Raw genomic sequence first — 142,846 nt, forward strand, 5'->3', positions numbered from 1 at the left:
AGATAAAATGTAAGCATGAGGGAAGCGTGCCATGTTCTTACATATAAATGGAAAAAGTACTAAGAATGTTTAATAAATAATTCTTTGGTCCCTCATGAAATTGTTGACACTCTGCTCCTCTTTCTGCAGTTTGGGTTTATTAGAATTACCTGACCAATGGCATATCAGGTTTTTATGCCTTCTGTGAGGAAAAGGAGTAAGCTATGCATGCATCTGTGGGTTATGTATTGTTGGTGCTCACATTAGGCAGCTTCGGTGCAACAATAATCCCTCCAAATCCCAGTGACTTAACCAAAACCACATACCTGTCACTTGACTTTACGCATTAGCAGTAGCTCCTAATTTAGGCAGCTCTGCCTGATCAGTCTCACTGAAAGTTGAGAAGTGCTCATTCCAGGCACTGGGCTGAAGAAGCAGCCCTTATGTGAGCTATATGGCCCTTGCAGTAGAGGAAAAAGAGTAAGATAGCTAAAGAAAACAATCAATGGCTCTTAAAACTTCTGCTTGGAAGTGGAGTGTGCACACATGCTCACTTTGCACTGCGAATCAAGTCACATGGCTGAGTCTGATGGCAATGGGGCATGAATATTTATCACTCTCACTGGAGGCACTGCCAGTCAAATTGCAGAAGTTGAGGACATACAATCATAAAACAAGGGCAAGTGGCCAGGCACAGTGGCTCATGCCTATAATCCCAGCACTTTGGGAGGCCAGAGTGGGTGGATCGCTTGAGCCCAGGAGTTTGAGACCAGCCTAGGCAACATGGAGAAACCCTGTGTCTACAAAAAATACAAAAAAATAAAAATTAGCTGGATGTGGTGTCATATGCTTATAGTCCCAGCTACTCAGGAGGCTGAGGTTGGGGTATCGCTTCAGCTTAGGAGATCGAGGGTGCCGTGAGCCGAGATCATGCCACTGCATTCCAGCCTGGGTAACATAGTGAGATCTTGTTTCCAAAAAAAAAAAAGAAGGGTCAGAGAGTTGTTGTTATGGTCATACAGTTGATCATGATTAACTTAGATATTACTTATAATGGGTATGATATCTATTACTGATTATCATAGCCTGAATTATGTTTCTCCCCAAAAAACTGTGTTTGATATCCTAACCCTCAATGCCTAAGAATGTGACTATGTTTGAAGATTGGGTTTTTAAAAAGATAACTAAGGTTAAATAAATTTGTTGAGTGGGCTTTAATCCAATCTAAATGGTGCTCTGATAAGCAGAGGAGATTAGGACACAGACAGGTACAGAGGAAAGACCATGTGCAGGTGCAAGGATAAGATGGCCAAGAGTAAAGACAAAACAAAACCAACCCTGCCGACACCTTGATCTTGGACATCTGGCCTCCAGAATTGTGAGAAAATAGATGTCTGTTGCTGAACCCACCCAGACTGTGGTACTTTGTAATGGCAGCCCTAGCAGAGACTGAGTAATAAATTAGCAGATTTGATGACATTGATATTTCCATTATTTATTATTTTATTCAACTAGTACCTCTGATATCTATTATTATATTAAACACTTTGCATTAAGTATAGCATGAAATATTCTACATACGTTATCTGTTTTATTCTCTTAAGACAATTCTGTGATGTAGGTACTACTTTTTTCCACATTTTGTATATGAGAAAATGTCATCAATGGCTTGAAGGGTTTGAGAAACTTGCCTAAGTTGACCTGCAGGTGGGGAGCTGCAGTCTGATCCTCAGTCATCCGATTCCAGAACCAGCTTTCTGCCACCATCATCAAAGGGCACTAGGATATTTTGTAGTGTTTCTTAAAATCAAGAAAGTTAAGAGAATATAAACATGAGAGATCCATGATGCCTGTCTTGAGGAGTTCACAACCCAGTTGGCAAAACACGAGAAGAAATACATATAATCCGAGGGAAGAGAGGACAAATGTCATGTAAAACGCTCCGTCCGTAACTGTTATTTTTAACTTGGATAAGGAAATTGATGGCACAATCATAAATGTTGCTGAGGATGCAGCTGGAAGAGGAAACATTATTCCTCAGATAACAGACTCAGAATTTTTAAAAAATAATGAAGAAAACTACCTTGTCAGGCTGGAATGATTGGGCAAACCTAGAGAAATTATGCATGATGAACAAATAAAATCAACTTGTAAGTATAAAAAAAAAACTGGATCAGAACAGTAACAACAAAATAATGTAGCCTGTTGTGTGAACAGAGGTCATTTTAGTTTTATATTAGTCAGCTATGTCACTCACTGTGGACTGAGTTATTCAACAAAAATATAGGGTGGCTCCTAGGAGCAAGTGGAAGTCACTGCTCTCAAGGAGCTGACAGTCCAGTAGGGAAAGAGACATGAGAAAATCATGACAAAAGAATCTGATGGCACCTGAGGTTGGGAGTTCCAAACCAGCCTGACCAACATGGTGAAACCCTGTCTCTATGAAAAATACAAAAAGTTACCTGGGCATGGTGGTGCATGCCTATAATCCCAGCTACTCAGGAGGATGAGACAGGAGAATCACTTGAACCTGAGAGGCGGAGGATGCAGTGAGCCAAGATTGTGCCATTACACTCCAACATGGGCAGCAAGAGCAAAACTCCATATCAAAAAAAAAAAAAACTTTGGGAGGCCAAGGCGGGTAGATCATGAGGTCAAGAGATTTAGACCATCCTGGTCAAAATGGTAAAATCCCGTCTCTACTAAAAATAGGAGGCAGAGGTTGCAGTGAGCTGAGATCGTGCCATTGCACTCCAACCTGGGTAACAAGAGTGTAACTCTGTCTCCAAAAAAAAGGAATCAATGTGTGCTTTTAGATGAGTCTAAATAAAGCACCTCAGTAAATGGGAGAGAAAGCAAGTAACTTTTTACAGGGTTATGAGAGGAGGTTGGGATGGGAAGGAGCTGTTGGGCAGAGAACTAAGTTTATAATAATCTAGGAGGAAGAACCAGTAAGTAAACATTCAGTTGTATAACAAAGCTCTGCCCTGTCTGGGACAGCTAACATTTAAGTTTAAACACTGGCAGAGGCACAGGATGAGGCTAAAATGTTGACTGGGACTGGGTTTTGAAGGGCAGTGCAATTAATGCTGCTGAGTTTGGCCTTCCTCTTGTATGTAACAACAGAGTAATAAAAATTTCTAGAGAGGAAACATGACCACATTTGATTTTTTGGAAGGTAATTGTTGCAAGCAATGTACAGAAAAGACGAGGGTGGAGAGAACAGTTTCAGGGAGATTAGCTAAGGGGTGGTTGCAGTTTTCTCCTATGAAAAATTGCAGCCTGAGGGAAGTAGGTTCTGCTAAAAACGCTGATACTGGGGGCTGACGTGCAATGACGAAGATGCCACCCAAGCGCATAGCTAAAAGAAGGTCACCCCCAGAAGATGCCATCCCCCAAAACAAGAAGGTGAAGGGCTCACACAGGTCCCACAGCACAGAACCAGGCTTAGTGCTGACACTGGGCCAAAGTGACGTGGGCCAGCTGGGGCTGAGTGAGAATGTGATGGAGAGGAAGAAGCCGTCCCTGGTATCCATTCCAGAGGATGTTGTGCAGGCTGAGGCTGGGGGCATGCATACCAAGTGTCTAAGCAAAAGTGGCCAGGTCTACTCCTTTGGCTGCAATGATGAGGGTGCCCTGGGAAAAGACATGTAAGTGGAGGGCTCCGAAATGCTCCCTGGGAAAGTGGAGCTGCAAGAGAAGGTGTCAGCAGGAGATAGTCACACAGCAGCCCTCACCCAGGATGGTTGTGTCTTCCTCTGGGGCTCCTTCCAGGATAACAACGGTGTGATCAGACTGTTGGAGCCCATGAAGAAGAGAATGGTGCCCGTACCCATCCAGCTAGATGTGCCTGTGGTGAAAGTGTCCTCAGGAAATGACCACTTGGTGATGCTGACAGCTGTTGGTGACCTCTACACCTTGGACTGTGGGGAACAGGGCCAGCTAGGCTGTGTGCCTGAGTTATTTGCCAACTATGGTGGCCGGCAAGGCCTTGAACGACTCCTGGTCTTCAAGTATGTGATGCTGAAATCCAGGGGAATCTGGGGCCATGTAAGATTCCAGGATGCCTTCTGTGGTGCCTATTTCACCTTTGCCATCTCTCAAGAGGGCTACGTGTACAACTTTGGCCTCTCCAACTACCATCAGCTTGGAACTCCAGGCACAGAATTTTGTTTCATACCCCAGAACCTAATATCCTTCAAGAATTCCACCAAGTCCTGGGTGGGTTTCTCTGGTGGCCAGCACCATATAGTCTGCAGGGATTCAGAAGGAAAAGCATACAGCATGGGCAGGGCTGAATATGGGCAGTGGGGCCTCGGGGAGGGTGCTGAGAAGAGCATACCCACCCTCATCGCCAGGCTGCCTGCTGTCTCCTCAGTGGCTTGTGGGGCCTCTGTGGGGTATGCTGTGACCAAGGATGGTCATGTTTTGCCTGGGGCATGGGCATCAACTACCAGCTGGGCACAGGGCAGGATGAAGATGCCTGGAGCCCTGTGGAGATGACAGGCAAAAAGCTGGAGAACCGTGTGGTCTTACCTGTGTCCAGCAGGGGCCAGCATACAGTCTTATTAGTCAAGGATGGGTAACAGAGCTGATGCACCCTTTGAGGGCCTGGCTTCTGGCCCACGCGAACTCCGTCATCGCAGAACAGGGAAGCAGTGACAGCCGCAGATCGCAGCAGGCCTCTCCCCAGCTCTGAACATTGTGTCAGTTCCTGCCTTTTCCCAACAGGAGAACAGAATCATTTTCCTCTTTTTCTTCCTCCTCTTTGGAATTCTCCTGAGACCTAGAGAATGAAGTGGGAAGACGGACAGGAGGTTTTTCAGAAGGAACACGGCTCACTCCAGAGCTATATGGTTGGATGTTTCCCCCCTCTTCCCCACCTTCCATAGTCCTGGATGGCCCTGCTTTGCCTACTAGAAAACCAAAACCTCCTCCCCTGTGGTTTGGTGCCTACTCTGTGCAGCTGGGACTCTATCAAGTCCCATTCTAGTCATGTGCCCCTTTCCCATCCCTAACAATCTGCAAGCAAACAAATGGTACAGTCATAAGACTCATCTGTCATGGACTCATGCCCAGAGGAACGTGCAGAAAAAGCAGAGCCGTGTGGCTGTGGGCAACTCTAAGCCAAATATTTGACTCGGAACTGGTGTTCATAAGACAAAAAAAAATGACCAAGAAAAAAATGGTTCTCCCAGAAGCACAAAGCGTGCTCTTGCCCCTCAGGCACTGCTTGTGTACCTCCCACCCATCCATTCCGCTTCACTTGCAGCCAAGGGCCTGGAATTGCAGAGAAGCCAGGCTGGGCAGAGCAGAGCAGGGCATGGGGTGGGGAGAGAGGGTGGAGGGTTTTATAAACAAACTTGCAGTAATATTGAAAGAGGAGGGATTGAGGGAAAGACAGAGTGTTCGAGGTGCAGAGACTAGTCCTGAGATGGAAACAGAAACTTGTACAGTGGCTGAGAAAATAGAACATAGTTTTTGATTTTTTTTTTAATTGTAAAATGTTTTGGAGGGGAGAATGGAATCTTTTAACACTTTTAATAAATTTAGAGTTTAATTTTAAAAAGTGCTGATACTAATGAAACAGCTGTGGCTCTTTCCACTGTCCTGGCTCAAAGTGAAGTTTTGAACTGGTTTTTGGTTTTTGGTTTTCTGAAACCACCAAGTTGAGCTGCTTGTTCTTTTTGCACTACCCAGTCCCTTCAGGTGTCCACAGTTGTACCCTTTCTTTTAGGGTCCTTAAAAAGTGCTGGGTCATTGAAAAATATTTACAGTAGAGTTGAGATGTGTTGAGAGAAACATGAGGATGTACATGAGTGACATTTCTACTGGCTGCTCATGGAGTGAGGGGCAAGCAGCGATCAGAGGAAGACCTTCATGGGGGGCAATGAAGGCGATGCTAGCCGTGCTGTCAGGATGTGAACGCACTCCCCTGATCAGTGGTGGACGGCCTTCAGCGTGGCTTGGCTCCATCACCTGCTGACTGCCCTTGGGTTGGCCGTAATGGCCACTTTTAGGGCAGAAATGGAGTTCTTTCCAAGTATGATTTCTGCTCTTCTCTGCGTGATCCCTCTGAGCCATGCAGGTCACCCTGACCTCATTCTTGTCAGGTTCTCTATCATCCTATGGACTCCCTGGAAAACTGCAATCTTAATTGTTTATTTATAGGCTAATTTTACACTTTTATCTTTCACATCTTTGACTTTGATTTTCAAAAATTCTTTCAAAAATCTTGGTTCTTATAAACTAACAGCTTTGGAAACTATCATATTTTATGTGGACTTCAAAAAATTGATGCTCTGTTTTTTTGTGTGTTTGAGCTAAATAAATTTTAAACCTGTTCTCACATTCCCCTTAAAGATATCTCTAACAGTTGCATTCTCTTTGTGTTTGAGCTAAATATTGTATGTATATTTGAGACAGAGTCTTGCTCTGTGGTATATGTGATATATTTACATATCACAACAATCACTTGCGGAGTTTATTAAACATAAGACTTCCTTTCTCCTTTCTCCCCATCTTCTCTTTGGGACTTTGATATAGTAGTTATGGGATGGGATCTGGGAATCTGAATTTTAAACAAACAGATGCTTGGGGAACCATGCTGTCCTTAGAGAAACCTGTTCTAAAGTCATAGTCTTTTTAAATACAAAGTTTGCACCAAAAAAATCCATTAGGATGGATTAAAGAAATAGAACTTTAGTTATTTTTCCTAATAAAAGAAATAAGTGTCAATTTCCCTTTCTATTTAAGGGATTGTTTAACTGATTGACCTTGCCCACTCTCTGAGTTCTTGTTAGATGGCCAATTCACATGCATGGTCCAACAGATATTCTCGAAAGAAAGCGTGGGTGCCACCTGGTCCCCTCACCAGTGTGTTTGCTCGTATACACTGCATGGCAATTTCCAACTATGTGGGTTATACCATATAGCTGTCATTAAAGGAATCCTCACAAATGGACAAGTGGCATAATTATATTCCTGAAGAGAAGCCACAGAGTGAAGAGAGAGAACTATTCGAAATGCTTTTCCTATTTGTAGTTCAAGGAAAAGATTTCATCAACCACATTATGAGTCAAACCCAAGAATGATCTAATCAGATATGAAAAACATTGGCTCAGTAATTTTAAATGATCAGAAATGTTACTGAAAAATAGAGATCCATACACAGTATTAGCAATAGCAAACCTTATCTTAATTGGCTATTGTACCTGTGAATTAACTAATAAAAGGACGAGATCTTCAGGATGCTGAGCACTTGAAATCTAAGCATCCAGATTATCATTAAAATAGTTTTAATTAGAGATATGATTTGTAAATAAATGAAAATTCATGTATTGTGGTAATACGTTGACAGCATTTTTTGCTGGCACATGTGCATCATTAAGAATATTAAGCCTCAGGGCCAGGCACAGTGGCTCACTCCTGGAATCCCAGCACTTTGGGAGTCCAAGACAGGCAGATCATGAGGTCAGGGGTTTGAGACCAGCCTGACCAACATGGTGAAACCCTGTCTCTACTAAAAATACAACAATTAGCCAGGCATGGTGGCATACACCCATAATTCCAGCTACTCAGGAGGCTGAGGCAGAAGAATTGCTTGAACCCTGGAGGTAGAGGTTGCAGTCAGCTGAGATTGTGCCACTGCACTCCAGCCTGGGTGACAGAGCAAGGCTCTGTCTCAAAATATATATGTGTGTGTGTATATATATATATTATATTTTATATGTATTATATATGATAATGTATTTTATATATTTTTATATATATCATATATACATTAAGCCTGTTCTTTCAAGCAGGGCTATTCAGAGTGTGGTCCATGGGCTGCCAGTGGTCATGAACTATCTGTTACAAGTTCATGATAAATATGGCAATGGGAGTCAGCATTTAGAGAGTTTTACAGCAATTTGGTGAAGTAATTTTGTGCCTATTGAATCTAATCATAAAGAAATTAAACTTCTATTTTGATTGCTTTTGGCTTCTTATTTTATTTTTCTACTTATTTCTTTTTGTTTTGTTTTGACCTAAATAGCATTACACGATGGATGGGAAACTGCAGAAAAGGATTTCACCACAGATAATTTAAAACACATTGTTTTAAAGCATAGGAATGATCCTAATTTGTACATAATATCATAATTTATTTTATAAATTAGTATAATTTTGAAATCAAAACCTGACAAATATCCCACAATAAGAAACCTACAATTATGCTATGAGTTAAATATAGCAAATCAATCCAGCCTCAAATTAAACTGCTAATATGCATGACCAAGTTGAATTTTGCTTTTTTTTTACTTTTAAACTGCAAAGCTGGTTTAATTTTTAATACTATGTTATTTATGTTATGATATTGGTTTAAATGAGACAATAATATATTGCTAAATAGTCATGAAAAATTATTTCATCAACAAATAGGATGTTAAACTGTAATGAATACAATTTTCATAATCATGTATTTACTTAGTAGAAAACTGGAATATTAGAAATGAAAACATTTACAGTGGCTGTTTTTGTTTTGACTTATATTTTCTTCTTTTGTTTATTACTATGTTCTAAACTTTCAATAATACTTTTTTTTTTTAAACAGACAGGATCTTCCTCTATTACCTAGGCTAGAGTACAATGGTGTGATTATAGCTCACTGCAGCCTTGAAGTCCTGGGCTCAAGGGATCCTCCCACCTCAGCCTCCCAAGTAGCTAGGACTACAGGTATGTACCACCACTCCTGGCTAATTTATTAATTTTTTTGTAGGGATGGAGTCTTGCTACATTGCCCAGGCTGATCTCAAACTCTTAGCCTTAAGCCATCCTCCTGCCTTGACCTCCTAAAGTGCTGGGACTACAAGCATGACCCACTGTGCCTGGAGTAGAACATATATAATTTTATATAATAAGTTAAAAAAAATATCATCACTATAGGTACAAAAAATTGTGTGTGTCTGGAGTTTAAATTCCTATAAAACAAGTAAGGATTTAATATTACTCAGAGGTTTACACATTTTCCACCAGCTTGTTTTGGAAGTAATTTATTCAATGGCTCATTTTAGTTTCATTTTCAGGAGTGAGCAATTTGCAATTGACAAAGAAAAGCAATAAAATCCCATTAACATATCTCAAACTACTGTTCATTACTTGCATTTGCATAACGGAGACAGACTTTTTGTTCTCTGAAAAATATCAAGTCTTTTCTTTCCCCACCCTGTGGCCTTACTTATTTCCCAGGTAACAGGGTGGTAGGTCCAGTCTTCATCCCTTGAAATTTCTCTCCCCATGATGGGTCTGTCTTCTAGATCAGTTCACTTCTTTGTTTATGTGATTACTCTAAATTTGTGACCCTTCTTTACTGACTACCTGTCGAATTCTTTCTCTGACAGTTCTAGGCATGGCTGATCATCCTTGGGTTTAACTCATAATGTGATTGATGAGATCTTTTTTTTTGAACTACAAATAGGCAAAGCATCATCTTTTTCCTTTGAACACTTAAATCACACAATAGCATTATTTATTATCAAATCCCTAATACTCTCTAAATGTCTTGCTGAAATAATTTAGTTCAGTAGTCCCTTTACTTTCGTGTGTATTTAGACTAGATTCCTCAAAGAAATCATACTTTCTTTTAGAAGAATACTTTTACCACACCAAAAAATAACTCAAAGTGATTGTGTTGAGTGAAAAGAACAAGGTGAGAAATTGTGAATTATTTAATAGTATTGCATCTTCATTCATTCTCTCAAAAGAATATTTGTTGAATACGTACTGTGTAACAGTTACTACTCTAGGAGCTGGTGATACGGCAATTAACATACAAGATGGGATCTTTGCCATCAAGTTGCAGGCATGTATACATAAATGCATTTGTGGGTATACATAGACATAGAATAAAACGTCAGTCTGCAATAAAGCAAACAGTAAGAGGACAGAGGTTGTACTGCTTATTCTTCATCATCTATCTAGGTCTATTCCCCACCCTTTGCTGCTTGGGTCTTCCAGATCCCTGTTTTCTGTTGCTCATAAAGAGCTAATGCCTATTCTTTAGGAGTACATTATTGGGCTCTTAGGCAGCGGCCTGGAAGACAGATCCCATACCCTATTATGTGACATTTCACCTAAATTCAGAAGTGAGTGAAGACTTGAAACTAGTGGGACTTTTACGGATTCCTGAACACTTCTGGGGACTCAACAAAAATGGCAGTGGCATGGCATGGTCCATGTTCAGGAGGTGGGTGCCATCTTTTGAACAAAGGAAACAATCAAGGGAAGCTGAGATTTGTGTTCAGTACAGAAGGGTTTCTGAGGAGGTACCAAGTAAATTGAAGTCTGAATTGAGAAAGCAAGTCATTCAAATATCTGAGCGAAGAGTGTTCCAGATGGAGGAAACCACACGCAAAGGAAAGTTTGAGAAGCAGCAAGAAAGCCAGCGTGGCTGATGAAGTGACTGAGGGAGTAGTGATAGGAGCTGAGGGTGGAGGGTTAGCCAGAAGCTGGCTACATAGAGTTTTTTAGGCCATATTTTGGAGACTTAACCAAAAATTATGAGTGAAGTCAGAAGCTATTCAAATCTTTCAACTTTGTGATTTGAAACTGACAAACTATGACTTACATTTTTAAAAGATGACTGATGGCTGTGTGGCAAACACACAGTCAAGGGCAGAAGTGAAAGCCAAGGGGCCTATGGCACTAGGAGACTAGGTGACTAAGGACAGAAACTTGTACTTGGGTTGCAAGTGATGAAGGTCTTGACTGGTCAGATTTAGGAAATATTTTGGAGGTAGAGCTTGCAGGGTTTTGTGGATTGAATACAGAATGTGAGAGAAATGTGTTGAGTTCAGGGTGGCTATAATGATTTTGGCCTGAACAACTGGAAAAATTGAGTTGATATTTACTGAGATGGGGAAAACTGTGGGAAGAATTTGGTGGGAAATGAAAGTTCCATTTTGAACACATTAAGTTTGAGTGCATTTAACATATTCAGTGCACATGGAGAACAGACAGCTGAATATTTGAATCTGAAGTCAAATGGAGAGATTGGTGTTGAAGATAAGATGTGAGGTTTGTTGCTGAAGGTGGCATCTAAAGCCAATTGGCTTGGATGAGATCATTGATAGATAAGCGCTGAGCAGGTGCTTTGCTGAACTCTGAGGATAGGAACAGGGCTTCATGGGCACAGGATCTTTGCAAACACAGAAGACCTCTTGCTTAGAAGGGCTCCATGCTTCATTGAATACTCTGTTCTCACTACCTTGAAACACTTAGTAATTTTTAAACAAGAGCCCTGCATTTTCATTCTGCACTGCACCCTGCAAATTATGAAACAGGTTCTAGTTGGGAACATAAGGATGCACAGGAAGAGCCCATGAAAAACCAAGCAACACTAAAACCAAGCAAGTATGAGGAGGTGTCATAAAAGCCAAGGGAGCAAACTGTGTGACAGTGGACAGCATGCGCCATAGACGCAAAAGGATGTTGCAAGGTCAAATGACCTCAGGACTGACCATCAGTCATTTAGCAATGTGGGTGTGCTTGTTGCCCATGTGGGAGTGGATTGAAGAAAGAAGAAAAAGTGCTGAAATGTGAACAACTCTTGCAAGCACTTTTCTTGGACATGGGAAGCTTAAAATTGGGTAGGAGCTGAGAAAGACATAGGATTGAGAAGTTGTTTTTTTTTTAAGGTGGAGGTGTGTTATAAATGAGGGAGCGAGCACCTTTTGTGGAGTCCTTAAGGAACATTCCAGTAGGCTGTGGAGATTACACTGGAAAAGCATATGAATAAAGGATTTACTGTATTCACAGGTCCAAAAGAGGGAGGCATGACATACCTTGTGGGGTTACCTGGGCCCAGCACCAAGAAAGCAGGCTCAGCCAAGCTTGTGGGGAGCCAAGGGCCAGCGAGGACCTGTGGGCAGGGTGAGCAGGGTGAGGTTTACCAGCAAAGCAAGAGGGGATATCATGGGTGTGCTTAAATGTCACAAGGCCATGGTCAGGAGAGAGAAACAAGGGGCACTTGTGACAGGACCCAGCCTTGTCACATTGGTGTACCTGGTCATCTGGGAAAGGTGCCCACAGCCTGTTTGTGGAGATGTTGAGGAATCAGGAAAATGTGAAGTTTTTAGAAGTTGCAATTCAAGATGCTACGGTGCATCATTTTTCTTCGCAATGACTCATTAACAAAGAAGAAAAATAATGAGGCAGGAATGGAAATAATTTCTGGAGCAAAGTCCTTCAGGAGGAGTGGGGAACAGGATCCAGTGCAAGTGAGGGGTTGGGCCTGGGAGCCAGGGAAAGCCAAGTGCATGGAGACAGATGCCTGTGCCTGCTGCATTGTGTAGAATCATCCATTCTGATTCCTTCTGTATCAGCATTGAAGTCTTCAGCTGAGAGTGAGAAGCAGAGAAGGAGGAAGGGGGCAAGCAGGGAGACCAGAGCCGACAGGCAGTGCAAGGGCTGTGAACAGCCTGAGCAGTGAAGTGGCTGAAATAGGAACATCAGGTGTCTCTGGTGATTATTTCTTCTTTGTAGTTTTCTGATTTTCCAGTTGTTCCCAAACAGGCATATTTTACTTCTACAGTTATCATTTTTAGACTGTTACAGAGAGGTGAAAAATAGGATATATGATGTACGAGAGACAGGATTTGGGGGAGATGAGTAGGGAATCGGAAAGAGAATACCTCATTCTATTTGCCTTTAAAAACAATGCTTGCAATAGATGAAGAGAAGTCCAGTGTTCTGTAGAAATGCGGGCCAAGATGGCCAGGAACAGACCTGTGTTCTTTCCAGTTAAATGATTACAAGCTTGCTTTGCTTTTTATACACCGAGACTTGCACCACAGATCAAATATTGAATTAAGAAAACTCCAAAGTATGGTGCAGTAAAATTAAAATTTCTGTAAAAAAGGAAATCGAGCAGTAGCAGGAGGCCTATAGTGAAGAGCACCTGAGAGTGCTGTAAAACCATGGAATGCTTCAGTGTGGGTGCAAAGCAGGACAGACTGCTTTGGTCCCAGGATCTCTTCCCAACACAGGGTCTGCAAGAGGGTCTCCTAAAGAGGGCTTGTGCAAGAACTCTGGGAAGGAATGCAATCTCTGCTCACAAGACTTGGGAGGGCCTTTGCAGATGGGAGTGTGCAAGGCAGGAAAGTCTTGCAGGGCAGAGATAACCGGAATGCCACAGGCTCTGCCTATGTTCTTGGAGTAGGGAGTAACTCTGATCGCTCTGTGTCTGCAATGCTCGGGAGGTAAAAGCCCCTTGATGCATTGTGTGTGGTCAGACCTGGTGGTGCTTATCCACTGTGCCTCTATGCAGATTCACCTTAACATCAGTGGGTGGTAAAACTCAGTGTCCTAAGTTAGCATTTCTTAGAAGACCCACATTAACTATTAAATGCTGCAGACACAGGCTCCTCCCCACTCATCTTACCCTACAATAGTTTTTAGTTTACCCTTCTCATCTCCTCTCCCCGCAGCCCACAAGATTAACAAGATAATGCCCCTAATAAAAGTGTGTGGAGCCCAGAGCTCAGGGTCAACAAGGTCCCATGAACCAGTGTGCATTGACCCCTGGACACATACTGTGGAATTCTACTCTTGTCTTTGTTTTTGTTTCTCACTTCCTCGTCGCACCCACCCACGTACAGGGTTGGGGCTAGCTCCCAACAAATGTAAAATATATTTTTGACCTTTTATTCAGACCAACAGATTTACTCCATCTCTAGGTGTGAGCCACCAATTGCATTTCTTCGTTGAGTCTGAGAGTTTGATAGGCCAAGTGGTGGAAACTGTTCACAAGTTCTGAAACTAGGGGAGCTACCATTCTGAGCTCTGCAGTGGTGAGGTGTACTCTCATCCCTGCCACATTTTAGTGGGAAGCCTGCTGAGTCTCAGTCAGGGACGATGAAAATATCTCTTACACCAGAACCTCACTAATCTTGTGAAGTTTGCTTGCTTGTTAAAATGATTGAAAGTAAACATTAGGCCAGGAATGGTGGCTCATGCCTGTAATCCCAGCACTTTGGGAGGACAAGGTGGGCAGATCACAAAGTCAAGAGATTGAGACAGTCCTGGCCAACATGGTGAAACGCCATCTCTACTAAAAATACAAAAATTAGCTGGGCATGGTGGCGCACACTTGGAGTCCCAGCTAATCGGGAGGCTGAGGCAGGAGAATCCCATGAACCCAGGAGGTGGAGGTTGCAGTGAGCCAAGATCCACCACTGTACTCCAGCATGGTGACAGAGTGAGACTCTGTCTCAAAAAAAAACAAAAACAAAAACAAAAAAACAACAAAAAAGGTAAATATTAGAAGTTGAGGTCCTTGATAACTGTTTTCAGAGTGTCAAAGCCACTCCCTATTTATTATGTCTTTATAGATTTGCCTAATTTATTTTAAATGTCAAATCAAGGCCACTGTTCTGAAAGGGAATTTCAGAGATAATATATTGTTATGAAGGGCCAGGTGCAGTGGCTTATACCTGTAACCCCAACACTTTGGAAGACTGAGGTGGGCAGATCATGAGGTCAGGAGTTTGAGACCAGCCTGGCCAACATGATGAAACCCCATCTCTATTAAAAATACAAAAATTAGCCAGATGTGGTGGCATGCATCTGTAGTCCCAGCTACTCAGGAGACTGAGGCAGGAGAATCACTTGAACTCAGGAGGCGGAGGCTGCAGTGAGCTGAGATCGTACCACTGCACTCCAGCCTGGGCGACAGAGTGAGACTTGGTCTAAAAAAAAAAAGTTCCTCTGAGCAATTTACTCTCATCTTTCTGTTGAAATCTTTATTGGAATCATAAATGTCAGCTTTCAGAACAAGATGTGGGAATGAAATCCTGTGACTGTTCGATTCAATTAAAAACACCAGGTAGAGCTCAGCTGTGTGGACACAGAGTAACTGCATGGGGTGTGAGGTAGGGTGTGTGTTTGGAACTCTAAGGGGGACAAGTTGAAGATTTCAGAGCCAAGGGCAGCTGCAGAAGCCAAGTCCTGAGTTTTACGCGAGGACAAAAGATAATAGATTTTTCTCTTATGGTGGAAATAATATTTTACCCAGCAATATGTATTTAGATGATGTCATACTTCCTTCTTGAAATATACAAATCCTTTGATGAATTTCATCTTTGAACTCTTTCATTATGAATCTCTTACATAATAAATGTTTCTAATACATTTTGCACTCTTTGTATTCATACACCAATGTAAATTCTTTTCTTTTTCTTTCTTTCTTTCTTTTTTTTTTTTTTTTTTTTGAGAGAGAGTTTTGCTCTGTCACCCAGGCTGGATGGAGTGCAGTAATGCAGTCTCAGCTTACTGCAACCTCTGCCTCACAAGTTCAAGCAATTCTCCTGCCTCAGCCTCCTAGGTAGCTGGGACTACAGTTGCACACCACTACACCTGGCTATTTTTTAATTTTTAGTAGAGACAGTGTTTCACCATGTTGGCCAGGATGGTCTTGAACTCCTGGCCTCATGGTCCACCCACCTCGGCTTCCCAAAGTACTGGGTTTACAGGCATGAGCCACTGTGCCTGGCCGTAAATTCTTAAAAGGACAGCATATTTATTCTAAGCTTATATGTTATTACTATTTAAAACAAAGACACCGCTGGGCCTGGTGGCTCACTGAGAAGGTAAGAGCTTCGGTTATTGTAGGTGAAAAACTCAGGTTATGGCTGCACATGGTAGGTGGGAGGCTGAGGTGGGAGGATCTCTTGAGGTGAGGAGTTTGAGGCTATAGTGTGCTGTGATCACTCCTGTGAACAGCCATGGCAGTACAACCTGGGCAATATAGTGAGACCCCCATCTCTAAAAACATTGAAAAGTTAAAAAGTTTCAGATATGCTTAGAAGCAGATTTTCAAATCCCATGGGGAAGGACTTAAAGAACAGTGTGATCAGTAACCAGCTGGACAATGCTTAAAGTATCATCTTTGGAAGATGATGAACTAAAGATGAGGAATCTAAATCTTATCGCCTGAAACTCTCTGCAGTCTGGCAGCTTAATTGGGTGTCTTTGAGAAAAATATTGTCTCATTTATTGTATTTGTGTAATGAAAATAATACCTACATTGTATACTTGTGGAATTTAAATAACAAAATATTTTCTATATTTACATATCTCCTGGATATAGTACAAGTTTAAAACATTGTAGTTTATTGTCAGTTTCCTGAGAGATGACACCAATGGCAAAATGGTCACCAAAACTATTCCTTTAGAATTAAATAATAATCCCAACCTCATGGATAAGATGTGAGACTAAGCACCCATAGCATCCATCAGCTTGTCCTATTTCCTTTAAAGAGCAAAACAGGTATTCTGTTGTTATTGAAGGACTTTCTATCGATCCCCGCAATCCTAGATGCCTTGGGATACCTGCATAGAAGTTGCAGACTCTTTTCAAACACTGATGGAATAAAATACTGTCATTGCCTCTGTTTTTTCATAGCTAGCATGGAAGACTGATCTCAGGCTTTTGGCGGGGGATTGCATGGGTGGCAATCCTCATCCAAGGATGAGGCCACATAAGTCATGGAAGACCTTGTCAATTCAGGTAGGGTATAACTCTAGGCTCTGTGTGGCTGGTCAGGGAATCAGTCACTGACTCGACTCTATGCAAACAGAAGATGGAACGCAATCTCGAGCATCAAAGGGGAAAGTTCCAACTGTTCTGTGACTTTTAAAAATATTTTCTCAAAACATTAAAAACATTTTTTGTAGGTTATAAATGTACAGGGACATTTTTTTAAAATAGTGAAATTAATATTTAGTATACTGTAATTTTGAACATCAGAAACATGAATCAATATCTCTTTATAAAAATCTTAATGGAATGTAGTTTGAATGATGCTGGCCCTCCTCTTCTCATTGTAGTACTTACAGTATGGAGTGAGCTGTACCTTGGCAAATCATCGTTCTTCTTTCTAAGTTTGAATCAGCTTCCGACTATTTATTCTTTGTGCTTTCGATGTCATGAAATACCTCTGAGAATTCCTTTAACGTGAGTTTTGTTTGTTTTGTTTTGTTTCCAGTGTCACTTTCCTGGGATATCTTTATCCTAAAATAAATAAACAATACATTTTCTTCATTTATGTTGTTCAGTCTGCCTTCCCTAAGTTTCTCTGAAATGTCTCAAACAGTGGCAAAATTCCCTCTGATAGCTGTTTCCTCCATAACTCCATTTACACTCAATTTGAATTTCACTTTTAGAGTGTGTTAGTCAGTGTTCTCCAGAGAAACAGTACACACACACACACAAACACACACACATTTATTTTATCACATGTATGAAGAATTATTATATATATAAAGATTTATATATGTATACATGAAGATTTATTTTATTATGGAAAGTGGCTTACACAATTACAGAGGCTGATAATTCCACCATCTGCATTCTGGAGAACCGAGAAAATTAGTGGAATAATTCAGACCAAAGTCCATGTCTAAAGGCCAGAGAACCACAGTGCCAACGTGCAAGTGCAGGAGAAGATGGATGTCCTAGCTCAGAGAGTGTAAATTTGCCCTTCCTCCACCTTCTTGTTCTAACAGATGATGCCTGCCCACACTGGTGAGGGTGATCTGATCTTTACTCGGTCTGCTCATTTACATGCTAATGTCGTCTGCAAACACCCTCACAAATACACCAGAAATAGCGTTTTACTAGCTGTCTGGACATCCCTTAGCTCAGCCAGGTTGATGCATAAAATTTACCAGCCTTCAGACTTCTCTATTTTTGTTTCTTTGCCATACCTTCATCTTTATGACCCCTCACTGTTGGCCAGTTTTCTCTTTGATCAGCCATTTTTGAAAATGTTATGTTATCACTGAAAGAAAAGGAAAAAGCACAGCTACATGGTTTGCTGCCGGTGTGTCAACTGAAAAAAAGATGTGTGGTGACCAATCACCAATGGACATTAAAAGAAGTGACATAATTGGTCACTGATTATAATGAGCCTCTGGTATACATGTAGCAATTTATGGGTTGAAGGTCTAGCAGTGCAGTTTCTCCTTTATGCAATTATTCACAGGTAGTATACCACAGCAGCTGATGTCAGAACTGTGTTGTTGGAGGCCTGGTGTCATTGAGCTAAACAGTGGTAACTGAAATCTGTGCAATATAGGAACTGTGCTGAGCAAGGATGGGCTGATTACTAATAGGACCACTTTCTTGCTTCTCTTTCTATTTTTAGTGCATCTAAGTCATCTGACATTTAACTGATCCAGATTTTCTTCCACGATGACTAGTACTCTACTCATCTAACCACTCAAGGACCTCACAATATCTTACATGTAGTTTTCACCTAAACCTGGCTATAACCATTATAGTCATCTTCCTGGTCATGGTAAGCACCTATACTATAGTTATATCCTAAGATTTCATCTCTGTTGAGCTCCAGAGGGTAATAGGTGCTTTTTGTTTTGTTTTTGTTTTTACTGGATTCAACTTTATTCAGTGAGTATGTTCAGTAATTTAATAGGTGTTCTTTAACCCTCCACAGGATTAGGGAATTGAGGCTGCCTTGTTACTGCTGTTCACAATAAACTTCCATAGGAAGTAATTTACAAGACTCTAGACCTTTGTCAATGCTGAACTTTCCGGGCATCTTGTCTGAGTGATGTATCTTCAGTGAAGTGAAGCCTAAGAGCTGTCCTTTCTGCTTCCTTGACCTTCTTCACAAGCTAGTTCTCCAAATATCCCCACATCTGGGAGACCGACTAGCTCCCAAGTTGGAACACAGAGTTCTCAGACTTGTTGCTTTGAAGGTGACACCAACAGAGGCACTCTTACCTGATGTTCTATCTGCTAACCCCCAAATCAGAGTCTGGAAAGAGTAATCTTGCCTTGCTTACTTAGTCAAGAGTACTTCTCTGCTTGGTACTGCTATAGAGGGATATAAATGCCTCTTGTTCACCGTTGACTTCGGTAACTGGGAAACAGGACAATATCTTTACATTTTTCTTTGTATGTAACACAAAACTCCTGCAAAAGAATAAGAGATAAACAGGCAGAGGCTGTTCAGCTTTTTTATTCTGAGCCCCGAAAGAAAAGCCTATAGCGTCAAGTTGGGCAGAATTTTGACCCATAGTGTATAATGGAAGTAATGTCATGTGCCCTCCAAGGCTAGGTGATAAGAACACCTCACACTTCTGCCTTTCCTACTTAGGACATTTTTTTCTTGTAACCCAGCTGCTATACTGCTTGTAACCTCCTGCTATGAGGAGGACAGAATAACCCATGTGCAGAGGTTGTGCAGAGGCAATTTGGCCAGTAATCCATCTGAGGTCCCAGCCAATAATCAGCAACAACTACCAGGAATATAAATGAAGATGCATGCAGATGATTCCTGCTCCAAGCTGCTGTCACACCTAATCTTTGAGTCTTCCAAGCAAATGTCTCAGATGTGGCCATAGCAGACATATAAGTCTGCCCTGTGTCCAAACTAAATTCCTGAACTATAAAATCTGGGAATACAAATGTCATTATTTTAATACAATCATATGCCACTGAGATTGGGGTGGTTTGTTATGCAGCAATTACAACTGGAACAAGAACACTTGACCTTGAAGACACCTGATATTATATGAGTTATGAGATCAGTAAAGTATCTTTTCTTATCTGCACTTTCTAACATAACCACATTGTATATGGATAATTTGTTAAGTCAATAAGGACATGGTGAATGACTGATTCCATGTGGATGGGAGAGGGACGGGTATGCTGCATAGGTTTCATGTCCTTAGATGCTAGTGAGAAGAGGCTGTATCACATTAATTGTTCCCTTCTCTCACTCATATAATAGCACTGGTAGCACATTATCTTTTCTTGTGACAGTGTTGCATTAAGCTTTTTTAGAAGTGGCCCCCAAACTGTAACAGAATGTGATGTGATAATTTCCTACCTTTATCAAGTACTGCCAAGATGTAGATGTCTTACTTTTGGTAGACAAATGGTTAATCCTGGAGGGGCCTATTTGAATTCTTTTTGGTTTGTTAGTCTTTTTTTTTGAGACAGGGTCACACTCTGCTGCCCAGGCTGTAGTGCAGTGGTACAACCACAGCTCACTGATGCCTTGACCTTCTGGGCTCAAGTGATCCTTCCACCTCAGCGTCCTGGGTAGCTGGGACTACAGGCATGCATCACAAAGTCTGGTTAATCTTTTGTCGTTTTTCATAGAGATGGGTTTCTCCATGTTGCCCAGGCTGGTCTCGAACTCTTGAGTTCAAGCTGTCTACCCACTTCAGCCTCCCAAAGGGAGCCACCTTTCATCTCCCCAACTCATCTTCTGACTGCGCTTGAACTGATGTATTTAAAGATCAGGGACCTTTCTGACCAATGTCATATGAGCCATCCAGATGGTTCTGGCTCTCAGAGGGATCAGAAGCAGTCTGAATAGCAAGAAAGGATCAATTCAATGACCAGGTCACCAAACAAGGCCAAAACATTGGTGTCAAGGAATAAGCCAATTACCGACATAAGTACCTGCACCAGAAGTTACTTGTTTCACCTACTTGAATTCAACACATCATTGCCACTAGGCAATTATAAAACCTCAAGTTATCTTCAGCATGTGAGTGCACCTTACTCTTCCATCCTCAGGTGGGTGGGGGAAGCATTTGCCGTTTTCAGAGCAAATTCATCTGGGTTAGCAGGAAGCCCTAACAGAAAGTAAATTCTATAGTCAAGTCTCTCAACCATTAAATTTTAGGATTATATTCTGGTGGTAATTCTTAGAGAAAAGAAAAAAAGTGAAGTTTCACTTTAGAAGATACATTAGAGGACAAACTGTTACTTCCTGTCTTCTTATAATCTTTTTTTCATTAAATAAATTTATTTGTTAAAGTAATTTAACTCCAAATACAACTGTTGAATTTGCATTGAGTTATGGCTACAATTCATGTTTTAATTGAAATGTCTTCAAGATTTAACAACTGACGTTGTTACAAAACAATAAACTCTCGTTCAATTTTAAATGGTCAGTTGTATTAGAGCACAGCAATTAACTGTGAACTATATCTCTGGGAAACCTCAAATCAATAATGATAAGTCTGTTTCCAAAACCCACTGCAGTCATTCTTGAAACTCTGATCAAGATTTAATAGATGCACAATGACATGTTAAATTAAAAAAAAAAAGACCCCCATAGTCCTTAAAGTTTGATTGGCTGAGGGACAATTAAAGCTTACCCAGTGCTAACAAAGACTACTGATAAGAACAAAAACGTAAAAAAAAAAAAACCATACACACAAACAAAAACCAGCAACAAACAAAGCACTTTCATGTTCATACATACACTGACAACATTAACATTCATACGGGAAAACCCTTGAAAACAAATACCAGACAGCCTTAGGCAACATTTCTTTATATAGAAAAGCAAATATCAGTAGTATTACCACCGAAAAGTGATGGCAACTGTAGCAATTTGAGTCAAAAGTTCAGTCCTAATTCTACAAACCAAAGGAGAAAATCATCAAAGCACCTTTCAATAGTTAAAGATTTTATGTAATACTTTTGATCAGATGCTGGCTTGTTTTGTGAAAGTTGAACAAAATGAAAGGCATCAATTACCATCACTATCACAGTTTAAAAAAACCCAAAAGGTGCAACAACAAAAGAAAACAAATTTTAAAGATGCTGCCTTTGTATAAAAGTAAAAAATAAAAGAAAATCTTGTCACAAGAGCTAAAGAAAAAGTGGGTCTTTGGATCAAACCGTAATATTTTTAAGGCATGTTAGAAAAACTTTCACTTATCTAAGTTGCTAGTCTGATCAGGGCATAAAATAGTGACCCAAGTCAGCTTTCTTTTGTAGCCGCTAAGGTTTCTTCTGTAGCCAACAGATGTAATCTTCCTGTTCTTAAGCGTTTTATTACTATAATATCTCAACAAACACATTCATTTGCCAGCTGAGTTATATTCACACCAGATGAATACAAATTTCCAGTTTCAGGATGTCCTTGATGCCTTGGTCACTAAATATGCAGGGCTGCAGGGACACTGATCAGGCAGCCAGATGGGTTATTATTCACGTCTTTACAGTAAAAGCCCGCCTTGTCATCTGGCACACGTTTTTAAAACTAGTAATACAACTCAGAATTTTAGATCATCTTTTCCACTTGACATTCTCCCATACCTTTCATATTATTTAACCTATTTTCATGTCATAGCAAGCCATCATGTCAAACTGTGGGATCTTTATAGATATTTTTATTTTGCAATCTTACTTGTCAAAAATTTCTATTAATTATAGAATTCTAAAGAAAGAATCATTCTGAGAAGTGACAGGATTCAGAACTCAACCAACTCAGAAATACTTTTATTTCAGTAGAGAAATTGTATCTCTTGAATCTCCAATTTCTGTGCGTTTGAATCAAACCAACTTTACGCAGTGAAATTTGTTTCAATAAAATTGGTTAAAATTTTTTGTCTTATAAACAAGGTGCTTCATAATTGAGGATTATAAAAAATTATACTGAAGAATGTAAACATTCAAAATTCAAAGATTTTTGAAAACTCTGGCCGGCTTTCATTCACATGTGCCTTCAGCTTTCTCATGATGAAAAATACTATCAACCTTTTTTCCTTCATCCTTTAAGCTTAATGCCAGTTATTAAACACTTGGGGGGCTACCAATGATTTCAAAATAGTATAAAAGACACTTTAATAATTTAATAGAAAAAAAGCTTTTGATACACTATATTCTGCAGTATAGATTCTTAGTATAGGCAATTATCTCTGACTTGTGCCAAATTCTTAGGAACAAGAAACACACATGCACACACAAACACACACTCATCTCTCAGTTACACACATAAGACCAGAGGTTACTTGCACAAACTGTGAAACCAACAAAATGTGGGGTGGCATATAGATCGCAGGCTCAGTGATATTGCAGTTCTGAAGGCCAGATTCTTCTCCCAAGGCCCAGCTCAAGGTAATCTTTTCAGCATTTATAACTGAAGTTAGCTGAAGACCCTTCTATACTTGATTGTAAAACTTATGAATAGGTTTTTTCCTGTGCCATTAGTCATGCAAATGATAAATACTTCACGGCTGTAAAAACCAAATATGTCAGAGCTTGAGCACCTTTTCAAAACAAAATATTCACTCCAGCTTTATTTGATACTTCAGTAATCCGGGCTAAATTGTTCTAAGAAAACCTTTATATAATTCTCCAGGAAAAATTAAAGATAAAAGGCTTTTGTCCTTTACCTTCCACTCTATAATTTATGTTCTATTTTTAAGCTCAAATTATTTCACATGGTTATTCCATTTTTAAAATGCCTGCAATAAAGCTCTGCTACAGCAAACTTGATTTTGAAAGCAGGTTAGCTACAGGTCACACTACAACCATAGCCCTTAGAGGCGAGAAGGAATTTGCTGCTTTAACGAACTTAAAAATGCCAGATATTCGTATTGTCCTGTGAGGTTTCTGCAAACGGGAACATGTGGATGCAACATGGCTCCATTTTCCTTACATGATGGTACTAGTGTATCTATTAGAATGCTTCTCGTTAGTAAGGCTGGGCACTCTCTTCCCATCACAGTTGCTTCCCTCTTGTTCAGTAAAGTTATAAAGACCACCCCTGTTCAGTTAAAAGGTGTGGGTCTGGAGTTTAATTCTGATCAAAACCTTGTGAAAGCCTCCATTTGCTGTGGCAAAGCAGGCGATTTAACAAATTCTAAAGCTAGACTGTATTTTTACATAACCTGTTCTGACTTTTGCTCTATCAAGGATTGAAGCATGAGTTAGTTCCATGTCACAAATTAGAATAACAGCTACAATTAAGCATCAATTTTGAAAAACAGAAATGTATTAGCTGAGCAAAGAATCTCTCCCTGTAATGCTGTTGGCAAGTCAGCTGTTCTTATCTTACTTGATACATTGTTTAGAAGCTCTATCCCATTTCCTGAAATTCAGTACTCTTGTGGGAAAATATTTCTCCTTTACTTATTTTTTTAAAGAAGACAAAATATTTTAATTGTAAGTGGTCATAGGAATCTTCTGGTTTCTCCCTTATGGTTATTTTTAATATATACAATAATTGCTTCTGTCAACTCAGCGACAATGCCATCATAGCTTTCAAATGAGGTCACCCTGTAGATCGATGGACTATGCCTTAAAGTTGCAGATGCAGAAAGGAGACTGAGGACAAATAGTGAAAACTGTAGTAACTGAACCCAAATGTTACTCAGAGATATCAACTGACAATCACTGCTCAATTCTGAATAAGGGCTGCAGTTCTCTGTAGATTAACACCACACATCCTGTGTGTCCTGCAGAGGAGTAGGTGAGTTTTCTATCACCTACAACATTGGGCTAATCCCATCCAGGACAGCCATATTTGGATGCTACTGTATGTTACATGCCGAACAGCATGGGTCATCTTTGTCAGGCTGAGCAGCATAGTTCATCTGCCTCACAATTTCTGCAAAGAGTTGGTCCACCACTATTTTACTCTTAGCAGAAGTCTCCATAAAGGGGCAGCCCCATTCTTCAGCAAGAGCTCTGCCTTCATTGGACGATACTTCTCTCTCACTTTCCAGGTCCACTTTGTTCCCAACCAAGATGACTGGCACTTTCTCATACCGCTTCACGCGGACGATCTGGTCCCGCATGGGCTTGATGTCCTGGAAGCTCTGCTGGTTGACCAGGCTGTAGATGAGGATGAAGCCCTGGCCGTTCTTGATGTACAGGTCCCGCATGGACGCGAACTGCTCGGTGCCCGCCGTGTCCAGGATCTCCAGCACCGACGGCGACGAGTCCACCTCGATCTCCTTGTGGTAGAAGTCCTCAACGGTGGGGTCGTATTTCTCGATGAAGGTGCCAGTCACGAACTGCACGGTCAGGGTGGATTTGCCTACCCCGCCCGAGCCCAGCACCACCACTTTGTCCTCGCTCATCGTCCCTCTGTGGCGGCTACCGCCGCCCGTGACATAGACCTACGCCGGCCGCGCTGCACCCCCAGCCCCGGCCCCGGCGGCCCCCTGGGCGGTGGCGGTGGCGGCGGCGGCGGCGGCGGCAGTTGAGGGAGCAGAGGCCCTAGGCATGGGCAGAGCCAGGCGACGATGCGGCCCCGTGGGTGCCAGCTGGGACTGAGGGCGAGCGGGAAGCGGGAAGCGGGAGCGGGAGCCGCTGGAGCCGCCCGAGCCACGGGCCGCAGTCCTGTCTTCTTATAATCTTAAAAGAGATAGTCTCTAAAAATCTTTTTACAAAGTTGTCTTGACTATCTTGGCATGAAATAGGTGGAGATTAAAGGGAGAAATGTCAAGGCCCTGGGAGGAATAAAAACAAGAAAGAAAGAAACTAACCAGAATTAGATCTTTGTTACATGAGGAGCCAAAACCAGAAAGCTTTATACAAGGTTTTGTGTCTCAGCAGGAAGTATTGCCCTTATACCATAGAAGGCCATTGGAATCATTTGGTATCAATAACAAGTGCATTATGGCCAGAACACCTAGGACCTGTTCTTCTAGACTTTAGATGTGTGTTCTTCTCACAAATCTCAAACGGATGTTCGTTCTGAACACTGGCTGGTTTTTTGACCCTTTTGCTGAACTGAAAGGGTTATGTAGCTATAGTAAGACCGGAACTAGTTCCTGGAACATCCCTCAGTGTCAGGGGAAGCAGCAATGGAGGAAGGATTTACAGTGTGCCTACATAAACTGCTTATAAGTAATGTATAAAGAAATCAGGAACAAACTGTGGAAGGCCACGGAGGCCTCTGGGGAAGAAGCCTCTCTATTGCCAGCATGTTCCCAGGAACAGAATGACCTAAGCTCTGATATTCTAAACATAGTGCCCAAGGACATAACACTCCCTTGAAGCGCTGGAGTGTAATCAGACATGTAAGCTCCTTGCTAGGCCTGCTCCCACCGGCTGCACTGTCTATTGCTAAGTATACACTTTTAGCTCTTGAGAAACTACATACACGACCACTGCTATCAATTTTATGTCTGGTGCACAGCCTCCCTTCATCAATTCACCCTACCACCTGTACTATAGATAAAAGTGATTGTGTTTAATAAATATTGTGGAACCCAGAGCTCAGGGCCTTCACTGCCTCATTACAAGTGATGGACCCTGGTCTCACTTTCATTCTTAATTTGTTTTTTCTCATTCCTTTGTCACCACCAAACTCAGGATACCCATGGGTGGGGTGTAGGGGCTGGCTCCCTATACCTCAGAGTGGCCAAAATATTTTATTTATGATCGTAAAGCAATTACAATTCACATTGCTTTCTGCAATAGAGCTTTCTTTTTATTACACAGGTATACATGTGCCATGGCATGGTGGTTTGCTGCTCCCATCAACCCATCATCTACATTAGGTATTTCTAATGCTATTCCTTCCCTAGCCCCCCGCCCACAATAGGCCCTGGTCTGTGATGTTCCCCTCCCTCTGTTCATGTGTGTTCTCATTGTTCAACTCCCACTTATGAGTGAGAACATGTGATCTATGTTTTTCTGTTCCTGTGTTAGTTTGCTCAGAATTATGGTTTCCAGCTTCATCCATATCCTTGCAAACGACATGAACTCATCCTTTTTGATGGCTGTATAGTATTCCATGGTGTGTATGTTCCATGTTTTCTTTATCCAGTCTATCATTTATGGGCATTTGGGTTGGTTCCAAGTCTTTGCTATCGTGAATAAACATACATGTGCATGTGTCTTTGTAGTAGAATGATTATAATCCTTTGGGTATATACCCAGTAATGGGATTGATGGGTCAAATTGTATTTCTGGTTCTAGATCCTTGAGGAATCACCACACTGTCTCCCACCAACAGGGTAAAAGCATTCCTATTTCTCCATATCCTCTTCAGCAACTGTTGTTTTCTGAACTTTTAATGATTGCCATTCTAACTGGCATGAGATGGTATCTCATTGTGGTTTTGATTTTTTTAAGAATTCTACATTAAACATCTTAAGAATGAATTACTAAAAGATTTCTGTTGGTAAGAGAAAAAGCATGATTACTTTCCTGAGAATATTCAGTACGATTTTGGTTTTATTCTCAGTGCAATATGACAAGAAAAATAAGATATACATATTAGAATTAAGCATCAATGATACAGCCACTATGTAATTTTCAGAAAATTAAAAATGAATAAAAACAATGAGTTAAAAGGACAGATAAAAGATAAAATGAAACTCAAAAGAATTCTCATGGGATAGCATTAGGAGAAATACCTAATGTAGATGACAGGTTGATGGGTGCAGCAAACCACCATGGCACATGTGTACCTATGCAACAAAAAGAAAGCTCTATTACAGAAAGCAATGTGAATTGTAATTGCTTTATGATCATAAAGACATTAATCAAATTAAATTTGTAAAAGCAAAAAGCTTCTATTAACTTCAGTGCTTGACTTCAGATTTCTTCTAGAAGAAAAATGTGTATGAATGCCTTATATTAGATAAGAATGCAAAGAGATTTTCTCTACTATGTATCAAAAAATGTAAAGCTAATCAAAAGAAAAGTTAAAGGCCAAGTATATTATAAATATTGATTAAAATAATTACAAAGAACTTCTGCAGTGGAAAAGTAGCCAAAGCATTTGAACAGACAAGTCACAAAAAAAAGAAAAGTAGGCTCTTCAAATGAAAAGCTGCTCTCCTTTCTTACCACGACCAGGATGTGAAAAAGAAAATTAGGGTTTAATCGTTGGTTCCTTTGTTTTGTTTTTCTTTTACATATAAGAGGCTTAGCAACTTCACCCCAGTATCTTTAAGATAGAAATGTCACTTATGTCTGTGGTAACATAATTTTTGAGCAATAAACTTGGGCTGTATCTACAGTTTAAAGTGTGCTTAGTTTTTTCATTTGTTTGTTTGAGATGCAGTTTTGCTCTTGTTGCCCAGGCTGGAGTGCAATGGCACAATCTCGGCTCACTGCAACCTCTGCCTCCTGGATTCAAGCGATTCTCCTGCCTCAGCCTCCCCAGTAGCATGCCCAGCTAACTTTTGTATTTTTAGTAGAGATGGGGTTTCGCCATATTGGCTAGTCTGGTCTCCAACTCCTGACCTTGTGATTCACCTGCCTTGGCCTCTCAAAGTGATGGGATTACAGGCATGAGCCATGGTGCCTGGCCAAAAGTGTTCTTCGTTTTTGACCTAGCAATTCCACCTGTAGATTTTTTTTTCTACAAAATAGACATGTAAAAAGATAAAAGATATATGGTACAATGTTCACTGCTATATGGTATGCAATAGCAAAAATTGAAAACTAACTCATATGTTACAATTTATTTCCATTATGAGTGGTAGAAAAACCATCGTGGCTCTTGTTGAAGCCCGGATAGGCAGTCTAAGGTAAATGTAACACTTGATTATATCAGGTCCTGGATTCCTTCTGTCTTGTGGCCGCTGTATGAGCCACAACCCCAAAGTGGAAGATGGCGGCATGTGTTTATAGGCAGCAATGAGGAAGGGAGATACGAAAGCAAAGTGCATCTCTTTAGGAAAGATCTTAGAATCTGCCATGCCATATTTCCACCTGCAGCCTGTTATTGAGAACTGAGGAAGGTGGTTGCACCTATGTTGGTCATCTTTTTTTTCGGGCAGCCATCTGCCTAGCTTAAAATGTGGAGGGTCTGTTACCACAGAAGAAAGGGAGAATGAATTGTAGCAAACAACTAGTGGTTTCTGCCACGTGACTAAATGACCAACTGGGAAACATCACAAGACATCATACAGTTAAATTCTATGCAATTGTTACAGACTCAGGCAACTCTGTGTGAACTGGCACGTGAACTTCCTGCAAAACAGGGTGTTCATTAAAGTTTATTGAAAGTGTGCAAAAAGCCTGCATATGTCCACCAAAAGACATGTAAAAATGTTTATTCCTCCATTATTTATAATATCCCAAATTTTGAAATGCCACAATTGTTCACCAGAGGTACAATGGTTAAGTAAAGTGTAGTGTATTTATCTAGTAAAATGCCATAGGTTATGGGAATGAACAAAGTTTTGCCACATACAATAATGTGGATGACTTCTAATGTACGGCAAAAGAAGACAGGCACAGAACATGTAATCTACAATTTCACATTGGGGGAAGCAGCAAAGGAGAAAGGACTTACAGAGTGCCTACATAAATTGGTTAAAAATAGCATATAAACAAGGAACAATAAATTGCGGCAAGCCTCTGGGGAAGCAAACTTCTCCATGCCTCATATTCTGGTGCAGGGTGACCCAGGCTCTGTTACATAAACATTGTGCTCAAGGATGTAAAATCCCTTCATAGCACTAAGATGTAACCAGACTTGTAGGCTCCTTGCAAGGCCCTCATTCCACCAGCTGTATATACAGATAACAGGCTAAAGATAACTGCCATGTTTGTTCTTATTTTGTGAAACTCCCAAACCACCACTGTTATCAGTCTTCAGAATGACACACCAGTTCCGGCTCACTGATTCACTCCACCATCACGTCACCCTCTCCCCACCCATCACTCCACCTCTACCCCATAGATCAAAGTGATTGTAAACAATAAATAGTGTGAGAGATCAGAGTCCAGGGCCTTCACTGCCTCCAGTAAAAAGTGATGGTCTCCTCGTCCCACTTTCATTCTTTTTTAAAATTTGTCCAAGGAAACAAAAGAATCAACTCACTTTCACTCTTACTCTGTCTTTTTCTCATTCCTTTGTCACCACTGAACTCGGGGTACCCACGGGTGGGGTGTGGGGCTGGTTCCCTACAACCTACATAAACTCCAAAAACAAGTAAAATTAAGCTACAGTGCTAGAAAGCAGAATAAAGTCAAAGAATGCTTGTGGCAGGAAAGGAAAATAGAATGAAGGAGACTTCCAAAGGTCTGCTAATGTTCTATTTCTCAAACTGAGTGCTGGGTTTTTGGGCATATTCACTTTGTAAAAATTCATCACATTACACACTTGTGGTCTGTGCAATTTGTTGTATGGATGTTACACTTCAGTAAGATCGCAGAAGCCTCCCTCATCTAGCTGAGGGACTGACAGTCATTCTCAAAATGGAAGGTGGGCTCTTGTGACTGGACAGAGATCTTCACTGCAAGCTGCTACACAGGGAGCAGGTGAGTGGCTTCTGTTCACCAAGGGCAGCTGTGTCACCTAGACACGAGGGCAGAACCCAGGTGAGAGCATCAGCAGGACAATGCTGTCTTACTTCTTGAGGTTCTGTGCTTGCAGTCACAGAAATTGATGGGGACACTTCCAGCTTCAGCACTGGTGTTTCTTGCTTACTAGCTGAGCTGGTCTAGGAGAACAAAGAAAGAAACCATGGAGTGAAGACATATTCCACAGGACTCGGAATCTACTTACAAGCTCTTTACTTAAAAAGTGCACTCGGTCTGGCCTGGAAATTACTGTGGTTCTTACTGCTGGATCCTGTCACACCTTGTGTCTCTACACAGACCCCCACTCCACTCCCAGCTGGCCACCTGCCCGAGCACCACTGCCCTTGGCATCCTAGGCTTAAGTGGTGACTGCATGGGCAAGTGGGGTCTGACAAGTCACAGTGACCACCAACCTCGGGAGGTCACCTGGCCACACCTGTGATGCACAGCCCTGACCACACACAGTCTGGCATGTGAGTTTCTCCACAAAGGAACAAAGCTGAGATGAGGCAATTTCACCACATAACTGGCTCATGTGGCATCCTTTAAGTACACCAGCATTATTAACACTGGAAGTTCTTTTGGAGATTTTGAAAGTTTTAATTGTCATTACATTTTTCCAAACTAAGTTCATGATATGGATTTTTAAATTGTATCTAATTTAAGTGACATTTCAATTCAACTCTAAATCTAGGGATAGATTTGGGGATTTCAGGTAATTAGCACCTTTTTTCTTTTGTTTTGTTTTGTTCGAGACAGTCTTGCTCTGTTGCCCAGGCTGGAATGCAATGGCCCGATCTCGGCTCACTGCAACCTCCACCTCCCAGGTTCAAGAGATTCTTTTGCCTCAGCCTCACAAGTAGCTGGGACTATAGGTGCCCACCACCATGCCCGGCTAATTTTTGTATTTTTAGTAGAGACAAGGTTTCACTTTTTTGCCCAGGCTGTCTCAAACTCCCGACCTCAGATGATCCAACCCACTTGACCTCCCAGAGTGCTGGGATTATAGGGGTGAGTAACTGGGCTAGCCTAATTAGCATCTTATAACTGAATAAAAACATCCTATTTAAAAGGCCAAATAGATTACTTCATTTGAAAATTAAAATACAGGGTTGGTTGCAGTGGCTCACACCTTTAATCCCAGCACTTTGGGAGGCCGAGGCAAGTGGATCACCTGAGGTCAGGAGTTCTCATGAGATCTGGTTGTTTAAAGGTATGTAGCATCGCCCCGCTCTCTCTTCCTCCTGCTCTGGCCACATAAGATGTTCCTGCTTCCCCTTCCACCATGGTTGTAGGTTTCCCAAGGCCTACCCAGAAACAGAAGCCTGTACAGCCTGCAGAACTGTGAGCCAATTAAACCTCTTTTTTTTATAAATTACACAGTCTCATGTAGTTCTTTTTTTATTTTTATTTCTTGAAATGGAGTCTCACTCTGTTGCCGAGGCTGGAGTGCAGTGGCATGATCTCAGCTTGCTGCAACCTCCATCTCCTGGGTTCAATCAATTCTGCCTCAACCTCCTGTGTAGCTGGGATTACAGGCATGTGCCACCACACCCAGCTATTTTTTGTATTTTCAGTAGAGACGGGGTTTCATCATGGCTAGGCTGGTCACAAACTCCTTACCTCAGGTGATCTACCCGCCTCGACCTCCCAAAGTTCTGGGATTACAGGTGTGAGCCACACACCCAGCTCTAATATTATTAGTGTATTAGTGGAGTAACAGACCTGGCTTTCAAAATGAAAGCAATCATGAGGGTAGGGTCCTGCCCTGCCTCTCCACATCTGTCTTGTCTGGAACTGCCTTGGGTAATGCTCAGCCAGGACCAGCACATTACACAAGGCGATGTCTACACGCTTGCCTCAGCAAGATGAGATTTCTGTCTTGGGTTAAGAGTAAAGACTGTAACCCAGCACTGCCTCAAGGGTCTCAGGCACACTTTCTGTTTGCTTGAAGTCGGTGATGTGCTCACAGAGTCTGCACTCCTTTGAGGCCTCAGCAACAGCATCCTTGAGCTAAGCTTCCAGCTGCAAAAGGAAGATGCACTTTTCATTAACACAAAGCAAGCATGGCCTCACCAGTAGATCTTCCCCAAAGAACTCGTAAGAGAACAAGACCTTGAAGGACCTTTGTATTTTTTCACCCTTTGTCAAATCTTATCACAAATTAATGTTTCAGAAATATACCTCAGGGCTCAGCTAAAGTGGTTGGTTAGTAATAAAACAAGTTTAAATTCTAATTTAAGTTGATATTTTGAGATGAGATTTCAAGAAAGGATACTGACTTGTGAAAAGAAGTACTTCCGGTCTGTAGAACACTGATTCAGTTTTTTAAATGGACAATTTCAAACACAAAAGAACAGAGAGTAATGAATCCCGTATGCCTGGCACCCAGCTTGGCAGTGAGGAACTTATTTTATTTTTAAGACAGAGTCTTGCTCTGTTGCTTAGGCTGGAGTACAGTTGTGTGATCTCCGCTCACTGCAACCTCCACCTCCTGGGTTCAAGTGATTCTCATGCCTCAGCCTCCAGTGTAGCTGGGCTTACAGGCACACACCACCTCGCCTGGCTAATTTTTGTATTATTTTTAGTAGAGGTGAAGTTTTGCCACATTGGCCAGGCTAGTTCTGGACTTCTGACCTCAGGTGATCTACCCACCTTGGCCTCCCAAAGTGCTGGGATTACAGGTGTGAGCCACCATATTCAGCGGACAGTGAGCAACTTGAGCTCAGCTTGCTTCATCTCTGCCTTCACACAAATTGTTCAAGAGCAAATCCCAGGCAATGTGTCACTACATCCATATGTAGAATGGTAATCCTTAGTAAGGGGTTTCATTAACTTGAGTTGTAACTGGCTACAACTACAAATATATTTGGGTTGCAAAATAAACTGAAGAGAACAAACAGGTATTCTGTGGCTAAATAGCAAAGAGCCCTGAACTTGAAAGGAACATGAGCATGTGCTTCCAGGCCTTCTCATTTGTGGGATTCATTAAGTAATTTTTTTTTTAAGATGGAGTCTCACTCTGTAGCCCAGGTTAGAGTGCAGTGGTATGATCTCAGTTCACTGCAAACTCTATCTCCCAGGTCCTGGTTCAAGCAATTCTCCTGCCTCAGCCTCCTGAGTAGCTGCAATTACAGGCACACGCCACCATGCCCAGGTAATTTTTGTATTTTTAGTAGACACGTGTTTCACCATATGACCAGGCTGGTCTTGAACTCCTGAGCTCATGATCCTCCCGTCTCAGCCTCCCAAAGTGTTGAGATGACAGGTGTGAGCCACCCTGGCCAGCCAGTAAATTTTAATAGAATTTTTTTGAGACAGAGGATCACTCTGTTGCCCAGGCTGGAGTGCAGTAACAGAGTCTCGGCTCACTGCAACCTCCACCTTCCAGATTCAAGTGATCTTCCCACCCAGCCTCCCACTGGTACCTCATATTAGAGGTGCACACCACCACACCCAGCTAATTTTTTGTGTTTTTTGGTAGAAATGGGGTTTTACCATGTTGCTCAGGCTGGTCTCGAACTCCTGAGCTCAAGCAGTCTGCCTGCCTCAGCCTCCCAAAATGCTAGGGTTAGAGATGTGAACCACTGCCCTGGCCTATAATCAAATTTTAAACTAATTATTGCTTAAAACATGTCACACTCCTCAACAGCAGAACATTCAGAATACCTAGAGCAGCAGTTCTCAAAGTGTGGGCTGAGAACTCCGGGATCCTGAAATGTTGTCGAGAATAAATACCCTCTACTTAACTAAAAGGGAATTTTAAACTTAGTACCACAGGAACCTCTTTTAATACTCAGCTATCTGTGGGAGCCAGGAGTTCTTCATGGACTTCATCCAGAACAGTGTATCCAAACAGACTGAATGCAGAAACAGACATGAGAACCCAAGTGTTTTCTATTAAGCCAGATACTGAAGAAACACTAAAATATATAAACATGTGGCTGGATGCTGTGGCTCATGCCATAATCCCAGCACTTTGGAAGGCCGAGGAGGGCAGATCACCTGAGGTCCAGAGTTGAAGACCAGCCTGGCCAACATGGTGAAGCCCTGTTGCTTAAAAATACAAAAATTTGCAGAGTGTGGTGGCAGGTGCTTGTAATCCCAGCTACTTGGGAGGCTGAGGCAGGAGAATCACTTGAACCCGGGAGGCAGAGGCTGCAGGGAGCCGAGATTGTGCCACTGCACTCCAGCCTGGGTGACAGAGTGAGACTCCATCTTAAAATAAATAAATAAATAAAGTAAAAATGACATTTTTCTCACTTAATTTCTAAAGAAATAGTTACTTTTCATTACAAATGCTATGTTAACATGTAATGGGTTTTTCTACTGAAAGAAATATCAGTTTTGCTTTCTGCCATTGCCCATATTGAGAGCTGTAATCTACATAAGTAGATTACATGAGGACCCTCTTTGGAGTTCTCAATGATTAGTCAGAGCGTAAAAGAGTGTTAAGGCCAAGATGCTTCAGAAGACTGGTCTAAAGCAAGTGGCTTGAAGTGTTCTAGACTGTGATTTGTCTTTCTACTGCCATTGGCCCTGTACGGACTGCAGGTGCTCTTACTCTTAAGCCAGGCCACATCACAGCTCAGCACAAATACCCTCTACTTACTTACAAGGGAATTTTTAAAACTTAGCAAGAGGAACATCTTTTAATAATTTCACAAACAGATATTGAGGGATGAGCAAAATAAATGCTCAGCAGATCAACTTATTTGACTTTACATAAAACCTAAGATTCATTTTAAAGTAATTTACATAATGCAGCCCAAGTTCTCGAAGATGTTTTATTAAGGTCATACAAAAGTCCAGTCAGTACTATTGCTGAAACAGCTAAGAAGTGTATTCTTTTTTTTTTTTTTTTTTTTTTTTTGAGATGAAGTTTCTCTCTTGTTGCCCAGGCTGGAGTGCAGTGGCATGATCTCAGCTCACTGCAACCTCCACCTCCCAGGTTCAAGTGATTCTCCTGCCTCAGCCTCCAGAGTAGCTGGGATTACAGGCACCCATCACTGTGCCTGGCTAATTTTTCTATTTCTAGTAGAGGCAGGGTTTCACCATATTGGCCAGGCTGATCTCGAACTCCATACCTCAGGATATCCACCTGCCTTGACCTCCCAAAGTGCTGGGATTACAGGCATGAGCCACCATACCTGGCTAAACAGCTTCCTCTTTCTGAGCTTCTTGGATCTTCAGTTCTCCTGCCACGTCGTGTTGACTTTCTACATGGCTGCCTCCATCTCCTCCTCTTTGTCCCACACCTGCTTCTGGGAGCAGAGCTCTGCCATGCTCATTGAGCTCCAAGAAGTCCCACAGGGCCAGCTTTTGCTGCCGATGGGCATCTTTGAGTTCTTTGGCCTGGGATTTCAACAGCTCTGAAGCGTCAAGCAAGTGCTGAAAAAAAGTATAGATGTTTTAGGTTTGCTTAAGAAAGGCTTCGAAGGCTGGAGTTTTAGTGTTAAATGATATTAAAGAGCTAAAAGTGACAGCCAAGGCTGGTTACAGATTAGAGCCACAGATAGAGAAATCCCTGCTTAGGCAAAGCCCTGTGCTCACCTCAACCCAGCCAAACATGTAACGGAAAGACCACCTGGGCTCAGGTGCTGAGCACCAACTCCATACCAAGAAAGACCCACAACTGCATGGAGTAGCTTACAGCAGGACATCTGGCTCTGCAATGTCAACCTCTGCCCGGTGTCATCTACACAATTGCAAAGGTGAATAAAGCATTTGGGCATTCAATCTAGTTACTTAAACGTAAGCAGAAACAGAAAAATACATATACACAAAGTGCTGAAGATTTAAATCAGGCCAGGCACCATGGCCTGTGATCCCAGCACTTTGGGAGTTTGAGGTGGGAGGATCACTTGAGCCCAGGATTCAAGACCAGCACCTGGGAAAAAAAGTGAGACCTCATCTCCTAAAAAAATAAAAATAGAAGAGAAAATTAGGAGAATTATTTAAAGTCTTCCCAGGTGAAGGGCCACAAGTAGGACTTACCATTAGCGCAGCTGCACTGACAACCTAACATTACCACTCACTGTACTGACGACCCTGACCTCCCTGCAGCCGATGTGGACCATGAGTTCAGCTGTACTGACAACCCAGTCTTACCACTCACTGCACTGACGACCCTGACCTCTCTGCAGCCGATGTGTACCATGAGTTCAGCTGTACTGACAACCCAGTCTTACCACTCACTGCACTGACGACCCTGACCTCCCTGCAGCCGATGTAGACCATGAATTCAGCTTTACTGGCAACCCAACCTTACCACTTGCTGCACGCATGACCCTGACCTCCCTGCAGCTGATCTGGTCAACGATCTGGCTGTTTGGTCACTATCACACGTGCCGGTCTAAGATGGGAAGTGATGAGACCTGGAGTGAGCTGGCAGGGCAGCTCCCACATGGGGAGGAAAGGCCTCCCCAGGCCTCTCTGGGCCTGGCTGAGAGTTACTGTAACTGCATCAAGCAAGGATATGCCACACAACCCACGCTGCACTGCCAGACAAGTGATGCAGGTAGATGACACCACAGATGATCTTAAGAAACAATTTGGGTTTAAAATCTGGCATAATTTAGAGGACAGATCACAAACTACAGACCCAAGGAGTTAAGTGTATAAATGAATGTATTTTAGAAAACTGAGCATATGCAGTGAGCTGAGATCACACCACTGCACTCCAGCCTGGTGACAGAGTGAGATTCTGTCCCACAAAACACACACACACACACACACACACACAAAAACAAAACAAAACAAAAACACCCAGAACCTAATTGTGTTATTACTATACTGGCATTTGAACATAAAGTTCACATATCTTCCTAAAAACCACATCTATAAAGGAGTTATAGGGGAATCAGCCACATTTTAACAAATGGCCTCTTTTGTAGTTCCCTGTCATCACTAAGATGCCTAAGGGCAGGGGCATGGAGGAGAGAGAAAGTGGAGGTCACTGGAGTCAGGTGCACTGACTATCAGCTGTGTCACTGCTGATAACACAGTGCCCTCTGGACATCATTTCTCACTCAGAATGGGAGGGGGTGGGAGAGTTTCTGCTTACTCTGCGGGGTTAAACTGGAGAGGCAGATAATGACAGTGAAGTGGAAGCCTGCTGCAGGCAGGGCGCTGAAAGGCAGCCATGACTGGGAGCCAAGCTCAGCCAGCTGATCCGGTTTGTGCAGCAACTGGGCATAGCAGAGGCCCTAGAACCAGGCTTGGCCCTGGTGTCCTGCATGCAGCATGGACAGTCCATGAGCAGGAGTCCCAAGAAGGTCTTTAAACATGTGTATGAACTCAACCTTACAAAACTCTGCGAAGTCTCGTAAGCCTTTCTCACACAGAACCCAGGCGCCTACTTCCTTGCGCAGGTCTTCCTCCTGCTGCACCATGAGGGGCTTCTTCTTTGGCCCCCCGCAGCTGCTGCGAGAAATCTTGGCGAAGCTCCACCTTGTCCTCAAGTTGTCACTCAAGCCTGTCTGAATCTGAGCAAAAGAGGAAATAATTTGTGTTCCTTTCTGTGTAGTGACTATACGTAAACTTTGCTAGCTGACTTACTGAGAGGATTTAATAATTCACAACACTCTTTTTTTAGTCCTGTATACTAAATAAAATACACAAGGTAACAATACTTAGGGGCCAGAAACACTGCTTACCACAAGTCAGTTATGGAATCATAACTTACAGTAAAAATGGGCATGTCCAAGTCTCGATTTTTATTTTTCTTTTGTCATTTAGAGTAGAATAAATATTTTGTTGCTAATTTTCCACACTCTCTACCAGGAATATGGTTTGCTTTTATAATCAGAAAAGTAAATATTGCAGTCATGTGGCCTACGATGATGTTTCGGTCAACAACAGACAGCATATATACAACAGTGGTCCCATAAGGCTATAGTACTGTATTTTTCCTGTAGCCTTTCTGTGTTTAGATACACAAATCCTTGCCGTACAGGTCCGTAGCCGAGGGACAATATGCTGTACCATGTGGTCTAGGTGCTCAGTAGGTTACACTACCTTAGTTGGTCTAAGTACACTCTATGATGGTCTCACATCAATGAAATCGCCTGATGATGCATTTTTGAGACCGTATCCCAGCTGCTGAGGGTTGCATGACTGTACTGAGGAGCACCGTGTGATGCAGGCTACAGCTGAGTTCTGTGCATGATGTGGTTGGAGCTCTGAGGAAGGGGAGGGCTATGGACTGAATGGTGTCCCCCGCTGCCAACATTAGACACTGAAGCTCTAATCCTCAATGTGACTGTATCTGGGGACAAGGCCTAGAAGGAGATGATGAAGATTAAGTGAGGTCATAAGGGTGGACCTTGATCCAATAGGATTAGTGTTCTTATAAGAGACCCGAGATTGGCCAGGCGCAGTGGCTCACACCTGAAATCCCAGCACTTTGGGAGGCTGAGGCGGGCGGATCATGAGGTCAAGAGATCAAGACCATCCTGGCTAATGTGGTGAAACTGCGTCTCTACTAAAAATACAAAAATTAGTCAGGTGTGGTGGTGTGCACCTGTAGTCCCAGCTACTTGGGAGGCTGAGGTGGGAGAATTTCTTGAACCCGGGAGGCGGAGGTTGCAGTGAGCCGAGATTGCACCACTGCACTCCAGCTTGGCACCTGGCAACAAAGCAAGACTCTGTCTCAAAAAAAAAAAAAAAAAAAAAGAGAGAGACCAGAAATATTGGATGCTACCTCCTCCTACCCCGTTGGAGGACATGGTGAGAAAGTGACTGCAAGCCAGTAAGAGAGGCCTCTGGGATTTTAGCCTCCAGAACTATGAGAAAATAACACCTTGTTGTTTAAGCCACTCAGTAGAAGGTATTTTTTTGTATCATGCCCAAAGCTTACTAATACAGAAGGATTCACCCTCCTAGGGACAGAGGCAGGGAGCCAGTGGCCTCCTCTGATTTCCTGGCTGTCTGCAGAACTCCCTCTCCACCCCTTCTCCTTTTGCCAAAGCATCCTTCTAAGGGCAGACCTGATTGCACTGTTCAGAAGCCCCCAAAGCCCATAGAAAAGTCTCAACTCCTGACCTTATGAGTGCCGTCCCACTGGGGGACCTCCCTCTCTCTTTTCTGTTCTCCTCTCAGGAGGGAAAGTTAAGGACCTACTTAACCACTCTCTAGGGAGACACCATTCAGGTGGCATCTCCAGATGGGGTGCTGCATTCTGGTGTTGAGCTGGGGGCATGCAGGCATATTTCCTTCGGTGCTTTTCCCAGAACTGAATACACACTAACATGATATTTAGGAAAGGAAGAATCAAACTGGGAAGACTCACACGCCTGTAGTCCTGGCCTACAAGGAAGGCTGAGGCAGGGGGATCATTTGAACTCAGAAGTTTGAGTCTAGCCTGGTCAACATGGTGAGAACCAGTGTCAAAAAAATAAATAAATAAAAATAAAAAATCAGGTGACTATTCTCAACTCTTCCAAAACGGGTATTGGGTCCCCACTCTGCTCTTTCCGGGACAGGGGTGTGCCTTCCCCTTTCCTGGTGGCCATAAACCCACTCCCTCTCACTAAAGAAATGAGAAAAGAAAAAGTGTTCATAGCACCTTGAGTTATGAGAGGTGTGCAGAATCTATCAGGTCCAGAGGTCAGGAATATGGGACTTCAGTCATATACCTCATACCCATGTCCTGGGTGACTGTTTAAAGGCATTTTGTTCCTGACTACCTTAACCCGTCATCTTCCTATTCCCGGAATCTGTGATACAAAAGACAATGCAGAGCCAATAAATACCTTTTTCTTTTCTTTTCTTTTCTTTTTCTTTTTGAGACAGAGTCTCACTCAGTTGCCCTGGTTGGAGTGCAATGGTGTGATCTCGGCTCACTGCAACCTCTGCCTCCCAAGCTTAAGCGATTCTCCTACCTTAGCCTCCCGAGTAGCTGGGACTACAGGCACCAACCACCACGCCTGGCTAATTTTTGTGCTTTTAGTAAGGACTGGGTTTCACCATCTTGGCCAGGCTGGTCTCAAACTCCTGACCTTGTGATCTGCACCCCTTGGCCTCCTAGAGTGTTGGGATTACAGGTGTGAGCCACCACACTTGGCCCAATAAATAGCTTATGTGATTTTAATATAAATTCCTCAGGCCAGCCCAGCTGAGGTGGGAGTTCAAGAGCAACTGGGCCACATAGCAGGACTCCCCCTCTGTTTTCAAAATTCTTAGTAAACAACTTAGGAACCGCCCCTTCTTTTCCTTTAAAAGCCCACTTGAAACTGCTACTAATCAGAGTGTATATTAAGACAACTTGCATCTCCAGGATTGCATGTCTCAAACTTGGCCCAAATAAACTATACTTTTTGTTTTTCCAAAACAGAGTTTGGCTCTGTAGCCCAGGCTGGAATGCAGTGGCTCGATCTCAGCTCACTTAACCTCCGCCTCCTGGGTTCAAGCGATTCTTCTGTCTCAACCTCCTACGTAGCTGGGATTACAGGCATGCACCACCATGCCTTGCTATTTTTTATTTCATTTTATTTTTTGTAGAAACGGGCAAAATGGGTCTCACCATATTACCCAGGCTGGTCTCCAAGTCCAGACCTCAAGCCATCCTCCTGCTGGGGCCTCCCAAAGCACTAAAATTACAGGTTTGAGCTGCTGTGCCTGGCCCAACCTCTCCACTTACATTAATTTTGCCTCACTTTTTCCTTTTCTTCTTTCTTTTTTGAGATGAAGTCTGGTTCTGTTGCCCAAGATGGAGTGTGCAGTGGTGCGATCCACAGCAACCTCTGCCTCCTGGGTTCAAGCGATTTTCCTACCTCAGCCTCCCGTGTAGCTGGGATTACAGGTGCCTACCACCATGCCCGACTAATTTTTTTTGTATTTTTAGTAGAAACAGGGTTTCATCATGTTGGCCAGGCTGGTCTTGAACTCCTGACCTCAGTTGATCTGCCCGCCTCGGCCTCCCAAAGTGCTGAGATTGCAGGTGTAAGCCATTGCGTCCCGGGCAATTTTTCCTTTTAAGTCACAAAAGTGATCGAATCCTGCCACTTCCTGGGTGCTGGGGAGGAACCGGGGATGACTGCGTTGCTGCTGTGACTTGGGTCGATGGCGGGGAGCCCTCTCAGAGGCATCCTTGTTTGCAAAGATATGAATAGGCGTGAGGGGAGGGAGGAGCAGGCCTGGGGCAATCGGGGAGGGGCAGTGCCAGGCTAGGAGCTTATGTGCAAGGCTACATACTGTGACCCACAAAGGCAATGGAGTAGCCGATACTACCACCCTCCCCACCCCCACCCCGTCAGAAGACACTGTACCCAGGCAGCCTTTGATGACACCGCTGCCTTCCCGCCAATTCTGCATCCAATCAGAGCGCGTCCACACTACACGTGTTGCATAATGGCCAATCACAACTGGGATCCGGCCCTCGGTCTGCCTCTTAGGAACTCCGAGCCAATGGTGGCCTAGCACCAGCGAGCCAATCCCGGGCAGCGCATGAGAGCAAAAGGTTGAGGTTTCGCGAGCCGCGGCAGCGGTTGAGGTCGGGTAGTAGCATTGGGCTGCAGCGGAATTCACCATGGTAAGGCCTGGGCCACTCTGTACCCGCAGATGCCCAGGCAGACGAAGTGGGCCTCGGCTAGACGGAGGGACGATGCTGCGGTCCTGGGGACGGAGAGGAGGCCGGAGAAGGATGAGGGGTCTAGGGCGGGACCCGAGGACACAGGATAGTTCCCTCGGGCTTCGGGTCCCAGAGTAGGGACAGAGGCTTTCGTTTTAGACAAAGCGGCCGGCCTTGAGTAGGTGGACAGGGACCATTGGTGGTGTCCCGTCCTCCAGAGAGCAGATGGTGGCGTCACCTCCTGAAAACCGGAGGGTGCTGCCTGCGCTTTCCAGTCCAGAAGTCTTTGCTACCGGAAACGACTGAGTTTTACTGCTGGGGGTTGGGGCTGGGAACATTGGACAGATTAGGTTAAAGGTCAGACATTGCTGAAACATTGTCACATTCACCTAAAGGCAACACGTTAGGCTGGGCATGGTGGCTCACACCTGGAATCCTAGCCCTTGGGCAGGTGGAAGCAGGCAGATCACCTGATGTCAGGAGCTCAAGACCAGCTTGGACAACATGGAGAAACATGGTCTCTACCAAAAAAAATACAAAAATTACCTGGGCGTGGTGACGCGGGCCTGTGGTTTCAGCTACTCGGGAGGCTGTGGTGGGAGGATCAGTTGAGCCAGGGACTTTGAGGCTGCAGTGAGTCGTGATGGCACAACTGCACTCCAGCCTGGGCCACAGAGAGAGATTCTGCCTCCAAAACAAATTTAAAAAGCAACGCATTAACATAAAGAACAGATTCCCAAGTCTGAATAGCCATGGTTTGTCAGTTATCCTTTTTTTTTTTTTTTTTTGAGATGACTCAGCACAGTGGTCTGTTGCCCAGGCTGGAGCACAGTTGCAGGATGACAGTTCCCTGTAGCCTTGAACCCCTGGGTTCCAGCAGTGCTCCTGCCTCAGCCTCCCAAGTAGCTGGGACTACAGGTGTGTGCAACCACACCTGGCTAATTTTTAAATTTTTCATAGGGACAGGGTCTCACCATGTTCCCCAGGCTGGTCTCAAACTGGTCCCAACCAATCCTCTCGCCTCAGCCTTCCAAAGTGCTGGGATTGCAGGAATGAGCCACCACACCTGGCTTGGCAGGGCTTAAAGTAACCACCAAAGGATAGTTCAGTGTCCCAGTACTGATGACATCCGGGAGCCATTACACTCCTAGGCTTCAAGAGGTGGAGAAAAGGAGTGGTTACAAGAAATAGAGAAGGTAGCTTTATGAAGAGGCCCGCCTGCCACAAGTGTGGCCTTGATGGAGGGATTCACGTCACTCACAGCAGCTGGGCAGGAAGGGGCCAAGGAGGAAGTACCCTGATGCCACTCTTCTCCCAGTCTCCTGCTGCTGCCTGCCATTGAGCAAACCAGCAAGAACTCAGGGTGAAGACGGCCTCTGATGCTGTCCTCATGGGTCAGCCTCCAGGAGCACAGAGCTGGTGGTGAATGATGGAGGGTAGATCTGGCGGGCAGAGAGAGGACACACACTGAGCAACGGGGCTTGAACCATGGTGGCCTGGGACCAACTTTGTATTTCCTTACCCAACCCAACTACCTTATCCTTTGGTCAGGACGTAATAAGAAAACCACTATATATTCTTCAGAGAATTACTGTGACTGGCTATAATGTGGAGTTGATTATTGCCATTACGTGGCTTCTAAGTTTTAAAATAACTTAATTTTTCTGTAGTGGCAAACAGGTTCTAGGGCTACCTCTAGAACTTAGTAGCTAGGACGGTTTAGAGCAAGTTAGTTTTCACAGGGATAACGGGGTCAGTCGCCTAACCCTTCTAGGAAATATCAATTGTGAAAGTGCCAGACACTGAAACACTATACAATTATTAAATTAGAATATTTTGCATGCCATATAGTTTCAAGTTGCCTCGAAATGAATGCGCTCACATTTATGTTCCGGTTCACAGCGCGAGTGTATCTCTATCCACGTGGGGCAGGCAGGTGTCCAGGTCGGCAATGCCTGCTGGGAACTGTACTGCCTTGAACATGGAATTCAGCCCGATGGTCAAATGCCAAATGATAAAACCATCGGTGGTGGGGACGACTCCTTCAACACGTTCTTCAGTGAGACTGGGGCTGGCAAGCATGTGCCCAGAGCAGTGTTTGTGGACCTGGAGCCCACCGTGGTCGGTAGGTGCCCTGGCACTGGATGGCAGCTTTCCTGGGAGAGTGGGAGAGCACTGGTAAAGCCCCATGTGATCTCCTTTGAATCCCCCCTGCAGAAAGGATGGAATAGACAAGCATATGCCTATGGCTGTGTTAGGGGATAAACTGAAAGGTTTGTGATGAAAGTATCTGCAAGACTAGGCTCCTAATTTAGGAACACCTGACATACAGGGAAAAGCTGCTTTGCCAGCAGTAAGGTAGGCTGTGGAGAGGTTCCCTCATGGCTGCCTCAGCCCTGCTTAGGCGACCCCGCCTGCAGGGTGCGGCGGCACTAGTTTCCTCCTGAATGCTATGCACTCTCTTATGCTGGTGCACGAGAGTCTTGACTGCATCTTAGGCATAGAAGGTAAGTACAGAACAGTCATTTACTTCCTTCAGATTGGAAGCCTGAGGTAGTTGCCAAGGAGCACTACAGAGCACCTTTCAGTGTCCCCCCCCCACCACCACAGGAGATGACAGTGTCACCTGAAAGCCTGTGACACCCTGGCCACACAGGGTACCCTGATGGACTGCCTGCAGAAGTCACACTGACCTGGTGACTGCCCAGTTTGTAAGAGTTTTTAACTTAACAGCCTTTGATGTAGCTACATGTAGGGCAGAATTAGATACCTGTAGAATTACCTGTGTAGGGTGGGAAAGCTTATTTCCTTTCACTGGGAACTGGTCGTGCTATTCTTTATACTGCAGGCTGAGTTTAACTTCTAGAGTCATAAATTGCACTTGCAATCTGGTTATCACACAGACATTTTCTACCAGCCACTGCCACTGTTGACCTATGACATGTAGGTCACGTACTTTGAACAGCATGTACTTTGTAGAAGTGAACAGTCCTGGAATGTGTCCATCTTGGTGAGTACAGGCCTTAAAGAGTCACAGCACACATGGTTTCTTTTGTAGATGAAGTGCTCACAGGGACCTACAGGCAGCTCTTCCACCCGGAGCAGCTGATCACCGGGAAGGAAGATGCAGCCAATAATTACGCCAGAGGCCATTACACCATCGGCAAGGAGATTGTCGACCTGGTCCTGGACCGGATCCGCAAACTGGTAAGAAGAGAAGGTTTCAGGTGGGCGTTGTCTTGCATGGGAGGGTAGGCCTTAGAATGTGAAGTGGTGGTCATTTGATCAAAACTTAGACTTGCATCACTGCGGGTGCAGTGGCTCTCACATGCAATCCCAGCACTTTGGGAGGCTGAGGCAGGTGGATCACCTGAGATCAGGAGTACAAGACCAGCCTGGCTAATATAGTGTAACCCTGTCTACCCTAAAACTACAAAAATTAGCCAGGGGTGGTGGTGCACACCTGTACTTCCAGCTACTTGAAAGGGTGAGGCAGAATTGCTTGAACCCAGGACGTGGAGGTTGTAGTGAGCCAAGATTGCACCACTGCACTCCAGCCTGGGTGACAAAGTGAGACTGTCTCAAACAATCAAAAACTTAGACCAGCATCTTGAGTCCTACCGAGTCTGTAATGGTGATTTGTTTGTAGATCTTTATCTGCTTTTCTTTGCTTCAGAGTGTTATGCGTGTTCATTATGGATGATTTGAATCCATATCAACTCTTCAGAGGCAAAGAGAAGAGGCCCTAGCTTGGTGGAGGTTGGGGCGTGGCTTCCACGGGCATTGACTCACGTTGTGTGGTTTCCCTCAGGTGGATCTGTGCACGGGACTGCAGGGCTTCCTCATCTTTCACAGCTTTGGGGGCGGCACTGGCTCTGGGTTCACATCTCTGCTCATGGAGCGGCTCTCAGTGGATTACGGCAAGAAGTCCAAGCTAGAGTTTGCCATTTACCCAGCCCCCCACATCTCCACAGCCGTGGTGGAGCCCTACAACTCCATCCTGACCACCCACACAACCCTGGAACATTCTGACTGTGCCTTCATGGTCGACAATGAAGCCATCTATGACATATGTCGGCGCAACCTGGACATCGAGCGTCCCACGTACACCAGCCTCAATCATCTGATTGGGCAGATTGTGTCCTCTATCACGGCCTCCCTGCGATTCGATGGGGCCCTGAACGTGGACTTGACAGAATTCCAGACCAACCTAGTGCCGTACCCTCGCATCCATTATCCCCTGGCCACCTATGCCCCGGTCATCTCAGCCGAGAAGGCCTACCACGAGCAGCTGTCTGTGGCTGAGATCACCAATGCTTGCTTCGAGCCAGCCAATCAGATGGTCAAGTGTGACCCTCGCCATGGCAAATACATGGCCTGCTGCATGTTGTACAGGGGGGACGTGGTCCCAAAAGATGTCAATGCAGCCATCGCCACCATCAAGACCAAGCGCACCATCCAGTTTGTGGATTGGTGCCCAACTGGATTTAAGGTATGACTAGGTAATGTAGAGTCCTTTCAGCAAGCAGCAGATGCACAGAATAATGCTGCCCTTTCAGGTCCGCATCCTTTGGGGAGACCATACCCATTTCATGGGCTAGGCACACAGGCATAAATTAGTAAACCAGAGTAATCATTGATTCAGTGATGTCATTTTTTTGAGACAGAATCTCGCTCTGTTGCCTGGGCTGGAGTGCAGTGGTGTGATATCGGCTCACTGCAACCTCCACCTCCTGGGTTCAAGCAATTTTTCTGCCTCACTGTGTCAAGTAGCTGGGATTACCGGCATGCGCCACCATGCCTGGATAATTTTTGTATTTTTAGTAGAGACGGGGTTTTGCCTGTTGGCCAAGCTGGTCTTGGAACTCCTGACCTTAGGTGATCGACCCGCCTCAGCCTCCCAGAGTGCTGGGATTGCAGGCATGAGCCACAGCACCTGGCCCAATGAAGGCTTTTGAACTCTCTGAGTCATCACAGTATACATCCTGTGGCGAGCTTTATTTATTTATTTTTTGAGACAGGGTCTCACTTTGTCCCCCAGGTTGGAATACTGTAGTGTGATCTTGGCTCACTGCAACCTCTGCCTCCCAGGCTCAAGCAATTCTCTCACCTCAGCTTCTCGAGTAGCTGGGACCACAGACATGCACACCATGCCTGGCTAACTTTTGTATTTTTAGTAGGGATGGGGTTTTGCCATGTTGGCCAGGCTGGTCTCAAACTCGTGGCCTCAAGTGATCCGCCCACCCTGGCCTTCCAAAGTGCTGGGATGATAGACACAAGCCACCACACTTGGCCATGTTTATTTATCTCTTTGAGACAGAATCTCACTCTCATTCAGACTGGAGTGCAGTGTCATGATCACAGCTTGCTGTACCCTCATCCTCCCGGGCTCAGGTGATCTTGCCACCTCAGTCTCTGAAGTACCTTGGGACTACATGTGTACACCACCACACCCAGCTAATTTTTGTATTTTTTGTGGGGACAGGTCCTCACTTTGTTGCCCAGCTGGCCTCAAACTCCTGGGCTCTAGCGATCTACCCACCTCAGCCTGCCAAGGTGCTAGGATTACAGGCATGAGACAGCTTATTTTTTTTTATAAGATATTTTCTGAAGGATTTTTGTGCCCCTTTCTTGGGTGGTAGAATTCATGTGGAAAAGGTAGTGAGCTTAGTAGGAATTTTATGGGCATTTTGGGGAATCACGTGGATGGTGTATGTATTTTATTTTAACTTGAGCATTACTATAAACTGCTTCACTAAGTCCTTCACTCCACTGTCTTATGGAGTGTTTGAATTAGAAAGAATGAATGAATGATTGATTTAAAGAAAGAATGAATCTTTGTGATGACAACAGCAACAGGCACAGTAGTTCACACCTGTAATTCCTGCTCTTTGGGAGGCCAAGGCAGATTGCTTGAACTCGGGAGTTCGAGACCAGCCTGGGCAATGGGATGAGACTCTGTCTCTACCAAAAATACAAAAAATTAGCCAGGTGTGGTGGTGTGCTCCAGTGGTCCTCGCTACTCAGGAGGCTGAGGGGCAGAGGTTGCCGTGAACTGAGATTCCCCCCAATGTCTGTGTGACAGAGCAAGACCCTCTCTGAAAAAAACACCCAGCAACATCTTTCTTTCCTGAAAAGCATAGTAATTTTGGCCTGGGTTTGCCTCAGATACAAAATCTGTCCCCACCTTCCACTGACACGAAGGAAACTTTGCTGTCCCCTTTCAGGTTTTCCAGTAGTTGGTCAGTAAATCTGGTCACATTTCTCTCTGTTGGACATGTGTGTCCTTGTGCTATGCTTCCCCTGCCGCCTCTAGCTTAGACCCCCACTGCCTCTGGGGAGACCACTGTACTTGGCTGTGACTGGGATTTCCTACTCTGGGCCTCTCTTCCTCTCTTTCAGGGGTTAGCACTAGCTGCTTAATTTTGTTAAGTAAGGTTTTATCTGAACACAGCCACCACACCCCTTCATTTGCAGACTGATTTTGCTATCCAATAGCAGAGTGGGATAGGTGTGACAGAAGTCATGTGGCCTGTAAGGCCTAGAATTTGTATTATGATCTTCTCTTTTTTTTTTTGAGACAGAGTCTCACGCTGTTACCTAGGCTGGAGTGCAGTGGCATGATCTCTGCTTACTACAACCTCCGCCTCTTGGGTACCAGCGATTGTCCTGCCTCGGCCTCTTGAGTAGCTGGGATTACAGGTGCCTGCCACCATGCCTGGCTAATTTTTGTATTTTCAGTAGAGACAGGGTTTTGCCATGTTGGCCAGGCTGGTCTCGAACTCCTGGCCTCAGGTGACCCACCTGCCTCAGCCTCCCAGAGTGCTAGATTACAGGTAAGAGCCATCACACCCAGCCAATATTTGTATTTTTGGTAGAGATGAGGTTTTGCCATGTTGGCCAGGCTGGTCTCAAACTCCTGGCCTCAAGTGATCTTCCCATCTCGGTCTCCTAAAGTGCTGGGGTTACAGGCTTGAGCCACCACACCTGGCCTGATCTTGTCATTGACAGAACAAGTTTGTTGACCCCTGCTCTGGTTGACCCTGTGCACTGCTGCCAGGACTTCAGGTCATGTTATTCCCAAGTTCTGAAACTTGGAATGCTTCCCCTTTGGACCCCACCTTGGAATGTCACCCCCTACTTAAGCCGGCACATGGACCGTTTCCTGCTACTGTGGTAGCAGCATTCATATATATGACTGTTGACCCATGATCTGCTGCCTTTGCATAGCAACAGTGGCTTGTTTGGTGGTTATGATATTCCCCATGGTACCTTGGGGAAGAGTTTGTACTCTGAATCTCTCTGGGTGGAAAAAGTTTAGCTACAGAATTTATTGTAATCTACAAAGAAGACAAGCAGCATACATTTTCAGAGGGAAGACTTCTCACCTTGGCACCTATCACATGTCACAGTTGCTAGGACACAGCCTTTAGGTAGATTGGGATCCTGCCAAGGTAGCTACCTCCAAGGTTCCTTTCTCTCTATTTGTCTGGAACTATCACCCTGCCTGGCACAGAGAAGGGCTTAGTGACATTTGTGAGGCAAGCTGAGCATTCTCCTGGTCACCTACAGGGTGTCTTCTGTTTGAGGAAAAATAGCTACCATTTCTAGGTTTAATATAAGCTTCACGGACTGCTTTCTTCCCCTTCTCTGGCAGGTTGGCATTAACTACCAGCCCCCCATGGTGGTCCCTGGGGGAGACCTGGCCAAGGTACAGCGGGCTGTGTGCATGCTGAGCAACACCACGGCCATCGCGGAGGCCTGGGCCCGCCTGGACCATAAGTTTGATCTCATGTATGCCAAGCGGGCCTTCGTGCACTGGTACGTGGGGGAAGGCATGGAGGAGGGGGAGTTCTCCGAGGCCCGTGAGGACCTGGCAGCTCTGGAGAAGGATTATGAAGAGGTGGGCGTGGATTCCGTGGAGGCTGAGGCTGAAGAAGTCGAAGAATCCTGAGGGGAGGGTGTGGTGGGTTCTCCCCTGCCACCCCCAGGATGCCTACTTTTGAGTTGTTTGCAAATAAAGGTTCTGTATAAAACCAAGACCTCTGTGTGTTGTGCTGCTTACTGCTGCCTACAGGAACGGGTGGGACCCTAGAGCCTGCATGGGGAGTGGTGGGGTGCCAACCTGCCCTGGTGTGGGGCTGGGTGCAGCAGGACCGTACATACTTAAGGAGCTGCCACAGAAGTAACTTAACCCAGGGAAACCAGTGTTTCTTCAAAGCCAAGTTTTCAATGTGTAGTTTTCCTAAATTCTAGGAGAGCAGGGTTTTCAACTGACTGCAGTTTTTCGGGCTTCTTTACGGGTCATGCTGGCTAAAAAGAGACAAGTGTTTGAGGTCTGTGGATGGGGCTTGTCCCTAAAATCCCTAAAGCTGTGGGTCAAATGTGTAAGGTCAGGACATTTTAGAAGTGGGGAGTGTCAACTGAGTTCTGCAAAGCATTTGCAGAAGGTCACAATACACCCATGGTGACCCTAGTGCTCCACGATAACCTGGAAGGCAGCGCTCGCCCTCCATGTGCACACACAGCCTCCCTGCCCTCAGCACTCAATCGTCTTGGTAGAAAACCTCCCACGTTTCATTTCAAGTGAAGTTTGTTGACATCTATTTGTAGAAGACCTGGTAATCCAGACACCTTTTCTTGAAATCTAATTCAGGTCCAGGAAGTTCATGGTGAAGGGACCTGGTTAGTTCACCTGTGGCACAACCAGGACAGGCACAGAAACCTTATTCTAAGTCTGTGCCTTAATATTGCCAAAAAACAGTAAAAAATGTCTGACCCAGACCCTCTGAATCTCAGAAAGGTTTATTATCAACTGAAGGAGATAACATGTAGCCTTTGCTAGGGACAGTGGTGTGGTAAGTCTGCCCCATCCTAGGTGTTGCCACGCGTAGGGCTCTTCCCAGGCCCGCCCCCCTTGGGCAGCCTGGTAGCGCTGGGCTGGCGCGGCATCCTCTGGCTGGATCCTTCGCGGCTGCTGCGTTCTGCCAGGGCCAGTGCTCCCGTGAGGGCAGTGCTGCCTTTGTTTCTCCCTGAGGAGACACAAAGCACAATAATTAGAAATGGGTGAGCCCGGTAACTGCAGCACCTGCTGTACTTGTGCTCCTTAAACAACATTTGCGTTTACACATTTCTGTCAAAGCTACTTCAGCTAGAGGCCCTGCATCAGCCCCGAGTCTTGAGGCTCAGAACCGATAAAGACAGGCCATGTCCCATAAGCCCTTGGCAGTGTAAAGGGCATCCTTTCGGATGTATCCCAGAAGAGAATCCATGCAAGGAGCAAACTGCCAAGGGAACGTTTTGAAAGGACACGCCACGGGTCCATCTAGGGAAGGTAGGTGCATCTGGTCCACACCTGGCCTGGGCAGCAAACCTGGTCTGCCCTGATGGTGCCGGCAGCAGCAGCAGCAGCAGCAGGGACCGGCTGCCTCATCCTCCAGGCGTGTTCACACTGGACCATACATCTGAGCTGCCCTAGGCAGTGACAGGCAGAAAGTATTCCAGTCACCAAGTCCTAGAATCAGGTTGCTGATTTTCATTTTGTAAGCTCTTACATTGTTTCCTTCCTACCCAAGTGTTCTGCAAATAGTGGTCAAGCCTCTTGCTCTCGGGTTTAGCTGCCAGATTCCATGATAGGGTTACTGCTGCAGTCTGAGTGCTTTGAGACTTTCCTTCTGACCACCAGTCTCACTCGGATGAAGACCACTGGTTCAGTTTCTTTGATTTGTAATTTGCTTACTTTACTCTTTTTCATGAAGATAGCCCAGAAAGATCTGCAACCACACTTGGGCCAGAGCTTTATTTTAATGGGATGGACTTCCCTGGACTCAGGGTGTTGACGGCATCAGCAAGACTGACTGAGAGGACCCTCTAGGGGAAAACATGCCTGGGTATTAGGCTTGCCCGTGGGGTCACAGCCCCCCATGTGGAGTGCCTTGGCCAGGGCTCTCCCCTGCTCCGGCCTGGCAGCGTCTGCCCCGTGTGCTCTAACCAGGGCATGTGTCCCCTGCCCGACTCAGTGTTGGGTCACCCATTTCATCCCCCCAGCTTTTCCTTTTTTCTGACCGAGTGCTTCGACCACACTGACCCAATCAGCTACACGTTCCCGTGCAGGCTCAAACGCTGGCTGGGGTTTACTTCTTCCCAGACACTGATAAACAGGTTTAGGTTGTTGTGTGAAACACTGAAAGATCTGACATGTTGCTAAGCATGTGGAAACTGGCCCCACCGGGGCCAAACTCCTAACTCCACACTGCAGCTGTGCCTAGGCAGAACCTCTTTCCTGGCTGTGCCTCATGAGGCCACACTGCAGCCCCCTCCATGTGTAAGTTCCCTAACAAAATCTTTGGACTATGCTGGCATTAGCTAGCTCAATCCTGGGAAGGTTTGGGGCAGTCCGTTGCGAGAACTCCCCTGCCACCAGTTTTAGGGTGACTCCAGGCGAAGGTCCAGCTATCAGAACACCTAACCTCAATCCTGGTCCTTCCCTGGCCTCTTATCAAATGCAAACAGCCTGCAATGGGAAGCTGCGTTCTTGGAGAAAAGATGCAACCGGGTGTCTAGGGATCCTTTAGGCCATTTCTGTTTCACCATTTGTCACTTTGAACAAGTGAAGACTCCTGTGTCTGAGACGCGGTGGACCCTGGCTCTTCCACAGGCACCTCCAGCTCCCTTTCCATGCTAATACCACGAAGTCTCCCCATGCCCTGCAGGGATAGGGCAGCCCTCCTTATGAGTTTTGGAGTTCTTCCTCAGAGAATGAGAGCTGTGCTCATTCCTGCCTGGTGGGTGGTGAGGGTTACAGCAGTGTCACACTTGGAACTCTGTCAGCTTGGCACACTTGACTCAACAACGATGGAGTCAGGGCTGCCCTGAGCCAAGGAGGGGCACAGCCGGGAACATGTGTTGGGTGATGTTTGGCCACCTCAGCCCAGCAGTGACTTGTGAAAAAGGCACAAAGCAGAGAATGTTCGGTCACCACGTGTCTCCTTTGGTACAAACTGATTGGTTGGGGTGAGGATTCTGTCTTCTATGACCAAACGGGCCCTGCCACCCTGCAGCAGCTCCCATACTGGGCCAGCATCCTCCTCTGAGCCCACAGACCCTCCGCGGGCCAGACCAGACAGAGTCAGATCTTCTGTAGCCATGTCCTAACCTGGGTGCTCAGGAGCCCATGCGCTCTCAGGGTAACTAATGCCCTGCTCCCCACAGCACGCAACACAGCAGGCCCCAGACCTGGGCCTGACTCAGAGCCAGCTTCCCTTCAGTCTGCGCCATCTGAGCTTCCTCTCCTCCCCTCAGTATTGACCCAGTCCCTTCTGGAAACAAGGACGAGAGGGAAGTAGAAAAGAACAAATAATCATATGATTTGTGTGTGTGTTGGGTGGGGGCGTTTAGAGAGTGACTCTTGCTCTGTCACCTGGGCTAAAGTGCTGTGATGCAATCACAGTTCGTTGCTGTCTCAAACTCATGGCCTCAAAGGATCCTTCTGCCTCAGCCTCCGGAGTAGCTGGGACTACAAGCACGGGGCCACAACTGGCTAATAATGCTTATCTTTCAATCTGACAGGGTTGACAAGCCCTGGAAATATGAAACCAACATAACTTTAAGCCATACCTGATGGTAAGAAAATCCTAGAAATCTTCACGAATTACGTGCTCTCAGGGTAAGTGGGGAATCCTGTTCAGGCCTCTTTACTTTATGAAGGACGAGAAGGGCCAAAAGAGAATGGCCTGCAGCGCCTTGCAGTGGGAAAACCAGCTTTGCTTAGCCCAGCTCCCTTGGGAGGGGCTGAGTCAGATGGGCTAGGCAGTGGGGTTGAACCAAGTGTGGCTGGAGGTTGGGGTGTGAGGGTGGGGTGACTGATGCCCCCGGGCCTGGTCCCGGCAGGCCTTCCTAAGTGCCAAAAGTAGTCAACGACCATTGAATATTAAAAACAGCTTGACTCAGCAGGGGACAGTGGCTCATGCCTGTAATTCCAATACTTTGGGAGACCACGGTGGAAGGATCTTTTGAGGTCAGGAGCTCGAGAGCAGCTTGGACAACATAGTGAGACCTCCATCTCTACAAAAAATTTAAAAATTAGCCAGGTGTGGTAGTGTGCACCTGTAGTTCCAGCTACTCAAGAGGTGGGAGGATCGCCTGAGCCCAAGGGTTTGAGGCTGCAGTCAGCTATGAGTGTGCCACTGGACTCAAGCCTGGGTGACAGAGACTCTGTTTCCAAAAAAAATAATAATAATAAGCTTAAGTACTTTAATCTTTTTTTTTTTTTTTTTTTTGAGATGGAGTTTTGCTCTTGTTACCCAGGCTGGAGTGCAATAGCACGATCTTGGCTCACTGCAACCTCTGCCTCCTGGGTTCAGGCAATTCTCCTGCCTCAGCCTCCCGAGTAGCCGGGATTACAGGCACGCGCCACCACACCCAGCTAATTTTTTGTATTTTTAGTAGAGACGGGGTTTCACCAAGTTGACCGGGATGGTCTCGATCTCTTGACCTTGTGATCCACCCGCCTCGGCCTCCCAAAGTGCTGGGATTACAGGCATGAGTACTTTAATCTAAAATATCCAATGTATTATTTTAGCATGTAATCAGTACATAAGTTATTCATAAGACGTTGCATTCACCTTTGTTCTTTTTTTGGTTTGTCTGTTTGTTTGTAGAGATGGGGTCTTGCTATGTTGCCCAGCCTTGTCTCAAATGATCCTCCTGCCTCAGCCTCCCAAAGTGCTGGGGTTACAGGTATGAGCCACGATGCCCAACCTCATTCACATTGAGGTTGTTTTGAGACAGAGTCTCACTCTGTCACTCAGGTTGGAGTGCAGTGGTGCACTCACTGCAACTTCGACCTCCCAGGCTCAAGCAATCCTCCCACCTCAGCCTCCCAAGTAGCTGGAACTACAGATGTGTGCCACCATGCCCTGCTAATTTTTGTATTTTTTGTAGAGACTGGGTCTCACTGTGTTGCCCTGGCTAGTCTTGAACTGCTGTACTCAACAGATCCACTAGCCTCGGCCTCCCAAAGTGTAGTGGGTTTGTTGCACTCCCTTCTGTACCAGTCTTTTGATATCTGCTGTGCATAACACACGCAGTGCAATGACCATGCCAGCCATGTGTGGCTCATGGTTCCTGTATCAGGCAGCACAGCTCAGGTAGGACTCACGGCTTCCACACTTCAAACATCATCTTATATACTCTGGAAAACTCTTCAAATGTATAGTTTCCCTAAACTTAAAACAAAATGCTGGACTCAATTTATTTTTCCCTCAATGACTCCAGACCCTCCCCACGACAAGCACTGCCCCTCTGTGCTTCTGGTTTTCTGTTTCCCTTTCCCTGTGGGTATGAGTGAGCTTGGTGGTGGTGGTCCCTGCAGGCCATCTGGATGGCCGGTGGACAAGCATCCAGAGGACCTGGGGTACCTGCTGCAGCTCACAGAGGCAGGCTCCCATGGGCCTGGCCCACAGCCTGGAGAACTCCACACCTGAGTCCTGAGGGAAATCTATGGCCTCCATGCCCCCAGCCGGATCACTCCCACAAACCCCCTTATGTCCTCTGTCCCAGATCCTGCCATTACCGGGACAGCCGGAGCGCCATGTGGTCAGATGCTATAAGATGTGGGCCTCAGAGCTCTCACAATTCCATCTGTGGCCTCTGCCTCTCACTCAGCAGCACACTCCTGGTGTGGCCCCATGTCTGCCCCATGTCCCCTCCACCTCCTCCTCAGGTTCCCCTGCATCCCCATGGGGCCTCTGTGCCCTCATGTCCTGGCCTTCTGCTGCCCAGCCTACAGGGCCGGGCCTGGGCTATGCTTCCAGGACAGAGCCTCGAGAAACAAATGACCCTGAGGGGTTCAGCACTCTAGGCCACTCCTGTCCCTGTGCTAGGGGCTTCCTCCAGCTTCTCTCGGAGCCCCCGTTTGCTCACATGGCACCCCCTGATCTCCTGGCCCTTCTCTGCCTGCATCCCAGTGCCACAACCCCGACATACATCTTGATTGTGCCCCTCCACCTCCTTCCTCCCGCCCTAGGCCTGCCTGGATAGCAGTCTGCCTTGCCAGCCCCTCCCACCACCCAGCTCACTCATGTGGGGCCCTGTAGACCCCTCCTGCCCTGCCCTATGTAACCTGTGCTGCTCTCTGGGCTCTGAAGCCTCCTCCCATCTCCATTGCTGGCGGTTTTTCTTTTTCTTTTTTTTTTTGAGACAGGGTCTTGCTCTGTTACCCAGGCTGGAGTGCAGTCGCCTGATCTCGACTCACTGCAGCAATCCCCTTAGGCCCAGGCGATCTTCCCACCTCAGCCTCCCAAGTAGCTGGGAATATAGACAGACACCACCACGCCTGCCTGGCGAGTTTTTGTGTTTTTTGTAGAGATGGGGTCTTGCTATGTTGTCCAGGTTGGTCCTGAACTCCTGAGCTCAAGGGATCCACCTGCCCTGACTTTCCAAAGTGCTGGTGTGAGCCAACACACCAGCCTTGCTAACGATTTTCCTCACTGCCTCTCACTGGACTGAGTGTAACCATCTCACTTCCCTGCCACACCCTCTGCACTGAGAGCTGGGCCTGGCACCCAGAGCCCCTGAGTGAGCAGCAACATACCCTGGAGTGACAAGGCCTCTGTTCCCAGTTTCTTCCTCCTGCTGGAAACTTGTCCCTCAATTGCTCATCTCAGCCTGCAGTCTGTGCACTCCTACTCCAGCTTGTCCATCAGCCCCTCCCCATCCTCCCTTGGGCCTGAGCTCAGGGTGGCAGGGAGGTGGGCGCTGTGGGGAGGCGCATGCCGTAGGTACGATCAGAGACCCCTGGGCTCTCATAGGCTCCTGGCTATGGGCCCCTAGCCTCATCACATCTGGTGACGCCTGGGAAATGGCCCCAACTCAGGAGTGAGATGGGCAAGGGGGCTGAGTGCTGGAGTGTGGCCGTGGGACCAGCACATGACATCCATGTGGTGCTGCCCAGGGGACTGGGGGAAGGTGGGAGCCTCTGTTTCAGCTCCCAGACTTCCTGTCCGGGTAGGGGACAGATTCCAAGAGGCCAAGGTGTTTGTCACACCTCAGGCAGTGCTCTTCAGCACAGCACACCACCCCTCGACTAGCTGGCCTCCCCTGGAGTGGGGCTCTTTACAGTGCGGGTGTTGCTCCTATCCCTGATGCCAGTGCGGTCTAGAGACTGCCACACCATGTCACTAATAAACCGAACCAGAAACTGTGCCCTGTTGCTTAGCGGCAGGGCAGCGGTGGCCTGCCTGGTCCTGCCCTTGTGGCTCAAAGCTGCCTCTTGGCCCCAGGCAGTTTCCTTGGAAACAAGGGAGAGCACCAACCCCCTCCCCCCCAAATAAGCCAATAAACACAACCTGCAAAAGGAGAGAACAGGCAGCAAGAGAGGCGGAGGGAACCCGGGGGGCCTGGAGAGAGAGGCGAGTGTGTGGCAGCCAGGCTGTGGAGCAGAACCGGAGAGGCTGCAGGCTGCAGGCCAGAGGAAAAGGAGGGCCTCCCAGAAGGGCTACTGTTCCTGGCAGAGAGAAAGGAGGCCTCTGGAGGTCAGAGAGAGACACAAAGAGAGCAGACAGAGCACGGGTCAGCGAGGAAGCCAGCGCGCAGGTGCCCGGGGCCTCTCGCTGCAGGAGGCCTGGGAGCCCAGGCCCTGGGGCACACCCCCATGAAGGCAGCCTGCTCTCCACCCCTTCTCAGGATGCCTGTGCAGTGTCCACATGCTTCCAGGCAGGGAGCCAGCTCTGGGCCTCCTTCCATTGGCCTGGGAGGTTCTGCTGAATTTCAGAGAGCTGTCAGAAGCAGGAGCAACATGCAGGGAGGATGAGCAGCGGCTGAGGCTCCACCATGACATTTTCAGCCCCAGCATCTGCTCAGCCCAGTCACCACGCTGGAGAGGGAGGAGGCCCTGCAGGCCTCTGCACCCTGGGAGTTCTGTGTCTGACTCCCTTCCTGCAATCCTCAGAGGGAAGCTGGCCAGGCTGTCCAAGTCCCTGCACAAGAACTGGGCCCAAGAAGGGTACAGGCAAGAGGTGGAAGGAAGACCTCTGCCTGCCCTGCTCCTTGGGTACTTCCCTGGAGGCTTTAATGCCATAGGACAGGAACTGAGACTGTCTATTAAAAAACATATTTAGAGATAGGATCTCACCCTGTCACCCAAACTGGTCTCAAACTCATGACTTCTAACGATTCTCCCGTTGTAGCTGGGATTATAGGCGGGAGCCACAGTGCCCAGCCCCAAACTGTCTTGATTCCCGACTTTGTGGGATGAAGGCCTTAGAGAAGTGGTAGGGAGGGAGCTGAGAGGAGGAGCCCTAGCCCGCCTGGACCAGCCTGGGGCATGTACTCTGTGTCCACCTGACCTGGACGTGCCTGCTAAGGCTAGCAGCGAGGCCCAGGAGCAGAGCCCACGGATGGGCCCTGCAGGTGCTGGGCCAAGACCCCACAAACAGGCCTGGCCACTCGGGGCCACACCACTCGCTGCTGTGAAGCGCCTGCCCCCTCCCTGCCTGCCGCCACCGCCACAGGGGCAGGGACAGCAGGCCCGGCTCTGACCTCGGGTCTCGGGCACGCTCGACGTGGGCAGAGACAGGGCCGCAGGGTCCTGGGGCTCGCTTGCCAGCCTCTGCCCGGCACACATGGACTTGAGCATCTGGAAGACGGCGAGGGGGGCCACGTTCAGCTTCAGTAGGTCCACCAGGATCCTGGTGGGGACAAACGCAGGGCCGGTGAGCCCTCCCCGCCCGGGGCGGCCACCTCCCTGAAGACCCGACAAGGACTGGGGGTTCCTCCCCACCAGCGGGCCCGGCGGAACTCCAGAGCAGAGGTCGGGGTGATGGGCGAGCGTGCGACCCCCACCCGCCCGCTCACTTGAACACATCGGGGTCGATGGCGCCGCCCGCTGCCTGCGCCAGTTCGTAAAGCTCCATCTCCTCGGCGCTCAGCACCTTCTTTCGCCGCAGCGCCAGCTTCTGCCGGGCCACCTCCAGCCCCGGGGACGCCGCCGACCCCGGCCCTAGCCCTGCGCCTTGCGCCGCCATCCGCACCGCCCGCGGGAAGATGCGCCCCGCCTCGCAGCGTTTGCGTCGCATCCCCTAGAGGCGGCGCCCGCCACCCTCTCCCTGTAGCGCCAGCGCCGGGCCTCCGCGGCCGTCATTCGAGCACAACAGTTATTGGGCGCCAACGGTGTGCTGGGCGGCGTGCTAGGTGTCGGGGGTGGCATGATGGACCGCAGGGACCCAGGGCTTGGCGGCCAGGGCCTCCCTGATAGACTGCATTGGTCGTGCTCACTTAGGTGGCAGTGTAACCCAATGCCAGGCATACACTGGGCGCTCAGTAAATGCCTGGTACAAGAAAGCCTGCAATTTTCTGGTCCGCGCAGGTGCCCCACTAGGGAGCGCTCCTCGGGTGGGGCCCTAATCAACCACCCTGCTTGTGCGCATGCGCTCTCCTTGATGTGCCTGAGCTTAACCGCAAGAGGCCGGAGGCCGCCACTACGCAGGCGCATTCAGCGGCGTACTACCTCCACTTCCCCACACTCCTCCCTCCCTGCTTCCCCTCAGGCCCGGCCGGCCTTCACTTTGCGCAGGCGCCTTTTGAGGTAGCTACCCAAAGTGGTAGAGACGCCTTTCCCGCCTGGCCGCGGGGCGTGGCTCCTGTGGCGCAGCTTGATGACGACATTTCGGCGCCGTGGCGGAATGGCGCCTTTCAGCTCTGAGGCGGGCAGTGCCGTGGGTCCCACAGGTGAGTGGCGCGGGAGGCGCGCGTGAAACGGTCCCGTGCCCCGGCGGTTTCCCCGAGTCCCTGGGTAGGCCGTCTCCGTTCCTCCGCGAGCCCCAGGACTCGGGCCGGCCCCGGCCGCTCTGCCCAGGCCGGGCGGGCTGGGGAGGCGAGGGCCCCGGCTGAGTCTTCTTGCTACCCTTCTGGGCCATGCCTTTGTGCCACCTTCCAGCGCGACTCGTACACTCTGTCTCGGTAGTGTACGAGAGACACTGCTCGTTGAAGGTTAACGTTCGTTAAAGGAATTGAGGGAAGGAGAGCTTTGTGTTGAAGTTTAGCCTTGGTCTCAACAGGCGGTGTGGAAGAGAGAGCCGGATGTGGGTCTCTGCTCGACCCTTACTGTGTTCTCCACATCTCCGAGCCTGGGTTTCCTCAGCTGTAATAGGGTCCCGATGCCCAATTGGCAGGAGAGTTGGGCACAACAAGCGGGGTCATGCTGCTGAGGGAGGTCTTGGCAGCGACAGAATTTGCTTGGAGCGATTGGCGTTGCCTAAGGGCTGTCACACTCAGAAAAAAAACCAAACGGGGTCCGAAGCAGCTCTTGGAGAAAATAGGTGTTGAAGAGGCGAGATGAAGCGGACGCTAAGTGCAGGGCACTCAAAGACCTTGATGGGCGAAGGGGACCATGGCAGAATCAGAACCAGAGCGTGCGAGACACCTCTTGGAATTCCCGGGTTTGAATTTCCTCTCTTGGAAATTTCCTGGAAGTTCCTCTGGGCCTCACTCTTTCAGTTGCTGCCCATGAAAGCTTCTGAGCAGAGATGCTTTCGCTTTCACATCATCACTTCTAAAACTCTGTGTTTTTCCAACAGTCCACGGTTTTATGCTACTCTGATCATTTTGGAGTAGTGCACAGTGTTTTCTTGACCAAGTGTCTTGGGACTGAGGCTTTTAAATTTTCTTTAACACTGAAATTGATAGCTAGGTTAAGAATTGAAAAAGCCTCTACTTTGGGAGGCCTAGGTCGCGGATCACTTGAGGCCAGGAATTTAAGACCAACCTGGTCACCATAGGGAAACCTGCCTCTACTAAAAATAGGAAAATTAGCCCGCCGTGGTGGCAGGCACCTGTAGTCCTAGTTACTCAGGAGGCTGAGCCACGAGAATTGTTTAAACTTTGGAGGTGGTGGTTGCAATGAGATGAAGGAGTGAGACTCCTGTCTCAAAAAATAAATAAATAAATAAATAACTTGGGAGATGTTCCTATTGCCAAGTGGCAGAGATTCCTGTTTCCTCTCACACTACAACTGCCTACACAGCCTTCTTAAACCCAGCCTCTCCCCCTCCACAGACTGCCAGGTGCCACCCCAGTGCCTTTACTTGTGCAGTAGGCAGAGCTGGGCCATGAAAACTGTACGTAGCTCACCAGTGGGACTTGGCAGACTTCCTCTTCGAAGTCTAGGTCTGAGCATTTTTCATTTCTGATCTGGGTGGGCGGAGAGGTAGGAATCTAGAAAGCTAATCCTAGTTTTTTGTTTTGTTTTGTTTTATTTTCATTTTTTTGAGAGAGTTTCCCTCTGTCACCCTGGCTAAAGTGCAATGGTGCGATCTTGGCTCACTGCAACCTCGGCCTCCTGGGCTCAAGCGTTTCTTGTGCCCCAGCCTCCTGAGTCACTGGGACTACAGGCACCTGCCACCACACCTGGATAATTTTTGTATTTTTAGTAGAGATGGGGATTTGCCATGTTAACTGGGCTTGTCTTGAACTCCTGGCCTCAAGTGATCCTCCTGCTAGTGCCTCCTAAAGTGCTGGGGTTACAGGCATGAGCCACCGCCACTGGCCTTTGATCCTAGTTTTCTGATGACTCATTCAAAGGCTCCCTTGGCAGAGCTTGCTCTTCTCCATTCATTGCATAGTGCACAGATAATATGCAGGGATTTTGCCCTGTCTCAGAGAGTTTCATGAGGCCGTCTTTGTATTGGAATCTTGGTTCTGCCACTTACTAGCTGGGTGGGAGTAAGTGACTTTTCCCATTTCTGCCTCTCTTTCCTCGTCTTTACTGACGTGCACTCATAGTACATCTGTACCCATAGCGTTGTTGTGAAGATGGTTTTTATATTTTTATATGACAAACTTAGCAGCTTTAACCAACACTCGTTTATTATCTCAGAGTTACATATGCGTAAGTCCAGGCAGGCTCAGCTGTGTATCACAAGACTGAATTCAAGGTGTTGGCAGCTTTGCTATTATCTGGAGCAAAAAAGCTGCTTCTATATTTATTTAGGTTGAGGGCAGAATCCAGTTCCTTGGAGTTGTAGAACTGAGGTCTCGGTTTTCTTGCTGGCTGTCGGCTGGGGGCTACTCTCTAACTTAAGGTCCACTAACTAGGACTCTAATTGTATTTGCAGAATGCTGTCATAGCAGTACCTAGATGAGTATTTGATTGAACAGCCAGGGGTCAAGATTCTTGGGGCTATCTTTAGAATTCTGCCTACCACTGAGGATTAAATGAGGAGATATACAGAGAGCCTTTAGAGCGAGTCCTGGTGTATAACAAATGCTGTACAAGCATTGCCAAGGATTTAGTACCACAAACTTGGCTCTGAAGTTGGCCACTGTGGGCTGCATGAGAACAGTGCTTCTTTTTTTTTTTTTAAGCGTAGCCCCGGGAGGAACCTGGGGCTGCAAGTGTGTTCGAAGTATCGATGATCAATTCCTTTTTTTTCTTTTTTAGTTGGAGTCTTCCTTCAGCCACCCAGGCTGGAGTGTAGTAGTGCGATCTTGGCACACTGCAACCACTGGCTCCTGGGTTCAAGCGATTCTTCTGTCTCAACCTCCCAAATAGCTGGGATTATAGGTACCCGCCATCATGCCTGGCTAATTTTTGTATGTTAGTAGAGACGGGGTTTCACCGTGTTGACCAGGCTGGTCTTGAGCTCCTGACCTCAGGTGATCCGCCTGCCTGGGCTTCCTAAAGTGCTAGGATTACAGGCATGAGTCACTGCGCCTGGCCAAGAATAGTGTTTCTATAAAACATCGGAATTGCTGGCTGGGTGTGGTGGCTCACACTTGTAATCCCAGCACTTTGGGAGGCTGAGGCGTATAGATGGCCTGAGTCTGGGAGTTCAAGAAAATACAAAAAGTATCTGGGTTTGGAGGTGTGTGCCTATAGTCCTAGCTACTTGGGAGGCTGATGCAGGAAGATCACTTGAGCTCAGGAGTCTGAGATTGCAGTGGGCTATGATCACACCACTGCACTCCAGCCCGAGCAACAAAGCAAGACCCTTTCTCAAGTAAATAAATAGATAAATAAATAAATAAATAAGAAAGACATGAGAATTGGTAATGCATTGTGAAACTATGTAATATTTTGTTAGGGCCAGGTGCAGTGGCTCACACCTGTAACCTCAACATTTAGGAGGTCAACACAGGAGGATCCGTGGAGGCTAGGACTTGAAACTAGCCTGGACAACATAGCCGGACCCTGTCTCAACAAAAAACAAAAAAGAAAATTAGCCAGGCGTGGTGGTGCGTACCTGTAGTCCCAGCTACTCAGGAGGCTGAGGCGGGAGGATTGCTTGAACTCAGGAGTTTGAGATTGCAGTAAGCTGTGATTGTGCTGCTGCATTGTGCTTGGGCAACAAAATGAGACCCTGTCTGTAAAAAAATAAACTGGAAAGATTCTTCTGTGTTGCAGATGTTGAGATTTCATCTTTGTTTTTCCAAAGTGGTTTGCTAAGAAGGCCATTTTCGGCTTTCCACTGGAGGCTGCTATGGCATTCCCTCACCTGCAGCAGCCCAGCTTTCTACTGGTAAATATCAGCTGCCTGCACGAGTGTCAGTGTGGCCATAGTTCTGTAGCTGTGGGACTTGAGTGTCCTTGCCACTGATTTGAAGAGCTCTGTAGTGGTTGTTTTTCAGGGGCGTGTGATGTCAACAATGCCAGACAACTTAAGCTTGACTGTGCCTCCTTAATACTAAAGAACCTTGGAGTTATTCAATCTCAAGACAAGTTTATTCAAATGCTATTTTCTCAACTTCCCAAGGGTATGAGGAGGAAGAGGAGCAAGTGAGAAGGATGTATATCAGACTGTTCATCACCTGTAAATTCTCGAACAGATATGAAGCATTCTAATGATCATAACTGTCATCAGTGAAAAGTGGAGACAGTTGTGCTGGGGGCTGCTAGGTTTACACTTTAAGTATTAAACATGATGCTGAGAACTGGGTGCAATGGCTTATGCCTCGAGTTTCAGCTACTGAGGAGACTGAGGCTGGAGAATTACTTGAGCCCAATCTGGGCAACATAGTAAGACTCAAAAGGAAGAAGAAATGATACTGAAAACTTACTGAGAAGTGAGAAGTTAGGTATAAGGTAAGTATTAGTGATGGAAGTTCCTAATTTTAGTTCTTAGGAGGTGTTTTTGTGACCATTTATGTGGAAGGACATTCTTCCTTAGTGCACCCCACTGAAGCCAATAGGCCTGGCCCATGGCCAGACAGCTTAAGTCTCCATCTCTGTCTCAAGCCCTGTGAAATCCACCCTCATATGGAGGTAGACAAGGCCTTAGATACCCTTTGGCAAAGCTCTCTACATTGAAATTCTAGCAGTTTCTCCTGATCTTAATCCATTTGCACAGATGCCCCTTTTCTCCTTGTCATCAGGGTGCTTTCCTCACATCCCGTGACTGTGGGTAGATCTCATTAGTCCTTGTCCTCAGTCTTTTCTGGCCCCTCCATTGCCTTTGTGATTAGTGTCTACTTGGCTGAAGCCGTCTGTATTTGCCTGCCCCGTGTTTTAAGATCAGTTGTTTAGTAGGTTCACTGTTTACTGAATAAAGCGCAGCTTGTTTAGGAGCTTCTGCTATAGCCCTGATGTTGTTGGGCATTCTTACTGATGGTCACAACAGTGTAATCACTGTGGTCCATCAGGTGGGAAATTTCCATTTGATGCATACAGACACAGCGGCACTCTGTGGTCTGTGACAGTTGCCCGTACACAGTTGAGATCCTCTTCTGGTTTTGGGGCTGACCATGGGGCCAATCCCTACTTAAGGGTCAGTGTTGTAATTCAGTCCTGTTCTGATGATGTGCAGCATTCTGAGGGGGTACTGGGAAGCAAGCCTGAGAGTTCCTGGTCCAGAGAGCACAGAACCACAGCTTCTCCTAGTAGCATTCTTTGGGCCACTGACACATGTGAGAGGCTGGGGAGTGAGGCCAGTGGTTATGTGCCTGACTCATAACCTATTGCTTGGATTTCTGTTTGACTCAATACAGAGTATCACTAAAAGCTGCATAGTGAATGCCCTCATGATTTTTTTGCTTTGTTCTGTCTTCTAGGCTAGCCTGAAAGCTGACTCTATAAATAAGTCCTTTCCACAGCAGTGCCAAGACTTGGTTAAAGTCATTGAGGATTTTCCAGCAAAGGTATAGCTTTGCTAATGTCTCATTTTGCAGCATGTCTTATACATTCCTTGAAGAACTTTACTGTAATTCCTACTTCTCCACCTCTCCCAACCCCCCCAACCCCTGCCACCCGACCCTGATCGCTGCCTGGCACAGAGACATTATTGTGACCATTATGTTTATGGACACATTTAAACATGTGAACTTGTAGATCAGGGGTTCTCAACTGCAGGTGCTCTGTCCCTCAGGGGACATTTGGCAATGTCAGAGACATTTCTGGTTGTCACATCTGGGGGTGGATGGGAGTATATGCTACTGGCATCTGGGAAGTAGAGGTCAGGAATGCTGGAAACATCCTGCAAAGCACAGGACAGCTCCCTACAACAGAGTATCCAGCCCAAAATGGCAATAGCACCAAGGTCGAGAATGCTAAAAATATGTATTTAAATCACTTCTGGAATTGTCGAGCCCAGACAAGGAGTTAATAGCAAATGGCAACAGATCAGCTATGTTTCAGGGTCTTCACTCTGGAAAGGATGTTGCTTTCCTTTCTGATGGAACATCGTTCAAGTCAGAAGTTTCCAACATTGTTTTAAAGAATCTTTTGGTGTGGTGGCTCATGCCTGTAATCCCAACTCGTTGGGACACCAAGGTGGGAGGATCACTTAAGCCCAGGAGCTCAAGACCACTCTAGGCAACATACTGAGATCCTGTCTGTACAAGAAATTTAAAAATTAGTCGAGCATGGTGGTGTGTGCCTATTGTCTCAGGTACTCAGAAGGCTGAGGTAGGAGCATTGCTTGAGCCCAGGAGGTCAAGGCTGAAGTGAGCCCTGATTGCACCACTGCACTCCAGCCAGGGCAACAGAGTGAGACCCTGTTGCAAAAAACATGCTTTTTTTTTTTTTACATTTTTTACTTCATTGTTTATGTTAATTTTTTTGTTTGTTTTTTTGTTGTTGTTGTTTGGTTTTTTAATTTAGTCTTCTATCACACACAAAAGATGTATTTTGATTGGAGGCTGACTTATGCCATACATCCCACTGGAAGAACCCAAAGCTGCTCTTCTTGTTGGCACCATGGCACCAGGGTTCCTTTGGGTACAGGGCTGATCCCCTGAGTCTCAGCCAGGGAATGGCCTCCTCAGAGGGAGCTGGGTAGCAGGTGGTGCATGACTGGAGCTGGAGCAGGAATGGACACTGGTCCTGCCCACAGCTTTTCCGCACACAGTTTCAGGAGCTGCACACCATCTTCCCATGGCTGGTAGAGAACATTTTTGGCAGCTTAGATGGTGTCCTCATTGGCTGGAACCTCTGCTGCTTACAGGGGCGTGTGAGTCCTGTGGAGTAGAGCATCGCGATGGAATTTCTTGACCCTGGGTAGGTAGGTTTGTTGCCTGAGAGAGGCTGGGTGCTTCCTCATGGTGATTCTACTTTTAAGTCACTCTCTCAATTTCTTAACCTTAGGAAATAATCAAAGCAAGATAATTTGCAGTTCATTTGCCCTGTTTTTGTTTGTTTATTCAATCTCATCTTCAGTGGCCCAATGATGAAGTTGGTTTATAAGCTTCAAGCTGAAGACTGTAAGTTTGACTTTCCAGTCTCCTACCTGCCTGTAAGTAAAACACAGAGGTGAGAGTGGTGCTCAGGGCAGTGGGCCTTGCACAGCCCTGCTGTGATGGCAAATTCAGGAGTGAGTTGCTCCGGGATGAGACGCAAATTTCCTCTGAAGGCAAATTCAGGAGTGAGTTGCTCCGGGATGAGACGCAAAGGAGATGGGTATTGCATGGCCGCTATCTTAGTCATCTGAAGCTTTTTATAAGATGGTAGGAGAAGTTTTAAGCAAAGACTCTTGTTAGGCACTTCTCAGAGGCAGGGCACTATCCCCACAGGTGGGTTCTGTATGCAGGTCTCTTCTCCAGCAGCCTTCCCGAGGGGCTGCTGTGCATGTGGGGCACCACATATCAGGCATTACACACCAGCACCTGCCCACAAGCCCCACCGCCTCGCTCTGCAGGGTCCTGTGAAGGCATCCATCCAGGAGTGCATCCTCCCTGACAGTCCTCTGTACCACAACAAAGTCCAGTTCACCCCTGCTGGGGGCCTTGGCCTGAACCTGGCCCTGAGTATCCTTTGGTGGCCCTGAGGTAGGGAGGCTGTGGGTGACCCAGCACTCGACACTGGGGGCGTGGCTCAGCAACCCTGCATGTTTGCCCCTGACGCTGCCATCAGATCCGTTCGAGTATTACATATTCTTCTTTGCCTTGAGCCTCATCACTCAGAAGGTAGGGAAGGGATGTCTCTTCCTGGGAGGGGTGGGGCCACGGCCCAGGACTTCCTGCACTTGCCAGTGCTCGGCCACCAGGCAGTGTCCAGAGCCTATGCTAACAACTGGCTTGGTTTTCCAGCCACTACCTGTGTCCCTCCACGTCCGTTATTGAGATTAATCACAGTCCAGTACATTAACAGGTACTCTGCCAGAAATTTATAATCCAGAATTATATAGCTTTTCAGCTACTAAAATGTGGCCTTTTGGCCAGGCACAGTGGCTCACGCCTGTAATCCCCAGCACTTTGGGAGCCCGAGGTGGGTGGATTGCCTGAGCTCAGGAGTTCATGACCAGCCTGGGCAACATGGTGAAACCCCATCTCTACTAAAATGAAAAAAAAAAAAAAAAAAATTAGCCAGGCATGGCAATGTGTGCCTGTAGTCCCAGCTACTCAGGAGGCTGAGGCAGGAGAATTGTTTGAACCTGGGAGGTAGAGGTTGCAGTGAGCCAAGATCACGCCACTGCACTCCAGCCTGGGGTGACAGAGCTAGACTCTGTCTCAAAAAAAAAGGTGGCATTTTATTTCATATTGACTTTAACGTATTATTTACCCCTAAAATAAACATTCATTTGAGACATATACTTATCAATAATACATAACTTCATATACTTTATTATGTGGTAGTCACTGAAGTACCTTGCATTTCATAGCTTTTTTGAAACCAAATTTTTTCTTAAATTGTTCACGTAATTGAGCATGTCAGTGGAAGTATTTTCAGTCTCAGATTGTTCACTATTTCATTTATGGCTCGCCACCACTGTGTCTTATATATTTGCTGATAGAAAGTTTCAAGTTCAAAATAGATCACGTAGTACCTATAAAAAATAAAGAAAAAAAGATATTTCTCTACCTTTGAAGTGATGTGCTACTTTTTTCTCTGTGCTGGCAAAACTTCATTTATTCTGTAACCATTAAATACAAAATGGTAGTTTAAATTGTACTCAATTGTAAATGTATTAATAACATGGTTATCAACAGTTATTAATCAAGTCTTTATATAAAAATGCCTTCTTCATACTGTATTGACTCTGTCCTTTTCATGTCAGTGATCTGGGACAATGTCTAAAAGTTCCTCAAAGGCCTAACTCTGGGTGAAGTTCTAGGTCATCTAACTGTCTGCTTACCCACCTCTTATTCTTTTAAGCTAATTACATCTATATTTGGTTTCTCAAGAGTTTACCTTGAATGTGATCTGGAATGATGCTTTGGGTAATGGTTCCTTGTCTTTTACTCACTGCAGCAGTGAACTAGAGAAACCCCCCTCCTACCATGTCCCTGGAACAGAGTTGGGGCTTGAAACAGCCCTGATCCCTATCACTCTGGAATGGAAAATTGATAAAATTTTAAGTTACTCTCTACCCTAGGTTTTCTTATCATCACAGATGAGGGAAAATGGCGACCTTCCTCCCCTGCCCCCCATGAGGTACCTTTCCCAAGTCCGGATTTCAGAAGTGAACTACCTCTGACAGTGGGAAGCCTCTTAATATTGCCAGGGTTTCTCTTCCAAATGCAACTATTTATTGCTGTAAATACAGTATTCTTTTTTTCTTGAGACAAGGTCTTACTCTATTGCCAAGGCTGGAGTGCAGTGGCGCAATTACAGCTCACTGCAGCCTCCACCTCTCAGGCTCAAGTGATCCTCCCACCTCAGCTTCCTGAGTAGCTGTGACTACAGGTGTGTGTCACCATGCCTGGGTAACTTTTAAATTTTTTGTAGAGATAGGGTCTTAAAGACAGGCATGGTAGGTCATGCCTGTAATCCCAGCACTCTGGGAGGCCAAGGTGAGCAGATTACTTGAGGCCAGGAGTTTGAGACCAGCCTAGCCAACATGGCAAAACCTCTTCTCTACTAAAAATACAAAAATTAGCCAGGCATTTTGGTGCATGCTTGTAATCCCAGCTACTCAGGAGGCTGAGGCAGGAGAATCACTTGAACCCAGGAGGTGGAGGTTGCAGTGAGCTAAGATTGTGCCACTGCACTCTAGCCTGGGTGACAGAGCAAGATTCTGTCAAAACAAACAAACAAACAAAGATAGGGTCTTCACTATGTTGCCCAGTCTGGTCTCAAACTCCTAGGCTCCCTCAGCCTACCCAAGCAATCCTCCCACCTCAGCCTCCTGAAGTGCTGGGATTACCGGCATAAGCTACTGCACCTGGCCCAAATACAATATTCTTGACAGTGGTAACCCCTCCTATGGCTCTTCCTGCTGCTCAGGGATGATCAGTTTTCCTAAGAGAGCTAAAAATTTGTTCCATTACATTAATATCTTGAGAAGGAAGTTAGTGATTATGCTAAGGAAACTGTGCCCAGTAGCTAAGGAAGAATCACTGGGTCTCATGAGTCAGTTACAGGACGGTCACAGGGAAACACTGTTATAAATTAGTCAGAGGCTAATAGTCTTCCTTGATCTGTACTTCAGTTCCAATTTTCTGAATATAAGGGACCTCAGTGCATGGATGGAGGAATATCTGAGGTCCTCTTCACGTTTATCTGAGGGTGTTATTCTTCCCATACATCATCCTCTTCCTTTAAAAGGAAACTAGACCACGAGAATATAAACTAAAGGCTGTCTTGACCCACAGCTTGCTGGTTCACTTGTTCATAGGTCCCAGCTTGTAGAGGTGCCATGGTCATCAGTGGGGACTTGCTAGCTTATTAGACTCTAGCCTCCAAAATCAAGGAACAGGTGTTCTGTATCTTACTTAGATTTGAAAGTTTTGAACAGTCTTTGACTCACAGTGGTGATAGGCTCTAGGACCTTAAGGAGCTGTTTGGATCAGACCTGGATGCTTGATTGGTACTACATGACTAAACTGAATTTTTAGAAGAAAACAGCTCCTGGGGCTTATTGGGCTTTATGTGACCAGGCAGGAAAGAAGGAAACTGAAGATATTCCATGGTAGCTGAGAATGCTGATCTGCTGACATATGAGATTCCAAAAAAAATTGTGTGTTGATTGGGTTGTAGAAGGAACTGAAAGTTCTTTAGTGATTGGTAGATGAGCCAGAAAAATTCTGCTTATAACTCAACTTGTGGTTTTTACTTTTACTCCATGCTGTCTGGGTCTGGGATACAGGCTTATGTTGGATTTCAAAACCAGCAAATTGGTATGTATCAGCCTACCATTCACCAACGCTGATGACCAAATGCTGTGCATTAGTTCAGACTAGAAAAACAATTCCACTATGATATGACCGATCTCTAATAGTACAATGGTGTTGTGTTTACAGCAACCATACTCATTCACCCACAACTGCCTCTCACCAAGTACAGCTTCTGTCCCAGCTGCTTCCCTGAATTCCCAGGATCACTGGTGCCCCAGAAGCCTGATAGAAGAATAAAGGTTTATTGAAAAGTGACTCAAGGAAACTATTTAGTTTGGCAAGGATTGTATGTGGAGTATGTAAACAGGTGCTGGGACCCTGGGCAAGAGATTCTTCCTCCAGGGAGTACACATCACCTGTCCATTCCAGAGGCATGAGATCTGCTACTTGGTTCCCTTCAAAATCATGGAGGTCATTAGCCTCATAGTCTTTGACTTCAGCTTCAATATGACGTGTATCCTGAGAGTAATTCAGTAGAAAGATTCCCCCTTTCCTCCTTTATCCCACTACTCTCTCTGCCTTATTTCTCTTATTCTTCTCACTCACATGTATCTTGAAAGAAATTCAGTCTTTTCTTTACTTTTTTATGACTTATAACTCTACTGTACTTAACACTTCAACTTGCTGAAAATAGCCTCCTTTAACCAAAACTCCACTAAAATTCTCTTAGCAAGTCAGCTAAATTTAGAGGGCTCTCTCCAAGATTAAAGTGACTTGGCCCTATTCTGTGTTGCATTTGATGCTTTTTTTACTATTTCTATATTCTGAAATTTGGCTTTCATACTCACTCTCTTTTTATTATTATTTAAGAAATGGGGTCTTGCTATGGTGCCCAGTCCAGAGTGCAATAGCTATTCACAGCCATGATCACAGCACACTGCAGACTTGAACTCTTGGCCTCAAGTGATCCTCCCACCTCAGCCTTATGCTATCATATGCTCTTGTTCCTCCTCTACCTGTATCATTCCCTCTCAGTCTCCTTTGTTCTCTCTCCTCTACTTCTCCCTACCCTCTTTAACAGTTACTATTCTCCAAAGTTTCAGACTTGGTCCTATCCTCTCAACTGTTTGCATGCCTTAAAAACAAACAAATGGGTCAGGTGCAATGGCTCATGCCTGTAATCCCAGCACTTTGGGAGGCCAAGGTGGGCAGATCACCTGAGATGAGGAGTTCGAAACTAGCCTGACCAATATGGTGAAACCATCTTTACTGAAAATAAAAAATTAGCCGGGCATGGTGGTGCGTGCCTGTAATCTCAGCTACTCGGAAGGCTGAGGCAGGAGAATTGCTTGAACCCAGGAAGTGGAGGTTGTGGTGAGCCGAGATTGTGTCACTGTACTCCAGCCTGGGTGACAGATGGGACTCCATCTTAAAAAACAAACAAACAAAAAAATGAACCAACAAGCAAAACTTCCTTATTTGTTTTTAAATCTTTGCCTCTAATTAAAATGTTTCTTCTGAGTTCTACTTCCCATATTTCCAAATATCAGTGTCTGAGATTTAAAAATCTAAGAACACAAAACATAAAAGACAAAAAATGCTGGGATTTGATCCCCATCTCTATCCCTATTTAACCACTATGTTAATTATAAGAACTAATTACAAGATCTTAAGGATTGTTACACGGACTGTATCAAATACATCAAGTAGTAACTATAACATTTAATACTTTATTGAGTCAATCTGTCATTCATGGTAGTTATTATTCTGGAATCACCACTGTAAACATTTAAATTAACCTTTGCATTTTGTTATTTTCTTTGTTCGCTACAAACTTTCAACAAATTGTAGCTAGTGTCAGTAATTAGTGAAAACTCCTTACCTTTTTCCATAAAATTCCATGACTGGTATTGAGTAATATTCTTCGGATCCTGAATCTTCTATAAATGTATTAGCAGCACAATCTCGTATCTTTTCTAAATTTTTCTAAAATATGAGTTAGGTTACTAAAGACATATCTTTAAACACATCTAAAAAATTATAAGAATTATTTGTATGAAATGGCATATATGTAAAAGACAAATTTTAAATTTACTATTCCAGAAGACCCTGATAGCAGCTGCATGTATCTAATCCTTACTTTGAGAATGAGGAAAAAAATATAAAAAGGAAAACCTATAGTATACAGAAGGTGGAAAAGCAATAACAAATGAAAAGTAGAATGTTTACACTAAATTCCAGGTGAAGAATTACTATTCTCTAACTTTAGAGGATCTCTGTTCTAATCCTAATTCTTTGAGAAAAAATGGAAGAATGAGTGTCTAGAGATTTCTACCGCACTCTTTGGTTACCTATTCTAGGGCAAATATGGTCTATTAGAAGTCTAAATTCTGTGAGGATCATAGCTGTACCTAGCTTATTTATAATTTTATCTCAGATATCGAACACAGTACGTTACATATAACTGTACTTAATTCATTTATGTTAAAATAATACATGAATGAGTGAGTGAGTTGTAAGAATAGTCATCTGGAGAGCTGTTTAGTGCCTCTATCAACAGAGGCTCTTTTTGGTTGAAGAACAGGATAAAAGAGTTGTGAAATGACAAACTGTCTAAGGAATGATCATTTAAACCTGAAAATCTTCCAAAGCATTTTCAATTGAAGGAATGCTGATATCAAATTCAATTCCTCTGTGAACATGAAAATATTTATTTTCTTTGTAGTGAAAATTCTGGCATTTAAAATCTCTTCCATAAATAAATGGAGGCAATTCTCGCTCTGTCTTGACCTTGTCATCTGCAGAAATGAAAACAAACTTTTATTTAAAACATGAACAGCACATAAACAATCATATTTTAAGAGATCTAATTTCTCATTCATGTAAACGAAAATTCCAGATGAAATTAAAATCTTAGTAATTATAGTCCATAAAATTATTTACGTTGTTAATGTATATAAATATTTTAACTAATTAGAATATATTTTTGGCTATGCACAGTGGCTCATGTCTGTAATCCCAGCATTTTGAGAGGCCAAGGGGGGCAGATCGCTTAAGCCCAGGAGTTCAAGACCAGTCTGGGCAATATGGTGAAACCCTGTCTCTACTAAAAATACAAAAACCAGCTGAGTGTGATGGTGCATGCCTGTAATCCCAGCTACTTAGGGGGCGGAGGTGGGAGGACTGCTTGAGCCCAGGAGGTCAAAACTGCAGTAAGCTGAGATCATGCCACTGCACTCCAGCCAGGTGACAGAGTGACACCCTGTCTCATACACACACACACACACACACACACACAAAATAAATATTGACATTTTGAGCATTTTCTGTAGGTTTATTGTACAGATATCTCAAAAGTATGCTCAAAACATTGTTCTAATTATTGATTTCTTGTAAGTGAGCTCAAGATTAATATCTTACTCTAATTACAAGAAAGGACTAGAAACCCTATGCCTAAGAGAATCTTTGGTTAAATAAACAAAAGCTTATCTCGTGTAAAAAAAGACATTATAAAGAAATAGATGGGTATATCTCACATACAAAAATAACCAGCCCATATTTCTGGAAAGTAACGAAACTACACAGAAAACTTATTTTTAAAAATAATTTTCTCTGCCGGGCACAGTGGCTCACACCTGTACTCCCAGCACTTTGGGAGGCTGAGGTGGGCAGATCACCTGAGGTCAGGAGTTTGAGACCAGCCTGGCCAACATAGCAAAATCCTGTCTATACTAAAAATTGAAAAATTAGCTGGGTATGGTGGTGGATGCCTGTAATCCCAGCTACTCAGTAGGCTGAGACAGAAGAATCACTTGAACCCAGGAAGCAGAGGTTGCAGTGAGCTGAGATCATGTCACTGCATTCCAGCCTGTGTGACAGAGCAAGACTCTGTCTCAAAAACAAAAACAAAAACAAAAAACCTCAAATTCCAGCAAAGATTAGATTAGGTTTTTCAATATTTTGACTGGTTGGTAGAATATGGTTTCATCAACATAAGGTACATAATGTATTTCGGGAAATAAAAACAGTAAAGTACAAAAAATAATATACACTATACATCCTGATCTCAACACCGAGAATTAACTATTTAACATTAGTCATATTTGCTTCCCATAGTTTAAGTAATAAGATATTGCAGATATAGCTAACGTTCTCTTTAAGAAAGTCCCTCCCACTTCTATACATGCTCCCAAGAGCCATGTACTGTCATGATTCCATTTCTAATAGTTCACAGATAATTTATATCTTCAGCACCTGAATTCTCATGGCACCAACTTTTACTAAAGGATTTGCAAAATTTCTGCTGAAAATGTGCCATCTGAAGAAAAAGCCCATTATAATAAACCTACATGCTTAAACAGCAATGAAAGTGTATAAATTGTATGCTAATCTGGATAGGATGAAGAGCTTATACTGAAGTCCCAACAAATCGCATTAATTATGGCCCTGTTTCAGCTCTCTATTCTATTACATTGCTCTGTTTGTTTATTACAGTGCCAATACTGCCTTCATTTAATTACTGTTTTAACATGTTTCATTTCAATGTAATTCTACATTCATTACTGTAGTTTTATTATAGAGCAGCAAAGGGTCATTAATGGTCTTTCAGAAATTAATGACCCTTTGCTGGTGTATATTAATGTTAGAGTGTGTAAACTTCAGTGAAAAATATGATGAGGATTTTGAATAGAAGTACATTGAATTTATAGAGTAATTTGAATGAGATGATATATTCGCAGTGTTGTCCCATCATGAACATGGCATATTTCCCTGTTCATATGAACTTATTTTAGCTTATTTTGAAACTTTCAGTAGCCTTTGTAATTAGTATAAATATATACAAAGTACTATGTACAGATACTGAGTGTTTTAAATTACATTAGAGACATCAAATTTTGTTTTCTCTTTTGGACAGGTTATAGCTAGGTTACTGCCTGTACCCATATACCAGAAACAAAATTGTATTTAAACATATATTTAATATATACCTATATTTTATACTTGATTTTTGGTGATACTCTTACCTGAAAAAGGCTAAAGCAGACTATTTAAATATGGAACATTCATTTTCTTCTTTAAACTCAGTAGAAATGGAATCAGAAAACATATTAACTTTAGGTATCCTATCCCTCTTCTGATATCTTCTTTCTTCTCAAAGTGTTTTTGAATAATCTTTTTTTGAAGATATAATCTTTGCTGTAGTCTCTGGTAGGTATAAATATCAAGATAATCTTAATTATATCTTATAGTATTAGTAAGCCAATAGTCTGTTTCAAATATAAAGACATGTTCATACTGTTGAACTTGTGTGGTACTGAATGTTAACTTTAGCATAATATTTTCAGCATATTTCATAAATACAGCTGTTTCTTCTGGGCTACTGGGATCATATGTTGGATCTTCATTAATGTCTTCATCATAGATTCCATTAAAGTCTGGATCCTTTGTAATATCAGTCAAACCTTTACGATAAAAAACAAAAATTTCAGACAGTGAAAATTTCATATTTGGCTTCTGGATAAATATGGAAGACTGAACACAAGATTTTATCGTGAAATTTTACTAACATGACAGTAAAGGAAAAATTAGATGCTGTAACCCAAATACAAAATTCTAAGCACCCCCTACAACCTACTGAACAAACCTGTTTGGCCAAAGGGACCCAAGAGAAACCTTAAAAACTGAGTTCTTCTTTTTGTAGCAATTGTGAATGGCAGTTCGTTCTTGATTTGGCTTTCTTTAAGTCTGTTATTGGTGTAGACAAATGCTTGTGATTTTTGCACATTGATTTTATATCCTGAGACTTTGCTGAAGTTGCTTATCAGTTTCAGGAGTTTTTGGGCTGACGCGATGGTGTCTTCTCGGTATACTATCATGTCGTCTGCAAATAGAGACAATTTGGCTTCCACCTTTCCTATTTGAATACCTTGGAATACAACTCACAAGGAACGTAAGGGACCTCTTCAAGGAAAACTACAAACCACTGCTCAACAAAATAAGAGAGGACACAAACAGATGGAGAAACATTCCATGTTCATGGTTAGGAAGAATTAATATCGTGAAAATGGCTATACTGCCCAAAGTAATTTACAGAATCAACCCTATCCCCATCAAGCTACCATTGACTTTCTTCACAGAACTGGAAAAAACCACCACGAACTTCATATGGAACCAAAAGAGAGCCCGCATAGCCAAGTCAATTCTAAGCAAAAAGAACATAGCGGGGGGCATCACACTACCGGATTTCAAACTATGCTACAAGGCTACAGTAGTCAAAACAGCATGGTACTGGTACCAAAACAGAGATATAGACCAATGGAACAAAACAGAGGCGTCGGAGGCAACACAACATATCTACAACCATACAATCTTTGATAAACCTGACAAAAACAAGCAATGGGGAAAGGATTCCCTGTTTAACAAATGGTGTTGGGAAAACTGGCTAGCCATGTGCAGAAAGCAGAAACTGGACCCCTTCCTGACACCTTACACTAAAATTAACTCCAGATGGATTAAAGACTTAAACATAAGACCTGGCATGATAAAAACCCTAGAAGGAAATCTAGGCAAAACTATCCAGGACATAGGAGTAGGCAAGGACTTCATGAACAAAACACCAAAAGCATTGGCAACAAAAGCCAAAATAGACAAATGGGACCTAATGAAACTCCACAGCTTCTGCATGGCAAAAGAAACAGTCACTAGAGTGAATCAGCAACCAACAGAATGGGAAAAAATTTTTGCAGTTTACCCATCTGACAAAGGGCTGATATCCAGAATTTACAAAGAACTCAAACAGATTTACAGGAAAAAAACAAACAAGCCCATTCGAAAGTGGGCAAAGGATATGAACAGACACTTTACGAAAGAAGACATATATGAGGCCGACAATCATATGAAAAAATGCTCATCGTCACTGGTCATCAGAGAGATGCAAATCAAAACCACATTGAGATACCATCTCACGCCAGTTAGAATGGCGATCATTAAAAAATCTGGAGACAACAGATGCTGGAGAGGATGTGGAGAAAAAGGAACACTTTTACACTGTTGGTGGGAGTGTAAATTAGTTCAACCATTGTGGAAGACAGTGTGGCGATTCCTCAAGGCCTTAGAAATAGAAATTCCATTTGACCCAGCAATCCCATTACTGGGTATATATCCAAAGGACTATAAATCGTTCTACTATAAGGACACATGCACACGAATGTTTATTGCAGCACTGTTTACAATAGCAAGGACCTGGAATCAACCCAAATGCCCATTGATGATAGACTGGATTGGAAAAATGTGGCACATATACACCATGGAATATTATGCAGCAATCAGAAATGATGAGTTTGTGTCGTTTGTAGGGACATGGATGAATCTGGAGAACATCATTCTCAGCAAACTGACACAAGAACAGAAAATGAAACACCACATATTCTCACTCATAGGCGGGTGATGAAAAATGAGAACACATGGACACAGGGAGGGGAGTACTAAACACTGGGGTCTATTGGGGGGAAAAGGGGAGGGCCAGTGGGAGGGGGAGGTGGGGAGGGATAGCCTGGGGAGAAATGCCAAATGTGGGTGAAGGGGAGAAATGAAGCAAAACACACTGCCATGTGTGTACCTACGCAACTGTCTTGCATGTTCTGCTCATGTACCCCAAAACCTAAAATGCAATAAAAAAATTTAAAAAAAAAACAAAAAACTGAGTTCTTGGCCATGATGGGATGGGAGGTCAGACATGCCTCATTATACTCCTTTCCTTTTGTGGTTTAGACACAACCAACTGATCAGCATTAATGTCAAAATACAGATCATAAGACTGACAGAATGAACTATTTATAACAATAATATACCAAATTATAAACAAAACCTAGGACCATGCCAGGCAAGGATGAAGTCACAAACCCCTCTACTTAAAGAGTAAACTAGGTTCTAACTGCCACAAGGTTTTTCTTTTTTCTCTCACAGTTAAACAAGCACTGTCCTCAAGAAAAGCAATTTTTAAAATTATAGCTCGTTCCCCAACAGATGCTGAATAATTGACCTCCCTGTCTCCCAAGCCATAACTAGAGCTTTGATTGGAGAAGAAACTGATTTTAATAACTTTCTCCTCATAAGACCACTGATCATAATGTGGTTCTGTCCTGTTTACAGAGGCTATAAACAGTGAATGCCTTCAAGTCCCTGCTTCACCTTCTGACATATAGTAAGAGCCTAATTGTAATGCATTTAAATGTTAAGTCTTCACCCCAAAGCAAACACAAATATGTAATATGCATGTTTGTTCAATATGCATGTTAGGACCCACTTCATGAATGTTCATAGCTCTTCCTATAATTTGTTGCATATGTATACTTGGCCAAACAGTTCAGCTTAAATTCCTGTCTTGCTCCTTCCTTCCTTGAAGTGCCTGTCAGAGTAGCCAGTTTGAAGACTGTAATCCTTTAGAAGAAATATACAGATTTATTGCAATCTGTATCAAAATAACAGTCACTATTCTTTACAGAAATAAAAAAAGAATCCTAAAATCTATATGAAACCACAAAAGATCCAGAATAGCCAGTCATCCTGAGCAAAAAGAACAAAATTGGAGGAATGATATTACCTGACTTCAAATTATACTGCAAGGTGAAAATCACCAAAACTGCATGCTACTGGCATAAAAACAGACACACAGACCAAAGCAACAGGATAGAGAACTTATAAACAAATCCATACTTATACAGTGAACTCATTTTCAACAATAGTGCCAAGAACATTCACTAGGGAAAGGACAGTCTCCTCAATAAATGGCACTGGGAAAACTGGATATCCATATATGAAGAATGAAACTAGCCCCTATCTCTCACCATATTCAAACATCAAATAAAAATGGATTAAATACTTAAATCTAAGACCTCAAACTATGAAAATACTAAAAAAAATTAGAGAAACTTTCCAGGATATCAGCCTGGACAAAGATTTCTTCAGTAATATCTCACAAGCATAGTTTGCAACCAAAGCAAAAATGGACAAATGGGATCACATCAACTTAAAAATCTTCTATATAACAAACGAAACAATCAACAAACTGAAGAGACAACCTACAGAATGGGATAAAATATTTGAAAACTGTCTATCCAACAAGGGCTTAATAACCAGACTATATAAGGAGCTCAAACAATTCTATAAGAGAAAAAATCTAATCTGATTTAAAAATGGGCAAAAGATCGGAATAGACATTTCTCAAAAGGAGACATACAAATAGCAAACAGGAATATGAAAAAGTGTTCAACATGTCCTATCATCAGAGAAATGCAAATCCAAACTATAATAAGAGATCATCTCAATCCAATTAAAATGGGCTTTATACAAAAGACAGGCAAAAATGAATGCTGGTTAGTACGTGGAGAAAAGGGAACCCTAGTACACTGTTGGTAGGAATGTAAACTAGTGCAGTCACTATATAGAACAGTTTGGCGGTTTCTCAAAAAAAATGAAAAATATAGCTACCATATGATACAGCAATTCCACTGCTGGTTATAAATCCAAATGAAAGGGAATCAGAATATCAAAGGGATATCTGCAGTCCCATGTTTGCTGCAGCACTGTTCATAATAACCAAGATTTGGAAGCAACCTAAGTGTCCATTAACGGATGAATGGATAAAATGTGGTACATACAGACAATGGAGTACTATTTAGCCATGAGATCCTGTCATTTGCAATAACTTGGATGAAACTGGAGGATATTATGGTAAGTGAAATAAGCCACACGTAGACAAACTTTGCATGTTCTCACTTATTTGTTGGAGCTAAAAATTAAAACAATTGACCTCATGGAAACAGAGATGGTTGCCAGAAGCTGGGAAAGGTGGCAGGGAATGATGGGGTTGGAGGAGAGTGGGGATAATTAATGGTTACAAAAATATAGTTAGATAGAATGAATAAGATCTAGTATTTGACCACAACAAGATGACTACAGTCAAGATGACTACCACAACAACAATAATTTATTGTACATTTAAAAAACTATAAGTATAATTGGATTGTTTGTAACACAAAGGATACATGTTTGAGGTGATGAATACCCCATTTGCCCTGATGTAATTATTAGGCATTGCATGCCTGTGTCAAAATAGGTCATAGAAATATATATACCTACTATGTACCCACATACATTAAAAATAATTCAAAAAATAGTCTCCTTTCCAAATTTGTAAATCTCATGATTCTTAAGTTAGCAATGCCAATAAAATTGTGTTAAGAGGAAAGCAGACAGATGAGCAGGTTACTAAGGAGAATGAAGAAAGAGAAAACATACGTCCCACCTTTGATCAAAGAAAACATGGAACAATAAGAAAATGTGATTTTTCTTTAAGCAGGGAATCAGCTTCTCACTTGAGCCAAAAGCATAGTTTGTTTTTTCAGGCTAGTATTGTTTCCTCCCTCCCTCCCTCCCTCCTCCCTTCCTTCTTTCTTTTTTGCCAATGAGAAGATAGACATATACAATAAACAAAGAATCTGCCAGCTAAGTAATCATCACTTAATAAATAAGAATTAAAACTGTGATTATGATTGTGATATAAGAAAAAAAAGAATTAAAATTTGATCTTACTTTATTAAAAAATGACAAATTTCCCATGCTGCATTTTCTTGCCACTTACAAAGAAATTGAGGACTTTCTTGCTGTCAAATGGTCTTTTTAAGATAGTTATATCTACAATGTTACCCTTAATATAGACTTGAGAAAACTCCCTGGAGTCATAAGACATGCCTGTAGAACATGTGGCACTGTTTGTAACATAAATGCTTTAAAGTATAAATGACAGGTCATTGTATCTTTTTCCTTTTTCTTTTTCAAATCTTTTTTTTTTTTAAAGGCCGGAATACTCTTGGTTTTTTTTTTTTTTTTTAACGGTCAATACAATTAATTTTCTTTCTGCACAATCGGTAGATAAATTATAAAGTAATGAAAGGGACTCTGGCAATTTAAAGAAGTCTAAAAAGCCAGAGGGATTGTTGATAGCACTAAAATTTCATTGCTTGGGGTGGCTGGGAGCCAACAAAAACCACAAGAAGCCTTTGAAATTGAAAGCATTATGTGGAGGCTGTGAAGGACCAGCCATGGCGTAAGAATTTTTTTAAAGAAAAGGTGTAGTGAGACCCCTAGATCATCTTCCCCAGATAGCACAGCCCCTCTCATCTTCCTCACTAAAAGGGTACAAAGCACAGCCGAGGTGCAGCTGTGATGAAAATGAGTTAAATGAGAGTCTGAGTGCTGAACTGAGAGATCCATAGCTCCTTCTCCTCCTTTGGCCCCAGACTCATGGCTCTCCCTCCAAGCAGGAGACTGGAGGAAACAGACCTGCAGATATAACATCGGCAGGACAGGCTTCCTAGTGGAAAGTCAGGGCTTCCTCCTCATCACTCTACACTGAGGTCTACCAGTGTTCCTATCTCACTCCCAAATGAAAACAAGCAGCAAGGGTCACCTAGTGGGTGAGGAGAGCCTCTCAGATGAAAGAGAGACACAGGAATTACTGGGCCAGGGGCAGGGAGAGAGCCTAAAAAAAAGCAAATTAGGCTTAAAGCAATGAGTGCTAACCAAAGAAGGAAGAGGAAGGTATCAAGAGAGACATCTCTAAAGAAAAAATGGAACTTGATATCCCACTTTTTATTGAAAAGAGCTCCCTTCAAATATTTCCCTTCAAAAGACTGGAACTGAACTAGTAATAAGTACATGGAAAACTTAGCTACTTAAAAAAAAATGATCATTTATATCATGAAAAAATAAAGTTCCTTAAATCAAGTACCAGAAGTAAAGAATAACAATAACAAAGTTATTAAAGAAAGGAAATGTCCCAGCTTGGACAACATAGTGACATAGCAAGACCTATCTCTACAAAAAATAAACAACAACAACAACAAAATAGCTGAGCATGGTGGCACATGCCTATAGTCCCAGTTACTCAGGAGGCTGGCATGGGAAGATTATTTGGGCCCAGCAGTCTGAGGCTGCAGTGAGCTGACATCACGCCACTGCACTCAAGCCTGGGTGACAGAGTGAGAGCTTGTCCCTTTAAGAAAAAATTCAAAATAGAGAGTGCACATTATATAAGCTAACTGGAAGGAATATGTACAAAGTCATAGGAAAGTACACAATGAAAAAGTTTAATACAAAATTGGATCAAACTAAATTTGTAAGTGAGGGAAATATAACTTTCCACAGCTTTAATCTCTCTGCTTTTTTTTTTTTTTTTTTTTTTGAGATAGGGTCTCTGTTACCCAGGCTGGAGTGTAGTGGTATGATCTTGGCTCACTGCAGCAGCTTCAACCTCCTGGGCTCAAGTGATCTTCCCACCTCAGCCTCCCGAGTAGCTGGGACTACAGGAATGCACCACCATGCCCGCCTAATTTTGTATATTTTGTAGAAATGGGGTTTCACCACATTGGCCAGGCTGGTTTCGAACTCCTGAGCTCAAGTGAATCACCTACCTCAGCCTCCTAAAGTGCTGGGATTACCCGCCTGAGCCACTGTGCCTGGCCAATTCCCTTATATTCTATTATCCATTTAATTTCTACATGTATTGAAAGTTTACTATATGTCATACACTGTATAAGGTTCTGAGAATTTAAAATCAAGCCAAAAAGACAATTTTCTGTGCTCTCAAGAAAGAGCTTAATGTCTATTATGGAAGAAAGAAATTAAACCAATAATTTCAATTCAAAATACAAAGTGTTTCTCTGTGCATAGATAAGAGTCCAAATAAAGGAGGCAGTGTCTGAATAAAGTCTCAAAAAATGAGTAGCAATAACCCTAGGAAGAATGTGGATGAGTGGTGTGAGGTGAGCCGGAAGAAGGCATTCCCGACAGAGAACAGGGAATGAACAGGAAAATAATTTTTTTCAATGTTTCAATTAAAAGTTCCCTTCTCCTATTTTGCTATCATGAAATGTTTTCTTCTTTCCTTCCATTCCCCTAGCCTTCTGGAAAGAGTCCAAGAATTTGACAATTAGATCAAGGGATCCACCCTGATTAAAATCCCTGCTGAGAAAACTGGGTAACATGACCAGATTTTTTGAGGTGCTCTATTCTCTACAATTGCTACCGTTTTTAAAGAATGGTGTTGCTGGTGATTTGTACAATGCAAAGCTATGTGAGAGGTAAAGGTTCACTTGACCAAAACTGAAATGCCCTCCCAGAAAGAGTTGGCTTTCTACACAGTTTCTTGGAAATCCACTGTAGCACAGTGTTTAAGATAATCATATGGTCAGGTGCAGGGTATGAACCCAGTTTCCCAGTCATGCCAAGAGAGGAGTTGCTGTTTTCCCAAACATGAATGGTGTTGTAACAACTTACACTGCTTCTAGCTTGCTGCCATGTAGCTGCAATTACAAAGCTTGGACATCAGCTCTCTGATCATACCAGTGGAGATGGGGTACACTCCCTCAATCTCTGACACTAAGCTTGGAAGAAAGGGCTACAGCCAAATTTACATGAGTCACACTGTGTACCAGCCATCTTTTGTTCCTTGCCTCACATCCTTTCAGACCACACTTTTAAACTGTAGTTTTTGCTCCATACAGGCTTGACCTGACTGCACCTTTCCTCAAGTGCACCACAGGATACTTATTTTTGTCCTGAGCCTTCTCTGCCACGGCTGTTAGACTCCGACTCCTGCTTACTTGATGGCAAAGTTAGTTACATCAAGCAACGTCATGGCCCAGGATTTGGTCTATTTCACCCAGCTGTCTGTCATATCTGAGGGCCATCCTCTATGAGGATTCCCTTGCAGTGGTGAACCTGGTAAGGGGATCAGACACATAGGGACATTCTAATCAAGTTGTAGGTGGAAAGGGAGAGCACCAAAAGAGTAATGCTGTCTTTTCTACACCTACATTTTCAGGGGTGATTCTCAAAACAGCCACCAGCATAGCACTGGCACTGACCAATAAGAATAGACATTAGCCATAGTGCTGAAGCAGGATCTCAGAGACCTCCTGCTTGTCATATTTACCCTTTTCTGGATCATGGAGCTTTTCAGGGTATCCCTGGGGAGGGAGGCATTCAACGAGCTTGGGGCTGCAGTAATTCAATTTTCCAATTGAAGGGTTCAATATTTTAACAATGTGGTGTTATTGATGCATATCAGCCAAAATCAGTCCTTTCCTGGTATGAAACTTATGTCTTGAGTTTTGTCATTCTACTTTTAAAATATCTCTAAAAATCATCTACTTTGACTTATCTCTACTGTAACACTATAATATAGAACACTCTTTTCCACTGCAACAGCATTCTGACCGCTCTCTGCCTCAAATCTTTTTAAAATTGTTTATAAATAAGGCTGGGAACCTCTCCAAATCCAGTCATTCTACTACTATGTGCCTGGGGATAGTGCTGGGTGTGTTTACAATAAAGTGCTTTATCACCCTAATACTCAAACCAGGGGAAAAAAAATCACAAAAAAAGAAAACTACAGACCAATATCCATGATGAACATGGTTGCAAAAATCCTCAACAAAACACTTAAAAAATCTGATGGCATATCAAAAATGATAATATACCATGATCAAGTGGGTTTCAAACCAGGGATGCAGGGATGGTTTAACATATGCAAGTCAATAAATGTGATACATCATATAGACAGAATCTAAAACAGAAATCATCTCAATAGCTGCAGAAAAAACATTTGACAAAATCCAGCATTGCTTTATGATTAAAACCCTTAGCAAAATGGGCATAGAAAGGACATACCTCAAGGTAATAAAAGCTCTCAATGACAACATTATATATTGAACAGGAAAAAGTTGAAAGCATTTCCCCTGAGAGCTGGAGCAAGGCAAGCATGCTCACTCTCACCACTTCTATTTAACATAGTACTGGAAGTCCTAGCCAGAGCAATCAGACAAGAGAAATAAATAATGGGCATCCAGATTGGTAAAGAGGAAGTCAAACTGTGGCTGTTTGCCAATGATAATATCATTTGCCTAGAAAACTCTAAAGATTCATCCAAAAAACCTCCTAGATCCAATAAAGGAATTCAGTAAAGTTTCAGCATATGAAATCGATGAACACAAATTAGTAGCACTGCTGTACACCAACAACAACCAAGCTGAGACCCAAATCAAGAACTCAGTACTTTTTACAACAGCTGCAAAAAGTACAGTGCAATACAATACAATAGAATATAATACAATGCTTAGGAATATACCTAGACAAGGAGGTAAACTATTTTTACTAAAAAAACTACAAACCATGGCTGATATAAATCATTAATGACACAAACAAATGGAAATACATCCCATGCTCATGGATGGGTAGAATCAATATTGTGAAAATGATCATACTGCCAAAAGCAATCTAGATATTCAATGCAATTCTCATCAAAATACTATCATCATTCTTCACAGAACTAGAAAAAACAATCCTAAAAGTCATATGGAACCAGAAAGAGCCTACATAGCTAAAGCAAGACTAAGCAAAAAGAACAAATCTGGAGGCATCACATTACCTGACTTCAAACTATACTACAAGGCTATAGTTATGAAAACAATGTGGTACTGGTATAAAAATAGGCACATAGACCAATGGACCAGAATAGAGAATATGAAAATAAAACCAAGTCCTTATGGCCAATTTATCTTTGACTAAAGCAAACACAACCATAAAGTGGGGAAAGGGCACCCTTATTCAACAAATGGTGCTGGGATAATTGGCAAGCCACATGAAGCTGGATCCTCCTCTCTCACCTTATACAAAAATCAACTCAAGATGGATTAAATACTTACATCTAAGACCACCTAAAACCATAAAAATTCTAGAAAATAACTTGGACAAACCCTTCTAGACATTGACTTAGACAAACAGTTCATGACCAAGAACCCAAAAGCAAATGCAACAAAAACAAACATGATGAGACCTAATTAAACTAAAAAGCTTCTAAACAGAAAAGAAAAAAAAAATTAGTAAACAGACAACCCACAGAGTGGGAGAAAATATTTGCACACTATGCTTCCAACAAAGGACTAATATCCAGAATCTACAAGGAACTCAAACAAATCACAAGAAAAAAACAAACAGTCCTATCAAAAAGTGGGCAGAAGACATGAAATAGATAGTTCTCAAAAGAAGATATGCAATAGGCCAACAAACATGCAAAATGCTCAACATCACTAATTATCAGAGAAATTCAAATCAAAACCACACTGAGATACTATCTTATTCCTGTAAGAATGACCATAATTTAAAAATAAAAAAAAATAGATGTTGGCATGGATGTGGTGAAAAGAGAATACTTACCACATTGCTGGTGGGATTGTAATGTAAACTAGTACAACCACTATGGAAAACAGTATGGAGATTCCTTAAAGAACTAAAGGTAGATTGATCCAGCAATATCAGTACCAGGTATCTACCCAGAGGTAAAAAAGTCACAATATGAAAAAGACACTTGCACATGCATGTTTATAGCAGCATAATTCACAATTTCAAAAATACAAAACCAGCCTAAATGCCCATCAACCAACAAGTAGATAAAGAAAATGTGGTGGCTGGGTGCAGTGGCTCATTTCTGTAATCCTAGCACTTTGGTTGGCCAAGATGGGAGGATCATTTGAGGCCAGGATTTCAAGACCAGCCTGTTCAACAAAGGGAGACCCTCATCTCTAACAAGAAAAGAAGAAAAGAGAATGTGATACACACACACACACACACACACACACGCACCAGAGAATGTTACTCAGCCATAAAAATGAATGAAATAATGGCATTCACAGCAACCTGGATGGAGCTGGAGACCATTATTCTAAGTGAAGTAACTGAGGAATGGCAAGCCAAATACTGTATGTTCCCTCTTATAAATGGGAGCTAAGCTATGAGGATGCAAAGGCATAAGAATGATATAATCAACTTTGGGGACTCTGGTGGGAGGAGGGTGAGGAATAAAAGACTACACTTGGGGTACAGTGTATACTGCTTGGGTGACAGGTGCATCAAAATCTCAGAAATCACTAAAAAACCTAGCCATATAACGAAAAACCACCTGTTCCCCCCAAAACTATCAAAATAAAATTTTAAAAAATTTTAAATGATTTTTAATAAAAATAATTAAGAAGTGGCCAGGCACAGTGGCTCACCCCTGTAATCCAAGCCCTTTCGGAGGCCTAGGTGGGTGAATGGCTCAAGCTCAGGAGTTCAAGACAACCTTGGTCAACACAGTAAGATACCATTTCAAAAAAAAAAAAAAACTTAAGAAGTGTTAAATTCTCTGACCTGCTGAACTAAACTCTGTAAAAATGTCCTTATTTGTTTGAGGTTTTCCATCAGGATCAATGTCCAGGATGGTACGCCACAATTCAGAGAATCTAGCTCGTTTTCCTTTGGGCATGTATATTCCATGCCATAGTGCTTTCAGCATATAGTCAACGTTGATCAGAATTTGCCCAATTCTGGTATCATAATAAGCTGGAGGTAACCCACAAGAAGAACTCTGATTATAATTAGCTTCTAAACTGATGGAAGGGATTTGATTTAAGCAATAAATTCCAATAGCCAACTCTCTTATTATCTGATGGACTTCTCTATAGTCTAAGAGGGCAGTAGGGTCCACAGGAGTCAGGATTGCAGTGGAGAAGCCTGTGTTATTCATTTGACTCATAATTCCACATGGCATGTCTACTCGAGAGTGACCATCCTCTCTGGTAGACAACCAGCTAACTAGTGCAGTAGTTACTAACTCTTGTATTTCACTCCGATCATATTTCAAAAAAAGCAGATGCATTTCTTTGTATTGCTAAATTTTCCAGCAAGGTTTCTTCATCTTGAACTTGATCGAGTCTAGGTATTCCTTTTTTGGGCAATCTTAACATTACTAATTAAATCTAGTGTGTCCTTTTTGAAGTTTCTGCAATGAATAAAGAGGAAAAGACCATCAATAAAATCTGACATAGGAATGAAGCTGGATTTCTCTAGAAATAAATCTGTACCTTTCACCTACATAAGGTTAATTTTTCATGGTCAACCATTACATTGTTCAAATTAAAAATAACTGCAGTATATGAAAGCTGAAATTTGAATTAAATAATTAGAATTATAAAACCTTTAACATTAGCCATGTTCTGCTCTTCAAAGAAGTCAAAAGATGTATGTCAAAAAGAAATATTAAGTTTACGTGTGAGAAGCTACAGTTACATACCTATTTTGTTGTTGGAGAGGCTTTTTTTTGTATATGTTTGTGTTCGTCTGTTTGGTTGCTATAAAGGAATACTTGAGATTGCATAATTTATAAAGAAATTTGGCTCATGGTTCTGCAGGCTATACACACATGGCATCAGCTTCTGATCAGCTTCTGGTGAGACCAAGCTTACAATTATGGCAGAAGGCGAAGGGGAGCCAGAGTGTCACATGGTAACAGAGGGAGCAATCGAGAGAAAGAGGAAATGTCCACTCTTTTTTTTTTTTTTTTTTTTGAGAGGGAGTTTCGCTCTTCTTGCCCAGGCTGGAGTGCAATGGTGTAATCTCGGCTCACTGCAACCTCCACCTCCTGGGTTCAGGAAATTCTCCTGCCTCAGCCTCCTGAGCAGCTGGGATTACAGGCACGCGCCACCATGCCCAGCTAATTTTTTGTATTTTTAGTAGAGACGGAACTCTTAACCAGATCTTTCACGAGCTCAGAGGCAGAGTTCACTCTGCCTGTAAAGCATCAAGCCATTCATGAGGGATCTCCCCGCATGCTCCAAACAGCTCCCGCCAAGCCTTACCTCCGACATTGGTGAATATATTTTAACATGAGATTTGGAGTGGGTAAATATCCAAGCCATATGGATATTTATTTTGTGTGTGTGTGTGTGTGTGTGTGTGTGTGTGTGTGTTTTAAGCAAGACTATAATGACCTGCTTAAAAGGAAAGGGCCAGGCATGGTGGCTCATGCCTGTAATCCCAGCACTTTGGGAGGCTGAGGCGGGCAGATCACCTGAGGTCGGGTGGAGGAGGTTGTGGTGAGCTGAGATCACGACATTGCACTACAGCCTGGGCAATAAGAGTGAAACTCCGGAAAGAAAAGGAAAAGAAAGGAGAGGAAGGGAAGGAGGTAGGGAGAGGTGAGAGAGAGAGAGAAACAAAGAAAGGAGGGAGGAAAGAAGGAAAAGAAGCATCTGTGCAATTTGCTTAACCTTCGATTTCTGTGTCACTGAATATGTCTCTATTCCTGGAATAAATAATAATAACCATGACTACTATTTATTGAGCATCTACTATATTCCAGACTCTTTTCTATATAATAGTTTTATTTATTTCATCTTACTGGTCTCTGTTATAGCGGTTCTCAAAATTTAGCTTGTATCAAAATCACCTGGGGCTTGTTCAAATACACATGGCTGAATCCCACCACTGAGTTTCTGACTCAATCAGCTGGAGTTGGCCAGAGAATATGCATTTTGGTAAAGTTACAGGAAATGCTGATATTGCTGGGTTGGGCGCCACACTTGAGACCTCAGGTGAGTGAGTTAGCCCTTGTTATGCCCACTTTCTACAGGCAGAAACGGAGACCAGGAGGTTGCAGGGCATGTCTGAGGTTTCACGCCTTTCAGAAACAGAACCCACGTCCACAAGCAGCTCGGGTCTGCCATGGGCACGGGAAAGGGGAAAGAACAAGGAAAGGAGAGGAACTTACCCTAGAATGACTTTTCCTGTCCGGGAGAGGAACGCTGCGTCCGCGCCGTTCCTGTGGGACTGAGAACAGTTGCCGCCGCCTTAGATGGCTTCTCGCAGGGCCTTGAATCCGCCCTCAAGGCCCCGGTATGGGCGAGCCGAGGCGCACAGGAAAAAACTGAGAGGAACTTTCCGGGAGGTTCGCCCCACCGTGGCGGCTCGGCCCTCCTGGCCTCACCAGCCAACACAACCTCCGCCCCGCGGGGATCGAGGGGATTGGTCCTCCGGGCCTTGGGCTGGCGGGGCCTTTCCTGGGGCCGAGCCTGCGGGCGACTAGGCCTGGCGCGTCCCGCTGGGGCAGCGGCGCCCCCAGGCGGCTCCCGGCCCCTCAGCGGCTCAGACCCACCGCGTGCTCATCTTCCCAAACCAGCTTAAAGCTCAATCCAGCTGCTTGCCCTGGGCATGTGCCGCACTCACTATCTGCCTCTAAAACACGGTAACAGAGTGGCAGAGGAGAAAACGCCAGGCTCTGAGGCAGTCCCGAGTTGGAATGCCACCTCCATCATCATTCTTTCATTCAACAACCATTTATGGAACACCTATTATGAGCCAGGCACTGAGCTACAAGCTAGAAACCCTAGAAAACAGGGCAGACACAAAACTCCAAGGAGCTTACAGTTAAACAGATCATATCACAGCTGTATTTAACAGTGTGCCAAAAGGAGATGGAATGACAGCACTCGAATGAAAGCTAACCTAGCCCAGGACTAGGAAAGGCTGCCTGAGAAAGTGCCCTTAGCTCCCCCATCCCTCGCCCCCCATCTCCCCACTCCCCATTCCCCACCCCCCTCCTTCCCCCGCCCCCACCCGCCACCGCCGCAAGCCTGGAAAATGAAAAAGAGCTATCCAAGCAAAGAACTGGAGAAGTAGCTTTTCAGGAACAGGCAACAGGAGGAGACAAATAATTGAAGTGAGAAGAAAGTTGAAATGTTTGAGAAACAGAGCAAAACCCTGGCAGAGAACAAGAGAGATGTGGGCACAAACTGAGGCTGCAGAGGTGTGCGATGGACAGATCCTGCAGGCTGCTGAGTAATGATTTTGAATTTCACCCCAAAGGATTAGGCTACAGTAGTGGCAGTGGAGGTGGGGGCTCGGGGACTGTGGATAGATTTGAAAAATAATGAGGAAGATTGTTGGTGACAGATTGAATGGGGATATGTTGAAAGAGAAGGTGGTGTCCAAGTGAGAACCAAATTTCTGTCAGGAGCAACAGGATATCAGGGCAAGATTAAGAGTTCCGTTGTGGACATAATTGATCTTGAAGTACCTGTGAGAGAAATAAATAGAGATGTGAGATATGCCTTAGATAAACAGTTCTGGGCTAAGAAAGGTAGTAGGGATTAGATGTATAAATTTTGGCAAGTTTGTGGTAATTGAAGACAGGAGTGGGGTTGAAATCACCAAGGGAGAGCGTACAGAATGAGGAGTTGAGAACCAAGGATTAGAGACCTGAGAATTTAACATTAAAAGGTCAGGGAGAGAGTGGAGTCAGCAAAGAAGACAATGAAAGAACAGCCAAGAAGGCAGGACGGAAACCAAAATTGGTCACACAAACCAAAGGGGGAAAAAAAAAGGAAAGGCCAACTTTGTTGGATGCTGCTGCTGGGTCAGGGGAGGTGAGAACAAAAACTCTGACACTGAATGTAGCAGCATGGAATGTAGCACCAGCAGTTCTTGGTGACTGTTTGGGGCATAAGTTCTCCTCCAGGAACCATGTCATTATTTTAGCTACTATGGAAATAAATATTAATAAACTTATGAGGACTATTCCAGGACTTGTTTAAACAGAGATTTGCATGTTTGCCTCATGAAATATGAATCTCCTACTTCAAGGATTTGTGTTTTGTTTTTTTTTCCAGATAGCCAAATTGTTCCATATGTCTCAAATCTTGGAAAAAAGTTGCCTCCTTTTTTAAAGGATCAACACAGAACTTCATCCCAGAGCTAATGGAATTGAATAGCAGAAAGCTGTAAATACCCAGGCCCTCTTGGGGTTCACATAAATGCATGTCTGTCCTCTCTCTCTCTCACAGTATCCTGGTGGAACAGACGACCTGGAAATTCCTTATAAAAGTTCAACTGATGAATACATTTAACTCTCGTAGAGTAGCACCTGGAATACAGTATTATATAAGTCACAGCTCTTTTCAGTATTGAACTGTATAGTTATAATAATCTATCTAGGCCATGGGGCAAACTTCTGAAGTTCATCTAGTCCTGATATAAGCAATGTCAATTTAGTGCTCAGGACCACACAAACACTCGAAGTTGTCTACTTTGAGATGGAGGGATGAAAGCTATGTAGGTAGTATCTAAATCTAGGCTGAACATTGCATGTTCCAGGAAATAAATTTGGGGCCTGTGAAAGCCTTTGCCAGTTTACTGACCTGTTTGTCAGGATCCTAAAATTTCTTTGCTACTATGATTTAAAGAATCAAAGGGTGGCCAGATCCAGAAATGGTGTCGACCCTAATTGGGGACAAATTTCACAGTGACACTGGTATGGCAGTTTACAGTTAAGCAATGTGGGTGGATATCAGGTTGGAGTGAATAGACAAAAAGGTGGAGAAAGCGACTGTGGATGAGAGGCAAAACACAGTAAGTAGAAGTTGTATTCATCCTTGTTTTCAGGTTGAGTAGGCTGAGGAGGAGGAGGAGCTGGATTTGTTGTCTCAGGGGCAGCAGAGGCAGAAGAAAATCCACATGTAAGCAGAACTGCACAGTTCAAATGTGTTGTTCAGGGGTCAACTGTAGTCCTCAAAAGTTCTTGGGGTGGGAAAATGAACTGCCTAAATGTAATATAAGTAACAAGTACTGTTCAGGAGGATGAACCGTAAGCAAATGGTTTAGCTTCTTTAAACCTATAGTTCTGTCATCTAAACAGGACCCTAACTAAACCATGATCCCCAAAGAGAGGGAACTGAATCATTTCTGGATGGAGCTATCAAAGAGTGAGTCTCAGAAAATAAACTTTCTCTTCACTCTCACACAACACTTCTGACACCAGATGTGTGGATTTTTTCCACACCAAGAAATTCTCCAGCTCTCTGAATACCAGCTGGGTATCCTACAATTTAGTCCTGCCTCTATCTACCTGGTTAGTGTTAAATCCTCAAGTTAAGGGCTCAGTGCCATAAGCTGTCTCTACTTCAGATGGAAATTTCAAGTCTGGATCTCTGGTAACTTCTGATTGACCAGCTATATAAATTGGGGGTTTTCATGACCTTCTATTCAGGTTCAATAATTTGCTAGAATGGCTCACAGCACTCATAGAAATACTTGTGTTTACTGGCTTATAATATAGGATACATCTCAGGCACAGCCAGATGGAAGAGATGCATAAGGCAAAGTATTAAAAAAGTATTAAAGTGAAGGAGAGTTTCCATGTCCTCTCTGGGCATGCCTCACTCCCAGCACCTATATATGTTCAACAAACCAGAGGCTCATCAAATCTTGTTCAACAGTTTTTATAGAGTTTAACAGACCTTAATCGTCAGTACCACCCTCTCTCCCAGAGGCTGGTGCGTGGAGATGAAATTCCAACTTTTCTAGTCACTTGTGTTTTTGTTTTTTTTTCAGACAGGGTCTCACTGTTGCCCAGGCTTAAGCGCAGTGGTGTGATCCTACCCCTCCCAGCAGCCTTGACTTCCTGGGCTCAAGTAATCCTCCCACCTCAGCCTCCCAAACAGGGAGGCACATTCTTCCATGCCCAGCTAATTTTCTGTACTTTTATTTTTTTTTTTTTGTAGATATGAGGTTTCATCATGTTGTCCAGGCTAATCTCAAACTCCTGGACTCAAGAGATCCCTCTACCTTGGCCTCCCAAACTGCAGGTTTTAAAGGCTATTTAGAGACCTCACCGTAAGTCACCGCATTAGCATCAACTCAGGTGTGATCAAAAGGGGCTTATTATGAATAACAAAAGATACTCCCTATCTCTAAGGAAATCCCATGGTTTTAGGAGCTCTGTGACAAGAAAAAATGAAAATTCACCCAAATAAACTTTAAAACTACTATATTATACAACAATAAAGCAGCAGAGTATTTTTACTTTTATATAAACATAGTTACATTGTGAATCACATTACAATTGAGTCTCCTTTTCAGTAGAAAGATTTTCTAAGGAAATGATTTGGAGCCGTTCACATTTATCAGATGCCTTTTCATTTTTTTTTTCCATTTTTGCAACTCTTGATCCAAACTGCATGGCCCGTTTGGGCAGAAGAGCTGAAGCTGTAAGACCAAGTTCCACAGCTGCAAGGCGTAAAATTAGTTTTTCACCAATTCCTCGGGGTAAAGTCAAGTTTGCTTTTTCCCAAACTGGTAGAGAATTTAGAAAGGAGACGACGTTTTCATCCAGGAAAGGAAATCTAAAATAAACAGACAGATAATATAACCACTACATAAAAATAAAATCAACCTGTTATAATAACTTTTATAGCTAAAATTTAGTCACATTAAAAGTGTTTCATAACATATGACTAATTTTAATACATATACTACAAAATAGTCTCTCAAATAAATTAGGTTTATGGTGTCTGGAAATAATTTCAAATTGTTTTACAAGGTATCTCTGTGGACGCCCTGAAAACAAGCATGATTTTCTTTTTTGAGACAGGGTCTTGCTCTGTTGCCCAGGTTAGAATGCAGTGGGGTGATCTGGATCAAGGTCAGTGCAACCTCTGCCTCCCAGGCTCAAGCAATCCTCCTGCCTAGGCGAGCACCACCACACCCTGCTAATCTTTGTATTTTTTTGGTGGCAATGAGGTTTTGCCATGTTGCCCAGGCTGGTCTCAGACTTCTGAACTCAAGTAACCCACCTGCTTCAGCCTCCCAAAGTGCTGGGAATACAGGTGTGAGCCACTGCACCTGGCCTACAAGCATGATCTTGGTTAACTATTCAATCTGTGTCTGACCTTTATCCCATCTAAAGAAATGACACTTTAGGGATATGGAACGAATATAGAAGGGCTCCACAGTCCTGAGCCTAAAAAACGCTTACCTATGGTAAAACTTTGTTAATCAAAATTGTTTAAATTATACTTAAACCAACTAAACGGTGATAAATTGGTATAACAGAACAAAATATTAGATTTTTTCCCCTAAATTCTGGGATGATATAGAAACAAAATATTAGATTAAAAAAAATAACTTTCTGCCCTTTTGCTTCCCCAATTTTTACAAAATTCTGTTCTTTTTCTGTTTAAAATACTTAACACCCTCCATCCCACGCCTCAAAATACAATACAGTTACACTAGTGTTTCTGTTTTATTACATCTTATTCTAGGTTAAGAGATTGGAAAGGGTAAAGACATTTGTTATAGGGAATATTACATAAAAATCAATGAGTTGCAAAAGTAAATTTAAATAAAGAATCAAATCAACACACTATTGTTAATATATATGTCAAGATACATAATAAATTATTTAGATCCAGCCACTATAGTATTTGTTAGATCACAATTCTGTATTAGCTGCTTTAAACATTCTTCATATGCATTTTTATTTGAGCATAACATAATACTTTCATAAGTGACTTTACTAGACAAATTCCCTTCTCTATGACCTAGCTGAAATAAAACTAAATTTCTCCTCTTTCTCTCTCATGTTCTTCAAAGAGAAAAGTTTACATACTTTGAATTACTGTATTATCTCTTTACAGTGAAATCTTGAAAATTATGGATATAAGAATAATGACGTAGTAGCCAAAATTTTACATGGACCAGGATCAGAAACTTAACAATGACAACTGTGTAAAGACAACCAAGAGTCAGTGGAAAGAGGAAAAGACTAAGGTAGAGACAAGAAACGATGAAGTCTCAGACAGAGAGAGAGAGAAAGTGTAGTATGAAGCTTACTTGGACTTCCTGTTCTTGGATGCTTGTACCCTTGTAATAAACTACCACTTAATAAATTAGCCTACTTGAATAGATTTTTGCTCTTTAAATGTCACATCTTCCTTTATCCTTAAGGTTTTAGAAAGTTCTATTTAAATATTGCACTTGTTCACTACCACCAGCAATAGGATATAGGTAAAAACAAACCTGAAAAGCAAGAATATATACATGAAAGTGCCTTGGTCTCTTTGAAGGTTTTAGGTAATCTGCAGTATGTGACTAAATTGTGTTCAAAAAACATGTGGCAGAGGAATATCCAGTTTAAGGACTACCTTCAAATCAGTATGGATCTATACATACAGAAATGTCTATAGAGACAAGGCCGGTTTCTATAACATTGAAGAAAAAAGCTTGCAGGGGGAGCGTATGCCCTTACTGGGAGGAAAGTAAACACTTAAAACTGAACAAATCCCTCTAAATACCTTCTCTTAGTATTTCACATCTCAGTTTTACTTTGACAGTCTTTTATTTATTTATTTTTTGTGTGGAGACAGAGTCTCACACTATTGCCCAAGCTGAAGGGCAGTGACACAATCTCAGCTCGCTGCAACCTCCACCTCCTGGGTTCAAGTCATTCTCAGCCTCCTGAGTAGTTGGAACTATGGGCACACACCACCACACCCAAATAATTTTTAAAATATTTTTAGTAGAGGCGGGGTTTCACCATGTCGACCAGGCTGGTCTTGAACTCCTGACCTCAGGTGATCTGCCCACCTCAGCCTCCCAAAGTGCTGGTATTACAGATGTGAGCCACTCTGCCTGGCCTACTTTGACAGTCTTTTTCACTATAGTCTTAAAAACAATCACGTACTTATGTCACCTTTGAAAATTGCTGAAAAGACATTTCTTAGAGAATGAGTTTTAGAAAACAACTGCTCTCCTAGCTCTTCCCAGCTCTGTTTCTGTGTTTATAACATAAAGCAAGCTATAATTGCTGCTACTGTTACTCATTTGGATAAGCTCCAAGAGAAAAGAAACTTACAAGTCTCCATTTACACTCCGCTGTTTTTTATAAAAATATCATAACAACACTCAAATGGTTAGAATTACCTTGCTTCTTTTCCATGATCACCAATAACTCTGTCATCACGACCAAGATTTCTAGAAGAAATTCGACCCAGTTCCATCATTATTTCCTTATTCAATCCTTCCAGCCCATGTGACTGAAAGCGAATGCGATGACGAGAATAACCTGCAAGTTGCTCATCTGCACCAATTCCAGTGAGAACTACCTAAGCAGTTTAAAGAAATCCATATAAAAATGTTATCAACTACACAGTAAAGAAAATAAAAGAAAAGCTGGCCGGGCGCAGTGGCTCAAGCCTATAATCCCAGCACTTTGGGAGGCCGAGGCGGGTGGATCACGAGGTCAAGAGATCGAGACCATCCTGGTCAACATGGTGAAACCCCGTTTCTACTAAAAATACAAAAGATTAGCTGGGCATGGTGGCGCGTGCCTGTAATCCCAGCTACTCAGGAGGCTGAGGCAGGAGAACTGCTTGAACCCAGGAGGCGGAGGTTGCGGTAAGCCGAGATCGCGCCATTGCACTCCAGCCTGGGTAACAAGAGCGAAACTCCGTTTCAAAAAAAAAAAAAAAAAAAAAAGAAAGAGAAAATAAAAGAAAAGCTTAAAAAAAGATAACACTTTTGGAGAAAAACCAGATAAAGTAAAATATATCCAATTCTAAAGAAGTCATATATGTTGTGTTGTAGCTTAAATGCAACTAAAATACGCTATTCTTACAATCAAAATACTAAAAGCTTTGAGGCTCAAAAATAGGTCTCAGAAATTCTTATGAGAAGAAATACTGTGTCATACCTTTGCATTGCTCTGATACGATTTCACTCCATCCTGGGCCACTAACTGACCAATTCCTCTAGAAGCAAACCAGACAGCACAGCCAATACTATCATCCAAAACTGTATCCAATGGCCAAATTAAGTGACATATCCGAGTTCTTCTTAATTTCTGCAGTTCTTCCATGGAAACATTAACTTCAACAAAATTCCAAATTCGGGAAGGGCTAACAGCTTGTAGTTCCTTTAGTCCTGCTCTTCCTGTGATTCGATCTGGCACATTGACAGACATATCAGGTCTGCCATCGGCAGCAGCAGCAACATCTTTAGAGGATTCTTCAGAAGGTATTTCACATTGATTTCTCTGTTTATTCCTTTCTTTGTTAAAGCTAGTTGGCATGGTCTTTTCTTCAGCTATGAAAGCTACATTAAGAAGATCAATTGGTTCATCTAAAGGAATATGACGGTCAGCAAGGGTTGCGATAACCATGGAATCAATGCCCCCAGAAAACAGAATTGCAACATTTGCTTTCCTATCACACGTTTTCAAAACTTCATCAGCTGTCAGGTTTTCATCCCTAGGTAAACACAAGACACGTTTCTTGACTGCGATACTCAGGACATCAATGAACTGCTGAATTATTTCCTTCATGTGTACATTGGTAAGAAAGACTTGAAGTGTCTCTCTCGTAAGTGGCACATTGGAAATATTACTGCAGTGAGTATTCAATTCAGCTTTTGGCAACATCATATTTAAAGGAACAACCGGTTTTTCAAGATATAGTTTGGCTTCATTTGCTACCACTGATACAAATGCTGGTAAGTCTGCTGAAATTTGACTCAGGCTATTAACATTTCCTTCAATAATATTCTCCCTACTAGAAATATATTTCCAAGGATACAGCTGTAAAATAATGCATCTGGAAATGGCAGCAGACTTCAGATCAATTCTGAAAAGTCCAGATGCTGGAACTTCTTGCCACTGATTTGTTTCTCCAGATATTTGGGTGCCAACTGAAGAGAGGCAGAAACTCTTGCCCAAATTACTAAAATGCCAAAGCAAGCTACGGCGACCAAAAAAATCCCTACCAAACCATAAATAATGACTAGATGCTTGATAATATATAAATGACCAGGGACCTTGCACTTCTGAGAAGAGTGACAAAATCTCAGATTCATTCTTACAGGAGGTAAGATAATTAAACATAATTTGAGTGTCATTCTCTTCAGCTTCAACCTTTATTCCACTAAAAACTTCTCCATTCCATAGAAACACATTGCCTCTTTCATCTTCCACAGGCTGGACAGTCAAAACACCCCTCAAGTGGAGAACATGACCAGAAAATAAACACTGATAGTTAACATCAGACTTCAACAATTGTTTACTACTATTGGGTCCCCGCTGTTTAAGATTATACACTAAGTCCTCTTTTAAATCTTGACCGAAATGCTCAGCAGAAAAGTTTACAGAACAACAAATGCCACACATTGCCACGTGAAATCAGCTTGACTATTTCTTGATTTTGATCTTCTCTAAGTTTTCTATTTCTTGGTATTCCTTTTTCAGTTCATCCAATATATCTGTTGCAGGGAAGGAGAATAAATATTAAATAAAATAAAAATTTTTAAACTTTTACCTAGTAATTCATAGGGCAATACAAGTCTGTTTACCAAATCAAACCATATAAACACACACACTGTGCCAGTGCCAATAATAATTAACAACAGGCTACTAATAAAATATATTTATCTTTTAGAAAAATAGCTTCTGTTTGCTGACTGCTCATTTTGGCCCAAGCACTTGGCTAAGCACTTTATATATAGCATCTTATTTAGATCCCACAATACCTTGGAGGCTTAAAGTATTTCACCTGAAGTCACAAACAGAAGATGGTTAACAGTTTGTCATACTTAGACCTGTCTGAGACTCTAAAGCACATGTTAATAACTATTGCTTTCTAACACATATTATGATATATATATTTTTAAAACTGTTGACTCATCTTTGAAAGCTAACTTGAAGAAAACCAAACTGCTGCATTATTCTTTAGATATATATTTTAACATTCAGATGAGTATAATTTAGGCACCCCTCCCAAACCGCGCCCCCCACAAAAAAAAACTTACTTTTGCTCTCAGACAGCATTTCTGTTCGGTCTGCAAGAAAGAATATATTGCTGTTCTGTTGTTGCCTATATACTTTCTGCAAAACATAATTTAGGCTAATATCAAGTTTTGATCTAAAAAGTAGATGTTAAAATCCTTAACCCTATTATCACTAATTCTTGAACTTCAGTAATATATATTCAGCACAATACTTTAGCAAATACAGATAAACAAAAAGACAAGTAAAAGTCACCCATTACCCTAACACCAGAAATTGCTACTACTGAAATGAAACTATTTTCTCTCCATGTACCATTTTAACAAAAAAGTTCTTACTATGCCTGCAGATTTGTGCTTTCATCAATGAGCAATACTTTGAGAACACTTTTTCTTAAGTGTTCATTTACAGGAACACTAAAATGCCAAAACAAGCTGCGGCAACCAAATCATACTTCCTGCTATATAGGTATATAACATATTACAGTTTATTTGCTCAGCGTTCAAATACTAGACATTTAAGGTGTTACCAACTCTTTACTGCTGTAAATCAATGTTGTGATGAATATCTTCGTAACCAAATCTTTGTGCACTCCCGTGATTCTCTACAAAGAATCAGTTACCACAAATGGAACTGCTGAGTCAAAGTGTTACAGTTTTGAGTTGTTGAGACTTTCTGCCAATTTGGCCTCTAGAGAAAGTTTGTATTAATTGTGCCTGGACTTTTTTTTTTTTGAGATGGAGTCCTGCTCTGTCACCTACGCTCGAGTGCAGTAGCATGATCTCGGCTCACGGCAACCTCTGCCTCCCAGGTTCAAGCGATTCTTGTGCCTCGGCCTTCTAAGTAGCTGGGATTACAAAGATGTGCCCAGCTAATTTTTGTATGTGCCTCAACTTCTAATATTCCATAAGTGACAATATGAGAAATATCTCACCTGCCCGTTATTAAATAATCTTTAAAATGCTTTTAAGAGGTCAAACTCATTTCTTCCTAAACTTTAAAATGTAATTTGACACTATAATTATACACAAAGCAGTAGCTTGCTTGTTTATATTAATGGAAATGACATTAAATAACCATGTTACACATTTAGAAAAATCTATGTAAAAATTTTTTAGAGGGAGGGGAAGCAATGTATCCTTTTTTGTTCATTAATTATCCACATTCATTTAAAAGTTTCTTCTCATCTCAATACAAAGTTCATGTATATCAAAAGAAAACACCAAATTCAAGTATAAAATAAACATCATTAATGATTACACCTCCAAGATACCAAAATACAACTAGAATCATTTGTTGCAATTTTTTCTATTATATGTTGAATGGCATATAATAGAAAAAAAGACATTTTCAACCATGAGATCTATCCATTAAAAAAGAATCTAGACACCTGTAACTAAAAGGATGCTGAAATACTATAAATTTTATTAAAGTATGATTATATCTTGTATATAATTCTTATAATTTTAATATACAGTTAAATAAACCTCCCACATGTTATTCAGAATTCCTATAATAACTCACCCTGTTCTTCTTAAGGTTAGAAAGTTCATCCACAACAATTTTTTGTTCTTTAATCTATTGAAATAATGGGGAAAAAAAAAAAAAACTCCTTAAGTTAGATGTTTTCAAAGTATGCTCAATGAGAATCCCTCTTAAGGGGTTGTTTTAAAATTAGAGATGGGATAAGGGGCAATGATGTACTGATTTTCCAAATGAGCAGTTCATGAATATACAGATCATTTTCAACAGCAGTCTGTGTTGAGGTACAGTTGGGGAAAAGCTGGAGGAGAAAAAACAGTGATCACATTTGCAAAATGTTAGATAACCCATTAAGTCCTGACAGGGGATTTGGTATTTGTATCCAGCAATCACGCCAAGGACTACAGTTACTAAATGACGTTTATAGCTTTATTAAAAATATATGATATACACCAAAAGCCGTTCCAGTCTTTCAATTAAGTCGTGATTTAGATTTTTTTTTTTTAAAAAAAAGGCAAATAGAATGAGAGGTGGGTTACTTTTTTCAACATTTTCATGATTTTGTGTACTAAGTGGTATAGTCAAACATTCAAATCAAGCAGTGCCCTATTTGGGGACAGTAAGACCTATCACGTTCCATCCTTGTATTTTTCCCTCTTTTTATCTCAATGATTAGCATAGAGCTGGTGCTGTTGAACTAGGCTTCTTCTATTTTTGTGAAACAGGGTCTTGCTCTGTCACCAAGCTGGAATGCAGTGGTGCCATCAAGGCTTAGTACAGCCTTGACCTTCCTGGGCTCAGGTGATTCTCCCACCCTAGCCTCCTAGAGTAGGTGGGACTACAGGCCTGTGTGTCTGTTCTGGCCATGGCATTATTTATTTGTAGGTGAGGGCTCAACTAAGTGAAAACTAAGTTTCTTTTCAACTCTTTATTTTGTGAACATGACTCACTACATAGTGTCATAAGTGCCTCTAAAAGCAGCTTTTACAATATTTGTGCGACCTCACATGCCTCAGGGATCTGTATCCATCAGTACGCATAAGTGGCTTGTTATGGTGGTAATCAGAATAACACACAAAAAAGTTTTTTTTTTAACACTTTTTGGGTGACAGGTACACCAAAATCTAACAAATCACCACTAAATAACATATCCTTGTAGCCAAAAACCACCTATTCCCTAAAAACTATTGGGAAAAAATATCTCCTCAGGTGATTTCTAATATGCAATAAAATTTGAACCAAAAAAAGTGCTGACCTATTATATTGCAGGGGGCAGTTACCCCTCAAACTTGTCAATAAAGATGTATTTTCGAAATAGTAATATATTTTTTTAAATTGCAACCAGATCCTTGACTCACGCCCTAAGCAGCCATGCGCAGGTGCAAAACTGCTCCCCAGGACCCGGCCTGCGCATGCGTTTAAGTGCGCGCGCAGACTCTGTTGTTAACATTCGCGGGAAAAGGGTACATGTGCAGATCATGCAAGATTGTTGCATAGTTACATACATGGCAAAGTAGTTTGCTGCCTTCATTCCCCAACAACTATATCAGGCATTTCTCCCCACTTTATCCCTCCTCACCACCCACCCCCATTTATCTTTAAAGGTTTTGTCTGTGGCAGTTAAGGTTTATATTATATTGGCTTCCTCTTTCGCGGTGGGGGTGGCGGGGAGTTCCCAATGGCAGATGACGGTGACTTATTTGGGGTGCTGAGAGTGTAGACGGTGATAAAGGGACGTTGAGATGAGCTTGACAGGTAGAACTGATAAGCCTCCGTGAGGGGCGTCAAGGATGGACCCCGGGTTGCTGGCATGGTTAACTGGATGGAGAATATCTGCGGTGGAACAGGTTTGGGGTGGGAGGTATTTCCAAAAGTTTAAAAAGACTAGGGAGGACAACCCTGAACCAAAACTCCGCCCGACTGCCACCGGAGGGTCCAATCTCGGGACAAATTTCAAGATCTCCTTTATCGCAACTGTTTTCAGAAAATAAAAGGACTAACTGTGGCTGTCAAGTGCTAAGAATAAAAAGAGCAAAGTAGTAGGGCAAAGCCGAGACTCGGGCAGGCCCCAGGCTGCCCCCTGCGGACCAACTTCAGGGTCCAGTGGCGCCCGGTCCCGAGTTCAAGAGCCTTTCGTCGCGTCTCACCCTCACCTTGCTGCTAAGATCCTCCTTGTGTAGGGTCCAATTGTCGGTGGGGATCAGCACAGAGCTGTCCTCTGGGCGCGTCCCTCGGTTGGGCATTTCCATCCAGCACGAGACAGGCGGGATGCTCAGCACTGAAGGAGCCTACAGCAGCAGCCAAGGCGCATGCGCGCTTCCAGCCGCGCTCACCCTTTTCCAGCGAATGTTAACAACAGAGTCTGCGCGCGCACTTAAACGCATGCGCAGGCCGGGTCCTGGGGAGCAGTTTTGCGCCTGCGCATGGCTGCTTAGGGCGTGAGTCAAGGATCTGGTTGCAAAATCTGATGTTCCTGTACTTCCCTCTAGTGGTTGGGATGCAGAAACGCTCAGATGGTTTCTTCAAGACCTCTTATCTAGTATACTACGAGTTATGTGCGCCCTCCAGTGGTAAATATAAAGAATAGTCGTGCAATAGAAATAGCACTTAATGTATTATTTATTATCTACGGAAAGATGAAGCTGAGGAACAGATTTAAGAGATACCATGTTGGCAACAGAACTGTACAAACTTGGTAAAGTTTTGGTTAACTCGTTGGTAGGGTTGCCGGATAAAATGCAGTATGAATTTCAGATGAATTGATAGTTTGTAGTACATCTATGTTCCATGCAATATTGGCAATATCTCATGTCTGTGGGAAAAAATGACTAAAACTTGGAAATAGGCAAAAGAGATTTACTGGTTTTTGTTTCAGTGCTGCTGTGGACTTTATTATATTGACTGGGCTGTTTGACAATTCTGTAGGGACAAAGGTTAACTTTGGTTGGAATTTTGGTCTGGTAGGGATGCAAATAATTTTTTTTGGTGCACCAGATACCAACACAGGTTATGATTCATTGTTCTGTAACACATTAGTCAGTGTTGTATGTAACCTGGCAATTCTATCTTAACATTTCTTTAGTGATATATGCCTAGCTTCTCTAATATCTGTACTGGTTTTAAAGTCTTATCAGTTCCCTCATTACCTAATGAGTTGAATAAAACTTTGACGTATATTCATTTTATGTTCACATTAGAGACATGATTTTAGATTTTTGACAATTATACTATAATATTGGAAATTTTAAGATTCCACAGAGATGCCCAAGTGGACTTATGTGATGAATCAAACGGTCTGGCTAAAGAAATATATATATCACAGATTGTTCAAGCTGAGGCATGTTTTTTATTTGCTCTTAGAGAAATCCCAAGTGGTTATACTGTTTTCCTTTTTACTGATTTTTAAAATTTTTGTTTTTGTTTCTGATTTGTACATTCCCAATACGTTATTCAGGTATAACTTACACATTACTGATACATTGATAGCAGCAATGATTGGGAGTTTGGTTTTGTGGTCTAACTATTTGATGATATCTGTTGGATGATGGCCGTCTAGTCTCCATTGGTAGAGAGGTAGATAGGTGCAGTGGCCCAAACCTGTAATCGCAGCCACTCGGGGCTGAGGTGGGAGGATTGCTTGAGGCCAGAGTTTCAAATAAATAAATAAATAAATAAAGAGAGGTGATGAAGCCAGTGTGTAAGTTTTTTTATTTATCATTTGTGAGCTCAAATTAATTACTTTTGTGTCCCCTGAGAGGGAAGGAGGACAGCTATTTGAGATGTGGGCTGGTGAGGTTTTGTTTTGTCTGTTTTTGTTGTTTTTGAGATGGAGTCTTGCTTTGTTACATGGGCTGAAGGGCAGTGCTGCGATCTTGGCTCACTGCAACCTCTGCCTCCCAGGTTCAAGTGATTCTCCTGTCTCAGCCTCCTGAGTAGCTGAGATTACAGGCGCATGCCCCCATGCCTAGCTAATTTGTGTATTTTCAGTAGAGACAGGGTTTCTCCATGTTGGTCAGACTGGTCTTGAACTCCTGACCTGGTGAACTGCCTGCCTCAGGCTCCCAAAGAGCTGGATTATAGGCATGAGTCACCACACTTAGCCTGTCTGTTTTAACATAAAGGCAGCTCAAGCAGAAGTGCTGGTGAATTTTTGTGTTTTTGTGTTTACTTTTGACCTGAGATTGAAGTTGTAAAACAGAAGCAATAATGTCTCTGTGTCGTGTGTCTATAATTTAGAACAGGCTTTATGTCTCACTATGTGAATAACTATTTTCCTACTTCTGGAGTGTGTTAATAAATGTCTCTAGTTAATGGGCCTCTGTTCTGATTAGTTTACAGAGATAAATAAGCACTGGTATAATCCCAATATTTTTTAAAGCCTAGAATTTCCAATACTTTAAATGTGCTAGATTTTTAAGGAAAAAAAAAAAAGGTTTCACAAAACTGCTAGCTTAGAAACATTTTAGAAATCCAAGTTTAGGAAAAAGAAAATTCTAAAGTGAAGTATCACTTCACTTCGCTGTTGTTGTTGTTGTTTTGAGACAGAGTTTTTCTCTGTTGCCTCGGCTGGAGTGCAGTGAGTGGTGCGATCTCAGCTCACTGCAACCTCTGCCTTCTGTGTTTAAGTGATTCTCCTGCCTCAGCCTCCCAAGTACCTGGGATTACAAGTTTGTGCCACAGTGCCCAGCTAATTTTTGTATTTTTAGTAGAGATGGAGGTTTCACCATGTTGGCCAGGCTGGTCTCAAACTCCTGGCTTCAAGCTGTCTGCCCAAATCAGCCTTCCAAAGTGCTGGGATTCCTGGTGTGTGCTGCCGGCCCTGGCTTCCACTTTGTTTAGAGGCAATAGTGAGGCTTATCTGTAAAGCTGAAGAGACTGAGCATTCCAGCATATTGGTCTTTGTACCCCAACTTCTATTGTAGTGTCTGGCAGAGTGGAAGCTCTGGTTAAAGTTGAGACTGGCTCTGACTCACAATCATGTCCATAGTGAGTAGCCGGAAACACCCAGCACTGCTGATTGGTCTATAGCTGCTCACCCCATTTTGGGAAGTGGGCTGTTGCTTATGGCTCTGCCAGGTTCTGACGTTTTTGTTTATTCACAGCAGGGGCTGCCCAAGACAACATAGTACTCAACAAAGTGGTGATAATCATTTTAATATGATGCTAAACTGTCTTAAAATGCTTTCACGCTTTATCTTATTTTTGGAGTATTTACCTATTTGCTTCTATTTCTGCCCTCAGCTGCTCTAACTCCTGCATTGCTTGAAGTCAGCTTTAGGGTTAGCTGGTACTATGTGTCATGTCTAACTGGCTCGGGACTGCCCATCTGCAGCCCACCATACAACCAGAGGCTATGACTTCTCTTCCAGTGAGTCTCAACAGAGCTAGCGGTTTCCCTAGCAGATGCTTTTAAAAATGTGTGGAGGTACCGTTGGTTGTCACAGGGATTGGATGGTTCTGTCAACTTTGATGGGGTAGGACAAACTGGGAGCCATTTGAAAGGAGACAGACTCAACTACAGACTCTTCTAAGAAGCATAGACTAGGAGACCAAAGGGAAATCTCAGCAAGTAGACAGTACTGGGAATTGCACGGGGTGGGGAGGGGGAAGTAAGCTAGGCTGTAAAACCAAGGGGTGAAGTCAAGGGAAGGTAATATCACAGTCTAAATAGGTGATCTGTAGCAAGAATTCTGTTAGAAGGTGACAGGGCCTGAGATATTGGACTGCTGTTCTCCAGCAGGGCTCTAGGATCTGGGAGGGGAACTACTGGATCCTTATCAGAAACTCTTTGTGGGGAGAATGAGGGGAGAACACTTTGTTGTCCTAACAAGGCACAACAGGCTGGTCCCAAGGGAAATGGCAGTCTCCAAGTACTGGTGTAGAGATGAGTAAATCCTTTTTACTTGCGATAAGGCTGGTTCTCAAGCTTTGCTTCAAAGCTGTGGAATGTGGAGATCAGGCTTCCTTGACTCTTGCAGCCAACTTCTCCTTGGGGTTTTGTGCAGGGCAGAAAGTTAGGATGTGGCAAGTGAGGCAGGGCGCAAAATTTGAAGATGCACCGACTCTCAGAGTCCTGCAATAAGTGCCTCTTCAGATTTTCCGCCCCAGGTGCCTCACATGCCTCATCTCAGTCACAGCTCTGCTCTCCTGCCAGTTGGATTTACAGATTTCATTGTTGGTAGTTTTGTTTTACAACCTAGAGGTCAGTGTGGCTTGTGAATGACACCAGTGAAAGATGCTTTATGTACCACCCATGCCTGTTGTATCTTTACATGTCAGACAGCTATAAAGCAGGTTAATCAAAATTATCTTGGCTTCTTCTAGAACTCTTCCATGTGGGTACCACTGTCCACCTCTTTCCCAAACACTGAGGACGTGCTTGAAATATTTTGGTCTACATCATGGAAGAAACAAAATTAAATGTAATAGTCTATTATTTAGGTCACAGTACATGGCTGGTCCCTTTAAATAAAATAGTTGTGAAATGTTTACTATCCGAGGAGTTGCAAATAATGATGAGGGATTTATTGTTACTGAATTCGAATTGAGATGCTTTAAAAAACATGTATAAGTATTTCCACCTGAGTGAAGCAATAGAGACAAATAGCGCCTAAGTGACATATTAGCGATAATTGTTTATGTATTCAGATGATGTTTTTCTTCACATAATGCCTTCACTATAATGCAGAGCTCTTCATAGCTGAGGTGTTTTTACCCTATTTCTGATCATTAGCAATAATAAAATTTTACAAAATGATTAATTAATGTCTGTTTATGGTCACAAGTAACTGTGTGTTGGGGTCTTAACAATTAGTCAGAAAAATACGACTTTTGTTACGACAGTGAAAGAAGCAAGTTAACTCCGTTCACCTGTGTTTGCTTGTAGGTTCAGTTGTTTTCATTGTAAAACCATTGCTATGCTGTGGTTGTTGGCTTGTCCCAGTAAAACAGAACAAAACAACACGTTTATGTATCTGCGTTTCTGATTATTTTCTAATGGAAGTTGAGATTAAATTCTTAAAGCCATACTTCCTGCTGGTTTAGTGTTATAATCATAGGTGTGACTGCCACTGTGATTGAAACCTCTTGAAAGAAAGGGCACAGGAGGGCTTTTGCAGAAGGAGAAATGTATAAAGGGAGCAGCGGGACGGGGGGAAGTGAAAGGGTAGGAGGGAAGTTGAGCAGTTAGAACTTGGCGGACTATTTTGTTCCAAGAACCAGAAAATATTGTTGTACCACTGGTACTGTTATTTGAACTAGTTATGATTTTGGAGTCAAGTTAGTGAAGACAAAACACAAGCAGGTAGAGAGAGTCCTTGTGAATTCAAATCAATAACTGGTTCGGTTTTTTTTTTTCTATAAGGTACATGGTTTAAAGTATCTAGTGAAACTATTAAGAGAAAACTTAGTTATGCAGGTTTGAACATTTTTCCCACAAGACACACAAGACCCTGTATCATTTTTTTCCCATTTATTCTATTCAAGAATTCTGTCATTCATAAATTTTACTTTCTTGAAGGTCACAAGATATTTAATGAATTTCCTAAGCATGTCCTAAACCAGACTATTATATCCCTTGTTATATACAAGAAAGGTTACCTATTAGAGGAAGAACCAGAAAGGAATCTGTAGGAAAGGGATACTCTTGCTGGGAACTAAATCCACCGGAAACCAGCCATCTGAAGCCAGTACCATCTTTGTGCTGTTGTTGTTTTTGTTTGGGCTCTTTTTTTTTTTTAGATGGAGTCTTGCTGCATTGCCCAGGCTGGATGGAGTACAGTGGCAGAATCTCAGCTCACTGCAACCTCCACCTCCCAGGTTCAAGCAATTCTCCTGCCTCAGCCTCCTGAGTAGCTGGGATTACAGGCAAGTGCCACCACGCTTGGCTAATTTTTTGTATTTTTAAAAGAGACGAGGTTTTGCCATGTTGGCCAGGCTGGTCTTGACATCCTGACCTCAGGTGATCTGTCTGCTTTGGCCTACTAAAGTGCTGGAATTATAGGTGTGAGCCACCTTGTCTGGCCCAGTATTATCTTTTATAGTCCTTTTTTGGAGTGATAAACTCTCTTAGAGTGGTAAGTGTTTCTGAACTCTACACTATCTCATTTTTTTCTTTACGGTTTATGCTTTGTTGTTTTTAATTCTAAAATTATAATTTCTAATAAAAATACTCATAAAAAGTTAACTTAATCCTTATTGATAAACAAAAACAAAATGCAGCAGTATCAACAATTCTATAATATCCCTTTGATCCCTCTTCAAAGTGGAAGTTATTCCATACCCTAGAAGAAGTATATTCTAGTCTAAAAATATGAAACTATAACTTCTAAATCCAAGATAGCCCTAATTCATTGTGTAACTTTGAGCAAGTTCCAGAAGCTCTGTGCCTCCATTTTCTTTTATAATTAGCACCTTACCTGAATTATAAGAGTGACACGAAGCTTCCTAAAGGATTACTTAAACATAGCTGGGATGAAAGAATAAACACAAACTAATATTGCAACTCCCTTGGATACAGAATACTCAAACAAAAGTTATTAAACTTCTCTTCCATAATTGAGGACTCAGGTCATCTCTAAGAACACAGTCTTAAATGTTGCCTAGAAAGACTTCTTTTCCCCCAAGTGCTTTAGGTATAAAAGGGTAGCTCTCAAAATCCAGTCTGTAGTTGAAGTTCCCCATTAGATTCCTAAGCTTCATCTCCTGAAGTTCTAGATTTCCAGAAGACTTGTATTTTGTAGTAAGTCCTGTAGATGATGGTGAGGAGGCATGCAGTCATTCAACCACATTTTGAAAAGCATTGCTCTGGTTTGCACCTAAGCTTTAGTTTAGTTTAGTTTTTTTTTTTTCTTAGTGGACATTTAGCCTCCTCATTTAAAAATGTTTTTATTATGAAAATTTTCAAACATACACAAAAACCAGAAAGAGGACAATGAACCTCTGTGTTCCCGTCACTAAGCTTCAATAATTATAAACTCATGGCCTCATGTTTCATGTATCTCTCCACCCACTCATCTTCCCCTATCATTAGCTTGAAGCAAACCCCAGACTTTACATCATTTTGTACATGAGTCATTCATTGTGAATCTTTAAAAATGACTCATTTAAAACACAGAAGTTATCACAGGTAAATAATTAAGAATTAAGTAATTCTTTAATATAATCAAATATCCACTGAAAATACTTTAAATTTTCAATTGTAGGTCAGGCCTAATTAATAATTTATGGCTTTACCTCTATGAAACACTGTGCATTCATTATAATAAACGTAAGATATCTAGACACATAGAATGGTATGGCCATATAAAATAATGTTGAATAAAACTATTATAACTATGTGAAAATTATTTATTTTAAGGGATAAAAATGGCAAATGTCACAGAAAAGTTTAAAAAACTTGTTTAAGTGAAAGCATATAACATCTAGAAATTATTTTAGCTTTGATGATTGCTCATTTGGTTTTAAATATTGAATCTAATGTGTCTTCTTTCACTGTAAGTAAACTATTTTGTATTTATATCATGTTATAATACTGTTTTAGAGAGATGAAATGTGGGATTAGAAAACTTTAGTGTTTTGGTAGAAGCAGCCTATAGTGACCTTGGAAATGAAAATAATAATACCAATAAAAATGGCTACTCGTAAAACACTTTTCAGTTTATAACCATTTTAATATGTGTCATTTCATTTAATGTTTAGCAATCCTGTGAGATGGGTATTCTTTTGTTTATTTTATAGATGAGGAATCTGTAGCTCAAAGTAATTAATGACGTATTTAAGTCCACACTTCAAGGGAGTATGAGGCTAAGTCTTTTATTTTCTCAAGGAAAAATTATTTATTTTTCATTTACAAAAATAGGGCATACAATTATGCATTCTACTGATGTATTCTTATTAGTGACTAAACTTATAGTATGAATATATTTTAGGGAACAGAGAAAAGTCTACATTGATAGAAGAACATGTTAGATATAGCCCTAAATTAGCAGTTGGAAAAGCAACAATTTCAGAGTAGTGTGTCTGACAATATGGCGCAGAAAATGAATAAAGTTTTGGTACCACACATACCTAGTTTGCATCTGGTGTCGGGATGACTTACTTGCTGTGTCAACTGGGTAAGTCACTTAACCTCTTTAAACCTAGATTTTCTCCTTTGGAAAATGGGGATAATAACTCCTACTTAATAGTGTTTTATCTGATTTCTTAGTCAAATTAGACATTTTTGACCATCCCTATCCAATCTTTAAATGTTGAAATTAATTGGGACTTAGTTGTAAGCCTTACTCTCATCTTAACACCTCATTTACTTCTAAGGCTTTTAATGTGTTTAAATCCCAACAGCTCAACTTGATCTTGCCCATGGCTTTCTTCTGAGATTTAGGCCTGTTATATCAAATCCTCATTTGACATTTCATGATAAATGCCTTACAAACATCTTGTAAGTTCAATTCCTAATTGAACTTTATGTAATCCCCTTGAAAACCTACTTCTCTTTCAATTTTCCCCAGTTCAGTAAATGGTGCCTTCATCCAAAAAGTTGTACATGTCATAACCTTTGAGTCATCTTCAGTTCTTTCCTCTTTCTCATCCTTCTTTTCAAACTATCAGAGTACTATTATTCTACTGGTAAAATAAATCCAAACCTGCTGTCTTCTCTCCATTACATAGGTACCATCCAAGGCCAATTCATCATCTCTTGCATAAACTATTGCAATAGCTTCCTCAGATTTGGAGAGGCCTTTCCTGACCTTCTGAATTATATTAGAAAATCTTCCTTCTCATTTGTAGCAGTTTGTAACTATGTATTTATTTACATAATTATTTACTTAACTAACCTCAATGAAGGCAGACTGTGACTGTTGCATCTGGCACATAGGTCACTATTAAGTATTTCCCAAATGTATGGGTGAATAGTTTTAATTTGTAACCATTCAGAATGTTATACTTGTAGCCCTGGGAATTTGTAAAAAAGACAGGTTTGTGGGGGGAAAGCAAGCATATATTCTTTTTTTTTTTTTTTTTTTTAATTTTTTATTGGATTATAGGTTTTGGGGTACATGAGCAGAGCATGCAAGACAGTTGCGTAGGTACACACATGGCAGTGTGCTTTGCTTTTCTTCTCCCCTTCACCCACATTTGGCATTTCTCCCCAGGCTATCCCTCCCCACAAGCATATATTCTTAAAAGTTCCAGAGAGAACCTAGAGCCTCTGAAACAAGTTATTAGGGTGTGTTTTAAAATAATCAATCAAAACATTTTCAGATATATTCAAATAGATTTGGTGTAGCAATATGACACCTAGTAAAATAAAACCTAGATTTTAAAAGCAATTTATAGCTTCCATGTTGCTGTAACTAATATATTTAAATAAAATAATAAGTAGAAGGGGTGGAAAAAGACAGAAGGAATAGAATTGTCCACACAGGTGCAAATATACTTGCCTTTTTTATTATACACCTGGAAAACAGTTGAATTTCAGTGTTTCCATACTGTTGTTTTCTGTCCTTATCCTTCCATTACATGGTATTCTTATACTTAATAGCAAAGGATCATGTGTATCCCTAAGATTTTACTGTCTTCTCTTAGTACAGAGAGAGTAAGATAATATCATTTTACCAGATATTGTTCTTTGGAATTATGTTTTTTCTAATATAAAACTAAGTTGTTTTATATTAGAAAACAACAGATTGAAAATGAATAGTGATGCTATTGTTGAAATATAAAAATATTTATTTATAATCTTTTTATGGAATATAATCTTATTTTCAAGATCAAGTTGTCATCTATTGTTATAACCAAATTAAATAATTGAAAATGTCGTGTTGTTTAGTGTTAATTTTTCTACTTGGTTAAAAAAAAATATGATAAAACTTCTAAGGAACTATTACAGTTAACTCTCATTTATCTATTCCAATGACACCACTCACAGGCAACCAAAGATAATTAATGATACTACACAATTAAAGGTATGTGCTTTTATACTTGGCATTCAAACATGAATATATGAATTAAAACAGTAGCTAAATTTACTGGACACTTATCACTACATACCAGGCACTGATTTAATAACTTTCCCTATTTTAACTCACTTAATCCTTGTAATAATGCCATAAGGAGCAAGTGCAGTCAGTATCATCTCCATTTTACGGATGAGGATGCATAGGGAATGGTTAACTTGCCCAACACTGTGCAGTCAGTAAATAGTAAATGTGAGACATGAATTAAGGCAACTTTGCTCCAGGAGCTACATTCCTGATATGGTTACAGGTTTTTTTGCCCATTGTCTTCAGAACTCAACTAAAAACTAATAATAAAGCAATGTGAGAAAGGCCTAGTGGGGAGGGACTAGGAAGCAGTTAAATTATTTCTCGATGCCTGCTCTCTTCATTCCTTTTTACTTCTTATTCTACTGTATGAAGAAGGAAAGAATGGTTTTCACCTGGTTTCTGGGAATGTTGCTAAATTTTCTAGGATCATTGCTAAGTTTAATTATGGGATAATTTGTACATGAAAACCTTATGAAATTGAATATGTTTATAGTGAAAACAAATTTTATAGTAAATACATAAAAAGCTTTGAATATGAACAGTTATGCAAATAAATTCATATCATCTGATATTTAACAAAATAGAGTTCTATGTCAACTATGCCATAATTTTTTGAATGATCAAAGAATGAATTGTGTTGGCTTTTGTAGGCACCAGAAAAAAAAACCAACAACATATAAGGGCCTGATTTAACATCTTTCACTTCACATTTGATTTGCCTGAAATGACCAAAAAAGTGCTGATTTTCCAGAAATATTTGCAGACTTCATACTTTATCAATTTTCTCAAAGTTGACTCTAAGTATTTCGGTATTCCAAACATTCTCTTTTGAAGCACCTACTGTATTACATGTATGCCTTCTTGAATTTCTCTTTAGTCAAAGGCTTTTTCAGTAATTCCAGAAACATCACTTCACAGCCTTGTGACATTTGTAATATCACTTTGAAATAGGTTTTCATTTTATTTACACTAATGTTTCCAACAACCCAGTTTAGCCAGAAATTAACCACCCATTATTGGGCCTAGATGCCAGTGTTCATGGGGGCAGGGAGGGACAGAGATTTTTGACTGGAGACAGATTTTTTAGTGGGCTGATTATTGAATAAATGTGGGATACAAAGATTTTTTTCTTCCCTACCCACCACAATTTCTGTGGGACCTGAGATAATAAATCACAAATTTAAAAATATGCTTATTGTTTTGTTTTTCTGTCAAACTACAGAGGCAAGATAAGATTATATTTCGGCAAGAAGTGAAATGACAAAGAAAAGTACCAAGGAAAACATGTTATTTTTCCTCTTTCCCACCCCCCACCTGAGTGTTTAAAACATTATTTGCTTATTTTCAAAACAGGTACACTGAAAATATATGATTTTAAAATTCCAATAAAGAGATTGAAGAAGAGCAACGAAATAAAAACAAGTAGGAACAGAGATTTAATGATAATAAACTTTGAAACTGCAAAACAGATTTTTTAAAGTTTTTTGTTTTGTTTTGTTTTGAGACAGGGTCTCAGTCTGTCACGCGGGAGTACAGTGACACCATCACAACTCACTGCAGCCTCCACCTCTCTGAGCTAAGGTGATTCTCCCACATAAGCCTGCAGAGTAGCTGGGATTACCTGCATGTGCCACCATGCCTGGCTAAGTTTTTGGTATTTTTGGTAGAGATGGGATTTCACCATGTTGCCCACGCTGGTCTCAAACTCCTGGGCTCAAGTGATCTGCCCACCTTGGCCTCCCAAAGTGCTAGGATTCAGGCTTGTACCTGACGGAGCCTGGGTTCTTAGAAAAGATTAGTAAGCCTGATTAAGTTAAAAGGAAAAAAATTAAAATATATACATTTAGAAATGAGAAAGGGAATATAAGAACAGGCATGGCAAAATTAAAAAGAAAATCTTTTAAGGAGAAGATTATTTGCGATTCAGTGGCAATAAATTTGAAAGTCCAGATAAAACTGTTTATGGCTAAATATGAATGAACACAAGTAACTCAAGAAAAGTAAGTAAATGGTGAAAGACTAATAAACAGAGAAGAAATTGAAAAGATTGTTGGAGAAATACTGTTTTAAAACGGATAAGGCTGAGTGATTTTTTGACTACTGGTCAAAGTAGTCAAAATATTTTTCTCATCTACAAAGAACTGAATTTCATGTATTTGGATTGGCCTAATACATAGATAATTATGAAATATTATGGAAAACCTCCAATTTTTGAAGCCAGCATGGTTTGCATACCAAAACTTGATAGAAATAGCCCCCAAAATTATGAATACAGATGTAAATACTTAACTAAAATGTAGATATGTTGAATCCATCACCATACTAGGAGACTCATAACAAAGTAGGATTACTTCTGTAGTTAAGGATGGTGCATTTCCTTGTTGATGATATAAACAATAAGCGGTCAAAGCCAAGATGATAATAGCAGAACTAAGCCACAGTGTCCAAAGGTTTAAGGCAAGTTATTTAAGTAATTCCTTTACTATTCTTGCAATGAAGAATTACTCTGAAAAAAGTGCGGTTCCTTTACATTTGCCAAGGATATTTATGAGTTGCCTACAGTTAAAAACAAAAATTTGCTGTTTGATAACAGAACACTTATAAACCTCATGACCATAGATGATATAAATAGATGTCAAAATCTGGTTTTTTAAGGAAAGAATAAATAGTATATTTCAGATAATATACTTAAGTTTCAAGCTTCAACTAAAATATAACCAGAAGAAATAGACCATTTTGTGAAAAAACTTTGATAATGACTTTAATGTATTTTTAAAAGTTAAAACTAATTTTTTATTAACATATAATCAAATTGTATTGTGTTTTGAGACAGTCTCACTCTTTCATTTAGACTGGAGTGCAGTGGTGTGATCTCAGCTCACTACAACTTCCACTCCCTGGGTTCAAGTGATTCTTATGCCTCAGCTTCCTGAGTAGCTGGGATTACAGGTGTACACCATGACACCTGGCTAATTTTTGTATTTTTAGTAAAAACAGAGTTTCATCATGTTGGCCAGGCTGGTCTCGAACTCCTAACCTCAAGTGATCCACCCACCTTGGCCTCCCAAAGTGCTGGGATTACAGGCATGAGCCACTATACCCGACCACATTTTATGAAATTTTTAACAGCTTTTTTACACTGATGTAATTTTCTGTTTAGAGCTCTAAAATTAAGAAACATGCCCACATGGACATGGTCATAATTAAATTAAGCATATGAGAAAAGTGTGAAAAGTAGTTTTATTTTTCATTTAGAACGCAAGGGAAGTTCTCCACACATTAAAGTGATAAAACGTAAGCCCTTCAATTACTGCTGCCTAGCAAAATGCCTGGCACCTATTAGGCTTTCAAAGATTTGTCTAATTCAACTGAAATCAGTTTTGCAGCCATTGAAAACCATTCCCCAGTTTTATTCACTGAACTCTTCAAGATAAAAGGTCAACAAGAAAATATAAGTCCTAAGCTCTGGAATCGTCTCTGTACTAATCTCTGTGATGTTGGACAAATCATTACATTCTTGGGATTATTGATGTATGACCAGTGTATTCTCAACATTCTTTAGGCCATATGATCCCTCCCCCCCCTTTCTTTGGTAAGGTGACTGAATTTCTTTACTTATCAATGTTGGATGAGTTTAGGAACTTACGATAAAGGCCTGAAATATTAGCTAACCAACAAAAATTTAAATGAGATAGGCACTATTATTCTGCAACAGAATGGAAATGAGTCAGAATGTGAGCATCATATATAATTTTCTAGTAGCCACATTAAAAAAGTAAACAGAGACAGGTAAAATGAATTTCAGGAATATATTTTACTTAATGTATCTAAAACATTACTATTTCACCATAAAATCAATATAAAGATTATTAAGACATTTTACTTTTTTATGCTGTTTTCAAAATCTGTTGCGTATTTTACAGTACAGCACATTTCAATTCAAACTTGCTGGATTTCAAGGGTTTATTTGGCACATGTGTCAGTGGTTAACTGTATCGTTAGTATAGGTTTAGGCCTGCTAACTTAATAAAATAATAAAAAAGCGTGTCTGCCATTATTATGTGAAATCTAACATGATGGCCAAAAAAGCCTTAAGATGAGTCTCAAGCACATCAATGGGATAGAAGTTTTCCTTTTTTGATTTGTAAAATAGGTGAATTGGGTAAGATGATCCACAAGAACTCTTCCAGTTTTAATACTGATCTGTGGTTCCGTCAAAGTGCTTTCCATAGAAGAGCTTGCTTAACATTGCTGCATTAGGTGTGTAGATGTTATATGTGTGCTCTGTCTGATGCCATAAAAAAGCTTTGAAGCAGAAACTGTTGAGAAAGGTAAAAATAGGAAAAAAGAAGAGGTAGGATGAAAGGAATGAAGAGAAGGAGGGAATAACTGAGGGAAGAAGTGGGAGAAGAAAGAGAAAGGAATGGAGGGAGGAAAAGGGACAATTGGGTCAAATCTCAAAAATGTCAATATTCATTAGGTTAATTAGTAATTATTTATGATATTAAGTGAGCTTTCAAACAGAAAGCCTAACTGCTCTTTCAAGCTACAAAGTACATTTAAAAAATAGACAGTGTCCCCAAAACCCCTTAGACTGTGGACTGACTGATGCAGCACAAGTCTAGCAGCAGACACTGGGCTTTGTGATCACAGCCTTGTAAACTGTCAAGTTCACATCACTGTGACAATGCCTGCACACAAAATCTGCATTTTCTTGTTTAATGATTTAGAAAAGCATATTATCAATGTAAATATATTTCAACTTCTAAATTTTATTTTTAAGAGTTAACTGAAATCTCTTAGTGACTCAAGAGGTACTCTCTGTTGAAGCCTAATTTACTAAAACAAGGTGGTGGCTAGTTCGCTTTTAGATGCATTTCTAGTTTTGGGTTGAATTGGGAAATATGTCTCCGGAGGGTAGAACAAAGAAGGGGTGTACCTGTAGTGAGCAATAATAGGGCTTTTCAGCGTAGTTTCCATGTTAGTTGAACTAAAATTCTGGCCTTGCTCATACGTGGCTGCATGTGTTGGACTGTGAACCCCCTGACAGTGAATAGGTCTTACAGGTATATATAAGTTTAGCTCCAGCACCTTCCATAGTAGATGATTTCATCCACATCTAATGACTTCCATTTTTATCTATATGCTGACAACTCTGAATTTGTAACTTGAGTTTAGATATTTCATTTGAGTTCTAGATTCATTTTACTCAAGACCTGCACTTGATTGACTCACAGATGTTTCACATTCAATGTGTCCCAGACTGAACTCATTACGTTTTCTCTTCCAGGATTTCTTCTCTCTCAGTAAATGACATGGGCACACACCCAGTTACTCAAGTCTGAAACCTTGACTCATGGATTTTTCTACCTCCCACAGCCCGCCAATCACTGAGCTCTTCTGAGTTCCTTTAGATAGATTTCTTTATTTTTATTTATTTATTTATTTTGAGACCGAGTTTCGCTCTTGTTACCCAGGCTGGAGTGCAATGGCGCGATCTCGGATCACCGCAACCTCCGCCTCCTGGGTTCAGACTATTCTCCTGCCTCAGCCTCCTGAGTAGCTGGGATTACAAGCATGCGCCACCATGCCCAGCGAATTTTTTGTATATTTAGTAGAGACGGGGTTTCACCATGTTGACCAGGATGGTCTCGATCTCTTGACCTCGTGATCCACCCGCGTTGGCCTCCCAAAGTGCTGGGGTTACAGGCTGAGCCACCGCGCCCAGCCCTAGATAGATTTCTTAAATCCATTCCCCTAATTCCATCTCTGCTCCTACCACTTTAGCCTGTCGTATTTCCCCTGACTACTGCAACAGCCTGTTTTCCATGTACCCACTCAGGCATCTCTACCCTCCAAGCACTTTGGGAACTTTTAAATATGTAAATAAGATTACTTCAGCCCCTTGCATAAAGTATTCAGTGACTCCCTAGTGCTCTTAAATGCTAAACTCCTTTACCTGGGCCTACATGGTAGTAGCTTGTGCCACTGTCTCCTTCGTTGACTATTTCCAGCCTTTTTGACCTTACTTCTCTTCCTAGTACTCTCAAGCTCTTTCTACTTCAGGTTCTTCCAACATGCTGTTTACCTTGCCCTAACGTAGACACTTAATTCCAATTAACTTCTCAGGTTTCGCCCTACTTGTCACTTCTTCCTACAAGCCTTTCCTGAGCAGAGGAGGAGGTCTTTCTTTATATGTTCTTGTAACTCTTTGGATTCCTTTGTGATCCTTATCATGTTTGTTTTAGTGACAGTATGCTTATCTTTCCAATGTGGGATTGGACTGTTTCTCATGTGTTGTTGTATCCGCAGTAACTGTAACTGGAGCTGATGAATTAGCAGGCATTCAACAATAAATATTAGTCAAAATACTGAAGGAAAGGATAAGTATACACCTACCTTTGATTGGATTAACCGCTAGGTTGTTGTTCACATGTCTCTTGGCTTATATATTTTAAAAGACTTTATTATACTCCTGAATGTTTTTGTATAGTAATAATAACTCATACAAATTGTACAGGCAGAGGCAGGAGGATAGCTTGAGCCCAGGAGTTCTAGACCAGCCTGGGCATCATAAGGAGATCCCATCTCAAAAAAAAATTTTTTTTTTTTTTAAATAGCTGGGCATGGTGTTGCACACCTGTAGTCTCAGCTTCTTGGGAGTCTGAGGTGGGAGGATCACTTGAGTCCAGGAGGTTGAGTCTGCAGTGAGCTGTGATGGAGCCATCACACTCCAGCCTGGGCAACAGAGCAAGACCTTATCTTAAAAAAGAGAGAGAGACAGAGAGAGAGACAGAGAGAGAGACAGAGAGACAGACGGTGGCTCACGCCTGTAATCCCAGCACTTTGGGAGGCCGAGACGGGTGGATCACGAGGTCAAGAGATCAAGACCATCCTGGTCAACATGGCGAAACCCCGTCTCTACTAAAAATACAAAAAATTCTCTGGGCATCGTGGCGTGTGTCTGTAATCCCAGCTACTCAGGAGGCTGAGGCAGGAGAATAGTCTGAACTCAGGAGGTGGAGGTTGCGGTGAGCCGAGATCGCGCCATTGCACTCCAGCCAGGGTAACAAGAACGAAACTCTGTCTCAAAAAAAAAAAAAAAGAGAGAGAGAAAGAATTATTCAGCCTCATTTTTAAATAAACGTCAAACACTTAACAAAGATGATACTGAAAAAAATGGAATAAAAAGTATGTATATATATTTACATGTGGTATGAAATGAATGTCTAGAATTGACACAAGTATTTTTTAAAAATGGAGTTCTTAAATCAAAGGCTTATTTTAGAGCTGTAAGTCATCTTAAAAATCACCTGTTTACTGTAACCTCAATTATACAACAGATTGGATCAATAATAGAATTTCCCGGGGGTGATTCTAAGGGCAAATGCAGTGCGTATTCATTAAAAAAAATTACTGATATGATCCAATCCTCCCTTTTTGTATAAGTTAATAAATTGAAGTTCGGAATTCCTAGATGACTTGTTTAAGGAACCACAGCTAGATTCTATATTAGTGGTTCATTAATAAAACATATTCCCTGATATGGTTTGACTGTGTCCTCTCCCAAATCTTACACTGAATAATTCCCACATATTGTATGAGGAACCCACTAGGAGATAACTGAATCATGGTTTCCCCCATACTGTTCTCGTAGTAGTGAATAAGTCTCATGATATCTTACGGTTGTAAATAAGGGGTTTCCCCTTTCTCTTTTTGCCTGTTGCCATGTAAGACATGCCTTTGTTGTTCCTCACCTTCCACCATGATTGTGAGGCCTCCACAGCCACTTGGAACTGTTGAGTCCATTAAACCTCTTTTTCTTTATAAATTACCCAGTCTCAGGTATGTCTTTATCAGCAGTGTAAAAACAGACTAATATACTTCCTTATATTAATAGCTAGAAAAATGGAAATTGATAAAGAGGAATGCTGCCAGGCTCTTGAAATCAATGATTTCCTTCTCCAGGATGCCTATTTTCTGATTTTCAGTTGAATCTGAATGTCTCATCAGCTGAGTTGGTAAAACATTACCCAGTAGCTGAGCTCAGTGCTTCCTTGACTCATCTGATCATAAGAATCACCTGGGATGCTTATTAATCTCTCAAGTTCCCAGGCCCTTACCCTGGATATTCTGATGCAGTAGGTCTGGAGCAGGACCTGGGAACTGGAATGTTTAATAAGCACACAACTGATCTTATAATCAGTTATGTTGGGACTCACTGACTTAGATGATGTCATAATTTCCATTCCCAGGCACCAGTAGAGAGGCCATAAAGCACAATCTCAACATGATGATTTGGGTTTACTCCCAAGGAAGGTCAGTGTCAAAGACCTTGATACAGAAGTAAGTCACGGTGTGCTGATAAGAAAAGGAGACCAGGGGTCTTGAAAGCTAAGGACTGACAAAGGGCCAACGCAGGAAATGAGTTGGCAGGTGTGCTGGTAATAGTGTTTCCAAGCAGCAGTGAACATGAGGTGACCTCATGGTGGGTGGAGCCCTAGACATAAAGATAAGATCACAGGTTCGGATTTCTCTGAAGTATTCCCTCTATTCCTACAGCAGCAGGAGAATTCTATGAATTCCATTAGTAAGGGCTCACTGAGGACCTTCTCTGAGCATAGCCCATAAGTGTGAGATACAGTACCAATATGCAACAGAATTATAATCCATCTGGGCAAACATGAAACTCCAGCAGATACCGAATTAAAATTGAGATTCTAGCTGGTATGGCTTGGACAGTCAGGGCTGTGAATATCTTTAAAGGCCTTGATGAGGCTGAAATAGTCAAACGATACTCTCTGGAGGGCCTTAAGCTGAGCAGGGCCTAAAAGAATGGCCAGGATTTTGACAGAGAGATGCAGAAAAGGGAGGGAATTGACAAGCAAGGAAGCCATAGGATGAGGGGCTTAAAAAGGCAGGATTCTCCTCAGCAAATATGTAGGATAGTGAGGAATTTGCTGCAGGGAGGAGAGACAATATGACAAGAGGTAGACAGAGACAGCATTTGAAGGGCCTGGAATATCAATTTAGTGAAATTTAAACATGATGCTTCAGAAAATGAGGATTTATTAGTGCTTTTCTAGCAGGGTAGTAACCTGGTGAATTTAATTATTGTGAAAGATTGGTCTGGCAGCAAGAAGCTAAACAAACTGCAGTGCCATGCAGACTCGTGGGGGCCAGGGAGGCAGTGGAGTTTGTAGGAACAGAAAAGGAAGCTGAGTGGAAGAGCCATCGTGTTATTTCGTGAGGAACTTGGCAGGGAAACTGAGGAAGAGGGAGGAATTAAAGGTGGGACTTTATGCAAAGTTCACATTCCTGAAATATATTTTTAGAATAATGCCATGTTTCCTTGTTTACCCGCTCCAGGTAGGAATTACCAAAATTCTGTTGCTCTGCATAGAAAAACTATAGATCAAGGTTTTTAGGCATAATACGAGGATTCCTGAGATCATCTCAGCCCTGTAGAGGTGAGATTTGTCTTCATTATTATCTTCTGAAGGTCCTTCTGTGGCCTCTGCCTACAGGTAGTACCTTTGTGGGTGAGAAACCAAGAGAGAGAGGCACAAAACCAAAAATCACCTACATTAAAGAGGTGGCAATGCATAGTCAAGACCATGGGGTCAGGCCGGTGTGGTAGCTCATTCCAGTAATCCCAGCACTTTGAGAGGCCAAGGTGGGCAGATCACCTGAGGTCAGGAGTTCGAAACCAGCTTGACCAACATGGTGAAACCCTGACTCTACAAAAAAAATAAAACAAAAACAAAATTAGCTGGATGTGGTGGTGGGCGCCTGTAATTCCAGCTACCTGGGAGACTGAGGCAGGAGAATCACTTGAACCTGGGAGGCGGAGGTTGCAGTGAGCGCAGATCATGCCATTGCACTCCAGCCTGGGCAATAAGAGCGAAACTCCATCTCAAAACAAAATCAAAAACAAAAAACCATGGGGTTCAGCTGAAGCTGGGCAGGTTGAGTCACCTGGGCCAAGTTGACAACATCTCTCAGTTGCCGTTTTGTTATCTGTAAAATAGAGACAATACTATTGGCATGTTTGTCAAATTGTATTGAGGAATCAATAAGATATTTGTAAAGAAAGAGCTCATTTGGTGCAGTGGCTCTTAACCAGGGATGGTTCTGCTCCCCAGTCATGATTATCATGACTGAGGATATGCTACTGGCATCTGGTGGGTAGAGCGGTTAGGAATGTGCTAAACCTCTCACAATGCACAGTGCAGCACAATGCACAGTGCAGCCCCCACAAGAAAGAATTATCTGGCCCAAGATGTCAATCGTGGTAAATTTGAGAAACCCTGATATAGTTCCTGACACAGAGGAGGCACTCAAAAATAGCTGCAGTTTTTAGAGCACTGAGTTTGTATAATACTATACTAAGTGTGTAGCATTGATTTTCTGTTTTAATCCCTTCAAAAGTCTTGTGGAAGATTGTTACATTCATTGGGCCAACTTTACATGTGAAGAAACTGGGGGTCTGAAACATTAAATAACTCTCCCAAAGACAAACAGTTGCAGTGTATATTCAGGCAGTCTGGCTCTAGAGAGCTGGCTTTTAACCACCACGCTATATAATCAATTTGATGAATGGCAGATATTATTGTTATGATTACTGTTATATAATGGGAATGTAAATATCTGAACCCATGCTTTTGATTCAACAAATTGAGTACCTATGAGCAAGGTCCATTCTGGGTACAAGACAGTGGATGGCAATGAACAAGACTGAACTTATGTTAATGGATAAATTAAGCTTCTCATCTCTATAAGCCACACTGAAGACTTGTTGCAGCTGTCATTCCAATGGAAGGTTTCTGGATGGTGGCCACAGTGTTAACAGTGGTATCAAATGGAGAAAAATGTTAGTCTCTATCCTTCCTGAGATTCTTGCTCAAATGCTCTTGCTCAAATGATTTACAATTATTGTAAAAACTATCACTGCCGACTTCCAATCTAGGTTGTGATTTCAGTTGAAAGTGTCAAAAGCTTTTATGCTCTCAAGCTGGATGACATTCTGGAATAACTGGACCCATTATACTAATTGGAAGAAAAAAGTTTTCGGTTTTTCAGCCCTTGTATTTGGCATTAGCAAATGAAGCCTAAAAATTTTACTATTTTTCAGGATCCCCAAATTTAGCTTGCTGCAGTTATTTGTTAGGAAATGTTGGGAATTTCTAATTCAATCTTTATAATAATAACTCGTATTAGGTACTCACCTCAATTTCTTGCATTTTTTATTTGTAAAGGGTTTTTTTCTTTCTTCTTTTTTTCGAGATAGAGTCTGGCTCTGTCGCCCAAGCTGGAGTGCAATGGCACAATCTTGGCTCACTGAAACCTCTGCCTCCCGGGTTCAAGCAATTCTCCTGCCTCAGCCACCCGAATAGCTGAGATTAGAGGCACACGCTACCATGTCTGGCTAATTTTTAGAGACGGGTTTCACCATGTTGGCCAAGCTAGTCTTGAACTCCTGACCTCATGATCCACCTGACTCGGCCTCCCAAAGTGTAGTTAAAGATAGTCTCAAAGTACTTAATAATTGGTATTATACTACATAATTTGAGAGAATAACAAAACTCTTAAAAAAACTTAAGCCTAAATGAATAAACAAAAAATAAATAAATGGAGCTACTTGAGAACAATTTCAAAATGATTCACTACCATATACAAAAGGAAACAAATGTGACTAGCCTATTACATGCAAAAGTGATACTGAAAGAGAAAACAAGTTAGGCACATTGGTCAAGTTGTATGGAGAGTACCTCCATGGTATGGATATAGGACCCACCAAGTCCTGGGTGAAAATAGGCTGGGGGATGGGCTTAACCAACTAGACCAAGTCTTGGCTACATGCTTACTAGATATGTGACCTAGGGTAAGTGACCTCCATCCTCTACACTTTCACTTTCTCATTTGTAAAATGTGAATAATCACAGTAGCTACTTCATAGGATTGTTATTAATTGCTTGAAATCCAGGCAGTCTGATTCCAAACCTTGGGCTATAAACCCCCAAGCTACAGTAGCCTAGAATTGTCAGTATTATAATTGTGGTTGTTATTATTTCATTATCATGTAATAACCTGAGTGGAGCAGGGAGACACTAGAGATAAGAGACCTTTGAGGTTGTTACAAAAATCTAGAAACAAATGATAATGACCTCATTAAAGCAGTGGCTTTAAGAGCAGGGATAAACTGGGCAAAGGATCAAATCAAAAAGCTACTGTATGATACAAATCCAGAGGGTAGTTGGATATTGAGGCTGAAATATAGAGAATGAAATGAAAGATAATGGAATTATGAGCCTAGGTACCCAGAAATTGGGTGACGCCATTGAAAATAATTTAGGAGTTTTCACTTCATTATGGAAAAATGATAAGTTCATTTTTTTTGAAGTGTTACCAGATTGAGTATTATCTGAAATGCTTGAGACCGCAGGTGTTTCGTATTTCAGTTTTTTTGATTTTAGATTAAATATGCATATACATAATGAGATCTTGGGGATGAGATTCAAGTCTAAACATAAAATTCATTTATGTTTCATATATACTTTATACATATATCTGATGGTACTTTTATACAATATTTTCAATAAATTTGTGCATGAAACAAAGTTTGTGTACATTGAACCATCGAAAAGCAAAAGTACTGGTGTGGAATTTTCCATTTGTAGTGTCATATCAGCACTCAAAATGTTTTGGATTTTGGAGCATTTCAGATTTCAGATTTTCAAATTAGGGATGCTCAATCTGTATTTGCATATCAAAGGTAAATCTAGGTGAAGCCCACCTATAGGTCATCAAAATATGGTCAGTAACAATTTAGAGACAGAGATTTTCTTTTGCATCGCATTTCTATTGTGTCACTGCAATAAGGTAAGTTTGAAGTGTTGCTACTCTCACCACATTCTTAACTTATATTCTGGGGTCTGGATGACAAGTTTACCTTAGTTGTCATCATTTAGAGTACTTTCACATTTTCTGATTCTGCTTTGATGTATTTTCTGATTTTTAAACTACCCTAGTCTTGTATGCGTTGCTGAAATGTTATAAAGGTTGGTAAGCTTATTGCTAAGTAGCCAAGTGATTCTTTCCAAAGTCGTAATCCATTTTATCAGCAATAATGCTTTCATTAATGCTTATTAATAATTATCCAAATGTTTTTGAGATTGAATATGATGTTTATTATCATCTAATTGTTTTAGCAGAGTTCAGATTACTACTGATCAAATGCGGAAGATGAAACCCAGCCCTTCCCTTTTTCAAGAATGATATTTCCCTGAGTTCAGAGTACAACATTTTACAATTATTTTTAGAAGTTGTACATTCCTGAAAGTTGATTAGTGAACCAACTGCATTACCCTAAGAACCCATCATAACTTCAATGTCATTAATTGCAAATTAATTTGAAAAAATATATTGTTTTTTGAGATAAAAGGGTTAGGTCAGAGTTTTTCAACCTTGGTACCATTGACATTTAAGCCCAGATAATTCTTTGCTGTGGGATTTGTCCTATGCTTTATGGCAGCAGTCCCCAATCTTCTTCTTGGGACCAGGGAACAGTTTCATGGAAGACAGTTTTTCCATAGACAGGTGGTGAGCAGGAGTGGTTTTGGTATAATTCATGTATACTACATTTATCGTGCACTTTATTTCTATTATTATTGCATTGTAATATATAGTGAAATAATAATATAACTCACTATAATGTAGACTCAGTGGGAAACCTGAGATAGTTTTCCTGCAACTAGATGGTCTCATCTGGGGGTGATAGGAGACAGTGACAGATCATCAGGCATTAGATTCTCAGAAGGAGCACGAAAACTAGATTCTCCACATGTGGAGTTTACAATAGGGTTTGCACCGCTATGAGAATCTAATGCCACCACTCATCTGACAGGTGGTGGAGCTCAGGTTACCACCTGAGCTGTAGATACAGGTGAAACTTTGCTTGCTCTCCTGCTGTTCATCTCCGGCTGTATAGCCTGGTTCCTAACAGGCTGGTCCATGGCCTGGGCGTTGGGGACCCCTGCTTTATAGGATGTTTGGCAGCATCTCTGGCCTCTACCCACTAGATGGTAGTAGCAGCCCCATCCTCCAAGTTGTAACAACCAAAACTGGTTCCAGACATTGCCAAATGTCCCCTAAGGGGCAAATTCATCCCCAATCAAAACCATTTGCTTATAAAGTTCTTACACTTATTTACATTTCTAATTTTGAATATATTTTAAATCTTTAATGCCATAAGCAATAGAGCATACTACATACATGCTCTATCACCAGGGATTTAAGAGATTCTTGCTTTTTTAGATAAATGATGTTATTGGTTTAAATTTTACGCTTTTACAATGTGAGCCACCTTACTCAAAGTGGAGAATGGTATATAGAAAAAAGTAACTAGAGACTTGTTTTTCTTCTCTCTGACAATATATCCCTGTCAGCACATTCCCCACTAGAATGTGCATTCTATTCTTATCAAGTGAAACTGACCTCCGTACCCCAGCATGCTCTCCTTGTTCATCATGATGATTAATTTCAAGTGCTCAATGATGCAGGTTTCTAGATGAATTGCACAGTCCACTCCAGATGGCAAATATGTACCTCTGGAATCTCCTCACCCTTAAGAAAGAAGTCATGTGCTAGCTTGCAAGAATGAGGATATTTAACATAGTTGGCTTACAATCAAATCTGTGTCCTACAAAAGGCTCTGTCCAGACTAGCCTCTTTCCTTTTAGTTGGCAGCGATCCTCTCCTTCCTACTCATTTTCCATCTGATACTATGTGACTCAAGTAGGAGTCACAATCAAAATGAAAACTTTTACAGCAAAACTCAAGATTTTACTGTATTCTTTCAGCCAGTGGAAGCAACCAGGATTCATAAGAGTCCTCAAGTTGATGTTCAATAGGCCCCTGAATCATGCTTGTCCACTAGAGATTTCCAAGTTAATTGCCTTGATACAGGCTACTGAGCTTATTCTAATGAACAAAAAGCTTATTCCATTTGTCATCACTGTCAAAAGGAGCAAAATATGCAAAATAAAATTTGGTCAGAAATTGCTCTTTGTGCGTGCATTTCTGTATCAGAGTGATTATTTCAACATTGATTAAATACAGATTTTCCCCTAAAGCTTTGTTGGAAGCTGTAAGTGGCTCAGGTCATGGAAAATGAGTTAATTCACATTCTCCCTTTCCAAGGTTAAGTTTTTTTATTGAGGCATTTTCTTAGGATTCAAAGTAAAAGGAAAGAAATTGCTCTTATGTGCGTCAAGGAAGTCCAAATACCCACATGGACAAATGGCTTGCCCTACTTCATCCACCCTTCTTTGCATCCCAGAACTGTCACCTCCAGGAGCCTCTGCTGAGGTTCCATGGAGCTGTGGGGGAAATTTTGTTTGGAGCTTTCTGAGGATCTGTGGGGATGAACGTGGATGAAGACAAAAACCTGAAAATCTAGGAGCTGACTCTGAGGAAGACGGTGGGGGCAGAATCATAAGGGCTGACCCACCCACCCAGCAGTGTCCCGACTCCCTCATTACCTGAAATTCCACAAGTTTTGTTCATGTCAACACACATTTGCTGCGCCCTGGGAATTCAGAGATAACTAGAAAGAACTCACAGTGTAACGGAAAGGTAGGAACTTTGTCATAACTCTGCCTGAAAGAGGTAAAAAGGCATTACTTAGGTATTTTTGAGCCAGATTTTGAAGGCAGCGTAGAATATTGCCAAACACAGACGAGAAAACCAAGGGAATGTCATTTACAAAGGCCAGGGCCTGATTTGCTGTGGCAGGAGAATGGGCTCTAGAGGAGCTTAGCACTTGCAGGAGAGGAGGTGAGGCAGGTCCCACCAGGCCCGAAGACTTGGCCACCAAAGTGTAAGATGATGTGATCTGCAGCAGTGTTGGAGATAGACGGGAGTAGGCAGATTTGAGAGAGAGAGACCAGTTGTGAGGCCTTTGCCATAGTCCCAGCAAGTGCTTATGAAGATTTGGATGGCAGTGACGGCAGGACTGAAAAACAAATCACATCTAGAAGACATCTCTTTTTTTGTTTGTTTTAGTGTTTTTTGTTTGTTTGTTTCATTTTGTTTTGTTTTTGAGATAGAGTCTCGCTCTGTCGCACAGGCTTGAGTGCAGTCGCTCAATCTCACTGCAACCTCCACCTCCCGCCGGGTTCAAGCTGTTCTCCTGCTGCGGCCTCCTGAGTAGCTGGAATTACAGGCTCCTGCCACAGGCCCAGATAATTTATTGTATTTTTAGTAGAGATGGGGTTTCCCCATGTTGGCCAGGCTGGTCTCAAACTCCTGACCTCAGGTGATCTGCGCTCCCCAGCTTCCCAAAGTGTTGAGATTACAGGGGTGAGCCACCGTGCCTGGCCCTCGAAGACATCTTTGGAGGATGGAATTGACAACACTGCATGTGGGTGATAAGGGAGATGTCCGTAGAGGTTTCTAGTTTGGGGAGATTAAGCTGATGGTGGCAGTTCTGAGTGAGGTTTCTATCTACCTCTATCTTCATCTGTCTGCCTCTCTCTCTCGGTCTCTCTCTTTCTCTGCCTCTATTCTTTCCATTTCTGTTTTTCTCTGAGATAGTCTATATCTGTTTTTTGTCTCTCACTTTTTTATGGCATTAGCTTTGTTCTACACAACAGTTCCATTCTCCTCTCTATAATGACCAACATCTTCACCATCCACACTCATTCTGCCTCCTGGTAACTCAAGATGACACATGCCTTTGACTCTCCGTAGCCTTCATTCTCTTGAAATTCTCTTACTTCCCATTCCACTCTTCATTACAAAATTCATTCCATATTTTTCTGTTCAAATTTCCAATAAAGACAATCTAACGAGAGGCAGCCTCTGGCTTCCACTGTCATGGCCATTGCAGTACATTGAGCACCACAGAAAATTTTTTGGCAAGTGAGAGTTGACAGACACTGGACCACTGTGTTAGTGGCTAAGGAAAAATTACTAAACATGGGCAAGGGAGATCCTGAGGCCATGGGGCAAAATGTCATCATATGCATTCTCTGCACAGACTTGCTAGGAGGAAGCACCAGAAGTAGCACCCAGCTGCTTTGGTCAGCTACTCGGAGTAGTCTCAGAAGTGCTCAGAGATGTGGAAGACCATGTCTGCTAAAGAGGAAGGAAAATTCGAAGACATGGCAAAAGCAGACAAGGCCTGTTATGAAAGACAAATGAAAACCTAATCCCTCCTAAAAGGGAAACAAAAGAGAAGTTTAAGGAAACCAGTGCACGCAAAAAGCCTCTTTTGGGCTTTTTCTTGTTCTGTTCTGAATATCACCAAGATCATAGAAGAATGTCCTGGCCTACCCCTTGGTGATGCAGCCAGGAAACTGGGAGAGACATTAATAACACTGCTGCAGATGGCAAGCAGTCTTGTGAAAAGGAGGCTGCAAAGCTGAAGGAAATATGGGAAAAGGATATTGCTGCATACCGAGCTAAAGAAAAGCCTGATACAGCAAAAAAGGGAGTCATCAAGGCTGAAAAAAGCAAGAAAATGAAGGAAGAACAGGAAGATGAGAGAAATGAAGAAATGGTGAAGAAAAAGAAGATAATGTTGAATAGGTTGGTTCTAGCACAGTTTCTTTTCCTTGTCTATAAAGCATTTAACCCTCCCATACAACTCACTCCTTTTAAAGAAAAATAAAAAGGAAATGTCAGGCTGTGTAGGATTTGTTTTTAAACTGTGCAGTGTCTTTTTTTGTATAGTTATACTATCAATTGTGTGTTTAGATAGTGCTCTCCTAGTGGTATTTTCAATAGCTGCTAACCTTGCCTGGCACAGTAGGGGGGTGTAAATGGTATGGAAATTTAAAGCAGGTTCTTGCTGGTCCATAGCACAAATTAGTTATATATGGGGTGGTAGTTTTTCCATCTTCAGTTGTCTCTGACATAGCCTGTGTGAAACAATTGTTGCTCTGTTAACTGAACACCACTTTGTAATTGCAAGGAAATAAAGGTTGCAGCTGTTTTGCTAACATTCTGAATGCTTCTAAGTAAATACAGTTTTTGTTAAAATTAAAAAACCTTTTTTAAAAAAGAGAATCTAATAAAATAAGCTCTTCTTTCCATGCTACTTCAGTGAGTCATTTATACTGGCTGTTTATCAGAACCACCTGAGGGGCTTAAAAAAATACCCATGTGTGGATCCATCTTAAACTTAGTGAATCAGAATGTTTGAGAATGGAAAGCTCAGCATCTGCATTTTTTTAAGTTCCAGTGGCAATACTGATGCACAAATAGGACTGAAGCCACTGCCATCAGTGACAGGTCATAGGTTGTGGTTCCCAGAGAAGACCTTGGGTCAGCTACTCATAACTATTTGAGTCAGTTTCAACCAGAGATGGGAGATAAGGGGGAGGTAGGACCACACGGTATGCAACATGGCCATCCAGGACCTGGGAGTATCCTGGCCATAAAGGAGCCATGAAATGTTTGCTACAATAGTCTCGGGGCAGGGAGCGGGGGTAAAATATTTAAGCATGGGTTTACAATGCTCTATGATGTGCTTTGTGGACAAACACAGAGGAAGGGCCTCTAATCCAGATGCAGGGAGTGAGGGAAAATTTTTTCCGGTAAGGGACATCTGAGCTGAACCTTGGGGAAAGCTAAAGACTACTCAGGTGAAGAAAAAGAGAAATGAGACAACCAGTGAATGAAACAGCATATCCCAGGCAGAGAGGAGATATTTGGGCAGCACATAGTTACAGGTTTACACTTCAAGCATCCTCTGAAAACCTATAACAAAGATTCATAAAATGTCTCAATTATTTATTCTGGAAGTGATTTAAGTCTTTGCCAGACATTTAAGGGCTACCAAAACCAAAATAAAGTGAACTATGAGAGGATGCTGAGAGATTAGACCAGAGAGGTATGCAGAAGCGTGATAGTGAAGTTTGGTGTTCAATTTTCTAGAATAGTAGCTACTATTTATTAATTTTCCACATACCAGTTACTTTATGTGCATTACTTCATTTAATCCTCACCAAACTCAGAAGGTCAATATTATTACACTCATATTATACCTAAGGAAAGAGAAGCTCAAATAACTTCATTTTACTTGCCACAATCACAAAGCTAGAAAATGCAGAGATGGAATTTGAACTTAACTGTTAAAGTTCTCGGACTTTAAATTTAAAAGAAGGGGCAGAAGGAGTGTTCTATATTGGAAAATGAAAGAAAAAGAAAAAGATACCAGTATGTACGTGGTTGATGATTTGCATAGTGGGGTCATTTCAGTATTCACGTGGTTTAAAGAATGTATAAATATATTTATGAAGGTAAATATTCTGTATCCTTTATTTCCATTTATTTAAAAGATTATAGCAATAAAAGGAACACAATCTTTACACAAAATCTGGTGTGGATGTAAGATAAAGGAAAGGGAAGCTGGTTAGGTCAATAGGAGGTGGTAGGTTCATAAGCCGTCAACATCATCCATCTTTCCTCTCCATCTTTTCAAAATTCAAGGACTCTATGGCTTTCATATACGGCCCCAAATAATTTTTAGACTCATAAACTGTTTTTACATACCACAAGCAAATGGCTCCAGGAAGGAAACAAGCTTTATACGAGGGTGACAGAGGCGTTCTTTGCCCTGGTGGAATATTGTGGCTGTGCAGGACCCACTCCTGTGTTGTCATGGGTGCTCCTATGACCGAGAGGAGGGCAGAACCAATCATGGGCATGGTTTAGCATCAGCCGCAAGCCACCTTCATAGAGAGGCTCTGACCCTTGTCCTCAGAGTCCACAGAAACAAAGACATTAAACCTTATTTTGGATGGGAGAGTGCCAAGATTGATTTTGGCTGAGTCTGCCCACAGGAGATGATTAAAGTCACCCAGGGATAATGTCCCATTGCTGGTCCTATGCTTATTTTAGGGTCCTTTCCAAGGGGCGACAGAAGGCATTAGAAAGTGATTCACACCTGTTCAAATACAGATCATTTTATGGCCAGCACTGGTCACGCCTAAATCCCTGCTCATTTAGGGAAGTAGGAAGGATTTTAGCACAGCCCATAATGGCAGTATTTACCCCTTTCCCAGGACTGAAAGGTCTTTGAGGGCATTGAATTTTCAGTACTAAATCTGAGAATGTTCCAGGAAAACCAAGAGAAATTGATCATCTCACTACAACCCAGTGTACCACAAAACTTTAGGATGTTGACTAATCTATAAAACTTAGTGCCAGATGCAGCCATAGGACTTCACAGAGAGCAAATAATTTCTGTATATTTTAGATGTACTCTTTGACAACCAAGTCATAGCATTTATATTCTTCCTGTTACAAACTCAGTAAATATACTCATTGTCTCAATGCAAAAAAACCCAAGTGTCTAATCCAATTAAATAAACATGAATACTCACTTACAGCTTGTGATGGTTAATTTTATGTGTCAACTTGACTACGGTACCCAGATATTTGGCCAAACATTATTCTAGATGTTTCTGTGAATATTTCTTTAAGATGAGATTAACATTTAAATCAGGAGACTTCAGGTAAAACAGATAACCTTTCATAATATGGGCGGGCCTCATCCAATAAGCTGAAGACCTTAATAGAAGAAAAAACTGACCTCCCTTGATGAAGAGAAAATTCTGCCAGCAGACAGCCTTCAGACTTGAATTGCAACTCTTCCCTGGGTCTCCAGCCAGCAGATTTTGGATCTGCACTATTACAATCATATGAGACAATTCCTTAAAATCTATCTGTCTATCTATCTATCTATCTATCTATCTACCTATCTATCTATCTATCTATCTATCTATCTATCTATCTATCTATCTATCTATAATCTATCTAACACCTATCTATCATCTATGTATCTATCATCTATGCATCTATCTATCCATCTATCATCAATCATGTATCTATTCATGTACCTATTACTGATTTAAAAAATCTTACTAGAAACCAATAACCTGATAAAGTTGTTTGTTTGAACATTTAAAAACTTAGAGGGAATTTCCAGCGTTACCCCATAATTTTGCCATAACCATTTTTATGCAATAAATATTTGTTGAGTCCTCCTCTGGCTGATCACACACTTGTATATTTAAAACAAGAAACTAATATACTGTATGAATAAGGGATGTGGGGCACATACTGTGCAGGGATATCCTTTACAGACACCCAGCTTAGTTCACCGAATCTTGACTTGCCACATAGACTGGATTATTTCTTGTTTCCTTAGATTCATCGTTTCTACTTTTTTAGTCCCTGGTACAGCCCCTTTCATGCCACCTGAATCTCAATCTAGTGGCTTATCAGCTTAGATTAACAATGATTAACAGAGTTCTAGTTCTTCTTTCCTTATCTTCTTCAGTTCATTATCAAACTGATGCCCATTTATTCTCTTCCTGGAATCTCCCAGTGTGTTTTTCTGGATTCTTCTGAGAGATAAAATTAAAGTGTTCTTGTTTTTCCCCTGTACCATTATTGTATATGTATACAGACACATAAACACACACTATTTGAGTTTTTATTTAATATGAACAAATGTGCAAAAGCTTTCTCCTCGTTTTCTTCATTCCACATCCTGGTTCCGAGGCAGCTGATCTAGCTGGCAGGGGCTGTTCCTTCCTCAATGATTCTGCCTTTCTTGGAGGAAACTGGATGAGCAGCCTCAGAAGAGTCTGCCTTGCTGTACATCAAGAACATGAGAATCTTAGCCAACATACATCCCTGAGGCAGCACACGCAGGCTGTTCCAAGAACCAATGTTGGAATCAAGATGTGGCTCCTGAATCACCGCCATGCCCCAGAGCTTCCCCTAGTTACACTTCATCATGACGTCCTCTTTGAACTGGTTTCACAGAAAAGTCTTCGTTCTCCCCTTGATGGTGGAGAGTCATCATGATAGAGCCCCACGGCCAGTATGATTCTTGCACCACAAGAGCTGTTGCCTCACAGGGAGCCTGAAGAAGAGGGGAGGAGATGCCTGTCAAAATTTCTTTCTTATGCCACTCAGACCTGATATTTAGATCTCATATCGTAATAGGACATTCCTACTTAAAGAGAAGGCACAAGTCCAGTCCTTTGAGGTAACTGTCAGTTGCAATCTCTGTAAAGGCTTAAGGAAGGTTAGCAGGTCAAGGGACAGTCTACTGCTGCATCTGGTCCCAGGGCACCATTGATAGGCATTTCCTTACTACCCATTCTGGACTTTCCTCATCCTTGACCAATATTTTCATCTGATTTGCATTATTTCCCCGTGTGGTGACAGAGACCTTCATCCCTGAGGAGTTTCAGCCCTTAGTTGTCTTATTCCTGTCAAGTCACTTCTGGTACAATTTACCTTTATTTTATTTACTTGTTTGTTTATTTATTTATTTATGACAGAGTCTCGCCCTATCACCCAGGCTGGAGTGCAGTGGTGTGATCTCGGCTCACTGCAACCTCTGCCTCCTGGGTTCATGCGATTCTTCTGCCTCAGCCTCCTGAGGAGCTGGGATTACAGGGGCCCACCACAACACCCAGGTAATTTTTTTTTGTCCTTTTTGTTTAGTAGAGACAGGGTTTCACTATGTTGGCCAAACTTGTCTTGAACTCCTGGCTTCAAGTGATCTGCCTGCTTCAGCCTCTCAAAGTGCTGGGATTACAGGCATGAGCCACTGTGCTCAGCCACAATTGCCTTGATAGATATGACTGGACAGAGAAGAACTAAGAGAAGCCCCAGTGAATCCCTGGGTTCTAGACATACTCCTCTCTGTAGCAGCAACCCTCATTCCTCAAAGGCATCATCATCAATTATGCCTGACAGTACAGTAACTCCTATTCTTGTCCAATGGTTCACTGGCATATACTGTCCAAGTGGCTTCAGTGGATCTCTTGGCAGAAGAGTTTCCATCCTGGGAACTAGGATCACTAATCTAGCAGAGACTAAGTTTATGAGAGTGAGGAGCCCAAATTCTGAAAGTGGATCATTTGTAGTTACAGTGGAACAAAGTTGATCTTATGTCCTGTATCTATCATCCATCTAGCATTCATTTGTCTATCTATCTAGCATGTATTATGTATTACATATGCAATCTATCTACCCAGTAGATATGATCTATCTAATATACTATTTATCTCTATGTATTATCTCTCATCAATCAATCCCACCATGAAGGACAGCACCCCAACTCCACAATGAGTGATCTCTTTGCAGGCACTTCTGCTGAGCCTTCCATGGGCCTTTCACTAGTCTCCCAAGCTAGTTGTTTCTGAGGGATAGAATACACTTTTAAAGTCAATACTCCATAGCCATGATGAGCCTGTTGCTGCACTTCCTCTAGTTCTTTACTCTGAGGAAAGGTCATGTGTACAATGTTAGTAGATCAGGCATTTTTGCAGGTCCTTACATGGTGATGTTGGCAGAGATAACACCTGCCACTTCCCTTTGGCAGGGAAGACAGGATCCTTCTCCAGAGTGTCAATTCAGGTAAGTATGAATCACTGCCCTTCTAAGGTGAAGGGGTCTGATGTATTTGACCTGCCACCAGCTGGCTGGCAGGTCTTTCCAAGATTGGAGCCATATCAAAGGCTCAGCATCAGTCTCTGATCTTGGCAGGGAGGGAATTCAGCAGCAGCAGTAGCTAGAACAGCCTTAGTGAGAGGGAGTCCATGTCATTTGATCCATGCTCAGTTTCCATTCTTGCCACCATACCTTCATGACCTCATTGCACAAACACTGGGATGACTCAGTAAGAAGCTAGCTGACATTCATTCACAGGGCAGGTCATGCTGCCAACTTGGTTGTTGAGAGCTTTGTATGAAATTGCTGTTCTCTCATGGGTATTCATATGAGATAAAAGGTCTGCATATATTGTTTCCACTCCCATACGTCTCTGTACATATATATCTGCTAGACATCCTTGTCCCATGTCTTTGAGTCGTGACTATTTGATCAAATCATTTTCCATTGCTCGGGAGTCAGTATAAAATCTTTCCTCAGGCCACTTCTCTTTGAACATGAAATGATAATCAATTGTATTACCCAACTGGAGAATTTCTCTTAATTATTTTTCTTTAGGGTCAGTCTTTAGTAAGACTTCAGTACAGCGGCAGTTCATTTCTGGCTGGCACCAATATATTTCACCAAGCTTGTGTAAACCAAGCCCTTTGTCCCTCTGTCAGCTGGTCACAGGAAATCCTCACTGATGACACAGGAATTGGTTGATGGAAAGACGCTGCTATAACAGAGATGGGTGAAATAGGCCTAGGCTACCTGTTGATGCAATTTATAGAGATGTTCTGCACTGACATCAGTCCAGTCCAGTCCAATACTCAACGTACAATATCCATCATGTAATAGATTCTGCCATAGCCCCCTGTCCATATGATTTGGTAGATCTGATCAACTCAGCTCATGATAAGCAGCTCTGGTTTCACAGACTTGGTGTTCCATGATGGGAACTAAATTTTTATTTGTGACTAGTGTCATGCTGTTTTTCAAAGGGAGAGCTATTCTCTGTTATATATATTTCAAAGTCATATAAATATGGCTTCAATCCAGAATCTCAGGGGTCTGTGCTATGATTTTTCTAGTGATATTTTTTCAGAGAGTCTCCACAGCTTTGTTACCCATAGACAACTTGAAATGCTTCAAACTAGACAAGACATGGCTCAAGAGGCAGGGCAGCTTGCATTACAACCTGGACTTTCTGCAACTTCCTGTCTTCCTCTGGACCACATTTGAAGGGGGCTATGGTCCGTGTGTGTGTGTGTGTGTGTGTGTGTGTGTGTGTGTAGAGAGAGAGAGAGAGTGAGAATGCAACATTCTAGTTGACTGTCTTTCCATCTCATTCCTAGAAATGTCATAATTCATTTCCCATCACTTCAATCTCTGTGGATCAAAGCCTCACCCTGGCCAGATTATTCTAAGATGTTACCATGATCATTGGCGTGGAGGCAATGAGATATGGCGGTAGGCAGATCGTGAAGAGAACAAGTGCTGTCTTATAGTACTTTAGGTGATATAACTGCATAGTCTCCAAGTGAGGAGACTGCATAATTCTATAGAGAGGCAGGGAAATTTGGACATTCAAGATTAGATTTGTCCACTCAAATGTCCACTTTGCAGGTTTCAGGTTCCTACTCTTTCCCTATCAAAGCCTTCACGTTGACATAGGAGACATTCTAAGGCTGTGAACTGTTTCTCCTTTATAGGTTTGCAACCCTATACCATGAAACCCTGAGCATTATTTTTTTTCCTCCTTCATTTGCCCTGCAGCTGCAGGAGATAAGAGGATTTAGAAGGCTGCCATGGAGACCCTTTGGCTTTCACAGCATGCTTTAAGTGGGCAATTCACTTTCCTGAGCCTGTTATGCCTTTCTGCAAATCTTACAAAGCCATCAAAGGCAGCCACCACATAACACAATCCTTATAATTATCATTCTCTCTGTACACAGCCATTTGATATGGCAACACCTTGTCTCTGTCTTTACTACATACCAATTTAGTCCAAGTGAACACTGTAGCATTCATACTATCACTGCATGCTAGGAATCAGGCCCACCCAGTTTACCACCATTGGTGGGGACCCAAAGTTCTCTCCTGGAGGTCTGATTCCTAAGAACACCCCTTGAACCATGTCTTAGCCTGAGTTCCCTAGAAAACAGAACTTGAGGGGAAAATTTGTGTGCTATTATTTTGGTGTAGGATAGAATCCCAGGGGGAAAAGAAACATGAGACAGGAAATGAGGAAGAACAAATACAAGGAAGCGCATTACCCGGCTAGCCAGAGCTTGGTAGCAGACGCATTGGCTGCTCAGTCTCGAGAAGACATCTCTAGAAAGGCCACAGAAGAATGATTGCATCTTGGAACAGTCCATCAGGCCAGGAAGTCTAAAGGACAAGCAATTTATGTGCAGACATTCCCTCATGCCTTGTCTTTCACTGGTAAGAGTTCACAAATTTTGTCCACTTCTCTCACATCTGAGTTGCATCAACTAAGCACCCTGGAGCTTCTGGAGCTTCATTCCAGGCAGTGTGTGGCTGCAGTGGTCTCTTCCTTAGTTGGTGATGTCTGTTGAAGCTTCTCCTCTGTGGGGATAACCCCAGCAGAAACGGACTTTGGACTGCAGCAGTGGAAGGAGCTGTTGCTAGGATATTCCTGGTTAGGGGAGAAGGAACAAAGCAAAGCCAGGCTCTGGGGGCAATAAGTGAGAAAGAGTGGATCTGAATGGCACATGAACTGGACCTGGTATATTCATTTACTCGTTAATGAAGTAAAGTTGGATGTTAAAGTTAAGCCCACTTCCTAAAGGTATAGAAAGTTGTGCCCTACCTCTCTTAATAAGAGCCTTTCCTCATTTTAGAATTTCATAGACTGGTGGGACTGGAAATGTCTGTGCAAATCATTTAATTCAGCCTCTATATTTTTCAGATGAGAAGCACAAGCTCTAGAAAGTTGAAGTGACACTCTCAAGTCAAACAGTAAATGCGGAAGCAAGAAGGCCTGCCTTCATTCCAATCCTCATTCCATAACATCACACTGGTAAAGGAGATGAAGGGGAAGTCATTTGCACTCCACTTTTGCCTTTATTAAAAGCTTTTTGAAGGTGTTGGTTTAGTGAGGTAATGTCTCAGAGCAGTTTTAAGAACACTGAAGAAAGGATTAGGTACTTTTGAAGTGCCATTGTTGGTTTTGGAACAAAAATGTTTTAAACAATGCCAGCCTACTTTGTTGATGAATCAGAGTGAGTGTTATAAGCCTCTACATTTCCAGAGGCAGAACCTCATTTTTGGAAGTAAAATAGAGCATAACGCAAAGAAGGAAGGCCAACAAAGGTGACCATGTCAGATCCTAACTACCTCCCTTTAATTCTGAATCTGTTGGTTGGTGCAAAAGTAATGGTGGTTTTTGCTATCATGTTAAGCAATTCATGAGGATCAGCTCAGAGATCTTCCTGTAATCTTTGCATTCACACCTAAGTGTAAACCTAGTACTCTCTGCCCTCTTTAGCACAGCTATCAAGGTGACATTTGTAGCTGTAGGAAAAATCAATAAGCAGCTAGAGCAGAAGCTGCCTGTTCCTTGAAAACAGCCTCATTTCTAGCACATCTGGTTGCTTTGCTCTTGAACACATTAGTGACAGTGACATCTGGAAATTCTTGCCCTCCTGACTCATATGCTAAAGAGTATAAAGAGCTGAACCCCACCTTCTGACAGCCTTGACTTCTGTGGCTATTGAAGCTGCAATAGAATAAACTAATCTTCCTTCATGTGCCAAATATTATCCTAGAAAATTTCTTGTTTTTGTTTTCTGTCTGAGAAAATTGAAAAGCAAAAATCTAGCTTGCTAAAATCCATTTCCTATCATGTCTTAAATTAGCTGGGCACCAATTTGTTTGAATATCTGCTCCAGCTCCACAGGAGAAAACTGATGAACAGGCTTCGAATTTCCACAAGTGGGTGCCAACTATGAGGTGCCCTGGCGCTGACTTGGGATGCTTTCTGCCAAAGACAGGGTTTCACTTCTGATTTCATGGCAAATCAAACCCTGAATGAGAAGACAGCTATAGACAGGAGGGAAAACAGTCTCTTCAGGCTGTCAGCTCTTCTAATATCCCTCTCCACCCCAGAAGGATTCGTTGATATGTAACAGGAAAAATGCAGACTACGTGAAATTTGGTGAAGTGTGAGAAAAAGCTTAGGTAGTTTCCAGGCAAGACTCTCATATCAGCAATATAGGTAAAGCATTTGAACTAGTGATTCTACTGTAGAATCTTTTCTACTACAGTAGAAAGGATACTGGCTTCCAGAGCCTCCCAGGTGCTTCTCTTGATGCTGAAAACAACCTCTCGTGAATTGGAGGTAACAGTGCACTTACTTCTGTATATGTAGATTAACCTATGTTGCCCCTTTTAGATGGAGAAAGGCTATCGCCCTCCTGTGGCACCACAAGGCTGAAGATTGACAAATATATAATCATACATTTTTTTTTGTTGTTTCCTGAATTATACAGAAGGTTTTTTTTTTTTTTTTTTTTCCCAGTGAATTCTACTGTGGAGGCTTTCTGAAGTGTCAGAGTCTATTACCTGCTGCCCAGGAAAATCTATTACTGGCATGCACAATTGGAGCTGAAAAATAGGTCTTTACCCACTATCAGAGACTGAGCAAGGACCGTAAAATCGTACCCTCTAGCAGTGTGTTTTCATGGCTTTTTCTCTTCTGTATGATGCTTAACAAGGAAACTTGTTGAATGCACCACATGCTTCTCAAAACCGGGCTTCCCTGGAGGTGCAGTAATGCCTACAGAAATCCAGAAGAGGCAATCTCCAAGTCTTTAATAAGTACTGGAGGACTTTCTGTCTCTCCTTTAAGACACATCCTTAGTAGAGCAATATGAGTAACAGCACTAGTGATATTGCTGGCATGTCTGAGATTATAATAGATATTTTCTCTGAGTGCACACTGAGGGTCCCAACCTCCCACACAAACCTGGATATAAAGTTATTACCAAAATGGAGACCAGGAATATTTTTGAGCACTATGCATTGTAGTAGAGAAACCATGTCATACACGTGTCTGTATAAATGCAGAACTGTAGCAGAACATCATAATGAGGATACTGACATTGGGACAAGCTACTGATCTTACTTATATGCATAGAAATCATGTCATTAATAAAGTATATGTTTTAATAATAGGTTCTAAACCTCAGCTATTCATGAAAGCATATGCATGGGTACATTAACTCTAATACAAAAATGGCTAAAAATAAATTATGGCACATGTCTTAAAGCATACTATTCAAATTATTATTGGCTGATGGAATTAGAGTTGATCTTTGTTTCCTTTTTCTTATTTTTATTTCTACATTTCAGACCTATCATTTAATATGTCTTTTATGATAAAAACAAAAATCTTTTTTAAAAGAAAATAAAAGGTTTCTTTTGGTATGCCAAGGACACACCATCTAAGAATAAACATTCAAATAGCTAGAATGGGCCAGGTGCAGTGGCTCACACCTGTAATCCCAGCACTTTGGGAGACCTGTGGTGGGCCTGAGGTCAGGAGTTCAAGACCAGCCTGGCCAATATGGTGAAACCCTGTTTCTACTAAAAATACAAAAAATTAGCTGGGCATGGTGGTGCACACCTGTAATCCCAGCTACTCAGGAGGCTGAGGCAAGAGAATCACTTGAACCCAGAAGGCAGAGGTTGCAATGAGCCAAGATCACACACCTCTGCACTCCACCCTGGGCAACATAGCAAGACTCTGTCTCAAAACAAAACAAAAAATAACACAAAACCCAAATCGCTAGAATGGTCAGAATTACCTTTAAGAAGGGCTGGTTTAGTTGATTGACATATGTTGCTGATTTGGTTGTTACTCCATCAAACTGTAACTCCATCAGGCTATATATGTAAATAAATGTTATACACATATTTTATATACAATGTTTTTATTTATATAGATAATTTTACATATTTTGTATATAATTATGCAATATACAAAATGTAATCTAATTATAAATAAAATAATTATGAACTTGGAGTTATATGAAGTTGTATGCAATGAGGCAGAGAGAGCCTTAGTACACTTTACCCAGGTTCCTCCCATGGTAACATTTTGCTAAACTATAGTATCTATATAATATCACAACCAGAATATTGACATTGATAGAATTTACTGATCTGATTCAGATTTTCCCAGTTTTCCTGTATTCATTTGTGTGTGAGCA

General features: G+C 42.3%; 6 protein-coding genes, 1 long non-coding RNA gene and 2 pseudogenes across 12 annotated transcripts; 3 read left to right on the plus strand and 6 right to left on the minus strand.

Moving 5' to 3' along the window:
* Positions 1 to 3,321: 3,321 nt before the first annotated feature.
* On the plus strand, positions 3,322 to 4,565 carry LOC128932478 (regulator of chromosome condensation pseudogene; annotated as a pseudogene).
* Positions 4,566 to 22,925: 18,360 nt separating this feature from the next.
* LOC118154798 (ras-related protein Rap-2a pseudogene) lies at positions 22,926 to 24,897 on the minus strand (annotated as a pseudogene).
* Positions 24,898 to 31,868: 6,971 nt separating this feature from the next.
* Positions 31,869 to 37,540, minus strand: LOC144576687 (uncharacterized). Its single transcript, XR_013519012.1, has 3 exons — positions 37,438 to 37,540; positions 35,227 to 35,467; positions 31,869 to 32,101 (listed from the first exon to the last, which is right to left on the minus strand). It is a non-coding gene; the product is annotated as an uncharacterized LOC144576687 (long non-coding RNA).
* A 3,995-nt stretch (positions 37,541 to 41,535) lies between these two features.
* On the plus strand, positions 41,536 to 49,683 carry LOC100393171 (tubulin alpha-3 chain-like). The gene is made up of 5 exons (XM_078328039.1): positions 41,536 to 41,609; positions 43,551 to 43,773; positions 44,707 to 44,855; positions 45,460 to 46,140; positions 49,306 to 49,683. Exons 1-5 carry the CDS (start codon positions 41,607 to 41,609, stop codon positions 49,600 to 49,602), a joined length of 1,353 nt encoding a protein of 450 aa, XP_078184165.1. The 5' UTR covers positions 41,536 to 41,606; the 3' UTR covers positions 49,603 to 49,683.
* A 754-nt stretch (positions 49,684 to 50,437) lies between these two features.
* On the minus strand, positions 50,438 to 58,700 carry LOC118142800 (mitotic-spindle organizing protein 2B). Of its 3 annotated transcripts, none has more exons than XM_078328040.1 (4): positions 58,503 to 58,700; positions 58,188 to 58,336; positions 56,996 to 57,153; positions 50,438 to 50,680 (listed from the first exon to the last, which is right to left on the minus strand). In XM_078328040.1, the coding sequence occupies exons 1-4, from the start codon at positions 58,670 to 58,672 to the stop codon at positions 50,444 to 50,446; spliced, it is 714 nt and encodes a 237-aa protein (XP_078184166.1). In that variant the 5' UTR covers positions 58,673 to 58,700; the 3' UTR covers positions 50,438 to 50,443. The 3 variants fall into 3 exon arrangements, with proteins under 3 accessions (XP_078184166.1, XP_035161042.2, XP_078184167.1); XM_035305151.3 differs by having other exon boundaries at positions 56,996 to 57,175; XM_078328041.1 differs by lacking the exon at positions 56,996 to 57,153.
* A 601-nt stretch (positions 58,701 to 59,301) lies between these two features.
* Positions 59,302 to 73,868, plus strand: LOC144576688 (sphingomyelin phosphodiesterase 4-like). Its single transcript, XM_078328045.1, has 7 exons — positions 59,302 to 59,375; positions 64,692 to 64,778; positions 65,987 to 66,135; positions 66,295 to 66,370; positions 66,773 to 66,881; positions 66,988 to 67,040; positions 67,164 to 73,868. Exons 3-7 carry the CDS (start codon positions 66,116 to 66,118, stop codon positions 67,194 to 67,196), a joined length of 291 nt encoding a protein of 96 aa, XP_078184171.1. The 5' UTR covers positions 59,302 to 59,375; positions 64,692 to 64,778; positions 65,987 to 66,115; the 3' UTR covers positions 67,197 to 73,868.
* LOC103790548 (ankyrin and armadillo repeat-containing protein-like) lies at positions 67,671 to 90,118 on the minus strand. Its single transcript, XM_078328046.1, is given in 6 exon segments — positions 67,671 to 67,900; positions 71,438 to 71,558; positions 72,013 to 72,928; positions 75,155 to 75,592; positions 87,381 to 88,011; positions 89,779 to 90,118. Coding segments are annotated over 3 exon segments (1,116 nt in total). The 5' UTR covers positions 87,889 to 88,011; positions 89,779 to 90,118; the 3' UTR covers positions 67,671 to 67,900; positions 71,438 to 71,558; positions 72,013 to 72,758.
* A 3,696-nt stretch (positions 90,119 to 93,814) lies between these two features.
* Positions 93,815 to 103,408, minus strand: LOC100405136 (asparagine synthetase domain-containing protein 1). 3 transcript variants are annotated; one of them, XM_078328037.1, is made up of 6 exons: positions 103,251 to 103,408; positions 101,140 to 101,193; positions 99,639 to 99,668; positions 97,534 to 99,092; positions 96,765 to 96,946; positions 93,815 to 94,186 (listed from the first exon to the last, which is right to left on the minus strand). In XM_078328037.1, the coding sequence occupies exons 4-6, from the start codon at positions 98,998 to 99,000 to the stop codon at positions 93,901 to 93,903; spliced, it is 1,935 nt and encodes a 644-aa protein (XP_078184163.1). In that variant the 5' UTR covers positions 99,001 to 99,092; positions 99,639 to 99,668; positions 101,140 to 101,193; positions 103,251 to 103,408; the 3' UTR covers positions 93,815 to 93,900. The 3 variants fall into 3 exon arrangements, with proteins under 3 accessions (XP_078184163.1, XP_078184164.1, XP_078184162.1); XM_078328038.1 differs by lacking the exon at positions 101,140 to 101,193; XM_078328036.1 differs by lacking the exon at positions 101,140 to 101,193 and having other exon boundaries at positions 99,639 to 99,714.
* On the minus strand, positions 98,732 to 103,408 carry LOC144576562 (ASNSD1 upstream open reading frame protein-like). Of its 2 annotated transcripts, none has more exons than XM_078328043.1 (4): positions 103,251 to 103,408; positions 101,140 to 101,193; positions 99,639 to 99,668; positions 98,732 to 99,092 (listed from the first exon to the last, which is right to left on the minus strand). In XM_078328043.1, the coding sequence occupies exons 1-4, from the start codon at positions 103,344 to 103,346 to the stop codon at positions 99,075 to 99,077; spliced, it is 198 nt and encodes a 65-aa protein (XP_078184169.1). In that variant the 5' UTR covers positions 103,347 to 103,408; the 3' UTR covers positions 98,732 to 99,074. The 2 variants fall into 2 exon arrangements, with proteins under 2 accessions (XP_078184169.1, XP_078184168.1); XM_078328042.1 differs by having other exon boundaries at positions 99,639 to 99,714.
* Positions 103,409 to 142,846: the final 39,438 nt, after the last annotated feature.

Source organism: Callithrix jacchus, chromosome 6 (assembly GCF_049354715.1).
Source record: "Callithrix jacchus isolate 240 chromosome 6, calJac240_pri, whole genome shotgun sequence".
Lineage (NCBI taxonomy): Eukaryota > Metazoa > Chordata > Mammalia > Primates > Cebidae > Callithrix > Callithrix jacchus.

What these genes read in the sequence shown, in the direction of transcription:
- LOC100393171 (XM_078328039.1), top strand. An exon ending in TGGACCGGATCCGCAAACTG is followed by an intron (nt 44,856 to 45,459) that starts GTAAGAAGAGAA and finishes GGTTTCCCTCAG; the next exon opens with GTGGATCTGTGCACGGGACT. An exon ending in GGTGCCCAACTGGATTTAAG is followed by an intron (nt 46,141 to 49,305) that starts GTATGACTAGGT and finishes CTTCTCTGGCAG; the next exon opens with GTTGGCATTAACTACCAGCC.
- LOC118142800 (XM_078328040.1), bottom strand. Translation starts at nt 58,672, where the DNA reads ATGGCGGCGCAAGGCGCAGGGCTAGGGCCGGGGTCGGCGGCGTCCCCG. An exon ending in ATCGACCCCGATGTGTTCAA is followed by an intron (nt 58,337 to 58,502) that starts GTGAGCGGGCGG and finishes TGTCCCCACCAG; the next exon opens with GATCCTGGTGGACCTACTGA. An exon ending in GAGCGTGCCCGAGACCCGAG is followed by an intron (nt 57,154 to 58,187) that starts GTCAGAGCCGGG and finishes TCTCTCTGCCAG; the next exon opens with GAACAGTAGCCCTTCTGGGA.
- LOC144576688 (XM_078328045.1), top strand. Translation starts at nt 66,116, where the DNA reads ATGGAATTTCTTGACCCTGG. An exon ending in ATGGAATTTCTTGACCCTGG is followed by an intron (nt 66,136 to 66,294) that starts GTAGGTAGGTTT and finishes TCTCATCTTCAG; the next exon opens with TGGCCCAATGATGAAGTTGG. An exon ending in TTCCAGTCTCCTACCTGCCT is followed by an intron (nt 66,371 to 66,772) that starts GTAAGTAAAACA and finishes CTCGCTCTGCAG; the next exon opens with GGTCCTGTGAAGGCATCCAT.
- LOC100405136 (XM_078328038.1), bottom strand. Translation starts at nt 99,000, where the DNA reads ATGTGTGGCATTTGTTGTTCTGTAAACTTTTCTGCTGAGCATTTCGGT. An exon ending in CGTATCAGAGCAATGCAAAG is followed by an intron (nt 96,947 to 97,533) that starts GTATGACACAGT and finishes TAAACTGCTTAG; the next exon opens with GTAGTTCTCACTGGAATTGG. An exon ending in GATCATGGAAAAGAAGCAAG is followed by an intron (nt 94,187 to 96,764) that starts GTAATTCTAACC and finishes TGTTTATTTTAG; the next exon opens with ATTTCCTTTCCTGGATGAAA.
- LOC144576562 (XM_078328042.1), bottom strand. Translation starts at nt 103,346, where the DNA reads ATGGAAATGCCCAACCGAGGGACGCGCCCAGAGGACAGCTCTGTGCTG. An exon ending in CTAACCTTAAGAAGAACAGG is followed by an intron (nt 99,715 to 101,139) that starts GTGAGTTATTAT and finishes TATGTTTTGCAG; the next exon opens with AAAGTATATAGGCAACAACA. An exon ending in AATGCTGTCTGAGAGCAAAA is followed by an intron (nt 99,093 to 99,638) that starts GTAAGTTTTTTT and finishes TCCCTGCAACAG; the next exon opens with ATATATTGGATGAACTGAAA.